The sequence below is a fragment of the Eschrichtius robustus genome, chromosome 13 (assembly GCF_028021215.1).
Source record: "Eschrichtius robustus isolate mEscRob2 chromosome 13, mEscRob2.pri, whole genome shotgun sequence".
Classification (NCBI taxonomy): domain Eukaryota; kingdom Metazoa; phylum Chordata; class Mammalia; order Artiodactyla; family Eschrichtiidae; genus Eschrichtius; species Eschrichtius robustus.
The window spans coordinates 54,179,864-54,324,042 of NC_090836.1; the positions used below are offsets into that span (position 1 = coordinate 54,179,864).

The 144,179-nt window shown below is 38.6% G+C and overlaps 1 protein-coding gene, 1 non-coding gene and 1 pseudogene across 3 annotated transcripts; 1 reads left to right on the forward strand and 2 right to left on the reverse strand.

Annotated features, from left to right (window-relative positions):
* The first annotated feature begins 10,088 nt into the window (after positions 1–10,088).
* On the forward strand, positions 10,089–15,104 carry LOC137775824 (hsc70-interacting protein pseudogene; annotated as a pseudogene).
* A 14,980-nt stretch (positions 15,105–30,084) lies between these two features.
* WIF1 (WNT inhibitory factor 1) lies at positions 30,085–115,361 on the reverse strand. 2 transcript variants are annotated; one of them, XM_068561557.1, is made up of 10 exons: positions 114,882–115,354; positions 114,243–114,382; positions 67,716–67,824; positions 53,953–54,093; positions 52,977–53,072; positions 45,491–45,586; positions 40,950–41,045; positions 35,296–35,391; positions 34,674–34,769; positions 30,085–30,940 (listed from the first exon to the last, which is right to left on the reverse strand). In XM_068561557.1, exons 1-10 carry the CDS (start codon positions 115,027–115,029, stop codon positions 30,819–30,821), a joined length of 1,140 nt encoding a protein of 379 aa, XP_068417658.1. In that variant the 5' UTR covers positions 115,030–115,354; the 3' UTR covers positions 30,085–30,818. The 2 variants fall into 2 exon arrangements, with proteins under 2 accessions (XP_068417658.1, XP_068417659.1); XM_068561558.1 differs by lacking the exon at positions 34,674–34,769 and having other exon boundaries at positions 114,882–115,361.
* Positions 42,292–42,398, reverse strand: LOC137776019 (U6 spliceosomal RNA). Its single transcript, XR_011076141.1, has one exon. It is a non-coding gene; the product is annotated as a U6 spliceosomal RNA (small nuclear RNA).
* Positions 115,362–144,179: the final 28,818 nt, after the last annotated feature.

The window sequence follows — 144,179 nt, forward strand, 5'->3', positions numbered from 1 at the left end:
TTATGAGATGTTTAAGCTACATTAACTTGCTGCATGTAGGTGAGGTTTGTATGGTTGTATTATGTGGTTTATGTCAGATTTAGTATTAGATTTTTGATAGGATGGTTGGCGAATCTAGGGGGAAGTCTGTCTATATGGGTGGTGAATATCTAAATAGCTCATTGGTATGATAGGAGGCGGAGTTGAGGTTGATTCATTATGATATATAACTATTTTAAGCCAGGGGGGGAATAGTGAAGTGCTATGTCCTGTAACCATTAACTGACTGCACAACGTAGGTTGCTCTAGCCAAATAACAAATACATACAGGTCCAGCTACAATTTGCTTGACTGCGTTAAGACCTTTTAAGGTCATAGCTGAGTCCAAGCAGTTTCCCCCCCAAAAATAAAAGACACCAAATGTATGAAACCGCAGTTATGTGTGAGCATGGGCTGATTAATCACTAACCCATCGAGATGTCTTATTTAAGGGGAAAGAGTGGGCGATTTTAGGTGAGATGGCCCTGAAGTAAGAACCAGATTGTCTGATAAAGTTCACTAATAGAAATCCCCACAAGCTATGGGCCCGGAGCGGGAAGAGGGACACCTGCCGAACGGGTTGTTGGTTTCACGTGGCCTGGTGATCAAGCTCGTGGTCTAATGGACAGGATTACCAAACATGTTGGTTTCAATTGATTTAACTTAGTGTACTATGTACAATCAATAATATATATGTACTGTGTAATATTAATGATAGAATGTACATGTTCATTAGGCATGGGGTAAATAATGTAATGCACGATTATACATACGATGTACCTGTATACATATGTGGGAAAAAGACATTATAGCAGTTATGTGGTGGTAACAAATATGTATGGTACACATAGCATGTATGTAGTAGAATGAATTATTTTTAGTACTGACATAGTACTGTAGTTTTATGAATGTCTTATAATATACTTTTTTCAGGGAATAGTTTATATAGAATTTCAGCTTTGGGTGCTGGTGGTGAAGTTTAGTGCTTCTTCCTTGAGTCTTTGGGAGATATGTTGTTCTCCTTTTCCGGCTTACAAGACCGGGGTATTGTGTTATACTACAAAGACTCTTCATTTTAGGAACTTGTTTTCAATGAGACTAATTACTGGTATTAACACTAGGATTAAAAGAAAGTATGAAATGGATGCAAGTTGTCCAGTAATTATGCATGGGTGTTCCACGGGCTGTCCTCCGATCCATGTTAGTGTTAGTAAGTCTGCCACTAGTACTCAAAATAAGAATTGGCTGAAGGGCCGAAATATCATGCTTTGTTGTTTGGATGTGTGGAGTATTGGAATAAATGCCAGGATTAGGGTTGAGAGCAGCAGGGCCAAGACTCCTCCTAGCTTGTTGGGGATTGATCATAGAATTGCATACGTGAATAGAAAATATCATTTTGGCTTGATATATGGTGGTGTGCTGAGTGGGTTTGCTGGGGTGTAGTTGTCGGGGTCTCCTAGCAGGTCAGGTGAGAATAGGGCTAATATTAGTGAAGTTAAGATTAATAGTAAGGCGCCCAAGATATCCTTAATTGTATAGTAAGGGTGGAATGGGATTTTGTCTATATTGGCTGGGATTCCTGTGGGGTTGTTGGATCCTGTTTCGTGAAGGAATAATAGGTGGACGGCTGCTAGTGCTGTGATGATGAAAGGGAGAATGAAGAGGAAGGCGAAGAATCGTGTTAGTGTTGTCTACAGAAAAGCCGCCTCAGATTCATTCGACGAAGGTAGTGCCGATATATGGGATTGCTGAGAGTAGGTTTGTGATGGCAGTTGCGCCTCAGAATGATATTTGTTCTCAAGGTAGGACGTAGCCTATGAATGTGGTGGCTTTGACTATAAGTAGTAGGATAATTCCAACATTTCATGTTTCCTGAAAGGTGTAGGGTCCATAGTATAGACCACGTCCTACGTGGGCATAAGGGCAGATAAAAAATATGGAAGCTCCTTTTGCGTGTATATATTGAATGATTCAGCCATAGTTGACACCTCAGCAAATGTGTTACTGATGAGAAGGCACTTTTTGTTGTGTCTGGTGTGTAGTGTATTGCTAGAAATAGACCTGTTAGGATTTGTAGGATTAGGCAGATGCCTAGTAAGGAACCATAATTTCATCATGATGAGATATTTGATGGGGTAGGGAGGTCAATGAATGTGTTGTTGAGGATTTTTATTAGTGGGTGGGTTTTTCGGTTGTTGGTCATTGATGTTCTTACAATTGAATGATAACAATGATTTTTCATGTCATTGGTCATGGTTGGAGTCTATGTGAGGATAATGATGACATATATTGTATTCAAGTATTATTTTTGTGATTAGTTTTGTGGGAGTTTCTTCAAAACCTTCGCCTATTTATGGGGGTTTAGGGTTGATTGTGGGTGGTGGTGTTGGGTGTGGGATTGTGTTAAATTTTGGTTGTTCATTTTTGGGTCTGATAGTATTTTTTATCTATTTTGGGGGGATATTGGTTGTGTTTGGTTATACAATGGCTACAGCCACTGAACAATATCCTGAGGTTTGGGTTTCTAATAAGGTTGTACTGGGGGCATTTCTTTTAGGGCTGATAGTAGAGTTTTTAATGGTGTTTTATATTTTGAAGGATGAGGATGTTGAAATTGTGTTTAAGTTTAATGGGTTGGGGGATTGGGTTATTTACAATACTGGTGACTCTGGGTTTTTTAGTGAGGAGGCTATGGGGATTGCGGCGTTATACAGCTATGGTACTTGGTTGGTGATTGTTACTGGTTGGTCATTATTTATTGGTGTTGTGGTTATTATGGAGATTACTCGGGGTAATTAAATTAGGAGTATACTGAGGGTGATGGTAATGAGAAATGATAGAAAGTATAGTTTAATAAGGCCTTTTTGGTTTGAGATTAGTGTGGAGGATTTTAGTTGAATGAAGGCTGTAGTCTTTGGTAGGACAGTTTCTAGTCAGATCAAGTCTAGTAAGGAGGTTGCTAATTTTTGGCATATTAATAGGTTTAGATGGGGAGGTAGGTGGTGTATTATGGTGGGGAAATATCCTAGGAGAGTGGAGAATTTAGAGGAGTTTGAGGGGTGAGTATATTTTCAGTTTTGTTTGTTAAGATTGATTTCGAATGCTAGTATGAAGCCCAGAGCTGTTACTATAAGGGCAGTTAGTTTTAAGTGCAAAGGTATAGTTATTAGGGGGATGGTTGTTGGAGGGATGTTGTTGGAGATGACGAAGCCAGCAAAAATACTTCCGATTAACAGGGGTTTGATGGAGTTAATTAAGAGGGGGTGGTTTTCATTGATAGGAGCTGAAGGAGAGAAGCGGGGCTGTCCCAGTAGTGCGAAGAAGATAATGCGAGTGCTATAGATGGCTGTGAGGGAGGTAGCGGTTAGAGTTATTAATAGGGCTCAGGCGTTGGTATAAGACGTGGTGGCGGTTTTGATTATTAGGTCTTTAGAGTAAAAACCGGTGAGAAAAGGTATTCCCGTTAGCGCTAGGCATCCAATGATAAGGGCTGTTGCAGTGAAGGGTAAGGTCTTGAATAAGCCTCCTATTTTTTGAATGTCCTGCTCATTGTTTAGGTTGTGAATAATGGATCCAGAGCACATGAATAGTGTGGCTTTAAAGAAAACATGTGTGCAAACATGTAAAAATGCTAGATGAGGTTGGTTAATACCGATTGTTACTACCATTAGACCTAATTGGCTTGAGGTAGAGAAGGCAATAATTTTTTTAATGTCGTTTTGGGTGAGAGCACATATGGCTGTGAATAGGGTGGTAAGGGCTCCTAGGCAAAGCGTTATTGTTTGAATGAGTTTGTTGTTTTCTGTTAAAGGGTAAAATCGGATAAGTAGGAAAATTCCCGCTACAACTATTGTGCTTGAGTGTAGTAGGGCCAAGACTCGGGTAGGACCTTCCATTGCTGAGGGGAGTCAGGGGTGAAGTCCAAACTGGGCTGATTTTCCAGCTGCAGCTAGTAGGAGTCCTGTGAGGGGGAGGTTTAAAGGGCTTAGGTCTAGTATGAAAATTTGTTGTAGGTCTCATGCATTTGTGTTGGATAAAAATCATGCCATTGATGTAATGAATCCGATATCTCCGATGCAGTTATATAAGATTCTTGAAGAGCAGCTGTGTTTGCGTCTGTTCGTCCATGTCATCATCTGATGAGCAGGAAGGATATGATTCCTACCCCTTCTCATCCAATAAAAAGTTGGAAGAGGTTGTTGGCTGTAACAAGGATTAGTATGCTGATGAGGAAGAGGAGTAGATACTTGAAGAACTGGTTGATGCAAGGATCTAAATGTATATATCATATTGAGAATTCTGTGATAGATCATGTGATAAACAATGCCTTGGGTATAAATATAATTGAGAAATAACCTATTTTGAAGCTAAGTGTCAATTTAAGTGTTTGGACAGTAATTCAGTGTCAGTTTGAAATGAGTATTTCTTGGCCTGTGTGAAGGAATATTATTGTTGGGATTAGACTGGTAATGAAAGCACATAAGATGGTATTTTTTACGTATGATGGATATTTATCATTTTTGTAGAAGTTTGTACTAGTTATCATGATTGGAATAATTAGTACTAGTAGTGTGATTAGGCAAAAGAAGGGAATAGGTTTATTACTTTTATTTGGAGTTGCACCAATTTTTTGGTTCCTAAGACCAATGGATAACTACCATCCTTTAAAAGTTTGATAAAGCCATACTATGAGGTATGGGGGCATGAATTAGCAGTTCTTGCAGTACTTTCTCAGTAAATAAGGAGTCTTAGTCTTCTGTTGCTAGATCCACAATCTAGTGTTTTTTTTAAACTATATTTACAGTATAGGGGACCCAAGATGATTTTAGGGTTTAGTGACAGGAGTAGAAGTGGTAGGATATGGAGGGCTCTAAGAGCATGTTCTCGTGTGAAGGAAGGTATAATATTATCAATATGGTATGTACATTTGCCGCATTGTGATTAGTATATACATGGAGTATAGGGCTGTAATTACAATATTGGTTCCTATTAGGATAATAGTGAGATTTGACCATGAGAAAGTTGATATAACTACAAACAGTTCTCCGATTAGATTAATAGTTGGGGGTAGGCCAGGTCTGTTAGGCTTGCTAATAGTCATCAAGTGGCTATTAGTGGGAGGAGAATTTGCAGGCCTCGGGCTAAGATTATAGTTCGGCTATGGGTTCGCTCGTAATTTGAGTTTGCTAGGCAAAATAATATAGACGACGTAAGGCCATGAGCAATTATTCGGGTGGTAGCCCCTATGTAACTTCAAGGGGTTTGAATGAGGATAGCTGCAATAACGAGTGCTATATGGCTGACTGAGGAGTAGGCAATGAGTGATTTTAGGTCTGTTTGACGTAGACAAATAGAGCTAGTTATGATTATTCCCCATAAGGAAAGCATAAGGAAAGGGTATGCTATGTATTCTGTTAGGGGGTTGAGTATTGACGTGATTCGTAGCATGCCGTGGCCCCCGAGTTTTAGTAGTATGGCTTCAAGGACTATGGAGCCTGCGATGGGGGCTTCTATGTGTGCTTTGGGTAGTCAAAGGTGGAGGCCGTAGAGGGGCATTTTTACTATAAAGGCTATTATGCAGGCCAATCCTATAAAGATGTTGGATCAGGAGTTGGAGAGTGGTTGGGTCCAATATTGAAGTACTAGGAAATTTAGGGAGCCTATGATGTTTTGTATGTATGTTAATGCCACTAGCAAAGGGAGTGACCCAATTAATGTGTAGAATAGAAAGTAAAGTCCTGCATTAAGTCGTTCTGTTTGGTTACCCCAGCGGATAATGATAATAAGGGTAGGGACTATCGTGGCTTCAAATATAATGTAAAATAGGATTAGCTCTGTGGCAGTGAATTATGATTAGAAGTGTTTGTAACATGACTAGTATTGTGATGTATAGTTTTTTTCAGATTAGTGATTCTTTGAGTAAGTGGGATTGGCTGACTATTAATATTAGGGGGAGGAGTCATATTGTTAGGATTAGTAATGGTGCAGAGAGGGAGTCGGAGAAGAATATTAATGAGTAGTTGAGGCTATTGTCGTTGAATTGGTTAAGAAGAAGTAGGCTTGTAAGGCTAATTAATAGACTGTGGGTTGTGGAGTTAATTCAGATTATGTTGCTTTTTGATAGCCAATTTAGAGGTATTAATATGATTGTGGGGATAATAAATTTTAGCATTGGAGAAGGTTGAGGTTTTGTACGTAATCAGTCCCACATGTGTTTGATACTATTACTAATAGGGCTAATCCGAGGGCTGCTTTGCAGGCCGCGAGTACCAGTAGGATGATTGGTATTATGCTGGCTAAGGTGAAATGTGAGTTTAAGATTGTCAGGGCTGCTAGGATAAATAGTGATAGTATCATGCCCTCCAGGCAAAGTAGTGAGGATATTAGGTGGGACCGGTATATTAGTAACCCTACAAGGGATATAGTGAAAGCTATAATAATGTTTAGATGTACTAAGGACAGTTGGTAGTTGTGAGTTTAACCATAATCTAAGGAGTCAAAATCACTTGTTTTATTTTAAACTAAATACCATATTCAGGTCATTCCAACCCCTTTTGAGTTCATTCATAGGCCAGGCTAATTGCTAATAATGAAATTAAAAATAGGGCTATGATAAGTATTGTTTTTAAGTTGTTTGTTTGGGTTGCTCAGGGGAGGGGCAGTAGGAGGACAATTTCTAGGTCAAAAAGAAGGAAAGTGATTGCTACCAGGAAAAATTTTATGGAAAAGGGTAAGCGGGCGGATCCTATAGGGTCAAATCCGCATTTGTAGGGGCTTGTTTTTTCTGCGTAGGGTTTAGTTGAGGAAGTCAGAAGGCAATAAGTAGGAGTAATGAGGCTAGTATTGTGTTTGTTAGTAAGGTCAGTATTAGGTTTATTGTTCTTTTTCGGGGTGTACCGAAACTAGTGGATTGGAAGTCAGATGTACTAATTAATACTAAAAGGACTATGAGCCTCATCAATAGATAGATACGTAAAGAAATAGTCATGCAACATCTACAAAATGTCAGTATCAAGCAGCAGCTTCGAAGCCAAAGTGGTGGGTGGATATGAAGTGGAATTTTAGTTGGCGTAGGAAACAAACAATAAGAAAAGTAGACCCAATAATTACCTGCAGTCCGTGGAATCCTGTGGCTACGAAGAAAGTTGATCCATAGGCTCCATCTGAGATTGTAAAGGGGGCTTCGTGATACTCTGACGCTTGTAGGAGTGTAAAATAAACACTGAGGGCAATTGCAATAAAAAGGGCTTGGAGTATGTGCTTGTGATTTCCTTCTATAAGGCTGTGATGGGCTCAGGTAATGGACACGCCAGAGGCTAATAGCACAGAAGTGTTGAGGAGTGATACTTCTAGGGGGTTTGAGGGGTGAATGCCTGTTGGTGGCCAGCATCTGCCTAGTTCAGGAGTTGGGGCGAGACTTGAGTGGTAGAAGGCTCAAAAAAAGCCGGTATAAAGTAGGACTTCTGATATGATAAATAAGATTGTTCTGTATCGAAGTCCCTTTTGGACGGTTGGTGTGTGGTGGCCTTGGAAAGTGCTTTCTCGAATGACGTCTTGTCATCATTGATATACTGTTAGAATATTAGTCAGTAGGCCCAGTATTAGGAGAACTATTGAGTTGAATTGGAATCATATGATTAGGCCTGATGTTATGAGAAGTGCTGAAAGAGCTCCTGTGAGGGGTCAAGGACTGGGGTTTACTATGTGATACGTGTGGGTTTGGTGGGTCATTATGTGTTGTCGTGCAGGTATAAGCTTACTAAGAGGGTAAGAACATAGGCTTGAATTATAGCGACAGCAAATTCAAGGATGGTGAGTAGGATGAGAATAGTAAATGTAATAAGAGCTGTGAATGTGCTGGTGCTTACTAACACGGGGGTTGTCTCCCCGATTAGGTGTATTAGTAAGTGGCCTGCCGTAATATTGGCTGTTAGTCGTACTGCCAGTTCTACTGGCTGGATGAATAGGCTAATAGTTTCGATAATTACTAGCATAGGGATGAGGAAAGTGGGTGTGCCTTGTGGTAAGAAGTGGGCTAGGGATGCTTTTGTTTTCTTACGGAGGCCCGTATTGACGGCACCGGCTCATAGAGGGATGGCTATTCCTACATTGACTGGGAGCTGTGTGGTGGGTATAAATGAGTGGGGTAATAGTCCGAGGAGATTGGTTGAGCCGATAACTAGAATGAGTGATATTAGTATTAGCGATCAGGTTTGTCCTTTATGATTATGAATACCTATTATTTGCTCTGATGTGAGTTGAATTAATCACTGTTGAAGGGAGATTATGCGATTATTAATTAGTCGTTTTGATGTTGGGAATAGAACACTTGGGAATATAACGGTCAGGATGACTACAGGGATACCTATTACTGGGGTTACGAAAGGGGCAAATAGATTTTCGTTCATACTGTTTCTCAAGGGGCATATTGTTTTCGTATTTTAGTGAGTGTTGATTTTGGGTTGGGGTAGTAGATGTGCTTTGAGATTTTTAGTTGAAATATAATAAATAGTGTTAGAAATATAGATGAAATAGTAACAAATCATGTTGATATATCTAGTTGTGGCATGTCATCAAGGAGAACTTTGGCTCTCAATTTTTAACTTAAAAGGTTAACGCTAATCTAGCTTCTTAATGAGTTTATAGTATAAACGCTGATCATTTCTTGAAGTATTTTAGGGGCACTAGTTCAAGAACAATTGGCATGAAGCTGTGGTTTGACCCACAGATCTCTGAACACTGTCCGTAGAACAAGCCTGGTCATGTTGTTATTAGTGTTTGGTTTAGGTGCCCTGGGATTGCGTCTGTCTTTAGGTCGAAGGAGGGTACGGCTCATGAGTGTAGTACGTCTTCAGAGGAAATTAGTACTCGGATTGTTATCTCTATAGGTAAAATGACTCGGTTATCTACTTCTAGTAGTCGTAGTTCTCCTGGTTTTAGGTCTGGTGTTGGGATTATATAGGAATCAAAGTTTAGGTCTTTGTAGTCAGTGTATTCATAGCTTCAGTATCATTTGTGGCCTATAGTTTTTACAGTAAGAGGTGGGCTGTTGATTTCATCTATCATATAAAGAACTCGTAATGATGGCAGGGCAATTAAGATTAAGATAATGGCCGGCAGGATAGTCCAAATAGTCTCCACCTCTTGGGCATCTATTGTGCTAGTATGTGTTAACTTAGTTGTAAGTATTAGTGTAATGATAGAGAGGACTAAGGAGCTAATTAGGAAAACAATTATTAGTGTGTGGTCGTGAAAACGTAGCAGTTCTTCTATGACGGGTGATGTTGTATCTTGAAAACGTAGTTGGAAGGCGTATGCCATAGAGATATACAATATTTTCACTTGTGACTTAACTTCGACAAAGTTGTATAAAATTTTACTAATACCTAGTTCATGAAGAAAGACATAGTGGCTATGATGTTGGCTTGAAACCGATAAGAGAGGGTTCGATTCCTTCCTTTCTTGACTATTTTAGATTAATGTAGGTTGGTTCTTCGAATGTATGATATGGTGGAGGACATCCATTTAGTCATTCTAAACTTGTGATAGTAAGCTCTACTGCTAATACTTCTCGTTTGGATGTGAATGCTTCTCAGATAATAAAGACTATCAGTATGACCGCTGTTAATGAGATGAATGAGCCTATTGATGAGATGGTATTCCATGTTGTATAGGCGTCTGGATAGTTGGAGTATCGTCGAGGCATGCCAGATTAGCCTAGGAAATGTTATGGGAAGAAGGTTATGTTGACACCCACGAATATGATCACAATGTGAATTTTTGCTCATGTCAAGTTGAGTGTATATCCTGAGAATGGTGGAAATCACTGTACAAATCCTCCTATGATAGCGAAAACAGCTCCCATTGAGAGCACATAGTGAAAGTGTGCGACTACATAGTAGGTATCATGAAGTACAATGTCTAATGATGAATTAGCTAGGACAATACCTGTTAGTCCACCGACTGTGAAAAGGAAGATGAAACCCAAGGCTCACATCAGGGCCGGTGATCATTTAATATTGCCTCCATGGAGTGTTGCCAATCAGCTAAATACTTTTACCCCTGTAGGGATGGCAATAATTATAGTAGCTGATGTAAAGTATGCTCATGTATGAATGTCCATACCTACTGTGAATATGTGATGGGCCCATACAATAAAACCTAAGAACCCAATTGATATTATAGCTCATACCATACCCATATATCCGAAAGGCTCTTTTTTTCCCGAGTAGTAAGGTACAATGTGTGAGATCATCCCAAACCCAGGTAGGGTGATGGTGGCCTCGTAGAATGAGTGGGAGTGTTCCTTCCCCTGCTATATTTTGGAAGAGTTTGAGAAGGGTAGGTGTTAGCTCTTCTCTAAATGTTTGATAGAATTCGCCTGTGAAGCCATCTGGTCCTGGGCTTTTGTTTGTTGGAAGATTTTTAATCACAGTCTCAATTTCAGTGCTCGTGATTGGTCTGTTTATATTTTCTATTTCTTCCTGGTTCAGTCTCGGAAGGTTGTGCTTTTCTAAGAATGTGTCCATTTCTTCCAGGTTGTCCATTTTATTGGCATATAGTTGCTTGTAGTAATCTCTCATGATCCTTTGTATTTCTGCAGTGTCAGTTGTTACTTCTCATTTTTCATTTCTAATTGTATTGATTTAAGTCTTCTCCCTTTTTTTCTTGATGAGTCTGGCTAATGGTTTATCAATTTTGTTTATCTTCTCAAAGAACCAGATTTTAGTTTTATTGATCTTTGCTATTGTCTGCTTTCCTTTCTAAACGATTCACATTTTTTAAAATAATTAATTAATTAATTTATTTATTTATTTTTGGCTGCATTGGGTGTTGCTGCATGCAGGCTTTCTCTAGTTGCAGCAAGCAGGGGCTACTCTTCGTTGAGGTGCGTGGACTTCTCACTGTGATGGCTTCTTGTGTTGTGGAGCATGGGCTCTAGGTGTGCGGGCTTCAGTCATTGTGGCACGCAGGCTCAGTAGTTGTGGCTCGCGGGCTCTAGAGTGCAGGCTCAGTAGTTGTGGTGCATGGACTTAGTAGCTCTGCAGCATGTGGGATCTTCCTGGACCAAGGCTCGAACCCGTGTTCCCTCCATTGGCAGGTGGATTCTTAACCACTGCACTACCAGGGAAGTCCCTGAATGATTCGCTTTTTAATGCAGGGACTTATTCATCCTTAAATGATACATGGTAGGAATTCAATGAATATCTGTCAGCTGATTAAATAAATGAGCAACAATTTACTTCTGCAGCCACCTTTGCTGGGTAAGACACTTTGGATCTGAAGATTCTATTGAACACGGGGCACCCTTCAGCTCCTCAGGAAATAGTGGACATGGAACCTTCCCTTGAGGGAGAGAAAGCATGTTTCTGGGAGCTTTGCAAATGTTTCATGGGAATCCCACTTTTGGTTCTCTTAAGGACTCTTTTTTGGTTCATCACTCCATATGCCTCTTGGACCAAATTACTACATGTTTCTGGTGGTTCAACATGTTCTTGGCCACAGAGGCTGATATCCTGCTACAAACTGAGCCTGGTAGGAACTTAAAAGGAGATGCTTCTCATCTGTCCTCTGGCATGCCTTCAGTGAGACTCAGGCATTTGAAGACATCAGACCCAGACACCAAAATGAAATGAACAAGAAGGGGCTCCCATGAGGGAGACTGGGCGCCTCAGATTCAAATGAGCAGTCGATTGAATCCAGTGAAGGCGCTAATGAGCTGTTCTACGCAGCTCTGGCAAACTCACCCCGCACCTATAATTTTCTCTCTGGATATCATTAAAATCAAATGATTCCCTTATTTGGGGTATCCATTTACAGTGTAATTATTTTGGTCTTTTGTAGTGACTTTCGTGGTTATAAATTAGGCAATTCTTCTGCCTGTGTAGATAATGTAATGACTTTTTAATCATTTGTTTTCTACCAGCCAAATTGTTTCCATGATCCCATTAGAATTCTTCTGTAGTGATTCCAATGGATTTATTGAACTACTGGTGACAGCCTCACTGATGAACTGCAGGCTGCCTGCTGTTAAACTCAACCAATGAATATCAAATACCTTCCATTTTCCCAGGAACCCAGAAAAAAATCTAATAATTTTGATCGATGGATATATTTCCTGACATTCAGCATAGAAATTACAAAGAATACCATATGCTTATGGTAGGTTTTAAAAATATAAATTTATTTTTTTATGATTATAAAAGTAATACATTATTATTCTTAAAAAATCCAGAAATACCCCAAATACAACAAATACTATAAAAATGCCTGTAATTTCACCACTTACTTAAAACCATCTTGTATTAGATGGTATCTCCCTATAGTTTTTTTAAAAAAATCTATTTCTCTTTCCATTATCTATCAATTATCTACATACCTACCTATCCAAAATTGGAACCATAATTTTTTAACCATATTTTTTTCATTTAATATGCATGATAAGAATTTTTCCATGTCCCTGAATATTCATTGCAGTTACAGTCTTGAATGGTTGTGTAATATTTTAGTATATACATTTGTTCTCCAAATACTTTCTGAGCTCCTACTCTGAACAAGCAAAGACTTACTGTAATTTATTTAGTCATTGCTCTATTGTTTGAACATTGTTTGAGCTTTTAAAAATATAAGTCATATCATAGCTCTCTGCTCCAAACACTGCAAGGGCTCCCCATTTTGCTAAGAGTAAAAGCTTACATCCTTATGATGGCCTTTGAGGCCCTTCAAGGTTGCCCCCAACTCTTACCTCTCTGGCTTCATCTCCTATTCCTCTCCCTCCCCAGGCCACACCAGCCCCACTGGACTCCCTACTGTTTTTCTGATTGCCAGACAAGCTGTGCCCCTGGGCCTTTGCACTAGCTGTTCTCTCTGCCTGGAATGCCCAAGGACCCACTACCCAGATTTCTCACCTCCTTAGAATCTTGTGCTCAGGCGTCATCTTCTTACTGAAGCAAACTGTTCCTTTTTGTCTTGCCTCCAGCCACTCCTGATTGCTCTTATCTTGCTCTGCTTTGTCTTTTTTTTTTTTTTCACAGCGTCTATTATTTTCTCATGTACTATTATACTTTATTTACTAAGTTTACCATTTATTATCTTCTCCTCCCACTGTAATGTAAATTCCATGAGGGTAGAGATTTTTGTCAATTTTGTTCACCAGTGTATTGCAGGTGCCCCAAACACTACTTGGCACATAGTAGGTGCTCAATAAATATTTGTTGCATGAATGTATAAATGTTTTTGCATTTTTGGCTACTTGTGTACAATGCTATATAGAGTCTAAATCTCTGTATCAATCTCTTGTGATTTTCTGAGATTTCATGGAATTACTGAATCAAAGGAACAACTTTTAAGACTTTCTGATATATGTCATCAAACAGCTTTTTAGAAAACTTGTGCTGATTTACGCTTCCAGCAGAGTATAACTATGTCCATCTCATTGCATTAACACAGGCATTAGGCATTATTTTAAAAATATCTTCGTTAACCTGAGTGCTGAAGAACACTACTCATTTTAAAATTTTATGTTAAAAAATTTTACAACTATCTGACTACTAGTAAGTTTGAATATTTAAAAATCAGCTTATTAGTTATTGATTTCTTTGGGGGATCACCTGATCACATTCCTTATTGATTTTTTGTAGTGAATATTAAGATTTATTTTCATGTTTATTAGGAATAATTTGTGCACACAAGAGAATATATTTAGAGAAAAAAAAAATACTCTTGAACCCACCGCCCAGTTTAAGAAATAGGACATCGTCAGTTCTTTTGAAATCCTAATGTGCCAGTGAATGCCTACCAGTCGCATCCTCAACATCTTCACAGAGAAACCATTGCTTTTTTGTGTGTCCCCAATGGCATATTGTTTAGTTTTGTCTGTTTTGAAAATGGAGTCATACTGCAGTTCAACACTGTGTTTCTAAAATGTTTGATTGCTGGAATCTGGCCGCAGCGTCCGCCGCGCCCACCGCCTCCGGACAGTGGACCCGCACAAAGTGAGCGAGCCTCGAGCCTTCGTGAAAATGTGCAAGCAGGACCCGAGCGTTCTGCACACCGAGGAAATGTGCTTCCTGAGGGAGTGGGTGGAGAGCATGGGGGGTAAAATACCACCTGCTACTCATAAAACTAAATTGGAAGAAAATACCGAGGAAGAAAAAAACAGATAGTAAGAAGGTGGAGGAAAACATAAAGACAGATGAACCATCAAGTGAGGAAAGTGATCTAGAAATTGACAATGAAGGTGTGAATGAACCAGACACTGACGCCCCTCCAGAAATGGGAGATGAAAATGTAGAGATAACTGAGGGGATGATGGATTATGCAAATGATAAAAAAGTGGCTGCCGTTGATGCCCTAAATGATGGTGAACTCCAGAAAGCCATGACTTGTTCACAGATGCCATCAAGCTAAATCCTCGTTTGGCCATTCTGTATGCCAAGAGAGCCAGTGTCTTCATCAAATTACAGAAGCCAAATGCTGCCATCTGAGACTGTGACAGAGCTATTGAGATAAATCCTGATTCAGCTCAGCCATACAAGTGGAGAGGGAAAGTGCACAGACTTTTGGGCATTGGGAAGAAGCTGCCCATGATCTTGCCCTTGCCTGTAAGCTGGGTTATGATGGAGATGCTAGTGCAATTATGAAAGAAGTTCAACCAGGGGCCCAGAAAATTGCTGAACGTCGGAGAAAGTATGAGCGAAAACGTGAAGGGCGAGAGATCAAAGAAAGAATAGAAAGGCTCAAGAAGGCTCGGGAAGAACGTGAGAGAGCCCAGAGAGAGGAAGAAGCCAGATGACAGTCAGGAGCTCAGTATGGCTCTTTTCCAGGTGGTTTCCTGGTGGAATCCTGGTAATTTTCCTGGAGGAATGCCTGGAATGGGAGGGGGCATGCCTGGAATGGCAGGAATGCCTGGGCTCAATGAAATTCTTAGAGATCCAGAGGTTCTTGCAGCCATGCAAGATCCAAAAGTTATGGTGGCCTTCCAGGATGTGACTCAGAACCCAGCAAATATGTCAAAATATCAGAGCAACCCAAAGGTTATGAATCTCATCAGTAAATTGTCGGCCAAATTTGGAGGTCAAGCATAATGCCCTCTGACAAATAAAGCCCCTGCTGAAGGTAAAGCAACTTAGATCACCTAATGGATGTCACAGTAATACAAACCGTGTACCTCTGACCTTCTCATGAAGAAAGCTGGGGTGCTTTGAGGATAATCCCTACCCCTCTGCCCCAAATGCAGCTGAAATATTTTACAGTGGTTTGCCATTAGGGTATTCATTCAGATAATGTTTTCCTACTAGAAATTAAGAACTTTAAACAATTAAAAAAATTAAGTAAAATTAAATGTTTGAATTCAACAACTACAGTTCATTTGTTTTTACTGCTATGTACTATTCTCTTGTGTATATATACCACTGTTCATTTATCCAAGCTCAGTGGGCAGTAGGATTGTTTCTAACTCTTTGGTATGATGAATGACGCTGCTACAAACATTCTTGCTCATGATCGCTGAGGCATTATACAAAAATCTCTGTAGGGTATGTACCTAGGAGTGGAATTTCTGGGTCATCGAGGATGTGTATGTTCAACTTTTCAAGATAATGTGAAACTCCTTTCCCGTTGCTTCACAATTTTTCTAACTCTTAGTACTATGCTGGAGTGGCTGAAAAGTGGTATCTAATTTTGGTTTAAATCTGCATTTACCTTTCAAATAATTATTGGCGATTTACCTTTCCTCTTCTTTTTATTTATATTTAAAGGGTGGTAACCACTGTTACCACAGTCATTGACTGAGTACTACATTGTGTGCCAATCCCTGCACATTGCATCATCCACTCACCAAACTTATGAAGTAGTTGCCATCATATTCTGGGGCCCCAGAGAGATTACTATCAGAGTACATATTACAAACTGTATTTCTTCCAAATGATGACCTTCACATCTTTATAACATGTGACTTGAGACCCAAGACTAACCTGTAATCTTGTTAGACTGCAATTTGACAGAAGGTATCTAACTTCTAAAGTCTGTCCTAGGTCTTTCAGAGATTAAAAAAGAACACTAATAGTCGTATGAAAGAAAAATTTCTAGAGTTTATCTCCAAGGCCATTTTCTTGTTACCTTAGCAGAAAGGAAAAGGTCAATGACATTTTTGTCATTATGTCTTGAATGATTTAAGAAATCCCTTACACGTGAAAGTACCAGCTGGAGCAAGATACATGCCTCCTCTCAGAGGAGTTGTCTCCTGAAGGAACCTATTATTATTTTTTCAATGAATTACTCTTTTTTCTGTTGGATTTCCAAAGGGGAGTTGGCTGGTTCCAAAATCGAGTCTGGAATTTTAGAAAAAGGGAATGTTGTTATTGTTTCTTTTGAACTAATCAATCCAATAAGCATCTATTTTGAATCTGCTTTCTATAAGACCCTAAGACACAGAGATGTTTGAAAGAACAAGAGGATATCATTCCCATGTCCACTCTGTTTCCTATTAAGTTGGAAGGTTTCAAACTCTCAAAAATAGAATTCATTCATTTTTATTAATTTTCTGTCATTTATGTGTACCCCTGGTGTGTGATGGTTAATCCAAGGTTAGGTTAGGGGGCCTGATTGATCCCTAAATACATGGAAAGCCATCATTTTAAGAAATGTTTTCAACAATATTAATAGTATATCAGAGGTAAACAACCAGCCCAGAGCTTCCTGTCAATCTCCCTGTGAGAAAACCCATAGGAAGTAATGTGGGACGGATCCAAGGGGACATGGAAAGGTGTTATCATTGTGCTTTGGAAGGCTAGGGCTAGACCACTGCAGGCTAAGCAGGTCTTCACTCCCAGAGTCCCCTCTCTGTTGGAGGAGGCCCCAGCCAGCCTGATGGAGAGCTAGGTATGTGGGAGTGGAGAGGGGTGACATGCTTTGCTGACACTTGCCTTTGAGTCAAGCTAGGCTCAGGAAGTCCACTGGGCCACAGACCACTGGGTCTCCAGGCAGCCTGCCAAGGGTGAGCAAGCAGGAGGTCAAGAAGTGGGCAGAGGAAAGAATGACACTGTGGGCCATGGGGCCAGACCTGAACCTGATCTCTCCTGTTGAACCTCTGGTTGGGTCCATCTGTGCTTGTCTGCCAGCCCAAGATAACACATACAGCACATACACACACGCATATTCCACACTCATATCCTTTTTTCAACCTTTCCATCACTCACTTTACCTTTACTGTATGTGGCCTTGTGCTGTATTCACTTTAAACAAATAATTTTATTGAAGTATAATTTGCATACCATGAAAGTTACCCATTTTAACTGTACAAGTCAATGGTTTTGTTGTTGTTGTTTTGTTTTTGGTAAGTTTACTGAATTTGGCAACCATCACCAAAATCTAGTTTTGCAACGGTTCTGTTACCCCAGTAAGGTCCTTCATGTCCATTGGCAGTTGACCCCTGTTTCCTACCCTCCAGTCCCAGACCAACCAGTCATCTGCTTTCCATCTCTTATAGGTTTGCCTTTTCTGGATATTTCATATAAATGGAATCATGCAAAGTTGGTCTTTTGTGTTTGGTTTCTTTCAATTAGCATGAAGTTCATCCATGTTAGCATATATCAGTTTTTCATTTCTTTTTATTGCTGAGTGGTGTTCTATTGTTTGGACACACCACATTGTGTTTGTCACTTTCCAGTTGATGGACATTTGGGCTGTTTACACTTTGGGGCTATCATGAATAAGGCTGCTATGAACATTCATGTGTAAGTCCTTGAATAAGCATATGTTTCCATTTCTCTTGGGCATATACATAAGAGTGGAATTGCTGCATCATATGATTAAGTCTATGTCTAACTTTTTAAGAAACTACCAAACTGTTTTCACATCAGCTGCACCATTTTATGTTCCCTGTGATTGACTTTTTCATATGAGTTCTGTCTCCCTTTACAGGCTATAGGCTTCTAGGGGACAGCACTCCTGCCTGTAGCTCTGTGTAACCATAACCCTCAGCATAGAGTAGGTCTGTGGTCATTAATGATGATTGCTGTAGTGGGCTGAATGGTGATTCCAAAGATATATCCGCATTGTAATCCCTGGAACCTGTGAATATTACCTTATATGACAAAAGATGTGATTAAGTTAACGGTCTTGAAAGGAGGGGCTCCTCCTGGAATATCTGGGTGTATCCTAAATGCCATCACAAGTGTTGTTGTAAGAGGACAGAGGCAGAGGGAGATTGCACACAGACACACAGAGGAGAAGGCCATGTGAACACAGAGCAGAGAGATAAGGGGCCACAAGCCAAGGAATGCTGACAGCTACCAGAAGCTGGAAGAGGCAGAGAACAACTTCTCTCCTAGATCTTCCAGAAGGAGTGAGGCTCTGATGACATCCGATTTCAGCTCACTGAAACTGGTTTTGGACTTCTGGCCTCCAGAACTGTGAGAATAAATTTCTGTTGCTTTGGTAATTTGTTACAGCAGCTGCAGGAAACTAATACAATTTGCTAAAAATGGTAGCTGAATGGAGCAGGAGTAAAAGCTGAAACACAGCATATCTGGAGATCGTAAACATAGTCTTGGATGTAGGAGACAAAGAGTTTTCCATTTCCTTTGGAGTAAGCCTTTATTATGAATGAAATGCATTCATTTACTCATTTAGTCATTAATTTTCAACCATTGAATTTCTAGTAGCTTTATTTGACTGACTTTCCTTTATAGTGGATATGTTTTCCTTTCCATCTGGAATGAAATTACATATCTGCCATTGCTTGATATACTTTATTTTATGTTGTGTCCAAATCAGTGTTACTGCCTGTAACCATCGGGAGGGCAAGATTCTGGAACCAGACCACCTGTGTTCGAATACTGGCTCTGCCACTAACTAGCTGTGTGGCTCTAGGCATATCATCTGTATAATTGGAATAATAAGTGTACATAACTCATAAGGTTTGTGTGAGGATTAAACAGTAACAGTTTAACAACCAGCTCTCTCGATTTGTAATATTTGCCAATTTCTGTGGTATAAGTACTCCCTTCGTGAACAATTTTAAGCTATCAAAGTAGCATCACTGAAGGTAGAAGTTGGAAGAGATGCACAGTAGCACACCATGATGTAATATTTCCTCTAATACAGATACAATAGATACTTAAACCCAAGAATGTAGATAATAGTAAAATGCAGTAAAATAATTAGGAAGACATTAGTTTTAAGTATTTCTTAACCTTGTTTTTTTGATAATTGATTTAATTGTATTTATATAATTTAATTTTTAATAATGGGCTGGGTTTAACAACTGGCTCATAAATTTCTTAAAAATTTAATAATTGACACTCCCTCGGGAACTGGTATAAACTGACTCTAGCTCACCTAAATTAATGTATGTAAAGAACTATAAAAGCTGAAGTTAGGTATTTTTCTTCATTTTCCTGGAAAAGCCCTGGCACTAGCCTAGGATCCTGTCTTGTCCCCACGGATGATTAATCACTGCTAGGAGAGACCTAAATTTAAGGACGTGAGCGCCCAAGGACAGCACTGAATTGGTAGCAAAATGAAGGAAATGGTAGCTTCTCGATCTCTTTATCAGAATGCTTGATGCATTCAGACCACTTTGGGCTTGAGGGCCCTTTAAGAATAAAGAAAGGGCCCAGAGAGGGGAATGCGTAGGGCAACATCTAGCTTAAGATGTACCATATTTGGGGTCTTGGGTAAGAAGCCTAGCTAGAGAGTGGCAGAGTTGGAGCTCTTTATTCCCAGTCTGTCTCTCTATTAGTCTTTAGATGGTGACCTTTTGTTCTCTTCCCACCACCTCCATCTCTGATTTAAAGTTGACTAGTTTTTAAGAAGTGATGTGCTGCAATGAACATTGTGGTGCATGTCTCTTTTGAATTATTGTTTTCTCTGGCTATATGCCCAGTAGTGGGATTGCTGGGTCGTATGGTAGTTCTATTTTTAGTTTTTTAAGGAACCTCCATACTGTTCTCCATAGTGGCTGTATCAATTTACACTCCCACCAACAGTGCAAGGGGGTTCCCTTTTCTCCACACCCTCTCCAGCATTTATTGTGTCTAGATTTTTTGATGATGGCCATTCTGACTGGTGTGAGGTGATACCTCATTGTAGTTTTGATTACTCAGCCATAAAAAGAAATGAAATTGAGTTATTTGTAGTGAGGTGGATGGACCTAAAGTCTGTCATACAGAGTAAAGTAAGTCAGAAAGAGAAAAACAAATACCGTATGCTAACACATATATATGGAATCTAAAAAAAAAAAAAAAAAATGGTACTGGCGAACCTAGTGGCAGGGCAGCAATAAAGACGCAGATGTAGAGAATGGACTTGCGGACACGGTGCGGGGAGGGGGAAGCTGGGGTGAAGTGAGAGTAGCATCAACATATATATATTACCGAATGTAAAATAGCTAGCTAGTGGGAAGCAGCAGCATAGCACAGGGAGATCAGCTCAGTGCTTTGTGATGACCTAGAGGGGTGGGATAGGGAGGGTCGGAGGGAGGGAGACGCAAGAGGGAGGAGTTATGGGGATATATGTATGCTAACACAGGATTGTGAAGCAATTATACTCCAGTAAAGATATATTAAAAAAAAAAAAAACAATGTGTAGATCAAGAATTGATGCATCACCATAAACACAGTCCAAAGGCAGCTGACTTAAAGTGCTTTAGCTAGGTAGCTCACGTGGGCTCCCTAAATGTTGGATGTTACTTAAATACTTAGAAAAGTAATTCATGATAAGTATCCATTTATCCTTTTGCTGATGAAACTAGTTCCATGAATTGTAAACTTAAATCTATATATACATATGTACATATGTACATGTATATGTACATATATACAGTGGAATATTACTCAACCATAAAAAGGAACAAAATTGGGTCATTTGTAGAGACATGGATGGACCTAGAGACTGTCATACAGAGTGAAGTAAGTCAGAAACAGGAAAACAAATATCGTATATTAACGCATATATGTGGAATCTGAAAAAATTGGTATAGACGATCTTATTTACAAAACAGAAATAGAGACACAGACGTACAGAACAAACTTATGGCTACCAAGGGGGAAAGGGGAGGGGTGGGATGAATTGGGAGATTGGGATTGACATATATACACTATTGATACTATGTATAAAATAGATAACTAATGAGAACCTACTGTATAGCACAGAGAACTCAGTGCTGTGTGGTGACCTAAAGAGAAGGAAATCCAAAAAAGAGGGGATATATGTATACGTATAGCTGATTCACTTTGCTGTACAGTAGAAACTAACACAGTATTGTAAAGCAACTATACTCCAATAAAAAAAATAAAGTTTAAAAGTACTTATAGTAATGAAAGTGTTTTCTAATACTCCTTTGAATGAGTAAAACCAGAATATAACAGATCAATTTATTCTGGAATACATAGGGAGAAAATAAGCAAATTACCTAAAACCAACTGATTCACAGTTTAAATTGAAAGTTCTTTGTATTGCGAGCTACAAATTTCAGTTTTCCTTGGATTACCTTCAAACAGATAGGATAACATAAAAAATTCTGAAGAAAAAAAGGGTGTGGTAAAGACCTGCCTCCAGGAACTTCATGGCTTTGCTCCCCAAAGTGTGCTGTGTGGAATTTTATTCCTGGGAAATGCTTTAGGGGAAAAAGGTCTCTGATCAAATAAGCTTGGGGAATGCTGCATATAAATGCCCTCTCAGAGATGTACGAGGCTCAGCAGTACAAGCTCTGAGCAGGGCTATTGTAGAGACAACTCCCTAATTTAGCATCACTCCCCATCTCTTAGACTTATTTGACCCCAGAATCCTGTTTTCATGTAACTCCTACAAACATCTCGAGCAACCAGTGTCCTCCAGGACACGATTTTGTAATCCCCACAACTAGGATTGTTATTATTGCTTCTAAATTGTTTTATGATCTTCAGCAAACCCTAGCCTCAGTTTCGCCTTTGAACTAATAAACCCCTCACAGAGATGCTGTGAACCAAAACTTCCACGGAAAGGTCCCCTAAAAACTTTGGCATGCCACTTCTGTCTTACCAGAAAGCCACCCTGTTAGTTCTTCTATTACCCCATTCTGCCAGGACACTCAGTAATACCCCTCCGTGGAATGTCCGTCTCCGGCTTGGCACGCACATAAAAGTGTGGACACTCGGCAAAGCCAAGGAAGCTACGACTTGCTTATATTTCAACCTGATGGTCTGTTTTAAAGGTCATTTTTTTCTTCTAAAGGCGCAAACGCTGCAGTAATTTCCTTTAGTACATTTTTAGCCACCTATATCGAGACAAGTTGTCATGGAATAACCTGTGTTCACATCCTCATTTCAAGGGTGGCTTAAATGTGGAGCCAGGATGGCTGCAGCCTTAAGGCTCACCTTGGCTGGTTACTCTGAAGCTGCCTTCTCAGTCTGGTTTTGGTTTAGAAACAAGGTAGTACGTAATCCAAATACGCCAGGGCAGAAGATCCAAATGACTAAAAAACAAAGCAGCTTTAAAACTCCAGTAGGATACTGGGGGTTTAGTTCTTGTGACACTAGCCAAGGATTGATTATTCAACGAGGTGCCCAGTGGACTAGGTGCCCGCGGCTGGCTTGATTCTGCAGAGGTAGCATTTGCTTCTTCCCAAAGTGTGTTATGCTTTAGGCTCAAATGCAAACTCTGAATAAATATTGATCTTTACAAAGTAGGAAAAAAAATGACAGATTTGCTTTTTAGTTTTTGGGTGTTTCCCTGAAGTGAGGCAAGACCAATTTGGACTTTGGGGACATTTGTCTTTGGAGTTTCTGGAGAGTGTCATAAAGGCTCTTCATTGAATCAAGCTTCCATGGGTAGAGATGGACTTAATTTCTATCACAAGGCTGAAGATCCCAACTCCAGCCAGGTTTCTGCCTTTCTGTCTCCTAATAAAGAACACCAGTTATAAGTTGGAAAAACCCAAGATTATCTTTTTGGTTAAAATGGATTATTCACAGAATTCTGAAATATATCTTTCCCTCGTGAGCTGTAAACTTAAAGCTACAAACTCTTTCTCAAGCAGGAACTGAAGTTCAAAGAACTTGACTGGACTGAAGCATAAAGCAATAAATATGTGTCCCTTAATTTGCCCTCTAATTTCTTTCCTGTTTTTGTGTTTGTGATATTAATGCAGGAGAAATTCAGTAAATGGTCACTGACTTTGGTTTGATAGCTACTGAGTCCTTCGTTCTTGAGGCTTGGGTAAGGGAAAGGGAAGAGCTCATTTGGCCAGTGTCTAAGGAGGGGCTGATGTCCTGCATTTTATCTAGACCTCCTTGTCCGTGGACCTAAGGCCTTGCTCCTGGATGTGTGAGTTGTGCAGTTGCATGGGGCCCCGCACAAAGAAGGATCCCAGGCTTGGTTCAGTGCCCTGTTGTCACCATCTTGATAGTCTTAATACTTTTTGAACAAGAGACCCCACATTTTCACTTTGCTCTGAGCCCCTCAAATTTCCTAGCTGGTCCTTCCCCTGGATTACGGTTGATTAAGGCTCTCTGCTCTCTTCTTGCTCTTTTCTCCCACCCATGGCCCCAGATCCAGCCTGAAGACCATGCTCAAGGCTGGACTGTCCAGTGTCCTGTCCACTGGAGCAGGAAGCTAAGCATTCACCCTGCAGTGAACCAACTTTCAATGATTCTCCTGTGGAGTTTTTACATTATTTGTCATCTCAGAGTAGCTCTTCTTCGTTTGAATTTTCAAAACGTACCAGGTAATTTCAGTGGTTGTGCAAGCCAATCATGGTTACGAAGGGAAATATGTTACCAAGGAACAATCCCATAATGCCAATGCTTAATACAAATCATTTTTCATCTGTAATTTTTATACTCTTACTGATAATAAACCAGTAAACAGGTGCAAAATCAATCTACATTTGGAGTTTACATTAGAATTAAAAAAAAATCTTGCTGAGCACCTGAATACTTTGTTTTATGATGTCAGTTTCCTATACATGGTTTCTGTTTCTTTATGTTGAGCCATATGGAGGACATTTATTCAATATGCTTATTAAACTTGTATATTTGCACCACTTGCATAAACTGCCTAAAATTATGATGATGAAACCCCTGTCTTTGGATAGGCATTTGTTTTCTTTCCTTTTCTGTTTTTCTTTTTCATTGCCTCAGGAAATTCTTTGAAAGGGCCATGTTTCTCATTTACCCAATTTAAAAATTGCTCTCCTCCAATAGCCCCTTCCTCTCTCCTACTTTGGTAGAAAAGTTTTCATTAAACTGTACCTTATTGTGATGATCTGTGCCTTCTTGAAGAATGTGGAAAGAAACAGGCCTATCTGTTGTTACTCTGTCTGTATTACTGAGAGCATTTTGTATTACGTGACACTCTGACCTCATTACGAGAACCCACAGGAGACAATATTCTCTGCTCTCAATTGGAGTTGGTATAAGGCCTGGCTCATCTGGGGCTATGCCTAGCATATCAAGCTCAGATTGTGTCATTAGGCTCACTGGACATGGGATGAGAAAAAAAAATCTAGTTAATAAAACTTCTTTGGGACTTCCCTGGCGGTCCAGTGGTTAAGACTCCGCACTTCCACTGCAGAGGGTGTGGGTTCAATCCTTGGTCGGGGAACTAAGATCCCGCATGGCACTGCCAAATAAAATAAAAAGCATCAAAAAACAAAAACAAAGAAACTCCTTTTAGGAGGAGTACTGTATAGGGTTGAAGGGAATACTTTGAGAAGCCACTTGCAGAGGTGTTAAGAATTTCAAGGGGTGTGATCAAGTAACAGTATGCCCAATAATCTTCCCTCTGAGTAGTTTGGCTGGATTTAACTGGAGAGCTTTTGTTTGCTGGTTGGGGCATAGAATTCTGGAGTCAGAGAAAAATTGCCTGGGATACTGGATGAGAAGCTGAACCCTGTCGGCAACCCTTATATAGAAACCTTTTATTCATGCATCTCCTCTGTAAATAAATGTGGAAGAGGTATTTTAAAGACTGTCAGCTTGAAGGTATGCCAAAAAGTAGCTTTCCCACAGACCTACATGTCTTGATCAAATCCTAATGTGAATTCCTTGTATAATTTAACTTCCCCTGAGCAGCTATTTAGTTTCTGTGTTTATGGTCTTTGGGACTCATAACCAGCCATGGTTTCCTCTTTGAGGTGCTGGAGCAGAGCTTAGAGCTAAGTATGCAGTCCATCTCTCCCAAGTGTGAAGAAGTCCCTGTACACCTTTGTCCTAAGCTCACTCCTGGATCCGTTTTACTGTCTAACTTTTATTTCCTCTTGCCTCATTTCTCCTACTTATATTATCTTGCCAAATGGTGTACATCTTCTCAGGCTGCCTTCACTCCATCCTACTTCAACTTTTAAATGATTTTTTAGGTATATTAATATTCTCTCCTCTTTCTTCTTTGTCTTCTTCCTCCCCCTCCTCCTCTTCTGTGGTAACTTCATAAGAGTAACAACAGTTATTTCATACCCCGTATTATTGGCCTTCGTTTCAAGAGCTGGCCTCCACTGTTGTGATTCTACGTAAATTGACAAAGTGACCAAAGGATGAAGATTCATAATACATATGGTGGAGGGAAGGATGAAGGAAGGGCTCAATCAATTTGCCAAATAGTAAAAGCCTTACTGTTATATAAGTAAACATATACATAGGTAAGCAGCAAAGGATGTTAACTGTATGTAGAATCTAAAAACACAATAAAATACAAGTGAATCATACTGCACCTCACCAAATAAAGCCATTATGTATATTTTTATTAAAAGTAATTCAATATATAACTAGTATTATTCACTTATAATATGACTAATAGTCAACAAATTTTTGACTTAACCTCCTAACTGTATTTCCAAATGCCGTAGCAGACATTTCCACCAAGATGTCTTAAAGGCACATTAAACTCAGCATCTTCAAAACCAAACTCAGTATGTCTGGAAACCCTCACCCCTGCTCACACTTGTTCCTCTTTACTCATTAGCGTCACTGTTCAGATTCCTCTCTTTTCTTAACCCTTACATCTGATCAGTCATCCAGTCCCCTGCTTAGATTTGAAATTTCTCTTGAGTCCAAACTCTCCTCTCTGACACTAAAGACATTTCAGATCCTGTTGTCTCTCCCCTTTACCTGAAGTCTCCTGGGGCTATGTGTGTACTCCAGGTGTACATAAAGCTATCTTTTGGGGTAAGTGAAGAAAGTATTAGAGCTGTTACATATATTTTTACCTCTTCCTTTTAAAATTTATTTTTTTATTGAACTGTATTTGATTTACAATGTTGTGTTAATAACTGCTGTACAGCAAAGTGATTCACTAATATATATATATGTATATATATACACACACATTCTTTTTTTTTTTTTTGGCCGTGCCGTGCAGCATGCAGGATCTTAGTTCCCCAACCAGAGATTGAACCTGCACCCCCTTCATTGGCAGTGTGGAGTCGTAACCACTGGACCACCAGGGAAGTCCCTACATAGTCTTTTTTTAATGTTCTTTTCCATTATGATTTATCATAGGATATTGAATGTAATTCTCTGTGCTATACAGTAGGACCTTGTTGTTTATCCATTCTATACGTAATAGCTTACATCTGCTAACCCCAGCCTCCCAATCCATCCCTCCCCCAACCCCCTTTCCCTTGGCAACCACCAGTCTGTTCTCTATGTCTGTGATTCTGTTTCTGTTTCATAGTTAGGTTCATTTGTGTCATATTTTAGATTCCACATATAAGTGATATCATATGGTGTTTGTCTTTCTCTTTCTGACTTCATTTAGTATGATAATCTATAGTTGCAGCCATGTTGCTGCAAATGGCATTATTTCATTCTTTTTTATGGCTGAGTAGTATTCCATTGTATATATGTACCACATCTTCTTTATCCGTTCATCTGTCAATGGACATTTAGGTTGTTTCCATGTCTTGGGTATTGTGAATAGTGCTGCTATGAACATAGGGTTGCATGTATCTTTTTGAAATATAGTTTTGTCTGGATATATGCCCAGGAGTGGGATTGTTGGATTATATGGTAACTCTATTTTTAGTTTTCTGAGCAACCTCCATACTGGTACAGTGGCTGCTCCAACTTATATTCCCACCAACAGTGTAGAATTTACCTCTTCCTTTTAACATTTCTGGCTTTTATGATGTACATATTGGAACAGTTATATACGTAAATAAATAATAGTCATATATAGGACTATGTGTTCAAAAATTTCTACTGGAGTGTGCAGTCAAAATTGTTTGGAGATGACCAACCTAGACTATTGCAGTTTGTCACCATGCCTTTGATCTAACTTCCCCACTATTCTGTTATTCATTATGAGTTAATACAAGTAATGTGTTCAGAATAAACTAAGCACTACCTAAGTGTCAACTATTATTATTATTATCCTGTCCCCAAACTTAACATTCTGCCACCTTTTAGATCCTCATAATCTTGCATCTGGACTTTTTATTTAAAAGTCTTTAATAAATAAGTCAGTTCTCATATTAGGATTCTCAAGGTTAGCTCCCTGGCTCCTGGCCTGCTTTGCCAAGTCTTTGTGAGCACAGGCTGACACTCTGGGCTCTGGCTAGTTAGAGGAGAAAGATCGCTGTGGTCTAGCACCGTAACAAGATGCGGTCACTCTGCTTCCAGCCTCTCCCTTGATTTCTTCCCATGACACATGTCACTTCCCTAAATCACACATCTGATTATGCCCCTGCCTGGTGTAAGAGAACTTGTGGACTTTAGACTATCTATAAAATAAGGTCCACATTCCCTTGGGAGAATGAGAATAAAATATGTTGGAAAGTTGCTACCTAGGATTTGTAGAGTTTTGTGTTCTGCTGTATTTGCTGAGAAAAGGAAGGGAGGAAGAACAGCATAGTGTGAAGGCCTTCAGAGGCAGATGACATGGATTCAAAACCATCCCTATCATGTGTGATTGTGGGTAAACTGCTTCCTATCTCCATGACTCAGTTTTCTTATATGTAAAAGGGCGTAATGATACTTGCCCCATAGGGTTGTAAGGTAACATATATTTTTCTTGGGAACCAATAGGTTCTTAATAAATGGTAGCACTTTTTAAAAAAATTGAAGTATAGTTGATTTACAGTGTGTCTTAGTGTCTGATGTATAGCAAAGTGGTTCAGATATTATATATATATATATATATATATATATATATATATATATATATATATATATATATATATATATATATATATATATATATTCTTTTTCAGACTATTTTCCTTTATGGTTTATTACAGGATATTGAATATAGTTCCCTGTGCTATATCGTAGGACCTTGTCGTTTATCTGTTTTATGTATAGTAGTGTTTATCTGCTAATCCCAAACTCCTAATTTATCCCTCCCCCCGCCTTTCCCCTTTGGTAACCGTAAGTTTGTTTTTTATGTCTGTGAATCTGTTTCTGTTTTGTAAATAAGTTCATCTGCATCATATTTTAGATTCCACATATAAGTGATATCATATGATATTTGTCTTTGTCTGACAGTATGATAATCTCTAAATCCATCCATGTTGCTGCAAATGGCACTATTTCATTCTTTTTTATGGCTGAGTAATATTCTATTGTATATATATATATATCACATCTTTTTAAAATTTTTATTTTACATTGGAGCATATTTGATTAACAATGTTGTGTTAGTTGCAGGTGTACAGCAAAGTGATTCAGTTATACATATACATGTATCTATTCTTTTTCAAATTTTTTTCCCATTTAGGTTATTACAGAATATTGAGCAGCATTCCCTGTGCTATACAGTAGGTCCTTGTTGGTTATCTATTTTATTTTAAAATTAATTTGTATTGGAGTATAGTTGATTTATAATGTTGTACCAGTCTCCGCTGCACAGCAAAGCAAACCAGCTGTACACATACATACATCCACTCTTTTTTCGATTCTTTTCCCATATAGGTCAGTACAGAGTATTATGTAGAGTTCCCTGTGCTATACAGTAGGTCCCTATTAGTTATCTATTTTATATATGGTAGTGTGTATATGTCAGTCCCAATCTTCCAATTTATCCCCCCACCTTACCCCCTTGGTAACCATAAGTTTATTTTCTATATCATCAGTGACTCTATTTCTGTTTTGTAAATAAGTTCGTTTGTACCATTTTTTTAGATTCCACATATAAGCGATATCATATGCTATTTGTCTTTCTCTGTTGGTTATCTATTTTAAATATAGCAGTGTGTACATGTCAATCCCAAACTCCCAGTCTATCCCTCCCCCCACCCTTCCCCCATTGGTAACCATAAGTTTGTTCTCTAAGTCTGGGAGTCTGTTTCTGTTTTGTAAATAAGCTCAGTTGTATCATTTTTTTTAGATTCCACATATAAGCGATATCCTATCTTTGTCTGACTTAGTTCACTCAGTATGACCACCTCTAGGTCCATCTAGGTCCATGTAGCTGCAAATGGCATTATTTCATTCTTTTTTATGGCTGAGTAATATTCCACTGTGTGTGTGTGTGTGTGTGTGTGTGTGTGTACATGTACATACACACATCTTCTTTGTCCATTCATCTGTTGATGGACATTTAGGTTGTTTCCATGTCTTGGCTATTGTATTGATAAATAGTGCTGTTAAGAATGTGCACGTATCTTTTTGAACTATGTTTTTCTCCAGATATATGCCCAGGAGTGGGATTGCTGGATCATATGGTAACTCCATTTTTAGTTTTTTAAGGACCCTCCATACAGTTTTCCATAGTGGCTGCACCAATTTATTGAATACATTCCCAACTGGTAGCACTTTTATTTGCAACATTTTCACACCTTTAGGAAGTCTTCACTAAGGGATATTTAACACATCCTAGTTAGAAAAGACTTTTTGAAGGAAATGACAACTAAGCTGGGAGCTGACATAAATAGGAGTGTTGCAGGCTCTGACAACAGAGCGTAGTGTGACATGGCTGGAGTAGAGACAGAACTGGGAGGGAGAGATGAGGCTAGAGAGTTAGGACAGAGTCAGGGAAAGAATATCTTCTGTTTTTTTGTGATACTGCAAAGTTTTAACTTCCACTCAATTGCAACCAACTTTATTTTCATAAAATAACACATGCAAAGACCACTCCATACAACACTCAGAAAACTAAAGCAGCACCTTTATTTTATACATACAAACAGTATAAAATGTTTAGGTAAGAGCTGTGTTTGTTTACAATATATTATATTGCTTCAAGCCAATGCCAAAAGTTCATACATTATATTCCCTATTTTATTGTGTTTACAATATATTATATCGTTAAATGCCACTACCGCAGTGTTCTTTCTTTCTCTTTTTTTTTTTTCAATACTGAATTCTCTGGAATTATGGTAAGGTCAAAATATATTGTATTGTGAGTTTAGAAATAAGGGGAATTTAAAAAATGTGACAAATGTCTAAATACATGACAATATAATTTGAAATGCTATAACTTCAGCACTTTAACTGCTTCATCCAGACCCTTGTGATTTATGCATTTTTGTTCCATTTATCTTCTCTAATGTTGCCCAGCCCCTCGACATCATGAATGCATTGTACTTTTGGAAATTATCTGCCAACTACACACTGAAAAGACAAAAATTTAACCTGAACAACTTACACAACATAAAATCGGTCCCAAAGCACTGAAACAAGAAAATCTATACCATCACGCTACAGATGTACTTAGAAAACTTAAAAGGAAGAGTAAATATCAGCTCGGTGATTTATAATGAAGCTAATAAAATTCAGGCCAGTATTCTTAACTGTAATGAACATTATTTGAACATTCAACACATGAAAGGTTAACAAAGGCTATGAACTTGGTGTAACTTAAAACGTTTCAGATGTCGGAGTTCACCAGATGTAATTGGATTCAGGTGGGTCCTGCCGTTCCTCGGCCTTTTTAAGTGAAGGCGTGTGCTGCCTGAGCCCGGCGCCTGCTGGCCTCAGGGCATGCGTGAGGCTGGCTCCGTACCCTGCAAAATTATTCACAGCTTAAAAGAAAAGAAACTACAAAAACAGGCTCTTCAGATTCATTATTAATCATTCAAATGAAATCCATTTTCCCTTTTCAACCCAGAGTAAAAGACCACAGCAATCACAAAAAGCTACCTGAATGAAGAGATGTTACAGGTTCAAGATCTCTGTTAAAAGAAACCCATTTTACTAACTCCATCAAATCTGGCTTCCACTGAATCTCTGATTCACTATGTATTTTGGCCATGCAGATACTCTTGATGCAAACTTTGGATGAATGTGATTGAATGGAAGGATGTTCTCCACCCAAGGGTTGGTAAGGATCTAGCACTGAGGTCTCAATAGCAGGGATGCTTTTGCAGAGGACTTGGTCATTGATCCTTTCACTGCCTTGTAAAACCAGCCTCCATTATATTGATCTAGTTCGATGTAACAACCCCCATTCTTCATATAGATCACATGATTAGGCGTGGCTATTGCGTTTACACAAAATAGGAATTTTATAAGAATTAAGGACTCCAGTACACATGTTAGAGAAAGGTTATGATTTGAACTGACTCCTTATCAATGGGGATTTGTGCGTTTCGGTGAAGGTGGGCATCTATCAATAGCATTTCCAGCTCATTGTAAGTGGAGTGTAACACTGAGTTAGTTACACAACTTGAAGCCTCTTTTCTTATTACTTGTGAACTTCTGGAGATGCTTCTGGGCACTGACTCACTTCTACTGATTTCCTAAAACTGATCCAAAACAGCAATCACACTTTAAAAATCTGCCTCCATCATCTTCCTGTGCATTAGAGTCAAGTTTGGCATTTCATTTGTTCCTTGTGGTTTTTTCTAAAATTTATTTTAATTAATTAATTAATTAGGCTGTGTTGGGTCTTCGTTGCTGTGCGCGGGCTTTCTCTAGTTGCGGTGAGCAGGGGCTGCTCTTCGTTGCACACAGGCTTCTCATTGCAGTGGCTTCTCTTGTTGCGGAGCACGGGCTCTAGGTGCGCGGGCTTCAGTAGTTGTGGCACGTGGGCTCAGTAGTTGTGGCTCGTGGGCTCTAGAGCACAGGCTTCAGTATTTGTGGCATGTGGGCTCAGTAGTTGTGGCTCGCGGGCTCTAGAGCACAGGCTCAGTAGTTGTGGCGCACGGGCTTAGTTGCTCTGCAGCATGTGGGATCTTCCCGGACCAGGGCTCGAACCCGTGTCCCCGTACTAGCAGGCGGATTCTCAACCACTGCCCCACCAGGGACGTCCCTTCCTTGTGGTTTTTAAATGCAAGCATGGGGGGACTTCCCTGGTGGTCCAGTGGCTAAGACTCCGCACTCCCAATGCAGGGGCCCGGGTTCGATCCCTGGTCAGGGAACTAGATCCCGCATGCCACAACGAAGACCTGGCGCAGCCAAATAAATAAATAAATAAATGCAAGCATGCCATTGAGTAACTACTGAGAACAGAATACTTTGTTCCTGAATGTGTCTCTCTGAATTGTCAGTATGTAGGCTAGTAGCTCACGGCGCAGCCAGAACAATGAGCCAACAATTCGCTGGAGTAAATCCCTACCCTGCTGCTCGCCCTGCCACCCATGAAGGCCACGCCTCCCTGGTGAGGGGAGCCTAAGCCCGGCAGTCTGTCTCCAGTGTCCTCCTCCCAAGTAGGATGTCTGGGTGCCTGGGACCTCTCAGTGTGTCACCCTGCTGGGGGTCTGTTCTTAGCAGAACTCTGTGCCTCAGGGCTTCCTTGTCCCCTCCCTTTAAACAAAATAAACCTCATTCTTTCAGCCTGATTCTCTCAGCCAATGTACAGAATGGCTGGGGGGCCTCTCCCGGAAAACACGTTTGCATTTGAATCAAACACCAAGGCATCTTCTTGACATTCAATGCCTGGATCTGAAGGAGGAACAGATGACAAAAGCTTTCAGCAGCAAAGTCTACAAGTGGGAGTGCTATTTGGTGGCTGGCAGACCTGTCAGAATTGCTCATCTAAACTACATGCATGAGGGCCCCTAACTTGCCTTCTTCCTGGAAGAGCGACCGGGTGTATCAGCAGGAACAGTGCCTCTTGTACTCCCCTCCCATCATCGTTGGCGGTCACCAGGCCCCAAATGTGAGTCCCAGAAGACCTTTGTAATTGAGTCCTGGGACGTATGGTCTCACTTCAGGTCATCCCTAGGCCCAAGGACTTCTGGAAACTTACTCTGATTTCGGGACAAACTGCACAGTTTGTATCCTGAGTTAAAGGTGGCATAAAGGGTTTGGTTTAACTCTTTTCCAAAATGGCTCCAGAAATGGTTAGTTTTCTACAGGTCTTTTACTCCCAAGAAGGTCCCCCCACCAAGTATGTCCTAACAGGAATACGATTCAATCATTCCCACCTCGGTAACGGAACGCTTTTCTAGAGGAGCTCCACTTCTTGTTAAGCTATGCCCAACTGAAGCCAATTCAATCTACCATCCAGCCAATTCAGTGGGTGAAAAAGACTCAAATCAATGGCTTAGCCTAGACCAGACACCAGTATACTTTAAAATAAACAAATAAACATGTATACCTACACATAAATAGTATATATACATATCAGAATAATATAATGTGAGTTATAAAATATGCACAAAAATTAGAAATTGAGATATATAACTATATATACATTACTTATAAAATTTATACATAAATGTAATAAAAGAATATAAAATATAAAAAATGTTTTCAAACTATATTTTCCCTCAGCACCCAGCTGATCATTCCACACTCACTGGGCTACATGCATCACCCTTTGGAGACCACTGATTTAGAAAAGCATCTGATGTGAAAGTGATCTGTTCAATTTGTGTACATTATTTTGGAGACACAATTTGGTAGACACAATCTGGATGTCTGTTAATCAAGGGAGTTGTATGACTGAATGAAGCCTTTCTTTCCTCAAAGGAAAATGGCCAGTGGGTCCATACTCAGGAGACTGAGTTCAAGCTGCAGGATGAACCTGCAGAAACTGCATTATTTATTTCCTTCACTTGCTGATTGACTGTCCCTCCCTCTTGAACCTGGGTGCTACCAGGAAGGGCCTTTTCTGTCTGTTCACTGGTATGTCTCCAGTGCCTGGATTCATGCCTAGCATATCAATCAAAACGGAATGATTGAATTTAGCAACTTTCATTTTGTGTATAAAATAGGTCAGTGGTTTATTAGCCTATAGCTAGTTCACTTTTGGTACTCAATGAATTTGAAAAAACACAACTCCATGATAACATCTCTCCTGTACTTCACAGACCTTTACTCTCCCACGAAAGAACCCATTTAAAGCATACCATAACCAATACAGTTTAAAGATTTTACAGAACTCTTCATGTTCTATATGCTGACTGATCAATTGTGAATGATAAAATCAGAACCATGTAGATACCGATCTACATTTGATTTAAAATCTTACTTTTACTTATTTCTATCACAGTTAACATACCGTATTACCAAATCACCACATAGTACTAATTTAACCTGGAAGATATTTGTGGTGCTATTTTACAGTGATGCTTTCTTTCCTCTTTATACTCTAAAGCTTAGGCTCTAAAGTTTAGAGAGTACAGGGTGGGGCGGGGTGTGGCATGCAGAGAAGCACGGGGGAGAATAGGCAGCGGAGGAGAAGTTGCTTTTATGAAAAGGAAAGCAGGGCTGAGTTAGGCTTGTCCATCTGCCTTTGGAGCCAGGAAACAGACATGCAAAAGGCTGGCTCCCCAGACGGCTCGCACTCACTTTTATTGCAGTGTCTTCCATGCCAGCCTTCCTGACATTGGCATTTGTTGGGTTCGTGGCAGGTTCCGTGTGTACCGCAGCCAGGCTCGCAGACAGCTAGAGTCAAAGGAGATAGAGAGAATGTTTCCCGAGCTTTCATTTGTCAACAGAATTACGCAGCTGCTTTTCCTGCAGTTCTTTAGAATGTGTTAGTTTTGGCTTCATCCCTTAATTTTTTTTTTCTTTCTTTCTTTCTAAGTCAATCTCCAGCTAGAAATCAGTTTTGGACTTTTTGAAACAGTCCTGAGAGTAATCTTAAACTAGACTTGATGCTTCTCATTCACAAAAGACGCTCAGGAGGACTTTGAAACTGCTGGGCAATGGAAGTTCATCTTCCTTAAGAAAACTCCTAAGAGTGAAAAAGTTTGGTTGTGTGTGCGAAATGTGTCTAAGTTTTTTTTTACGTGCATGGATTTCATACAACGTCTTTGGTCTACTTCAAGGAAACATATGTCAGTGAAGAAAGGTTAATTGTGATGCCCAAGCAACATGCAGTAGGTACAGAAGTTATGAAGAGAGAAGAGACTCCTACTAGTTTAATTATCCTGTGACACAAGATCGACTATGTGTACGGGGTACTTACGCTTTGAACAGAGGTCTCCTTGGTAACCTTTGGAGCACTTGCATTTACTTTTGCCAATGCATTTACCTCCATTTCGACAGGGCTGTGGGCATTTGCCTGAGATAGAGAAGAATGCAAATAAGCAAGGAACTCTGTGCTTCATTCAGAGGCAATTACATTTTTTCAAAGGAACTGCACGGCTTTGAGAGGATCAAGCCTTTTAAGTGGCAGTTATTTCCACTTATTTCTGATCTACCCTGGCTTTGTTACTGTTTGAGTCTCACTTTTGGAACAAACAGGCTAGTATTTTTACTTATGATTCTGGATATGTATCTACTACAATGAATATGTTGTTCAAATGTATTCATATTACTTTTTAAATAAACAGAATAATGTTTTAACTGATTCATAAACACTTGTAATTTAAGGTATACTAAAAATGAAGAAATGAATGACGCCCTAACTGATCTTTTCTGAGTTCTGATTTTTGTATGTCACTTTTTCTGAAAGCAGGCCTATACCTGGACATGATGACTTCTGTCTTAGCCTCGGATTCTCCAGAAAGCAGGGCCTGCGTGCAGAGTTTATTTGGGACGTGATCCTAGGGATCAGGAAGGGGGGGGTGGGGAGAGTAAAACAGCGAAGGAGGGAAAGCCAACACAAAAGTATAATATGTTTGTGGGTTGGTCATCACTATGGGCTCTATTCCTGCAGCGTCTTTCTGAGGAGCCAGGTAGACTGACTGCACCTTCAAGTTGACTGAAGGAAGGAAGAGGGGAGCATTTATTCATCTGTACTTGTCTCCCACTGATCAAAGGTCACCCCATGGAATAACTTTCTTGCGTTTCCATTCTGTGACTGTGTGAGTGCAGATTGTATTTTTTTTTTTTTAATTTTTTTTAGTACTCAGGAGTCTCTGGGTGGAAAGCAAGAGAAGTGTGACACAGCTAAGGTAAAATTAGGCTATGTCTGTGCAAAATAGGTCATAGCAGTGGCTGGAGTGAAAGGCTAGCTGAGAAGGATATGAGGTGGGGCACAAAAGGTGCCTGATTCCACACCTGTGCATTTTTCTGGAATGTCTTAGATCCTAATGATACATCATTCTTTCTTTTATCTCTGTGCCAAATGAGTATTGCTAGTCTTTTCACAGATCTTTGAATCACAGGATTTTAGAGCTGGAATAGGGCCTTAGATGTAAAAATTATATAATATTTTTCTTCTTTCTTACTTTTGAAGCTATTTATTCTCCCTCTGCAATCTAGAATTTGCCATCCTAAGGCTGAAGTTTTTTTCCAGGCAAGCATTATGCTTGACAAACATGAAGTGAATCCCATATGAAAATAATTTTGCTAAAAACACTTTCTTCTCTTTTTATTTCTCCAAAAATGACTTTCTTCATATATAAATCAACCAAAGCAGCATTTAGTCATTGTGGAGATAATAGAGACATAATATTGAGATGTTAGAGTCTCTCAAGAACCTGGAATGCCATTAGACCTGTAGGTTCTTCTGACGCAGGGATGTTCTAGAAACATGTATTAAAACAATCTTAATATTAGAATGCCACCTTTTTATGGACCGTTAAAAATCCAAAAGTGTACTTTTTGATAGGTTTGGATACAAATAATAGCATTTACTATTTGGTCAAGATCCCAACTCTAATTTAAGGAAAGGAATACCTAATTCTGAATTTCCATTTGCATCAGAGAAACATCTGTCCCCATCATATGCACACAATTGGATCATATCGCAGTACTCTGCAATGCACTGGGTTTTTTCAAGTAAGCAAGATGTGGGACAATAGCTATAGGGCAGAAGAGATAGAGGAGTTATTGTGAAATACTTGGAGAGCCCAAGTTTCCCCATATTCTATGAGATGTGAACTTGGGATCCAGGGATAATGCAGAGAATGATTGATGGAGAGAATTTTTTTTTTTTTTTTTTTTTTTTTTTTTTTTTTTGGCTGCATACGGTATTTGTTTTTTTCTCTTTTTGGCTGCTTTTTTTTTGGTCTTCGTTTCTGCGCGCGGGCTTTCTCTAACTGTGGTGAGCAGGGGCTGCTCTTCATTGTGGTGTGCGGGCTTCTCATTGCGGTGGCTTCTCTTGTTGCGGAGCACGGGCTCTAGGTACACGGGCTTCAGTAGTTGTGGCTCGTGGGCTCTAGAGCACAGGCTCAGTAGTTGTGGCGCACAGGCTTAGTTGCTCCGCAGCATGTGGGATCTTCCCGGACCAGGGCTCGAACCCGTGTCTCCTGCATTGGCAGGCTGATTCTCAACCACTGCGCCACCAGGGAAGCCCCTGGAGAGAATCTTCTCATTGACTCCAAGGATCTTTTTGTTTTCTTGGCAATAGGGAAGTGAGGACCGTTAGGATCACTGAAGCCAGGAAGGAGGACGTTCTCTCCTGGTTATCTCACCACAGAAATATGATCGCTGGTGACGGTTAGAAGGCCATTCCTAGATCAAACTTCATGGAGCCAAAACATCATGAAGAGATGATTGTTTTAAAATTACAAATTCTGTAAGTGTCTGTAACATTGACTTCCTTTTCCTGAAAATATTTTGCAACCAATCTATCCATTGAACAGTGGTAAACTGAGTCATCTTGAGCGATTACACATTTTTACCCAAATGAGACTAAATATTGCCTGAAGACAAACAGATTTGACTAATTCTAAACAATTTGAATTTTAACTCTAACCAGTGAGAACAGTGAGATTAAGGTATTGACAAAATAAAGATATTAAACTTCCTCTGCCCATCAGATTGTGAGGTAACTTAAATTTGTGACTATCCTTCACATAGAAAAAAGATAAAAATAGTTTACAATAACTGTCATCTCTGGGTCTTAGAATTATGAGTGATTTTTGTTTTATCCAATATTCTAATTTTTTATGGAGAACACTTTATACAGATAAGTTTTATAATAAGAAGAACCCATTAAGGTATTAAAAAAACGTTTATAGTACAGTATAAATAATTTGGTCTTTTTAACTGAAGGTTCATTAAAGATTCTTGTAAAGTCTGTGAACCTTAAAGAACAAGATAAACATAGGTACATACATCTAGATACTTCTAACCATGGTTTTATTTGTTAAACTGCAAGTATATCTCACAGTCAAGTCAGAATGAAGTTTGAGAAGATATCAATTCTGATAGAGGCCAGAAGAAATGAAAATATAAATAGCATCAGAATACATATTTCATTAAAAAAAACAGGCAATAACAAGTGTTGGTAAGGATTTGGAGAAATTGGAACCCTTGTACATTGCTGGTGGGAATGTAAAATGGTACAGCCACTTTGGAAAACAGTTCAGCAGTTCCTCAAAAAATTAAAGAGTTAACAAGTGGTCTGGCAATTTTACTCCTAAGTATATACCCAAGAGAACTGAAAACATGTTCACACAAAAACTTGTCCACAAATGTTCGTAGCAGCACTATTATTCGTAAGAGTCCTAAAGTGGGAACAGCCCAAATGCCCATCAACTGACGAATGGATAAACAAAATGTGGTTGGTATATCCACACAATGGAATGTTCTTTAGCAAGTAAAAGGAAGTAATGATATATGCTACAATGTAGGTGAACCTCAAAAACATGCCAAGTGAAAGAAGTCAGACATAAAAGGCCATATATTGGATGATTCTATTTACATGAAATGTCTAGAATAGGCAAATCTAAAGAGACAGGAAGTGGATTAGTGGACTCCAGGGGCTTGGGGAGAGGACAGTGAGGAGTGACTGCTGGTCGGTACAGGGCTTCTCTGGGGGATGATGACATGTTCTGGAATTAGAGAGAAGAGATGCTGCACAACTTTGTGACTATATTCAATTATATACTTTAAAACGGTGAATTTTACAGTATGTGAGTTGTATCTCAATTTAAAAATAGGATACGTAATTCAACTTTTTGTCTCTATTACACGAGAGGCACTTTTCAACTCAAGACCCATTTTCATTTTTTCCTGGTAATTTGGTTCCTGTAATAGAAACAAAAAATTTCCTAAAAGGATTTTAGTATAACTTGTGATGGGGATAATCAGGAGCTTTCAAAAGGCCCACACTTTTGGTGCAGTTAAAAAAAAAAAAAAAGAATAGAAAACAGTTTCTGCCAATGGAAAGGTCATAAACCTAAGGGCATGAAACAGATACCCACATGAAGAGAGATGAACCCATGAACAAAGATTCATAAACATGAACCAACTAACTATGCGAAGTTTGAGAGTAAGTATGGGAAGAAAACTGAGGGGAGTGAGCTCAGAGATATCTTTATCAGGGCAGGGTAATTAATAAGAGCAGAAAGCACGTCCTGACAATTAATTACATGTCCTATGGAAACTTCAGAGGTACTTCATTTGAACTCTATAAAAAACCGTCACTTCAGCTACTACTTATTAAACTACAAAAACCCACAAATAAATTAGAGGTTGAAAGTTAAAATAGGAAGTCAGTCAGTATTATTTAATTTTGAGCCCAGTACAACTTCAAAAACTATGGCTGTACCAAACACAGTGGTGTTTTATGGATACAATATAGCTGGAGGTGAAAATGCCATATTCCAGAACTTCCAGAAAGGCAGGGACACAGCACCTTTAGCAGACGTGCTCACTCACATTCCTTTTGCTCCTTCCCGAGCGGGGCTTCGGTGTTATCTGTCTTCTGGGTCATAGAGCAATTGAGAGTGGGGCTGGCTCATTTCTGAGTTGAGCAGAGAGCTTCAGTGACGTGACTGGGAGGTGACAGGGCCAGGGCAAGCAGTTTGGTATCCTGATTCCCAAAACAGTGATTACCTACCACATTCCACCCTTACATTTTTTTTTTTTTTTTTTTGTATCAAAGCATGACAAACATCTAGTGAAGGCATAATGTGCACTGATTTTAAGTTTATGGCTCAACTATTTTTTTTTGTTTTTTACATAAATAAACACTCATGAGACACTTCCTCAATCAAGATATAGTGCATTTCTGGCACCCCATAAAGTTCCTTTGTGCCCCCAATCACTATTCTTGTTTCTATGATCATCCATTACTTTTGCCTGTTCTTGAACTTCATAAAAATGGAATCATGCAGCATGCACTTTCTTGCGTCTAGCTCCTTTTACTTAGCATAACATCTGTGCAATTCATTCATGTTGTTGCATGTGCTATTAGGTTTTTGTTTGTTTGTTTGTTTTTATTGCTCTGCACCTTTTTTTCCCCTCTTTTTTCTTGAGTCTATCCTTTTCTCTGAGATGAGTTAATAGGCTCCGTCTGGTTAGGAAATGTGGCAGTGAGTGCCAGAGAAAAAACTCTCTATGCCTGCAGGTAGGTGATCAAATTCCAGCTGTCCTAAAGCTCTGATCTACGTTTCCAGGCTGAAACTATGGGCTCTGCACAATGAGAAGGGGCAAAAATCACTAACAAGAAACAACGCAACATGGTGAATAACCCAAACCCAGATAACTGAGTCAGAGAGCATTTGCTCTGAGTCATCTGTGCTGAGCTATGTCACTCTTTGCCCACCTTTAGCCAAAACAGATGGCGGCTCAATCTAGTAAAAAGAAACCACTGGCCTGAGACCTTAGACAAGCAATTCATTGTCTCTGGGCTTCAGATTCCTCATCAATAAAACGAAGGGGTTAGATGGAGCTTCTAAGTTTTCCCCCAAAAAAACAAAGACAATGCAGGTCAATACTCACTTATTTCACACTGTTCCCCCTCAAGTGCTGGAGGGCAAATACACTTTCCAGGGTAGAAACAGGTCCCTCCGTTAAAGCAGGTGGCTGAGCAGTTTGCTGTTAGAATGAAAACAGAGTATTGCATTAGACAGTAGCTTAAATCTAACAACAACAACAACATTTCATTAAGGCTAAGTGATTCTTCTTAGGCATCTGCTACTTGCCCATTTACTTATTTAATAAAACAAGCCACTTTACACATACAGGAATTGTAAGCAATTGCTCGACCATTTGCAGATTCCAGCACCATAACAGGATACCACGCACATTACACAGGACCCACCTCTAGGGGTTTACCTCTTAGTGAAAAAAGGCACCGTGTGTAAAAAAAAAATATATCTTTTTTATTTTCTTATAAATACCTATGCTCTTAAAGGAGAAGAACTCTATGAACCCAAGAAAATATTTTTTAAGATGAAGGAAGAGTAAAAGGAGAAAACTTTCTTTGGAATAGATAAAAGGGAGAGAAGTCATAAATATTGGGATCAGACAAAGGAGAAAGCAACTTCTTTTCTGAATAAGAGGAACAGAGATGCATCTTATATAACAGGAATTTTTTAAAAATAGACTTTTTTGACATTCGCAGGAAGGAGTAATTATATTGAGGAAAAGACAGACTGTTGCCCCTTGCGGGTCCCACAGTCAGGGAAGTGGCGGCCAGCATGAGCTGGAGGGATGAAGAATGTGGGTATATTATTGTGGGAGTCCAATTAACTAGATTTTCCAGGTAATAATCATACTGTTTGTGATTCATACTAAGCCCTCTCTCTTAGAGTCAGCTTCTGAAATTTCACGGCTCACTGGCACCTAAAATAGAGGGAGGACAGAAATGGGGACGGGGGAGAGCAAATATCTAAAAATAGACAAGTTGGCTCGTTCTATAAAGGAGATGAAAATAAGAACTTGATTCTCAGCTATTCCAGTTTTATGGCCTATTTGTTCTTGTCCTATATAAAACAGGCCAAAGTTGGCTATAGATGAACGAAAGCTGGAATAAGCTTTCGGTAAGAAAATTAGAAAGGAAATCCAAAAGTTCTGAGTGTATGCTTTCTTTGTGGAAAAGAAGTCCAACTGGAATAGTCTATGAATATCATGCTTCTTAAATGATAAAGCTTTTTGTTAAAAATCATAAGGACCTCTCAGCTTAAGGCCATGCTGTACTTGCTTTGGCAAAATCAAGCCTCCTGATGTAGAGGGGAGCGGCAGCATTGGGGTATAGAATTTAGGATTTAGGAAAATCAGCTCTTGGACTTCCTCTTTACTACTTGCTGCTAGTGTTGTTAGGGCTGGACAGTTTGTTTTTAAAATTATGGAATGTTTCACGAATTTGCATGTCATCCTTATGCAGGGGCCATGCTAATCTTCTCTGTATCATTCCAATTTTAGTACATGTGCTGCTGAAGTGAGCACAAGACAGTTGTTTTTGTGAGCGTGTCCTGTCTCCCCACTTGTCCCTGTTTCTCCTGGGGATAATAAGAAGAGATGAGAAAACATCAGGACCTGTGTCCACTTGGCTGGAGCCCTCTGGGCACTATCCCTTACTAATGTGTAGAATGCAATGAACCTGGGAGTGTAATCAAAAGTTACAGAATATGACAAAGCTGATTATTGAATTTGGCCACACCCTTAGTATTTGCATAATACTTTACCATCTGGACCAAGCTTCTCTACGTTTCTGTTGTGCAATGATTCTTTTTTTTTTTTTAATTAATTAGTTAATTAATTTATTTTTGGCTGCATTGGGTCTTCGTTGCTGTGTGCAGGCTTTCTCTAGTTGTGGCAAGCACAGGTTACTCTTCGTTGCGGCGCGCGGGTTTCTTGTGGCGGTGGCTTCTCGTTGTGGAGCACGGGCTGTAGTCGCTCAGGCTCAGTAGTTGTGGCACACAGGCTTAGTTGCTCCACGGCATGTGGAATCTTCCCGGATCAGGGATTGAACCCGTGTCCCCTGCATTGGCAGGCGGATTCTCAACGACTGTGCCACCAGGGAAGTCGCATGTGCAATGATTCTTGACTCAGAAAATGAGCCAGAGACACCAAGTAACTTTCACTGGGGCTGAGGGTTTGCTAGGCCAGTGTTTAACTACTCAACTGTTAAAGTTTGCAACAGATGTCCCGAGAGCCAATAAAAGTTAATCTTTAGTGTTTCTTCAAATATGTAGGGCTAAGGTCTAGCTCCATGCCAGTAATTAAACCATTTTTCAGAAGCTCTACACTCCCTCCTGGTTAATAAATGCATCTTTTTGTTGAGGGAGTAAAAAACATTATTTTTTAATGTTCCCAGATCTCTGGGGAAACCAAGTGGAATTTCAACAGACTTCCCAAAAGAATAAAAAAAGTTACTGGAGTGTAACAAGTAAGAAAATCTTTCATCTGAAAGGTAAAATATTACAAACGTAAAAGAAACGGGAATACACATAGATCTTTTCCTTCAACAGGGACCATGCAGCGTTTGTGACACCATAGCGTAAGAAAAACATTACAACTGACAGTCCACGGTGCAGATACACCAGTAACAGCCTCATCTACATAAGCAGGCCTCACAAATGGTCTTTCTAAACCTGATAATACATTCATTCTTCATCCAAGTCTCTGAAGGATTTGCTCTATTTCCTAATAGATTTGAGACAATATGAGTTTAATTCTGCTTCAAGAATCAACTTCTGCTCAGTTGTGAAGTAGCAGAGATACTGAAGGCTACCTTTAGACAAATGCAAAGAAGCTTCACAAGAAAGAATTTTATTCACTGGCTATTATTATCAGTGTCATTAGTGCTCAATCTTTATGAACATAAAATTTTAAAATTATTTTCACTCCCATGCTGTAGTTTTAGAAGATCACTTACAACTAAAAGGTAGAGATGCTCTCACACATGATCTCATTTAGCATAGAGGTGGGGGAACCAGGCGTCAATGGCTTAATTTCCAGTTTAGAGTTGGGAAAAGCATGGCCCACAGAGATGAGGTTCTCTGCCCAGAAGCGCAGTCACTGGTAGAGGATCTAGGATGTGAAACAGGTAGCCTGAGTGGCAACATGGTACAGTGGAGGGTGTGAATTTGGGCCAAGCTACTCAAGCTCTATAAACCTCATTTTGCTTAGCTGAGATTGAGATGGATGATGCTTTACATATCTCAAAAGATGGTTGAGAGTAAAGTTAGGTAATTGTATGAAGGTACTTTGTATATCATAAAGCAACAGACAACCATAAATGATTATTCTGACTCATATTAAGGCCTCTTTCCTTTAGCTTTTCCTTCTTTGTTAAAAAGCTGCTCATTTCAATCTTAACTGGTGCTATCTGCATTGGCACTAAAGAGACACTTCTCTAAAATAACACATCATTTTATGTTGAGGCAAGTAGTTATTTAAAAACAACCGGGCCCTACTCATGCAATTAGCATTTTGGACACAAGGATAATTTCATTAAATACACTTTAAGGATATAATTTAATTTTTTTCCATAAAAGATGTGAACTGTGCAAAATAGACAGGTGTCCTGTAAAGAGTATGAGTCATTCAGTACTATTTTAGAGCCACATTTGAATCCACTTTCTGAGAGTAAAATCTGGCTATGATGCAGCATCACAGGAAGGAGGATCCTGATCTCTCAGGGATGTGATCTGTGAGCAGAGAATTAAATTCGGGATCAGTGAACTTCTAGGTCAGGCAATTTGGAAGAGATTGTTTCAGTTCAGTCTCTGAAGCTCACCCATAAAACTAACTTGGGACATACCGAAACCCCAATGGGGAAGGAGCAGTTAACTGTTCGCAAAAATCCATGCTCCCCTCCCATAAAGTTGTCGTTGGGAGACGGTTGTCCAACCAGGGATGACCGTTTCTCCTGGCTGCATCCAGGTAGGATCATGGAGCTAATTCCTATCCATGGAATAGGTGTTGAAGTTTTGGAGGTCACTTCTGGGCTTTTCTTTGTTTTGTTTTTTTGTTTGTTTTTTAAGCAGTACCTACTCCAGTCTTTCTTTCTCTGCTCATTGGCTGGATCTGGAGAGCTCCAAAGTTCTAAGGCAGGACCACTGATGGAAGGCACCTGGGACCCTACCGCCCTGCCCACTGACCAAGTATTCCTGCACTGGAGCATTCTGTGAGCAAATGTAAACTTGTCCTGTGTTAAGCTACACTAAAATTTGGGGTTAAAGTTATAGCAGCCAACTGAGCCCGCATGGCACAACTACTGAAGCCCGCGTGTGCCTAGAGCCCATGCTCCGCAACAAGAGAAGCCACCGCAATGAGAAGCCTGCACACAGCAACGAAGAGGGCCCCCGCTTGCCGCAACTAGAGAAAGCCTGTGCACAGCAACGAAGACCCAACGCAGCCATAAATAAGTAAATAAATTTATATAAAAAATAACAACAACAAAAAAGTTATAGCAGCCAGTGAAGTGATACATCCTATTTACAGAGCTGTTATGAAGAGTGATGATATAGTAAATATACGTCTTTTAATCAAACATTTAAAAAGTAAAAAGAACCTTGTTCTTAGAAAGTTACCTTTATCACAATTGACTCCATAGAATCCAGGTGGACAGATGCAGAAACCGGGAGTAACACAAAGCCCGCCGTTCATGCATCGTGGTGTGCACAGGGCTAATGGGGAGAGAGAATTCTGATTAAGACCAAATAGGGTTTTGCGAGCAGGACCATTTTGGAAATGTCAGTAATACAACAGGTCTGTATTTTCAAGCTTTGTAGTTGACACTAAAGTAGTCACTCTTTAGAGATACAAGTTTGCTATATTAAAAATTATTTTTATGCAGTAAATAGGCTATTTTTCAACCAATTTCATAGAAGAGAATTAAAATTTGCACAGAATCATTATTTTAACTAAGATGTGGTCTTCTTAAGACTGTAAATATTTTTTCTTGCCTTATTTCCTCAATCTTCCAGTTTCAAAATCAGTGCAGATGAAGGTCAGGACAAGATGGCGGAGTAGGACCTTGACCTCGCCTCCTCTCACGAGCACACCAAAATCACAACTAAATGCTAAACAATCATCGATAAAAAGACTGGAACCTACCAAAAAAGATATTCTACATCCAGCGACATAAAGAAGAAACCACAACGAGACAGTAGGAAGAGCACACTCGTGATATAATAAAATCCCATACCCCTCAGGTGCGTGACCCATAAACTGGAGAATAGTTATATTGCAGAAGTTCTCCCACAGGAGTGAGAATTCTGAGTCCCACATCAGGCTCCCCAGCCTGGAGGTCTGACATCGGGAAGAGGAACCCCCAGAGCAGTTGGTTTTGAAGGCCAGCAGGGCTTGAATGCAGGAGCTCCACGGGACTGGGGGAAACAGAGACTCCACTCTTGGAGGGTGCACACCAGTTCTTGTGTAACTGGGACCCAGGGCAAAAGTAATGACTTCATAGGAGCCTGGGCCAGACTCATCTAGTTTTGAAGGGTCTCCAGGGGCGGGGGGCAGCTGTGGCTCACTCCGGGGACAAGGACACTGGTGGCAGAGGTATCAGGGAGTATTCATTGATATGAGCTCTCCTGGAGGCTGACACTTTGCCACCAAGACCTGGCCCCACCCAACAGCCTGTTGGCTCCAGTGCTGGGACACCTCAGGCCAAACAACAAACAGAGTAGGAACACAGCCTCACCCATCAGCAGACAGGCTGCCTAAAGACTTCCTGAGCCCACAGCCACCTCCAGACATACCCCTTAACATGGCCCTCCCCAACAGAGGGCCAAGACCCAGCTGCACTCACCAGTGAGCAGGCACTGGCCCCTCCCACCAGGAAGCCTGCACAAGGCTCTAGACCAGCCTCACCCACCAGGGGGCAGACACCAGAAGCAAGAATACTATGATCCAGCAGGCTGCAGAACTAAGTCCACAAACACAGGTCAGAATCTACCAGCTGGTCCCTGGCCCCTGGGCAATGAGAGGGGAGTGTACTTCTGAGACACACAGGAAATCCCCTACAGAGGGCCATTTCTCCAAGGTCAAGAAACATAACTAACCTACCACATATATAAAAATTCAAATAGAAGCTTAGACAAAATGAGATGGCAGAAGAATATATTCCAGACAAAAGAACAAGATAAAACCCCAGAAGACCAACTAAGTGGAGATAGGCAATCTACCCAAGAAAGAGTTCAGAGTAATGATGGTAAAGATGATCCAAGAACTCAGGAAAACAATAGATGCACAGAACGAGAAGTTACAAGAGTTTTTAACAAAGAGTTCGAAAATATAAAAAACAACCAAACAGTTGAAGAATACAATAATTGAAATGAAAAAATACACTAGAAGGAATCAACAGCAGAATGAATGAGGCAGAAGAACGTACAAGTAAGCTGGAAGACAGAGTGGTGGAAATCACTGCCGTGGAACAGAATAAAGAAAAAAGAATGAAAAGAAATGAGGACAGCTTAAGAGACCTCTGGGACAATATCAAATGCACCAGTATTTGCATTATATGGGTCCCAGAAGGAGAAAATAGAGAGAAAAGGCCTGAGGAAATATTTGAAGAGATAATAGCTGAAAAATTCCCTAACATGGGAAAGGAAACAGTTTCTGGAGGAAACTCCAGAAAGTGCAGAGAGATCCATACAGGATTAAACCAAGGAGGAACACACCAAGACATCTACTAATCAAATTGACAAAAATTAAAGATAAAGATAAAATATTAAAAGCAACAAGGGAAAAGTGACAAATAACAAAGAAGGGAATCCCCATAAGGTTATCAACTGATTTTTCAGCAGACATTCTGCAGGCCAGAAGAAGGTAGCATGGTATATTTAAAGTGATGAAAGGGAAAAACCTACAACCAAGAATACTCTACCTAGCAAGGCTCTCATTCAGATTTGATGGAGAAATTAAAAGCTTTACAGACAAGCAAAACCTAAAAGAATTCAGCACCACCAAATTAGCTTTACAACAAATGCCAAAGGAATTTCTCTAGGTGGAAAAGAAAAGGCCACAACTAGAAATAAGAAAATTATGAAATGGGAAAGGTCACCAGTAAAGGCAAACATACAGTAAAGGTAGGAAATCATCTGCACACAAATACAATATCAAAACCAGCAATCATGAGAACAGGAGAGTACAAATGCAGGATACTGGAAATGCATTTGAAATTAAGAGATCAGTAACTTAAAACAATTGTGTATGTGTATGGACTGATATATCAAAACCTCATGGTAACTGCAAACCAAAAATCTATAATATATACACACACAAAAAAGAAAAAGGAATCCAAACACAACACTGAAGATAGTCATCAAATCACAAGAGAAGAGAACAAAAGAGAAAAGGAAGAAAAAAGACTTACAAAAACAAATCCAAAACAGTTTAAAAAATGGCAATAGGAACATACATATTGATAATTACTTTAAGTGTAAATAGATTAAGTGCACCAACCAAAAGACACAGACTGGCTAAATGGATAAAAATACAAGACCTGTATATATGCTGTCTATAAAAGACCCACTTCAGATCTAGAAACATATACAGACTGAAAGTGAGGAGATGGAAAAAGGTATTGCATGCAAACGGAAATCAAAAGAAAGCTGGAGTAGCAATACTCATATTAGACAAAATAGAGTTTAAAATAAAGACTGTTGCAAGAGATAAAGAAGGACACTACATAATGAGCAAGGGATCAATCCAAGAAGAAGATAATAACAATTGTAAATATATATGCACCCAACATAGGAGCACCTCAATAATATGGCAAACGTTAACAGACATAAATGGAGAAATTGATAGTAACACAGTAAAAGTGGGGGATTTTAACACCCCGCTTACATCAATGGACAGATCATCCAGACAGAAAATCAATAAGGAAAGACAGGTCTCAAATGACACATTAGACCAGATGGACTTAACTGATATTTATAAAGCATTCCATCTGAAAGCCTCAGAATACACATTCTTTTCAAATACACATGAACGTTCTCCAGGATAGATCACATATTGGGTCACAAATCAAGCCTCAGTAAATATAAGAAAATTGAAATCATATCAAGCATCTTTTCTGACCACAACGCATGAGATTAGAAATCAACTAAAAGAAGAAAACTGCAAAAAACACATGCTATTAAATAACCAATAGATCACTGAAAAAATCAAAGAGGAAATCAAAAAATACCTAGAGACAAATGAAAATGGAAACACGATGATCCAAATGCTATGGGATGCAGCAAAAGCAGCTCTAAGAGTGAAGTTTATAATGATACAAGCTTACCTCAGGAAACAGGAAAAATCTCAAATAAACAACCTAACATTACACCTAAAGCAACTAGAGAAAGAAGAACAAATAAAACCCGAAGTTAGTAGAAGGAAAGAAATCATAAAGATCAGAGCAGAAATAATGAAACAGAGACAAAGAAAACAATAAAAAAGATCAATAAAACTAAAAGCTGGTTCTTTGAAAAGATGAATATAATTGATAAGCCTTTAGCCAGACTCATCAAGAAAAAAAGGGAGAGGGCCCAAATCAATAAAATTAGAAATGAAAAAGGAGAAGTTACAACTGACACCACAAATACAAAGGACCATAAGAGACTAAGCAACTATATGCCAATAAAATGGACAACCTAGAAGACATGGACAAATTCTTAGAAAGGTACAATCTCCCAAGATTGAACCAAGAAGAAATAGAAAATATGAACAGACCAATTACCAGTACTGAAATTGAATCTGTGATGCAAAAACTCCAACAAACAAAAGTCCAGGACCAGACGGCTTCACAGGTGAATTCTAACAAACATTTAGAGAAGAGTTAACACCTATCCTTCTGAAGCTATTCCAAAAAATTACAGAGGAAGGATCACTCCCAAACTCATTCTATGAGCCCACCATCACCCTGATACCAAAACCAGACAAAGATACCACACACAAAAAAAAAATTACAGGCCAATATCACTGATGAACATAGACGCTAAAATCCTCAACAAAATACTAGCAAACTGAATCCAATGATACATTAAAAGGATCATACCCGGTGATCAAGTGGGATTTATCCCAGTCATGCAAGGATTTTTCAATATCCGCAAATTAATCTGTGTGATACACCACGTTAACAAATTGAAGAATAACAATCATATGATCATCTCAGTAGATGCAGAAAAAGCTTTTGATAAAATTCAACATCCATTTATGATAAAAACTCTCCAGAAAGTGGGCATAGAAGGAACATACCTCAACATAATACAAGCCATATATGACAAATGCACAACTAACATCATACTCAACAGTGCAAAGCTGAAAGCATTTCCTCTAAGATCAGAAACAAGACAAGGATGTCTATTCTTGCCACTTTTATTCAACATAGTTTTGGAAGTCCTAACCACAGCAATCAGAGAAGAAAAAGAAATAAAAGGGATCCAAATTGGAAAAGTAGTAAAACTGTCAGTGTTTGCAGATGACATGATGCTATATACAGAAAATCCTCAAGACACTATCAGAAAACTACTCAGCTCATCAATGAATTTAGTAAATTTACAGGATACAAAATTAATACACAGAAATCCGTTGCATTTCTATACACTAACAATGAAAGATCAGAAAGAGAAATTAAGGAAACAATCCTACTTACCATCGCATCAAAAGGAATGAAATACCTAGTAATAAACCTACCTAAGGAGGCAGAAGACCTGTACTCTGAAAACTATAAGATGCTGATGAAAGAAACTGAAGATGACCCAAACAGATGGAAAGATGTACTGTGTTCTTGGGTTGGAAGAATCAATATTGCTAAAATGACCATACTACCCAAGGCAATCTACAAATTCAATGTAATCCCTATTAAATCACGAACGGCATTTTTCACAGAACTAGAGCAAAAATTTTAAAATATGTATGGAAACACAAAAGACCCCGAATAGCCAAAGCAATCTTGAGAAAGAAAAATGGAGCTGGAGGAATCAGGTTCCCTGACTTCAGACTATACTACAAACCTACAGTAATCAAAACAGTATGGTACTGGCACAAAAACAGACACATAGATCAATGGAACAGGATGGAAAGCCCAGAAATAAATCCATGTACCTATGGTCAATTCATCTATGACAAAGGAGGAAATACTACACAATGGAGAAAAGACTGTCTCTTCAATAAGTGGTGCTGGGAAAACTGGACAGCTACATGTAAAAGAATGAAATTAGGACATTCTCTAACACCATACACCAAAAAAATTCAAAATGGATTAAAGACCTAAATGTAAGACCAGATACTGTAATACACATAGAGGAAGACATAGGCAGAACACTCTTTGAGATAAATTGCAGCAATATCTGTTTGGATCCATCCCCTAGAGTAATGGAAATAAAAAAATAAACAAATGGGACCTAATTAAACTTAAAAGCTTTTGCACAGCAAAGGAACCCATAAACAAGATGAAAAGGCAGCCCTCAGAATGGGAGAAAATATTTGCAAACAAAGCAACTGACAAAGGATTAATCTCCAAAATATACAAGCAGCTCATGCAGCTCAATATCAAAAAACCAAACAACCCAATCAAAAAATGGGCAGAAGACCTAAATAGACATTTCTCCAAAGAAGACATACAGATGGTCAAGAGGCACATGAAAAGCTGCTCAACATCACTAATTAGAGAAATGCAAATCAGAACTACAATGAGGTACCACCTCACACTGGTCAGAATGGCCATCATCAAAAATTCTACAAATAATAAATGCCGGAGAGGGTGTGGAGAAAAAGGAACCCTCCTACACTGTCGGTGGGAATGTAAATTGCACCCAGTGTTCACTGCAGCACTATTTACAATAGCCAAGACATGGAAGTAACTTAAATGTGCATCGACAGATGAATGGATAAAGAAGATGTGAGATATATATATATATATACACACACACACACATACAATGGAATATTACAGCCATAAAAAGAATAAAATTATGCCGTTTGCAGCAGCATGGATGGACCTAGGGATAATCATACTAAATGAAGTGAGCTAGACAGACAAAGACAAATATCATATGGTACCACTTATATTTGGAATCTAAAAAAAAAAGATACAAGTGAACTTATATACAAAACAGAAACAGACCCATAGGCATAGAAAGCAAACTTATGGTTACCAAAGGAGAAAGGGAAGGTGGGGGAGGGATAAAGTAGGAGGTTGGGATTAACAGATACACACACTACTAGATACCCAAGGACCTACTGCATAGCACAGGGAACTATACTCAATATTTTGTAATAACCTATATGGGAAAAGAATCTGAAAAAATATATATATATATATAACTGAATCACTTTGTTGTACACCTGAAACTAACAACGCTGTAAACCAGCTATGTTTCAATTAAGAAAATAAAATAAAGAAAAAAATCAATGCAAACAAGTAAAAAATCTATTTTTTGAAGATGAAAAATATTTTGCTTACTCTGGTCAAATAAGCTTGTGGTTTAGACACCTTTGTGGTTAATAAACATTTTCATGTTCATCTCTTTTTTCATATAGCTTTCTTAGTAGTAATTTCACCAAAATATATATATTTACTACACAAATGATTTCATCCTTTTTTTTTTTTTTTTTTTTTTTTGCCTAGAGCACCTTCATAACTCAGGTGTAGACTTAATTGTGGAACAAGCTACTTTTAATTGGAGTAGATACTTTCAAATCACTCATAATACTAGCTTTTTAAAACCGATTTTAGTGGAGGGAAAAAACCTCAAAACTTTCATAAGATTATGCTAAAGCACAGTATATATAATAGTGAATTGCGGAGGGGGGTGGAGGAGAGTGAAAGGGGCCACAAAGAATGTAGACACTGTGCCAGTTTTCTGCTCCTGTCACCACATATTGGATTTAACAGAAAACCACTCCTAGAAGAATACTTTCCAATAGCTTTTCTGTGGCTTTTTAAGACTGCACAAATTCTTACAATGTGACCAGAAAAATAATTTCAGGTGATGTGTTAAAAATACATGTGGGGCTCCTGTGTAACACCCATTTCATTAGGAAGCAAGCAGGGAAGCTGGCTGTCTCTGTTCTTACCTTTCTCACAGTGAGGTCCGTAGAATCCATCAGGACACTGGCAGACCCGTCTTTCATTACAAAAGCCTCCATTTCGGCACCCTCCTGGGCACTCAGCTTCACCAAAGAGAAACAAGGTTTATTTAGAAAGCTTTCAAATCATGTTGCGTGAATTACAGGGAGCATGAAGAGGCTAACAGTCACTTTTTCCCCAGCACACCAATTATCATAATTTATTGAATACCAGTACTTCCACTTCATTCTCTCTACACTGCCTGTACTTCACTAAGTCTTCATGAAAGTAAGATACTGCCTCTCAATCCTACTTCCAACAGTAGGGAGCTCGTGGAAGAAGGCAAAGCAAGCTTTATGTTCTGCATTCCTCCCACCCATCAATCTACTGCACCTCCTTAAATTCACACTGAAACAGAATGATGGATATTGCCCTCAGTATTCATTTTCAGAGGGGGGAATGACCTTTTGGTACATCTTTAGGGCACTGAAAGCCTCCAGAGCTTAAATTCTGTGCTGGAAGAGCTTATATCAGGATGGGAAAGGAGACAGCATGGGAAAGCCTTCATGCTTAACTGGGTATCAGGGCTGTGGTGGAGAGGTACCTTTGCAGATCACTGGCATGATCTTTGGAAGTCAAAAGCACCAAGCTTTTGGCAGGGGGTATGGGTCGTAGTAGTTGCTGGTGATGACTGACACCCTTGCTATGAGGTTGGGGACTCCCAAAGATTGTGTTGGAGGAGGGAAAGAAGAGAGGTGGAAGACAGGGCATTTTGAAGGGTACTGGAGTTCCTAAAATTGTGAGTGCAGTCAAAGCAGAGAAAGTCTGTCTTAGTACTATTACTGGATCCTACGTTTACCCCTCCTCCCACTGGTGTGGTTTTAATTATACAAAATAATTATCTATCTATCTAGCTACAATTTTTGGCCCAAATCACACCTGGAAGCCTTATGAGCCTTCTCTGGAATCACCATCACTGATTACCTTGTTGACATGTTTTAAAGAAGATGGCATTTTGAGGAGTCTGCAGGATGGTGTTGCCTTCAGAATTCATTACAATCACATTCACTTCAAACGCTGCCACTCCATCTTGTTTGCCGAGACATGGAAAACCAACTTGAACAACTAAAGAAAAAGAAGGTATGGAGAAACAGTTTATCTAGTTGATCCCAGTTTTACAGAAATCTTGGTAAGAGAAACAAAGAACAAAGCAAAAATGTTCACGTTTTGTCATCAGATATGCTTGTGTCTCCACTAGAGTAGGGACTGTATTTTTATTATCTGGGCATTCTCCACAGAACGTGTACACCATGCTGAGTGGAGAATTAATGACCCTAATTAATTTGTACCCTACTAATATGAAATTGGGGATATTTTTGTTCATAGTCTGAACATGTACCCTCTTGAAAAAAAAGATGGTAAAATGTTCTCTAAAAAGTAAAGGTAGCATAGATTAATTAGGGGAAGAAACTTTGTGAACGCCTTCACCAGCCTCCATATAATTCAAAAAGAGCTAAAAGTTAACACTGCAGAATCTATTAAATAAAGCCCTATAAGCAACACCCCACTGGTTTATTTTTACTCTGTGTGCTTGAAAGTGACAAAATATGTTCTTTGGAAAAATTCTACAACTCAGACTAGACCCCAATCATTGGACTGAGTTAATAAATTTAATGTTTTCTCAGGCTATTTGTTAATATTGAGAAGTGTCCATATCTTGGGGATCTAGAAGAGAGTTTGCTGTGATGAAGTAATCTCACAATAGACATATCTAATGGTTTAGGTTCCTAAAGAGGAGCCACTTCCTTTTAGTGAAACTGATGATCACTTGGGGTATGTAGGTGTAGACTAAGCAGAGAGTGGGAACTAATAGTGTTGCTGTACAGAGATGGCGAGGAGTTGTCCACAACTTCAGCTGTGAAATACCCACAAATCATTGGGTGGAAATTGTCTCAAGTCGTTGGCTGAGAGGCTTACTTCATAAATTTCTGAAATCCACTGGATTATCCTAACGTATCCACTGGAGAAGACTGATCTAGCTCACTAGACTCCAGTTCTTCCTTATGAATAGAACAAATATTGCTAAGAGGTATACATATGAAATTCTGTTTCATTTTGTTTCTGTATGGCAGGTTATGGTTACTGCCAAGCTTGGGAAAATCGTACCATGCCAAGAAAAGTCCTTTCCCTTCAGAGTTTTCATAAACCTTTCCCCTAGTTTTACAAGAAGAAATGAGCTAGAAATCAGTGTGCTCTTTTCCATAATGCACTGCACACCAGTTGGTCATACAATCTTCTTAACGTGCTTGGCAACCAGAAACCACTCTCAAGGCTTTGGCATTGTCAGTGTTCATTACTGTGCTCTTCTCCAAATAACATGGGTTTCCAGTTCTCCTGAATCTTGAGATCTGAGCATTATAAATAATTAAATGATGAAAAAACCCAGATATTTTAACAGAAATAAAAAGAGAAAAAAAAATCAAACTTGTTTCTGAAGTCCCAAAGTATAATTGTCCCCACTGAAAACCTTGGTTTAATGAAATCGTATATATGAAAATGCAAATTTACAAAATACAAAAATCCATAGTAGGGATTTCCATTTCAAAAGGAAGCAAAGGACTGTACAAGGAAAACCCCGTTGGATCTGTTATTGCAGGATACTTGTGAAATATACATAGGATTCTTTCTTATGGCTGCATCCCGGATCTGGAAATTTTACTTGGGGACCAAGGGGATCTGAAAGGCTACATGGATACAGAAGATTTGCAAAAAGCAAGACTCCAATTCTTGTCGTAGAGCTCACAGACTTCCTTACTTACTGGCCTTTTCTTTCCTTGTTTTTAAAAAATGTCTTCCCTTTTTTCCTGCCCTCTCCTCTATCAGTCTCTCCTTCTCTATCTGCCTCTTCTTTTTTCTCCCAGTTTTCTTTTTTTCCCCTGCTCTGCACCTGGATTGTATCTTCACTGAACAATCAGGCACTTTGAGAACTAACTGGAGGCAGTCTTGTAGGGAAGAGCTGTATGGAATTATCTGCTTTTATGGTGAACTTGTCATTTGTGAATGGGTATCCTGTTCATGATATTAATTGCTAGCAAAAACAAGAAAAAGAGCACAGGAGTAAAACGTGGATTTTTCTGAATATGCATTGTGATGACCAGCAGTTACCTTATTGACTGATATCCAGAGGAGAATAATTTGGAAGACTCTTGTGGCCATGTGGATGACAGGCTCTTGGTGCTCTGGCCGGGTGTCACGCCTGTGCCTCTGAGGTGGGAGAGCCAAGTTCAGGACACTGGTCCACAAGAGACCTCCCAGCTCCACGTAATGTCAAACGGTGAAAATCTCCCAGAGATCTCCATCTCAACACCAAGACCCAGCTCCACTCAACGACCAGCAAGGTACAGTGCTGGACACCCTAGGCCAAACAACTAGCAAGACAGGAACACAACCCCATCCATTAGCAGAGAGGCTGCCTAAAATCATAATAAGGTCACAGACACCCCAAAACACACCACCAGACATGGACCTGCCCACCAGAAAGACAAGATCCAGCCTCCTCCACCAGAACACAGGCACTAGTCCCCTCCAGCAGGAAGCCTACACAACCCACTGAACCAACCTTAGCCACTGGGGACAGACACCAAAAACAACAGGAACTACGAACCTGCAGCCTGCGAAAAGGAGACCCCAAACACAGTAAGTTAAGCAAATTGAGAAGACAGAGAAACACACAGCAGATGAAGGAGCAAGGCAAAAACCCACCAGACCAAACAAATGAAGAGGAAATAGGCAGTCTACCTGAAAAAGAATTCAGAGTAATGATAGTAAAGATGATCCAAAATCTTGGAAATAGAATGGAGAAAATACAAGAAACATGTAACAAGGACCTAGAAGAACTAAAGAGCAAACAAACAGTGATGAACAGCACAATAAATGAAATTAGAAATTCTCTAGAAGGGATCAATAGCAGAATAACTGAGGCAGAAGAACGGATAAGTGACCTGGAAGATAAAATAGTGGAAATAACTACCACAGAGCAGAATAAAGAAAAAAGAATGAAAAGAATTGAGGACAGTCTCGGAGACCTCTGGGACAACATTAAACGCACCAACATTCGAATTATAGGAGTCCCAGAAGAAGAAGAGAAAAAGAAAGGGACTGAGAAAATATTTGAAGAGCTTATAGTTGAAAACTTTCCTAAGATGGGAAAGGAAATAGTTAAGTCCAGGTAGCACAGAGAGTCCCATACAGGATAAATCCAAGGAGAACCACGCCAAGACATATATTAATCAAACTATCAAAAATTAAATACAAAGAAAAAATATTAAAAGCAGCAAGGGATAAACAACAAATAACACACAAGGGAATCCCCATAAATTTAACAGCTGATCTTTCAGCAGAAACTTGCAAGCCAGAAGGGAGTGGCAGGACATATTTAAAGTGATGAAGGAGAAAAACCTACAACCAAGATTACTCTATCCAGCAAGGATCTCATTCAGATTTGATGGAGAAATAAAAAGCTTTACAGACAAGCAAAAGCTAAGAGAATTCAGCACCACCAAACCAGCTTTCAAAAATGCTAAAGGAACTTCTCGAGGCAGGAAACACAAGAGAAGGAAAAGACCTACAATAACAAACCCAAAACAATTAAGAAAATGGTAATAGGAACATCCATATCAATAATTACCTTAAATGTAAATGGATTAAATGCTCCAACCAAAAGACACAGCCTGGCTGAATGGATACAAAAACAAGACCTGTATATATGATGCCTACAAGAGACCCACTTCAGACCTAGGGACACATACAGACTGAAAGTGAGGGGATGGAAAAAGATATTCCATGCAAATGGAAATCAAAAGAATGCTGGAATAGCAATTCCCATATCAGACAAAATAGACTTTAAAATAAAGACTATTACAAGAGACAAAGAAGGACACTACATAATGATCAAGGGATCAATCCAAGAAGAAGATATAACAACTGTAAATATTTATGCACCCAACATAGGAGCACCTCAATACATAAGGCAAATGCTAACAGCGATAAAAGGGGTAATCAACAGTAACACAATCATAGTAGGGGACTTTAACACCCCACGTTCACCAATGGACAGATCATCCAAAATGAAAATAAATAAGGAAACACAAGCTTTAAATGATACATTAAACAAGATGGACTTAATTGACATTTATAGGACATTCCATCGAAAAACAACAGAATACACTTTCTTCTCAAGCGCTCATGCAACAGTCTCTAAGATAGATAACATCTTGGGTCACAAATCAAGCCTTGGTATATGTAAGAATATTGAAATCGTATCAAGTATCTTTTCCGACCACAACACTATGAGACTAGATATCAATTACAGGAAAAAAATCTGTAAAAAATTCAAACACATGGAGGCTAAACAATACACTACTAAATAACCAAGAGATCACTGAAGAAATCAAAGAGGAAATCAAAAAATACCTAGAAACAAATGACAATGAAAACACGATGACCCAAAACCTATGGGAAGCAGCAAAAGCAGTTGTAAGAAGGAAGTTTATAGCAATACAATCCTACTTCAAGAAACAAGAAACATCTCAAATAAACAACCTAATGTTACACCTAAAGCAATTACAGAAAGAAGAACCAAAAAAACCCCAAAGTTAGCAGAAGGAAAGAAATCATAAAGATCAGATCAGAAATAAGTGAAAAAGAAATGAAGGAAACGATAGCAAAAGCAATAAAACTAAAAGCTGGTTCTTTTTTTTTTTTTTTTAATTTGAATTTTATTTATTTTTTTATACAGCAGCTTCTTATTAGTTACCTATTTTATACGTATTAGTGTATATATGTCTATCCCAATCTCCGAATTCATCCCACCAACAACAACACACCCCCAGCTTTCTTCCTTTGGTGTCCATACATTTGTGCTCTGCATCTCTGTCTCTATTTCTGCCTTGCAAACTGGTTCATCTGTACCATTTTTCTAGATTCCGAATATATGCATTAATATACTATATTTGTTTTTCTCTTTCTGGTTACTTCACTCTGTATGACAGTCTCTAGGTCCATCCACATCTCTACAAATAACCCAATTTCGTTCCTTCTTATGGCTAAGTAATATTCCATTGTACACATGTACCACATCATCTTTATCCATTCATCTGTTGATGGGCATTGAGGTTGCTTCTATGACCTGGATATTGTAAACAGTGTTACAATGAACATTGGGGTGCAAGTGTCTTTTTCAATTATGCTTTTCACTGGGTATATGCCCAGTAGTGGGATTGCTGGGTCATATGTAATTCTATTTTCAGTTTCTTAAGGAACCTCCATACTGTTCTCCATAGTGGCTGTATCGATTTACATTCCCACCAACAGTGCAAGAGTGTTCCCTTTTCTCCACACCCTCTCTGGCATTTGTTGTTTGTAGATTTTCTGATGCTGCCCATTCTAACCAGTGTGAGGTGATACCTCACTGTAGTTTTGATTTGCATTTCTCTAATAATTAGTGATGTTGAGCAGCTTTTCATGTGCCTCTTGGCCATCTGTATGCCTCCTTTGGAGAAATGTCTATTTAGGTCTTCTGCCCATTTTTTGATGGGCTTGTTTGTTTTTCTAATATTGAGCTGCATGAGCTGTTTATATATTTTGGAGATTAATCCTTTGCCCATTGATTCGTTTGCAAATATTTTCTCGCATTCTGAGGGTTGTCTAAAAGCTGGTTCTTTGAGAAGATAAACAAAATTGATAAACCATTAGCCACACTCATCAAGAAAAAAAGGGAGAAGACTCAAATCAATAGAATTAGAAATGAAAAAGGAGTAACAACTGACACTGCAGAAATACATAGGATCATGAGAGACTACTACAAGCAACTATATGCCAATAAAATGGAAAACCTGGAAGAAATGGACACATTCTTAGAAATGCACAACCTTCCGAGACTGAACCAGGAAGAAATAGAAAATATGAACAGACCAATCACAAGCACTGAAATTGAAACTGTGATTAAAAATCTTCCAACAAACAAAAGCCCAGGACCAGATGGGTTCACAGGTGAATTCTATCAAACATTTAGAAAAGACCTAACACCTATCCTTCTCAAACTCTTCCAAAATAGAGCAGAGGGAGGAACACTTCCAAACTCATTCAGCGAGGCCACCATCAACCTGATACCAAAACCAGACAAAGATGTCACAAAAAAAGAAAACTATAGGCCAGTATTACTGATGAACATAGATGCAAAAATTCTCAACAAAACACTAGCAAACAGAATCCAACAGCACATTAAAGGGATCATACACCATGATCAAGTGGGGTTTATCCCAGGAATGCAAGGATTCTTCAATATACGTAAATCAATCAATGAGATACACCATATTAACAACCTGAAGGATAAAAACCATATGATCATCTCAGTAGATGCAGAAAAAGCTTTTGACAAAATTCAACAGCCATTTATGATAAAAACCCTCCAGAAAGTAGGCATAGAGGGAACTTACCTCAACATAATAAAGACCATATATGACAAACCCACAGGCAGCATCGTTCTCAATGGTGAAAAACTGAAACCATTTCCACTAAGATCAGGAACAAGACAAGGTTGCCCACTCTCACCACTATTATTCAACATAGTTTTGGAAGTTCTAGTCACAGCAATCAGAGAAGAAAAAGAAATAAAAGGAATCCAATCGGAAAAGATAGAAGTAAAACTGTTACTGTTTGTAGATGACATGATACTATACATAGAGAATCCTAAAGAAGCTACCAGAAAACTACTAGAGCTAATCAATGAATTTGGTAAAGTAGCAGGATACAAAATTAATGTGCAGAAATCTCTTGCATTCCTATACACTAATGATGAAAATTCTGAAAGAGAAATTAAGGAAACACTCCCATTTACCATTGCAACAAAAAGAATAAAATACCTAGGAATAAACCTACCTAGGGAGACAAAAGACCTGTACACAGAAAACTATAAGACACTGATGAAAGAAATTAAAGATGATACAAACAGATGGAGAGATATACCATGTTCTTGGATTGGAAGAATCAACATTGTGAAACTGATTATACTACCCAAAGCAATCTACAGATTTAGTGCAATCCCTATCAAACTACCAATGGCAGTTTTCACAGAACTAGAATAAAACATTGCAAAATTTGTATGGAAACACAAAAGACCCTGAATAGCCAAAGCTACCTTGAGAACGAAAAACGGAGGTGGAGGAATCAGGCTCCCTGACTTTAGACTATACTACAAAGTTACAGTAATCAAGACAGTATGGTACTGGCACAAAAGTGGAAATATAGATCAATGGAACAGGATAGAAAGCCCAGAGATAAACCCACACACATATGGTCACCTTATCTTTGATAAAGGAGGCAGCCTCTTCAATAAGACAGCCTGGAAAAAAGACAGCCTCTTCAATAAGTGGTGCTGGGAAAACTGGACAGCTACATGTAAAAGAATGAAATTAGAGCACTCCCTAACACCATACACAAAAATAAACTCAAAATTGATTAAAGACCTAAATGTAAGGCCAGACACTATAAAACTCTCAGAGGAAAACATAGGCAGAACACTATGACATAAATCACAGCAAGATCCTTTTTGACCCACCTCCTAGAGAAATGGAAATAAAAACAAAAATAAACAAATGGGACCTAATGAAACTTAAAAGCTTTTGCACAGCAAAGGAAACCATAAACAAGACGAAAAGGCAACCCTCAGAATGGGAGAAAATATTTGCAAATAAAGCAACTGACAAAGGATTAATCTTCAAAATTTACAAGCAGCTCAGTATTAAAAAAACAAGCAACGCAATCCAAAAATGGGCAGAAGACCTAAATAGACATTTCTCCAAAGAAGATATACAGGTTGCCAACAAACACATGAAAGGATGCTCAACATCACTAATTATTAGAGAAATGCAAATCAAAACTACAATGAGGTATCACCTCACACCAGTCAGAATGGCCATAATCAAACAAAAATCTACAAACAATAAATGCTGGAGAGGGTGTGGAGAAAAGGGAACCCTCTTGCACTCTTGGTGGGAATGTAAATTGATACAGCCACTATGGAGAACAGTATGGAGGTTCCTTAAAAAACTAAAAATAGAACTACCATATGACCCAGCAATCCCACTACTGGGCATATACCCTGAGAAAAACCATAATTCAAAAAGAGTCATATACCACAATGTTCATTGCAGCAGTATTTACAGTAGCCAGGACATGGAAGCAACCTAAGTGTCCATGGACAGATGAATGGATAAAGAAGATGTGGCACATAAATACAGTGGAGTATTACTCAGCCATAAAAAGAATCGAAATTGAGTTATTTGCAGTGAGGTGGATGGACCTAGAGACTGTCATACAGAGTGAAGTAACTCAGAAAGAGAAAAACAAAGACCGTATGCTAACACATATATATGGAGTCTAAAAAAAAAAAAAAAAAAGGTTCTGAAGCACCTAGGGGCAGGACAGGAATAAAGACGCAGACGTAGAGAATGGACTTGAGGACACGGGGAGGGGGAAGGGTAAGCTGGGACGAAGTGAGAGAGTGGCATGGACATATATACACTACCAAATGTAAAACAGATAGCTAGTGGGAAGCAGCTGCATAGCACAGGGAAATCAGCTCAGTGCTTTGTGACCACCTAGAGGGGTGGGATAGGGAGGGTGGGAGGGAGACGCAAGAGGGAGGAGAAATGGGGATAATTGTATATTTATAGCTGATTCACTTTGTTATACAGCAGAAACTAACACACCATTATAAAGCGATTATACTCCCATAAAGATGTTTAAAAAAAAAAAACCTCTTCCACACTGAGACCAGCATGGTGCTCATACAGCCTCAACCTTGGTCATGCAAACCACTACCTCACAACAAGGGAAGAGATGAATAAGGTGGGCGAGAGCTCATCCTTGACACCACATGATTATAAGCTGTTCCATGAATATAAATCATCCAACACAAATAGTCATCCATTCATTCTCTCAGCAAATACTTACTGAGTACCTACTCTGGGCTTCACTTTCTGCTAAGGATGGGGGTCAACAGGAAGAAGATGGTCCTCCCAGAATTAACACCTATTTGACAATTTCTACACATTGGATTCCTGATGGTCTTGGTTGAGAAACACCCCTGCTCTGTTGGTTTCATGGGATGACAGAGAAAGAGTGTGCCAACAGGTAAAGCCTTGGCTTGATGGAAACTGTTTTTCGTTATCCAACTCAGGAATTTTGCTGAACCACCCTGCAGTTTGTATTTCCTGTTTTTGTTCTCTTCAGATGCCAGAAAGCAGGCACTTCATAACTGTTAAAGATCAAGAGTTTTCTTTTTCATGCAACGCTTAGGCATATAGGATTCTGTAGGATGAAAGAACACCTTAGCAGCTTGAGGGTATTAAATAGACCAGCAGAGTAATGAACGGTACCTGGATGCTTAGGAGCAAGACACACTGATTTGGTTACTTTTTAATAATTCAAGTTACCCTCACTGCTCACGCTGGGGGGACTGAGCTTAATGAGGCTAATGAATAACTGCCCTGAAATGAACTAAAATTCCCATAAACTTCTTGCACCTGCATTTCTGCAAACAAATCCTACATCTGCCTCCAAAGATCTCTATGGGGGGTGGGGGGGGGTTGTCCGTGTAAAATGTGTGTGTGTGTGTGTGTGTGTATAAACGTGCACACATGTGCATGAGTCACCTCATCCCAGGCTTGTTCTTTTTAGTCTCACCTTGTCCAAAGTATCATCCACTTTTTCCTCTACATTTTATTAAAGATTCTAAATTATTAGCAAATGATGTTTTCTCGAAACATGACCTATTAAAATATTCTCATATCATATATTCAAAACCTTACTGCTTTAATATCCTAAGAAGTAGAATTTCAGTAAGCTTTTTTTTACTAGACACAAAAAATTGATAAAAATGGGAAGATTTTGGATATAAGCATTTGATTAGAAATCCAAAAATTCAAGATTTATTTTAAGTTGAGCAGGTATAACTGTGCAATTAATTAATACCTTTTAATGGGCTAAATGAGTTTGTACTTCTTTAATAATCAGAAAAAGACAAAAGAAAAATTCAAAAATATGAAATGGAAATTGAGAGACATGCTATGTATTTATCTTACCCCTGACCACTTCTTAAGAAAAAGCACAAATATGATCAAGAAAAATTTTATAGAAAATTATCTTTGACTAAAAAGGAACACCAAGTGACATGGCATGAGACTGAGTAATGCCCTATTCCAAGAATTTGGTGGTCATATTCTAAGAACTTTCTTGTCTCCATGATGTAGCAGTATGCAATAGTACTAGCATTATCATCTGAGTGGAATTGGGGTGCCCATGTATCTGGAATGGGATATTCATATCCTTGAGGCTACAAATCTTAGGTGAGTGTACCTCCAGAACCCAAGGCCTTTTGCCTTCATAGGAGCTTCCTAGAACCTAAACCCATCTGGATTGGAAGTAAATCCTCTGGGAGGGCTGTGAGTCATATCAGCAGCACTGGGATGACCCAAGAGAAACTCAGATTCACACTCTTCCTGTCTATACCCACATGGGCACCTATGCCAGGAAATTAGAGAAACTCTGTGCTTATTTAGTCCCCAACTCTTACAGTGCTGGGATGTGGCAATACAGATACATTGGAAGTAGCAGATAACTACAACCTGAAAATGGACTCTGTAAGCGTGCCTGATTTCCTGATTATTTCATCAATTAAAATTAGCTCCTCAGCAAAGGAAACCATAAACAAAATGAAAAGACAACCTACAGACTGGGAGAAGATATTTGCAAATGATGCAACCGACAAGGGGTTAATTTTCAAAATATACTAACATCTCATACAGCTCAATATAAAAAAAAAAAAACCCAATCAAAAAATGGGCAGAAGATCTAAATAGACATTTCTCCAAATAAGGCATACAGATGGCCAACAGGCACATGAAAAGATGCTCAACATCACTAATTATTAGAGAAATGCAAATCAAAATTAAAATGACGTACCACCTCACACCAGTCAGAATGGCCATCATTAAAACGTCTACAAATAACAAATGCTGGGGAGGGTGTGCAGAAAAGGGAAGCCTTCCTACACTGTTGGTGGGAATGTAAGTTGGTGCGGCCACTATGGAAAACAGTATGGAGGTTCCTCAGAAAACTAAAAATAGATCTACCATATGATTCAGCAATTCCACTTCTGGGCATATATCCAGAGAAAATTCTAATTTGAAAAGATACAAGCACCCCTTTGTTCATAGCAGCACTATTTACAATAGCCAAGTCATGGAAACAACCTAAATGTCCATCAACAGATGAATGGATAAAGAAGATATGGTATATATATACAGTGGAATATTACTCAGCCATAAAAAAGAGTGAAATAATGCCATTTACAGCTACATGGATGGACCTAGAGATGATCATACTAAGTGAAGTAAGTCAGAAAGAGAAAGACAAATACCATATGATATCATTTATCTGTGGAACCTAAAATATGACACAAATGAACTTATATACGAAACAGACTCACAGAGAGAACGGACTTGTGGTTGCCAAGGGGTAGGGGTGTGGGGGAGTGATGGATGGGGATTTTGGGACTAGCAGATGCAAACTGTTATATATAGACTAGATAAACAACAAGGTCCTATTGTATAGCTCAGGGAACTATATTCAATATCCTATAATAAACCCTAATGGAAAAGAAAAAAATTAGCTCCTAACGAGATCTTCATTTGATGTCTGACAAATTATTCTAATGTTCCTCTAAAAGAATAAGACTAATCTTCTTTTTTAAGAGACAGGATTGTGCTATCAATTATTTTAATATATTATAGAACTATAAATATTATAATATTAGAACAAACAGTAGTCTCTAAAACCAACCCTTATCTATAAAAAACTTATTGTAAAATAAAGAGCATATCTTGAGTCAGTCCAACCTCTTACACTGGAAAAGTTGACAATTCAGAAAAATAATTCAGGTTGAGCCCACCTCATACTACTGCCAAAATAAATTTTTATAAAATATTAGAAGCATGTGTAAATTATCACCTAACAGTTCTCTGGAATAGGAATTAATTTCCAAGCATAAAAGTAATAGGAAAAACATCACAAAGGAAAAGATAGTTTTGACCACACAGGATTTTAAAGCCTCTGCATATCCCTCCGCAAAAAAATAAAATAAATCATAAATTGAAAAAATTGCAATCAACAGTCAGTACTTTATAGTGAGCTTTGCAAATTAATAAGAAGAACCACAGTATTTCAATATAAAAATGAGCACGGCACACAGACATTTACACTGCGTAACAGATACAAGAAAATAACTTCCTACCTCATAGGAATTTAAAAATCAAATTGAAAGAACACTGAGAAACCACTTTTCACTTTTTAAGTCAGCAAAACAGCTAACATGATTAATAACACATGTTGATGAAGTTAGTAAGCCAGGCACTCTCCAACACTGCTAGCCAGGGTGCAAATAGGCACAACCTTTGTGGAAAGTAATTTGGCATTTTGGCAATTTAAGAGCCTTTTAAAAAGTTCATAGTTCATATCCTTTGACACAATAATTTTACATCTAAGAATCTATTCTTAACAAAATAATGAGATGAACTTTAAGATTTTGCTACACACATGAATCCAACAAGTATTTTCTGAGAGCCTGTTCTATGCTGGGCCCTGTGTTGGCAGTCATGGTGAATAAGACAAACAGGGCTACTGACCATCTGTTACTTTAAAAATGACGTTTACTGTGATATTTCTAGTATGCCAACCCTAAAAACAATCTAAGTAACACAATAAGGGAATGAGTAAATAAATTATGGTATGTTCATAAAACAGAATATTATAAGGGCATTAAAAATAACTTTTGGAAAAATCTGTAATGACATGGGAAAATGCTTATGTTAAAATGTTAAAAGCCAAAAAATCATTATGCAAGACCAAATATATAATATTACTACAATTATGTAAAAAATACATATACTCAATGTAACATAAGTTACATAAGTGATCTCTGTATTTTTCTACAAGTCATAAAACCTGGGCTCTAGTCTCAGCTCCACTGTTTATTACTAATACATGACTTTGGAAAAGTCAGTTAAACCTCACAAGCCTCAATTTTCTAACTTGTAAAATGGAGCTGTAATTCAGGCCTTGGCTCCCTTCCAGAACACAAATTAGATAATGCATGAACTGGTGTTTTGTAAGTTGAAAAGTTCTAAACAAATAACTGCATACTGGATTTTCTTAGTAGAGAAGGATGATTAGATCTGAAAGACTGAACCCCTTTCTCCGACTTTTCTATGTCTCCTCTCTACTTCAAATTCCTATTCAATACAATGCTCATTTAGGGGATGTTTTTCTTGACTTGTCCCATTCTCTCTCGATCACTTACTTTGCATCTTTGCCACATTTATATGTACTACATTAATTCACACTTGTTGGCCAAGTATACCTCACATAGTGACTTTTCTTTTTTTAATCTGGAATCATTTATGAACTGAGTTTTTAGGAAATTCTAAAACTTCCATTTCTTCACGCCTATCCTAATCTTTTGCCCAAAGGAAATAGGGACATAACAACTGATTTGCCCTAAAATCAATAGATCTCTTCAGGAAAACATTCTGTAATCTCTCTGATGGGTGACATATGGATCTAAAATATTATTCCCATCGCTATTATATTTTAAGTGTAAACCTTTCTCTGAGGCAAAGACCACCCACCTGATGCCTTGTGAGGCACTGTTCCCAGCAGAGGGACATTGACGGTTGGGTCTGCCATGATGCCTTTATCCAGGGAGCGCAAGGACAGGAATTCATAGAAGTATTCTGCCTACAACAAAAGGCATTGACAGTCAGCACCATGGAAACCACAGAGAGTGGGAAGGCACTTCTCAATTCATCATCCCTCTGATGGAAGACTGACATTTTTCACTACAGGAATTCTGGAGCACACGGCACTTAAAATATTGTGTAGGCATAACTCTCTCTTCTGGGTTTTAGAACTCTAGAATTAGACTCTGCTTGGAGAGAAGTGATTCTTTAAAAATATTAATAACACATATCCAAGATATTCACAAGGTAGCCTTTTAGCTTAAAAGGATTGAGAAAACTTCTCTTAAGGAAACAGGTGATGTCAAAACAATCTTCAACTAGCCCTTAGAAAATCCATCTCAGCTTCTTGGGTCATTCTTTAATTCTTTTCAAATCTGACGTGAGTCTTTGACCAGAATTTGGAAAGATGTAATAAATAAGTGATAATGAAAGCAGCAACCTATTGGCAAAAGAAGACATGAAAGTCCAAAATTTAATTATCTTGGTGTTAACGTTTATTTTTCAGTATCATTCCCTTCTGAAGGTTTATATTTAACATTTCAATTTAATTATGGAGAGAAAAGTCTAAAAATGTAAAAACGACCTCTTCAATATGACAACAAGCCGTAAAGCTTTACATTGTAAACATTTTCATTTTCCCACTGAGTCTAGTTGAGAAAATGATTCTTGCTACTTGAATGGCCATGAAATACTGAAAGTAGTGATGTATAATCTCACTGTAGAGCTTTGATGCTTAACTGATTCTCAGCTGGATTATTAAAACGGTTTGTGATGGAAACAGTGTGTTCTTGCTTAGGAATAAAGAACAATCAATAAATAGCACAGATTCTGAAATGAAAGATAGGCAGATTGAGTGGTTCTGCAGTTATCTGTAGAGATATCCAGAATTTGGATGGGTTAATTAAGTTGATTACATAAACATGGGCTAGGAAGAGGTTTAAAAAAGAATACAGCCTTTCTTATATGCAGTATAAAAATTTATATGCAGTATAAAATTTATTTTCCAATGTGCAAGATATAAGAGATATATGGTAGACATTGACACAACTTTCTGCCTTAAGTCACAATAAAAATGTATTAGGCATTAAGGACTTTACCATGAGGGTGCTAATGCAAGAGGGTAATCTCAGCAGCTATAGGGACACTGTCCATGCCTGGAGTGAGTTGAAAAGCACTTGCAGGTTTCACTAGGTCAAAAGGGGCACCTTCACTGACCAAATTCCCTCCGCAACCACTTCTTTGAATTGTGTCAGTGGTTCCAGAAGACCACTGTGAAAGGTTCCCTGGGTGGGTAAAAAGAGTTGTGTGAATTAATTTTACTAAATTCATTCACTAGGAGGGCCCTGAGGATAAAGGGTCATAAGACAGTTAATTTCTACCCTGTCTAAGGGAAGGATTGCAAGAATTCTGATGAAAGGAGTGTCATCAGGAAAGGTCATTCAATTGGAATGAATTCCTTTGAAAAAGAAAACATTATTTATGTCCCTTCAGGAAAATCAACGACTATTAAAAGTGGGCTACTCCTTAGATGGCGTTTCGTGAATCTAGGTGTTGTAAATGACTTCTACCAGCTGTGCTTCCCTCTATACTTTACTAGATAATATTTGTCATTCCCCTTTTTGTTCTAAAGCATATCATGGTTGGTATTATGAAGGGATTTAGCACCGTATGCCCTTGTAATTAATAACTTTTGGTTATTTATATTACCAAGTACAGTAATATCAGCTAGCAACAATAACACAACAACCACTTGTGAAATTCCACATGCCAAAATATTCGAAATATTTGTATTTATAGTACATTTAACAATGGAAAAGAGCTGAATGGACAGTGCAAATATGTTGAAAATAAAACATTTCAGTAGCTATATTGCTTCAAATAACACATAATGTTATCATTTGCTGCCCCATAATTATACCTTTCACGTTATAAATTAAATCTATGTTTACATGGATGATGTATTTTAAAATTGCATTTATAAAAACTACTATAATTTCAGTAAGTTTTTAAAATCATTTTTTTGCATTAATAAGAAAAAGGATGAAAGACTAGACACCAAGATTAAAACAATGACTGTAGGATTTTTTTTTTTTAATTGGAGTATAATTGCTTTACAATGTTGTGTTAGTTTCTGTTGTACAACAATGTGAATCAGCTGTATGTAGACATGTATCCCCTCCCTCTGGAGCCTCCCTCCCACCCCCCAATCCCACCCCTCTAGGTCATAACAGAGCACTGAGCTGAGCTCCCTGTGCTACGTGGCTGCTTCCCACTAGCTGTCTATTTTACACATGGTAGTGTTATGTATGTCAGTGCTACTCTCTCACTTCGTCCCACCGTCCCCTTCCCACCCTGTGTCCACAAATCCGTTCTCTACGTCTGCGTCTCTTTTCCTGCCCTGCATGACTGTGTAGGATTGATAGTAACTGATTTTTTTCCTTTTTCTCTCTTTTCCAAATTTTCTATATGTGGTTCCATGCCTTTTATAGTGAAATAAATACACTTATTTAACAACAGACATTAATCACATACCCTGCTTTCAGTTCTGTGTGGCTGATGATAATCATTGGCTGTATTTGTATAAATCTCTGATCATAGTTGAAATATTCTTCTTGGGCTTCTGTTTAGTGGGGCCACACTCACCTAACAATGTATTTAAATCTCTTGCAGTCTCCCTGAAAGTGTGCTTCCAGAAAACAACACTCGGTATTTAAGCAGATCCTGAATGTCTCTTTCAAAAGCTTTTGATGATGTTCACAGAAAGTGGGACTGAAAGAATTTCACTCAGTCCAGAAATATAACTTCATAGAACCTTTGGGTCTCCTGTTGTTGCTTTTGAGTGTGGTCACGTAAAGTAGGTTGGGAAGCACGAATGCGCTATATTCAGTTCCAGAGAGTTTATAATTAGCATTGGCATGGCCTCGCCACAGGTTGCAGCTAGGTTTAATGAACTTCTCTGGCCAGCCAATACTCTGATCTTATCAATCACAAATTTTACGCTACAGGTTTTAGGGTGTCCCTTTGATTTCTTTGAGAATCAGTAAACATCATGGCTTTTCTACTACAGTTCTAAGACTATCACAAGGAACTGGTCAAAACAGTTTCTTCTTCGGATCTTATCAGCAAAAGGCAGCTGCCAGAGAAAACCGTTTTACTTGTTTGGCTTTCTTTTTAGAGATGATGATGCTATAATCTCTAAAGTATATAATTTTCTTCATACCTGGTATATATTTTTCAAAAGGACTTTTGTCCATGTTCATGTCCACTGCCTTCTTAAAAACTCCAACTTGAAAACCACTTAGAAATTGACCAACCCTTTGTCTGATCTCAACACTGACTTCTTTCAGAGTTTCACCTTTTCATTATAAAGCAATCTATCAAAACTGCCAATACCATATAAATATTTTTACAAATAAATTATCATCACCATGAGGTAGAGATGAAATATATTCCTCATTTAGCTTAAGGGCTTAAATATTTCCCTCAAAATCACAGAAAATGGCTGATGAAAGAGGTGATAGATTTATTAATGTCATATTATAACTCCTAGACAGGACTTTCTGTTTTTACTTTATTTATAATAAACATTCTTAGTCCCAAACCTCTCTCCTGGAAAAACTTATTTTGGGGCAAATAAAACCTAAATTCTATGCCAAAGAGAACAGAGAGCTAGCTTTAAAGTTTGGGAACAAGTTTCACAAATTGCAGATTTATTATTGAGATAAAAGTAACTCAGAGCATGAACTGCAATAAGGAGGTGGCATGTTGGAGAGCATAAAACCTCTATTAGGAAAAAGTACATTCTGTTACATTAAATGACAGTAGTGGAAACTCAGGTAGCGGTAACTAGGATGCTTATTTGGGAAACACATGAAAGGACTGCCTTGTATTCAAACAAAGAATGGGTCTATTCAGAAGAATAATTCACTTCTAAATTAAGTTGCTGAGAAATCTTGCTGGCCTGGTTTGCCACGCAGTAAATTTTCTTTTCATAGAGAGGTATAAAAGACACCCAAATATTATCAAGAAAGGAGGGCTGGAAGCCATTTAACTTGCTTCCAAGCAACTTGGCTGAATATTAGAGTTGCTCCTTCCAGAAGAGATGAAGACATCATTTAAACAGCAAAATGGGATAACTCATAAGGCCTTTGCTCTGGCACTCATTTTTGGGTAGACATGGAGAAAGGAAGCAGAGAATTGCATTAACCATTGGAAGGAATGGAGAGAATCCAGTATTTCTTTTCTACCTTTGAAGTTCTGAGTTTATGGTGTACACTTAATCTAATAAGCACAATAATTGCAGGAACCTCTGAGTTAAGAATCAAAGGTTCTTCATAAAACCATGGCTCTCAAACCTCTTTTAACTTCATGTATTACGATGTTAGCCTGTGTTCATGGGAAAACTTAAACAATAAAGGTATCGTATTTGTCCCTCCAAAAATTTCAGGTGATTTAAAAATACAGAACAGGACTTCCCTGGTGGCGCAGTGGGTAAGAATCCTCCTGCCAATGCAGGGGACATGGGTTCGAGCCCTGGTCTGGGAAGATCCCACATGCCGCAGAGCAGCTAAGCCCGTGCACCACAACTACTGAGCCTGCGCTCTGGAGCCCGTGTGCTGCAACTACTGAAACCCGCACACCTAGAGCCCGTGCTCCGCAACAAGAGAAGCCACCGCAATGAGAAGCCCGCGCACCGCAATGGGAAGCCCGCGCACCGCAATGAAGAGCAGCCCCCGCGCACCATAGTTAGAGAAAGCCCGTGTGCAGCAACGAAGACCCGACGCAGCCAAAAATAAAAAATATAAATAAATAAATATATTTTAAAAATACAGAATATACTGCCAGAGTTTGAAATTTTACAAATAATTTTTGCTGAGTGTTCATTATACTCTAGTCACTGTTCATTTAATTGTCACAACAACCTACTATTATAGCATACAAGTACGTTCAGATTAGCCAGGCCCTGAGCATGAGAATTACTAAAGGGATATAAAATAGCTCCTACACGGTATGTGAAATGCAAGAAGAAATCTAAAATAAGCAAGAAAGGAAAATAGTTCAATGCTGAAGTCCCAAACAAAACGAATAAGCATGCCCAATGCTTAAAATAATCTGACACCTGAATGTCTAGACCAAAAATGCCAGATCTCACGTTCTTCCTCGGCATTCTTCTTGTTACCTCTCTGCAAAATTTCATCCTTCAAGCTCACAACTCCTTATCCTTGGATTCTGTGACAGTCCGCTGATTCTTCTCCCACATCTTGACTTTCCTGCATGTCCTTATTAAGTCTCCTCTCAGCTCAGTCTCAGAAAATCATTCGGACTCAAGCCTCGGCTCTTCACTCTTTACATTCTGCCACAAAACACCTGCACTTTCACAGACTGAAGTACTGAATATTGCCTTCTGAGCAATGATGCTCAGCGCGAACCATTCACACCACGTCATGGCGTGCTGTGTCAGCACGGAGCCTCATTCACAAAGCACCATCCCCACCTGATTTCTTTGCATCTGTCCACAGTATTATCATTTTTCCATAATAAAGGCACCAAACCTTAGAGTTGTTTCTTGCCTCTCCCGATAGCCAGACACCAAAATCTTCTCCTTTCTCTTTTCGTAATCTCTTTTGATTCTGTCTCTTCCTTTCATTCCCACTGCTCACCCTCACCCAACCTTTATTTCTTCAAGGTGGCATTACTGTAACATTTCTGAAATATCCTTCCTCTTTAAAATATCTGCCATAACATAAGCCAATATATCTAATGAAAACATCACTTTTTTATGGAAGTATAGTTGATTTACAATATTGTGTTAGTTTCAGGTGTACCACATAGTGATTCAGTATTTTTGCAGATTATATTCCGTGATAGGTTATTACAAGATAATGGGTATAATTCCTGGTGCTACATAGTATATACTTGTTGCTTATCTATTTTATATATAGTAGTTTGTATTTCTTAATCCTATCCTCCTAATTTGCCTCTCCCCCCTTCCCTCGCCCCTTTGGTAACCACAAGTTTGTATTCTATATCTGTGAGTCTGTTTCTGTTTTGTATATACATTTATTTGTATTATTATTATTATTATTTTTTGATGTGGACCATTTTTAAAGTCTTTATTGAATTTGTTACAATATTGCTTCTGTTTTACGTTTTGGCTTCTTGGCCGCGAGTCATGTGAGATCCCAGCTCCCCAACCAGGGATTGAACCCACATCCCCCTCTGCACTGGAAGGCGAAATCGCAACCACTGGACCGCCAGGGAAGTCCCTGTATTATTTTCTAGATTCCACATATAAGTGATACAAAGTATTTTTCTTTGTCTGACTTATTTCACTAAGCATAATATTCTCTAGGCTCATCCACACTGCTGCAGATGGCAGTATTTCATTCTTTTTTATGGTGGAGTAATATTCCATTGTATGTATAAACCACATCTTCTTAATCCAATCATCTGTTGGGCACTTGGGTTGTTTCCATGTCTTGGCTATTGTAAACAGTGCTGCTATGAACATAGGGGCTCATGTATCTTTTTGAATTAGTATCACTTTTGCCACATCACAATCCTTTCCTGTCTCTCTTTATCTCCAGGATAAGGCCTTTAGCTTGTCTGAATGTCCTCCACAATTTGGCTCCACATTTCCTTTATTTCTTACTACTCCCCAACAGGGATACACTGATGGAGCTCAACTGGCCTGCTCTGTACATACCAGAGCCACACCTGTATTCCAGTGTTTTGGCCTACACTGACCTGTGATAGGACTTAAACCAGCCTGGCCCTTAAACATGTACCGCCATGTATTATTATGAAACTTTTCACATGTGTATATCATGTATTCTCATATACATTTTGGATTCTTTGTGTTGAGGATGGAATTATATTTTTTTTCCAAAACTCTGTTGGAGATTCACTCAGCCTTGTGCACAGCACAAGGTATTTAATAAATATTTGCTGAATGAATGAATGACCTACCAAGAAACATCCAGCTGTGTAAGCCCACTGCGTTCCAGAACACATTGTTGTGGTGAAGTGGCATTAGCCTCTGATTCTACTGATAGGCAGCAGCTTCTCTGTTTTGGCAATTGCTAAATTACTTTTATGGGTCAAAAGATTCTCTTTTACTTTGCTGTATGGCAGTCACCGCAGCATACATAGAGAATAGAGAACATTTTAGAAGAAAGGAGCAATCAAACAAACATTGACATTTGATATCCAGCCAATCTGGGCATAGTTTGTAACCGTTTTATGCTTGTTTGGGGACAAAACCTTGGCAATCAGGCTCCCGGAAGGAATATAAGCAAATCGTGTAAACAAGATCCAGTTCTGAAACATGACTGTCCAATGCTCTTCTGGTTCATATTTCCCACTTGCATCTCTCCTATAAGTTACAGATATATAATTATAACGACATGCAATTTATATAATTTAAAAAGTTTATAAAGTTTGTAAAATTGTATACATTTACATAAATTTTGCATTCTGTAAGTTACAATATGCAATTGCCAATGTCACTGAAATATCAACAATGACTTTTTTCCTGCTTTCTTTTGAAACTGGCCCTAAGAGGAACTTGTTTCAACAACAAAAAGAAAAAGCACCTTCTCATGCAGAGTAGTTATTTAATTATGTCGCTGGCTTGGATTAAATTGACATTGAAATTAACATTTTTAAGGAGAGAATTTCAATCAGCCTAGTTCTTCTGTTCTAGTAATCGTTTTTATACACACTAGAGTAGACCACAGTCAGTGGGCTGGTTGAGGGAGTGAAGTTATTGGAATATAATGGTAATAGTAAAACTTAAAGTCCAAGTAAACACACCCGGGACCACAAGAGTTTTGTAAACTAAAACTGGCAGGAGATCACACGGTTTGGCTTCACATGAATCTGAAATATCTAAGACATTTTCCATTTTTTCCTCCTAGGGTTTGGAACCATCATCGCTCATGCAAACCAGAAACAGACCCGGTTATCTGACAAATCCCTGGCTAGTCACTCTCTTTTAAGATTCCTAAAGACAGGAAAGCAATGCAAGAGAGCTATATTGCTATTTTGTATTAGATAAAATGAAAAGTTAGGTTTGTCTTCTTTTTAATTTTTTTGAGGGAGGGGTATAACAAGGCAGCAGAAAAGCAAAGCATTAGAGAATGGAAAAGGTTTTTTTAAAGTTTTTTTGAAGACTGAAAAAAGGGGTATCAGTATAAAGACCATGTAGGCTCTAAACAAAATACAGCCCCGTTCAGCACACATTCACCAGACTGCCAAAATTTTCCTTGGAAAGAGCAATGTTGGTAGGGTAGGAGATAGATGGGCCCCTGGGCTGGATGGCCGGTGTTTGTCAGGTGGAGTAAAAGTGAAGTTTTGTTCTCACCAGACTCCGGAAGCTGAGCTCTGCTGAAGTAAAGAGATAAGATGACCACTGCCGAGGTCAAGGAAAACTTCCCTGTCTGCACACGCACAGGAAAGCTCCTTGGGGGTGAAAAAGGGAGGGGACGCCACCCTCATAATAAGTGTGGACATACGCCCCACAGGCCTCTGCGGTGGGATCCATATTAGCAAAAATTTGCACACACATGTTGGGGAGGATCCTAGGACCAGTCAAGTGTGGAAAATAGAACAAGATAATTGTCCAAAGGTAAACAAAGACCCGGAAGGACTGTCCTATATAAGTGATTTAAATCACCTCTTTACTGCGCTTGTCCTCATTAGAGAGGACGCCCGTACCCTTTCTCTCTCTCTGGGTATGGATGTCTGCATAGCTTCTGACTTACTGCGCTCCTTCGCATTAGGAAGGATGCCCATACCCTTTCTCTCTGGGTGTGTATTTCTCCCTTGGTTCTGTCTTACATAAGCAAACTCCTTATCTGTGTGCTCTCCTACATGTTACGCTGTGTCTCTGATAATAAACTTTGTACCTGTTTTTACCTCCTTGAAACATTCTTGCTTTCAAATGGGGATAAGAGCCAGGGAAATTTTGTCTTTAGCCTCTAGCCCCTGGTGGTCCAGCAGCTAGGATTCCTGGTTTTTTTACATCCAGGCTACCCGGGTTCAATTCCTGGGCATGGAACTAAGATCTCTCTTCAGGACCGCTCACTGCTGCCTCTCTGAGATCATCGACAGCAGTGGGGTTTCTGAAAGCTTCATTTCTTTTTATTCCTCAAGCCTTCTGGGACGAGTACCTCCTTCTCAGAATAAGCCTGCCCTAATTCAAGCATTTGCAATGTTATGGGTCAGTGCCAACCTAAAAACTGGGCAGTAGGAAGAAAGACCGTATTGGGCAATATTGCGTGGGGTAAGGTAAGGGACTGAGGAAAGAAAACATCATTACAAGTGGTGCAGCTGGCACTTTGAGGGCTAGGGACAGTCTATACAGGAGGTATGGGGGAAAAAAACAGTGTGGAGGAACTCAGGAGCACAGCTACAATGTCTCCTGGACACTAAGAATAATTATTGGAGACCATGGAAGGGCTAATAAAGCAGCATTATGAATGCAAGTGTTCTAGAGGAGACGGGAGAGGGAGAGTTCAGTTCTGACAAAGGAAAAGGAATACTTTTTCTATTTTTTCCTTCACATCTCAAGATTTATATTTGAATATTTCTTTTCTTGAAGCTTCAGAAGCAGTCATCGGGTATTCACTTACGGAGGCAGTGGGTGGGAGAGAATGTGCTAAGAGCTATTTTTCTAATAATAATTTAGAAACTGTGCAAGTACCCTTATACCTCGTTTATTCTTCATCAGTATCTCATCCCCTTATTCTCTTTCACATAATTCACTTGGTGGTATATTTCAGCGTATCACATTTTTGGGGGGCAGAATGACACTTATAAAGTGTACCAATAAATTTGGGTAGTACATATAAGTAGCTCAAAAGAGGCAAAGTTAATATTCCATTTCTTTCAGAGTTCTTTATAATTTATCTCTAGAGGTATATATTTATTACATTCTATTGATAAAAAGTGTTTGAAATTTTTAATGGACTTAGAAATGTCAGGAGATACTCTCAGTGGTGGCTTTTAAAATATTTAATATTAGGTCATATTTTTCTTAGTTTAAGCTTCAGGTAAAGAATTGCTTCTGCAATTCTTTAATTTTTTTTTTAATTGAATCCACATGGACAGTATTAACTTCTTTGATAAAAACCAGAAAAAACAGAGTTTCTCCCTTAACTTTATGTTTTAAAAAAATGCATTAAACTAACTTGTTAAGGGTTATGAGATATGCCTTAATTTGACTTCTGTGTTCATATCATTTCAATTTCATATATCAGAATACTATGTGACAAGATCTCCTCCAATGGCCAGTTGTTCTGTTCCTACCTAAGAGCCAAAGAGAAAAAAAAATCTGTAACCTTATAATTAGATTTTCAAAGTCCAAAATTTAGAGAACTAGTCTTACTAGCAAAAGATTCAAATAATAGTCACCCCTATAAATTTTTTCATACTTCAGAAAAAGCCATTGCCTCGAACATACGGCACAATTAGCCTTTTCAATCTTCTAAGCTCCTCTGGATATTTGCTGTTATAAAATTGTTAGTCATCCATGCACCAATCATCCCTCTTTAAGAAAAAGAGAAACAGAACTGAAGCAATTTCCTGGAGACTACTGGTGCTGAAAACCCATGATCTGAGGACTGGCTAAATCTATGTGGCCAACTCCAGTCGTCTCCGAGGACCCCTGAGCAATTCTTTTAAACATCCCTAGTTTCTCCCTTCTCCTACACGCAATTCCATAGATTCCCCCAGTCCTCTGCCCCATTCCTGCTGTCTTCACTCAACTGACGACAATATCTTATCCACAATGAAAACAGGACTGCTAGATAGGAATTCTCTCAACTTTCTTACAAATAGGCCACATCCACATTCCATCCTGCTTCCTTCCCACATCCTCTGAGACTGGCTCCATCAATAATGTCATCTTCTCTCATCTATAATAATGTGATGAAAAGGTTAAAAACCCAACCCTGTGCCTACCAGGCTATCTTTCTTCCTTCCCATTATTATGATGCTTTCAGAGGAGGCTATACTTGTGGCTTTGGTTTTCTTGCCCATCGGTCTTCAGCTCACTAGAGTATGGCTTTTTCTCTCATTACTGTTAAAATGTTTTCCTAAAAGGTCACTGATGACTTCCAAGTTGTTAAATCCATTAAGTACTTTTCTGCCTTAATCTCTCCTGTATTCTCTTAAATTTTTTAACACAATCAACTTCTCTCTCTCTTTGACCTATACATAGCAACAATCTGGATTTTCTGTCTCCTTCTCTGATCAGTCTTTCTCTATGACCTTCACATGCTTCTCTTTTTATAACTGTACCTTACAACGAGTTTGGAATGTGGGCCCATACACCATTAGAGAATCCATAGCTTTTGTGTTTATATGTATATGACTATTCTGGGGGGAGAGTAGACCCTAGCTTTTATCACATTCTTAAAGGAGTCCATGACTCAAAAAAAAAAGTTAAGAACCACTGCCTTCAAGGTTGATGTTTCCAGGATAAAACTTCTGGTCTGCTCTTCTTGCTTCTGCTCTCTTCTTGGGGTATCTTAATTGTTTCTATGTCTTCGATTTACACCTACATTTCCATGATCTCCAAATTTTTATCTCCAGTTTTCACTCTTCTTCTGAGCTCTAGATTCATATCTACAGCTGTCTACCAGACATCTACCCTTGGACTTAACATGCTTGAACCAAACTCATTATCTTCCCAATGAACCTGTTCACTTACATGTCTTTAGACAGCAAGCACTCTATAACCAATGGCCCAAGCTATAAGCATGGCAGTCTTTTTAGACTATTCTTTCAACACCCACCTCCACAAAGTTTCACTGATTTCTCAAATCGATTTCCTTCTTTCCTTCCCATTGTTACGACCAAAATTCAGACATTTCTCACTCATGCCCCTGTAATTGTCCCTCAACAAATCTTCCTATTAATGAATGACCTCCAGATGTATCCCCTCCAATCCACATTATCATCCAGTTTTTCCTCCTGAATGCCAGCTGGACCACATCACCACTCCTACTTAAAACCCTTAATAATTTCTAACCACAAGGAGGAGTTTAGCTACAGCTTTGTATTGGGCTCTGCCCACCAGCCTCTTCTCTCATGTCTTTCCTCACAAGGCATTGATCCGGCCACAGCAAGCTTTGAATCCACTAAGCTGCCATGCTCTCTCATGAACCCTGCTCCCTCCTCTACACTTGGAATGTCTACCCCTGCCCTTGTCCACCAAGCAAAGTCCACCTTGACTTACCTCTCCAGACTCAGGTGAAATGTCACCTCTTTGGTAAAACTTTTCCACTCCAGATGCTTCTTTCCTGTACTCTTCCTTATCTTTACTATTGTATTTATGCTAACAATGTATTTACTTGTCTTCCCACTCTCCTCTAGGCAGAAGATCTTGTCTGTTCTTATTTGAATCCCCGGTGACTAATATATTTTTTGTGGCTCAAAAATGATTATAAAAAAACAGATACAAGCTTTAAGTCCAATTAGTCATCTCCTTAAAAATAACAGGTAAATCATGTCTTACCATGTCTAGTCCAAGTCATGTAATTTCTGATTTTAAATGAAACAGAAGCCCCAGTATACTTGTGAAGCTTTGATTGAGAGAGGTAGACTGGAATTCCAATCACAAGTCAGCAGGAAACAGGTGACAATGAGGCCACACACAAGAAAACTAAGCTGCTCCTGAGCTGGCTCTCCGCTGAGATAGCTAGCAGTCCAAATAACACCATCCAGACACTGGGGTGAATTTGGGTGAGACTTGGGCTACAGTCAGACCAACCTGGCTCAAATTCTAATTCCACTACTTACTAGCAGGCCTTGGGCAAAATCTTAGCTTCTTATTCATTTCAACACATATGTATTGAGTGTGCCAGGCACTAGCCTTTGTGTATGCCTACAATGCCAAGGATGAGTAAAAACAGATCTAGTTTTTGTCCTTATGGAGTTTGCAGGCTGGAAGGGGGCTGATCATTAATCAAATAATTAAGACTGTGATAAAGTACTTCAGAGGAGAAGTATGTAGAGCTTTGAGAATATGTAATTTGACTTAGCTTGGGGTCAAGAAAGGCTCGCCTGAGGTCTGCTGAATGCACGGAAGTTAAACAGGTGAAAGAGGGAGCAGCATTTTCGGCCGAGGAAAGATCAGGTGTGTGAGCTCTGACGGGACTTTGGCAAGCATGAGGAACTGAAGGGAGGCCAGAACCTGCTTTATAGCACTGTTGCAAGGATTAAAATAAATAATGTGTGTAAAGTACATAGCCAGTGTTGGCACATAGTAAGCATTCAACAAATAGTAGGATTAATACGCAAGTCCCTTTTTGATGGGGTGTGGCACCAGTTTCTAGACAGTGGGAGAACCCATAGGTAGAAAGAAGCAGTCTAAGATTTCTGGGTGTTTGGGGCTGGAGGAGTGTGATCTAGAGGGTTCTCACAGTCCTGAAGGACATCAGCCATGTGCTGTGGTTATAGGGAGAAGAGTTCGAAAGGAGAGCAGTGGCTGTGAAAATTGTCTAAAAAACTTTTCCTTTTATGCTTATTGCAGACATGGGTTTACAGTTCAGGTTATCCTATGTAGGCAAAATTGCAATTACCTTATTTCTTTAGCTTTAAAACAAGTTAGAAATGTCTTTTCAAACTATTAATTTAGAGGATAGAAGAACAAGTGTGACTACACCACAGAGATGTAATCAGAAAAATCTAGGCTATGGGAAACTCTATATGCCAGAAACCTAGTCTCCTCAACAAAAATTTGAAGAAATTTAAAAATGAGAGCAATGGAGGGAAAACATAGATTAAAAGAGACCTAAAAGACTTATCAACCAATCACAATATGTGGACCTTCTTTTTGGATCCTCATTCAAATAAACAAACCTTTAAAAATATATGGTGTTTATGAGAGATAGTTGGAAATTTAAACACTAACTGGATATTTGTTTGTATTAGAGAATTATTTTTAATAATTTAATAGTGTGGGGTCTTTTAAGTTATCTTTATAGATACATACTAAATATATTTGTGGGTGAAATGATACGATACCTGAAATTGTTTCAAAATACTATGGGAAGGGGAAGTAGGTGGGGAGTACAGATGAAACAAGACCGGCCATGAGTTAATAATTCTTGAATTTGGGTGACAGATACATGGGTGTTCATTTTTCTATTCTGTCTATATTTGTATTTTTTTTTACATTTTCCATAATAAAAGCTTTTTAAAAAAGAAAATGAAGTCTCATACTGGCATCTATGTTGACTGAGTAAGCTTCAATTCACAGAGAATAACACATCCCAAGCGATACGGCAATGCTTCCCCTCTGGCCGGATGCTCGTAACTAAGGCTCCCCACCTGCTCCAGACACACTAGCTTCCTGCTGTTGCCTTAACATGCCAGGTATATTCCCACCTGAGGAGCTTGGCACTAACTATTCTTTCTGCTGTGATGCTCTTGCCCCAGATATCTGCACAGCTTGCTCCCTGAATTTTATTCCGGTTTCAAGTAAAATGTCATCCAAGCAGCCTGGCTCGTTCATCGTCTCTGAAATAGCAATACCCACCATGCATATTCTTATTTTGTGCTTTAATTTTCCACATAGCACTATCATCACTTGATATATGTCCATTTAAACTTTTAAAACTTATGTCTCCTATTCACCACATGGAAAGTAAGCTCTATGAGGGCCAGCACTTTACCTCTTTTGTTCACTGCTGCATCCCTGGCACCTAGAGCAGTGCCTGCCACATGGAAAGTGCTCAATCAATATTCATAGGATAAATGAAAGAAGGAATAACTAAAGAAAGCTCCGCTAAATACAATGACCTATTCTTCTGTTCCTGTTTCAATTTGGAAACGTTTTTGTTCATTAATTGGAATTAATTTACTTTAAAACCTCTGCCATCATCAGAGCTGTTGGCTGAAATTGATCCCTAGGATAAAAGGCAAGATATGGGAAAATCAAACATACTTTTGGAAATACAAGCACAGTATAATTTAACCACAGTAACATTTTACCTAGTGTCTGATTTCTTTCCATTCAAATGGTAATATAGGAAATTGGTTGTATGGGATAAAACACTGAATTTCATTCAAGCAGAAGAAAATACAGCCGGTCAACCAACCATGGATTCAAATTGGATGAAACTGCCGATGCGAAACCACAGATACAGAGGGGCGACTGTATTCATTGCACTGAGCCACTTTATATACTAAGGGATGGAGCATCCTTGGACTTGGGTATTTGTGTGGCCTCTTGGAACCCATACCCTGTGGATGCCGAGGGATGACGGTACTCGTATATTCTTAAGTAAGTTCAGGCAAATAGTATTACTATCAGAGTTTCTCTAAGACAAAAATTAAGACTTCTGTACGGTACTCTTATATTCTTAAGTAAGTTCGGGCAAATAGTATTACTATCAGAGTTTCTCTAAGACAAAAATTAAGACTTCTGTACGGTACTCTTATATTCTTAAGTAAGTTCAGGCAAATAGTATTACTATCAGAGTTTCTCTAAGACAAAAATTAAGACTTCTGTATGGTACTCTTATATTCTTAAGTAAGTTCGGGCAAATAGTATTACTATCAGAGTTTCTCTAAGACAAAAATTAAGACTTCTGTACGGTACTCTTATATTCTTAAGTAAGTTCGGGCAAATAGTATTACTATCAGAGTTTCTCTAAGACAAAAATTAAGACTTCTGTACGGTACTCTTATATTCTTAAGTAAGTTCGGGCAAATAGTATTACTATCAGAGTTTCTCTAAGACAAAAATTAAGACTTCTGTACGGTACTCTTATATTCTTAAGTAAGTTCGGGCAAATAGTATTACTATCAGAGTTTCTCTAAGACAAAAATTAAGACTTCTGTACGGTACTCTTATATTCTTAAGTAAGTTCGGGCAAATAGTATTACTATCAGAGTTTCTCTAAGACAAAAATTAAGACTTCTGTAGCTCTTGCCTTGTGTAACGCTGTACTATACACTAGACAATACAGACAATAAATACTACTGACTTAAACCAGTACTTAAAAAAAAGAATTTAGCTGTTGTTTTTGTCAGAAAAGGTTCTATATCAGTACAAGTAGGTGAATATGAGTGTGAGGAAAACTTGTAAATAATTGAACAAATATCTGGGGGAAGAGCAAGCCAGCAGAAGGAATAGTTAGTGCCAAGTCCCTCAGGTGGGATGGTACCTGGGACAATGAGGAAGCAGCACGGAGGCCAGTGTGGCAGGACCAGAGTGGATGGGGCACTGTGATTATGTGCTCATAAACCGCCCCCCTGGCTGTAGGGGAAGCATTGCCCTGTCACAGGCAAAGGGGTCAGATCCTCCCAGTGGAGGAACCCAGGAAAGCTGCTCCTAAGAACAAGATCAGCTGTAAACAGCCTCTGGGGCCAGAGTTAAACACTGTGGGTGACATCAACACCCTGCCTCTTGTCTCCTCTCACTTCTTCGTGCTCCCCCCCACCCCCGCCTGTACCCCCTTGCCCCAATCTAGCCTTGGAGGAGTGGGAAGTGGTCTAGTGAGAAGAGTCAGCCATGGTGCCTTCCAGGTCACAGCTAAGGGAGGAGAGGAGTTTTAACTATGAATAAAGAAAAGAATTTTTACTACTATACAGAAATGGATATTTTAATTACTGAAATGAGAATAGTCTTAGCACTAAAGTACTCAGAGGACATTTTATATCTCTGGCTGACTAGCGAAATTCCAGGATCTGCCTGAGGATTCATCCAAAGGCTCAAGAGAAAGAAGCCTACATAGTAAGTTTGGAGGTGCTGTTGTGAAAAAGATAGTTCTGTGGCGTTTTGCTTATTTAGTGTAATAGTTTTAAGCCCTTAGATTCTTACAGGAGGATTTTTAAGAGCCAAAGACAGGGCAGCATATTTTCCATCTGAATATTAGCCAACCTCACGGCCTCTCTATTTTGCCCACTTAAAACATGTCAGAATATTAGGGCCAACCTGAACCTTCCCTTGTTACTTTTTAATTGCTATGTTACATATTCGCTTTCTCATTTCTAAAAATTATTTCCTGTAGATTATTTATTTAGTACTTGCAGTTCCTCTTCCTAGAGGTAAACCTAGTTAATGATAATCACTCTTTTCCAAAAGCACAGTGAATGACAGTGCTTTACAGTTAAGCAGTTTGAGGCAGATGCGAGCAGACACCACGGTTAGTCAAGCTGATTCATTTAAAAAAAAAAAAAAGGCACATTAAAGCTGAATCAACTGTCATCTTTTAGTGATGACTGTTGATCTGATGTGATGAGAGAAAGTTCACGCACGTGGATGGGTCGATTTGGCTCCCGGATGGTCTGGGACATCGTTAACTCATACAGACTGATTCTGGGCCTGGTTCAAACTTCTAAGCCTTTGTTCTTGGGGCTCAGAGGACGGCTTTGAAGTTCAGGATAAAGCTCTTCTAACACACCATTACCAAAGAATAACCTTTTGATATGATCTCATGAAAGTATAATCAATAACTTACATAAGTTAAAACCATGGCAAACAGTGATGGTCCTGTAATTGGACCTTTATGAATTCCATATGTTACAATCTCTGCATTAGCTATCAGTCTTGCATAATACATATATCTCTTCCCCAAACATAGACATTGAACTTCCTTAAAAGGCCATGAAACTTTTCACAGCTACTGAAAAGAGTTCAGCCTTGAACTCTTCAGGCCCTTAAGCTAGTATGTGGGTACCTAACGGGCAGGATTTTTTGGAAAGCTTAAAAGGATACTTCCCCCAAATCCAACAGACACTCATCTGTGCAAAGCAATTTAATCAGAGCCAGTAACTTTTTACTTAATTGCATGACTTGTGTGCTTTAAAAAAATATATCAGGGGAATAAAAGACTTTTCCAACAAATCACCGTTAAAATATAAACGGAAAATATATTCATTTAGCAAAAGGCATGCTCTCATGTGAAGTTCTCAAATGACTGGGACTTGACTAGGAAGCCATTATGTCATTATCTACATTATCTAAGATTTATATTTACTTCTATCTCTCTCTCTCGTTGAACTAAATTACATTTTTACTGAATTTAAAATGTGGGTGTTTAGTGTAGCTTAATTAGCTTCACTTTGGGAGGAAGGGCAGTAAGCATGCAAGAGAAGAGAAGATTTGGGAAGAAAAGTACCTAATCCAGGGCCATGGCAGCTAAAAACAAACAGACAAACAAATAAAAACAAACCCAAAACCCCCAAAACAGAGTTTTCTGATCTATGTAAGGGACAAAGAAGAAGTCTAAATTGAAGGAACACTTAATGACAGAATAAAAGATATCCAAAGAAAGATTAGCCCCATCTTTTTGTACTAAACACCAGACCTTTAAAGAGAGATAAGTATATAAAGAGAGGACACATCAAAGGAATTATTTTGGCATCTTGACCCCCTCCCTCACAACTATTACTACCCCTGCCCCAGTGTCACCTATTCAGTTTTGTTACCTGTTATCACAATTTTTTTCTTTTGGAACATATTTGAAGGTTGGAAACCTAATTTCCAGCAAATGTATATGCCTTTAGAGTCCTTAGTTCAAAATAGCACTGCTCAATCTTTGTAACTCTACTGTTACTATATAGAACTTCTCCACTTCAAATATGTTACCAGCTTTCAAATTAAAATTTGAATTACTGACTCACAATGCATTCATTGTACCCATCTACAGAGAAATGTGATATTTGGCTTCATATCTATTTGCTTATAATTCCTAGAGGCTGAGAGCATAACTATTTACCAATCTCTTTTCAATGGTCCAACGTCATTTTATAAAAGTAAATTCAAATATCTGTGTGCATGCACACACACACACACACACACACACAAAGGGATGACCAAAGAAGACCAGTAACATCAAAGGGAAGAAGGATCAGGATTTTTTGTTTTTAACATCTTCAGCTTGACTGTTTTTTAAGAAAATATCAGTGAGCTAGTTTTGGTCCCTAGTTGTGACAGAGGATAACACGTTACATAAAGAGGCAAAGAAATAGGCCAATGGGAAAACTGTATGGATGCAAATCAGCAGAGCCGATATGATCTGAATCATGATTTGTGTGAATATGTGGAAATTGAAAAGCACTGAGAAATGGGTCTCCTGTATTCAGGAGGGAAAAAAAGGATGGCTCTGGAAATTATAGACTGGTCAGCATCAATATCTCTTTTAATACCTAAAAGAATAACATCAACACAGAGTCACATGACACAAACAGTGCCTGACTAAACTGATGTCCTTCCTCAAAAGAGAGGACAAGAAGCAACGGAGAGAGTCCACCTCTATTTCAAAATTACTATTGAGTCCTTCCCACAACTGGGACGTCCAGCCTTTCTACCATTCTGTGGGATGACAAAACAATCAAATTAAGAGCCACACCCAAAGCATAAACCTATGTCAGCCTGGTCTGCATACTGGATGGTGTTTCATTCAGAATGGTCTTGGAAAACCAACCTATCAGATATTCTTATTAGTGACTTTTATAAACAAAATGTGAAGTTGCTCACAAAAGCTGTAGACTTTCTTAAATTAAGTAGATTTTAATACTCTAGAAGACAGAAATATCCAAATCTTAACCAATTAAAATACAACAGTATTAAAACTAAAAAAAAAATATGCCAACCACTGAAGCATACTGGGGTAACTGAAACTAGGCAGATCAATCTAGAAAACCATAGTTTATCATAACCTGGATTTGAGTAAGCAATTTTACGCTATCTGAAAAAAGTCAACTTGATTATGAAACTTATGGTGTGTAAAATCCTTCCTTCACGCCATGCATTAGATATAATACTAGTATTTACTTTAAATGATATGAATGAATCCCAAGGATTCAGAGAAGCATACCAAAAGCTTATTAAAACCATTTAAAACGGCTTATGAAGGACTGTTTTTGAAAATTAAGTATCCAGATTGATTACTTGTCTAATTTCGCTTTTGTCTTTCATTCTTGGTAGGTTTTTTGTTGTTGTTGTTGTTGTTTGTTTGTTTTTGTTCTTTGTTTTACATATCAGTCTGGAAAACCAGTCTCTGATTTCAGTGGATTTTTGCTACATGGCTGTTCTCAAGTCCTTAAAGGAACAACAAAAAGAAATGAGATTTCACTGTAGCAAGTAAGATTCTGGATGGATAGAAAGTGGGGGCCGTCAACATGATGAAAGTCTGTATAGCTAAAATGACAGGTGAGTTCTTACACAAGGCACTTAAAGATCTGCCCTGCATGCTTCCTATGAGAGGCTGAGATTCCTTCCAGCTCTACTAATCTACAGTTGACCTTGAAAGTCTCTTCATTCACAAGCAGCCTCCCTGTCAACATTTCCTCCCCACTCCTCATGCTCTGGACTGGTGCTTTGCCTACTTCTTGTTTCGACTTTTTCCACTCCCAAACTTTATCATTTGTTCATGTATCATGTGTTCTGTATCACTCTTTCTAATTCCTCCAAAATTGCTTTGCTCTAAAAAAAAAAAAAATCAAACCTTCCATAACATTTATTTCTGAGTTGTCTCCCTCCCACAGAACTCTTTCCATCAGCATTTTTTTTTTTTTAAAGAATCACCTTGGCATTATCTCTTATGTATTTCTATCTCTATTGTTTTCCCTCAATTTTCTCTGGTTGTGCCATATCACTTTGGTTCATACTATTAGAGGAAATTAAAGTAATAGAAGTTCTAATACCATGGGGAAAAATCATGTTTATTGAATGGAAGAGGGAAGGAAAGGGAGAGAAGCTGTAATTCTAAGATCAGTGGATTCTAGGGGAAAGAACTAAACCCAAAAAAGAGCCAGCATTCTAAAATGAATTGAGAGGACAACAGAACATAAGGGTCAGTACAAGTTGTGCTAACATAATGTCTTTCTTCCTTCTTAGGTAGTGGACAAAAGACAAAGCCAATCTATGAACCCAGGCGAAATTTTCAAAGTCATGTAAAAACAGTGCTATTTTTAAAGATATATATTATCTGACTATTAAACACTTTTCAACTCTCATTGAAAAATCTGTATCTGTAGTTCCTTTTGATGCTGTTGGGATTTCCACAATTCGGGATCTCAGACAGCTTTGTAAACAGATCAGGCTTCACAAAGCTCCTCTAAGGTAAAATGGTAGAAGGTGACATTTTAGAGCTGGAAAATTCTAGGAGATCATATGGGGAAACTGAAGGCCATGGAGGTTAAGTTATAGTTCCAAGGCCCATCCAGGGCAGGTCTGGCCCAGCATGCTTTCCACAATACCACATTGCCTCCCTACCAACCATTTCCATTATGCTAATGTTGAAGTTAAAGGGGAAAACCCCACGCTGACATTAGCCTGAGATTTGGGGGACTACCATTGTTAAATATCTACCATGTCCTAGGCACTGTGCTGGGTAAAAAATACCATGGCCAGAACTGAGTGGTGCCTATAAGTATCCCATCCAGCTATTGCCCCCAGGTTGAACATTAAAGTGTGTGTGTGTGTGTGTGTGTGTGTGTGTGTGTGTGTGTGTGTGTGTGTGTGTGTGTGTGTGTGTGCGTGCTTACAGGACTGGAAAACACGAGAACAGATCAACTGACTTCCTCAGCTCCATTCCAGGAGAAAAATTGTAGGCAATTCTTTCCTTCCACATTTTATGGGACCGTTGAATTGTGATGTGGTGATGCTATACCTTCTCACAGCTTAAACATTCAGACTAAAACAAAATGGAAAGCTCTGCTCTGGCTGTCAGAAGATACGTGCTCTTTTGCCAGGTCTGTGGCCAGCTTTCTCTGTGATCCTCAGAAAGTCAGTCATCATCTCTGGTTTTCTTATCTGAAAAGGAAGGTGTCTGAAGGAATCTTTAAGACTCCCTCCCTTTTAAGAGTTTATAATTCTAAGTGGAGGCAGCCCTTGACAAATTCTTGTAAGGTTTAACATAGAGTCCGAGCATTTGGGAAGAGTGTAGTTCATTCTGCATAGATAGCCAGCTGGAGAATTGGGCTCAATAAAGAGTTGGTTCTCAGTGTTAAAGTCTTGGCATATTAGATCTGTGCTCTTAGTGATCTAAGACTCATTACTCATTAGAGTAACCTCAGAAGCATATGAAAACCTGGACATTCGCAGCAACAGACATCCTTGGATGACACTTTTGTCTTTATCAATATCTGATGTTTTCAAAGTGCAGAGATACATTTTGAGAAGCAATTGATGAGATTACTGAGGGCAAGCCAATGGGATGGTTGAGAATGATTTACCTCCATCAGACCTGCCCATTTCCCTTCTGTTCACCACGTGTTCATGGCAGAAGATGTCACTCAAAGAAGCGTGTGAGGGCCCTGCCTTTGAAGTGGCTGCAGAAGACGCTCAGCAGCAGAGAAGCCAGCAGTTTATAAACAATAATTGGAGTCTACCTACCAGGCTTTATTTCCCCCCTGAACATTCTATTCCACAGAAAGCAAATTCAGCAGAAGTTAACAGACACTTCAAAGGCTAAAATGCAGAGTATTTACTCAGATATCAAGACTGCTGGATCAAGTGAAACCATCTCTTTAGCTGCTTGAGGACTTTCTCTTAAATACTCCCCTTCTACTCTTTCCCCTTCTACCCCCTTGGATGTTCAGCTCTGATTACAAAGTAATACGTCCTCCCTTTTACAGAACACCCATAAGAATTCCCTTATTTTGATAAATGTAGCAAAATACAACATTCTTCCTCTGAGAAAGATAGCACTTAGAAGTGCTATCTTCTAGCCACTGATGACAATAACTCTCTAGGCTTTGAAGTTGATCTACTTGCTAATCCCTCTCTGCCTTGTTCCTGTCAAAAGTGAGAAAATTATACCGCTGAGTGTTGGGAGAATAAATTACTTAATATATTAAAAAAATTTTTAAAGAGTATACATGCAAAAATAAATGTTCCAATCACTGTTATTTCAAAAATACTTCTGGATAAATATGTCTAAATGTGTATATGAAACACAAAGAGAAACATAAATATTTATTCACATTCACTTAAAATTAGTAGAAAATATATTTTGTTGCTATGTTAAAAAGGAATTACTTGTTTTATTCTTTAGAAATCGCCCACCAGTTGTATTTGTAGACTAGAAGTATAATTTATAATTAATATATATCTGAAGAGTCCTATTTTCACAATTAATAATCATCCCTAGGCAGAGCTTTTTACCTTGGCGGACTTAACATCCCTGTATGGGAAGCGAGAGCCACTTACTGATCCCCCACTGCCCCCTACAGTATGAAATTCCCACTAGATGAACTAGTCAGAACTTAGCAAAATGCAGGCACAAATCAACAACCATCAGTACCATTTGGAAAGCTTCATTTGGAGGTTTAGAAATAAGCCACAAAAGAATACTGAAAAGGACACCCTTGCATAATTCTGTTGGAAGTATGGAGTAGCCAGTGCAAGCCATTCAGCAATAGTGTATGTGCCAAGAGCCTGTACAATGATCCCAGGTACTTTGACTCAGAAATTCCACTTGTGGAACTCAGTCCTAAGGAACTATTATTAATATTATTAATCCTAATATGGAAAAACTTTTAGTCATCAAGTTGCTCTTCACAGTATTATTTATATAGTGAAAAATTATCTAAAGACATAATCAAAATAGGAGAATGTTTAAATAAACCAGAGAATAAACGTAATAACATGAGAAACTGCCCCACTGTCCTTAAGCAAACAACAAACAAAAAAGGACACAAATCATTACTTCAGTGCAAACAACTAGATGAAAAAACACCAAAATATTAACATTTCTTAACTATACATGACTTCCCCATTCTTCTTTCTCTTTTTCTGTATTTTCCAAAATTTTTTAGAGGGTATACTAGTTTATGATGGAAAAAAGTAATGAACTTAAAATAAAACTCTGTAAGGATTCATAAAATGAAACAGTTATACCCAGGAAATTAAGTACTACAAACTCTAATGAAGTTCAGTTTATGCTCCTGAGTAAGTAATGGGTTTCGCAAGTCATAATCACTACAAAGACAGCTCGCAATTTAAAAAAAATCTCAATTTGTAACAGAGAGACAAGATCTCAGAGCTGATTCCTTGCTTCTTTGTAAAGAGCCAAGGCAGGAATAAATGTTATGAATACCCAGAAAGGAGCTACAATTCGGAGAAGGTCTTAAAGGATAAATATTAGTAACATAGCTGTCCTGCCTTACCTGCCTCAGAGTTTAACTCCAAAAGTCGGTCAAACTGAATGGACTGACACCAAGCTAATAAGAAAACCAGAGAAAAGTTGTCTAAAGTCGATCTTAGGAGATTTGATCAGCCTTATGAAGGCAAACAGGATTTTGAAAAGTTAATTCTGCTCAAAGTTTATTTTTTTGATACAATAAACCGTACTCTCAAAACTGTTTTTCTTCCTGGGGTTTGAATTCAGACACAAAACCAAGAACAATGCGGAAATGGTAATGACAAATAATAAATCACAGACATTTCAGAACTGAAAGGAACCCTCCTATTTTACAGATGAGAAAGAAAATGAAATACTTGTCTGAGGTCCCAGAGAAATGGTGTAGGAGCCAGGCAGGCAGGAAGCCAGGCCTCCCGAGGCCAGCTCAGTGTGACACTCTGCGTTCAGAGAGCTGGACGCCATCACTTGGAGTGGCAGTTGGGCATCCTGCCAGTACACTCCCTTGCCTGGGATCTGACCCACTACCTTCCTTTGGCCTCATGGCTCCCATTTAGCACTAACAGCTCATTAATACAAAGGAAAGAAAAGACCTTACTTTTTCAGTGTCTGCTATGTGTCAAGTGCTTTGTACACATTATGCAACTGCATTTTGCTGCCACTGTACGAAGTAAATTAATTCTTTTCTTTTAGTACTTGAAGAAACCAAGGCCCCAGGAGTTTAAGTGATCAAGATTTGGCCCGGGCTGCCATTTGCCTCTCTTTGATGGTAACTTCTCCCACTGTTAGGCAGCTAACACAAAAAACTGATGTGTTAAGAGTTCTCCAGAGAAAAGGAACCAAAAGGATAAATAGTTAGATAGATGGTACATATGATTTTGGAGGCTGACAGTTAGCAAGCTGGAGACTGAGGAGAGACAGTGGTGTTCTTCCAGCCAGAGTCCAAAGGCCTGAGAATGAGGACAGCCAATGTTTCCAGTCTGAAAGAAGGCGGGCTCAAGACCCAAGAAGAGTCGATCTTTCCATTTGAAGGCTGCAGGTAGGAGGTGTTCCCCCTACCCCTTACTCCTTCACGAGGGTCAACCTTTTTGTTCTATTCAGGCCTTCAACTGACTGGATGGGGCCCACACACAATGGCCCAATGTATGTGGGCCACACGCTCTCAGTCTACCGATTCAAATGTCAATCTCATCCAAAACACCCTCACAGATCTATCAAGAATAATGTTTGACCAAATGTCTGGGCACCCTGTGGCCCAGTCAAGTTGACACATCAAAGTAACCATCATCCATCGTATTCTTCAGTATGTTGAGGACCTGGACTAGGGGGAGGTAAGCAAGGCACCCAGAGCACAAATTTATGGAGGCACTCACTGCCAGGTTCAACAAGCACCCTGGGTGCCTTACTTCTCTCGCCCTGGTCCTGGCCCCATGTTCCACTCAACAGGGCAGATTTGATTACCTTTTTTAAACTGAAGTGTTTTATACCGGGGAACAACTTTCTACAATCATGTAAATACCATTCTAGAAAAGTCTTGGGTATGCAGAGTTTCTCAAGGAATTGATAGCAAAAAATATCTGAAATACCAAATAAGGAAACAGAAGAAGGGTAATTATTTCTACACTTACTATGGAATGGAATGATAACTCACTTATATTTTCCACTGAAAATGTTTCCTTATAATTTAAATAGTATTTATTGCATGGGGCCTCATTTATTTTTATTGAAAGGCAGAAGCCTTTCTACAAAATCACAAACACACAAATCTTCTGTGCATTATAGAAAAATGCATAGCTATTAAAGATTAGGTTTGAATTATTTTACTTTTGGCTAAAGGCCACTCATTGCAAATTATCATAGTTATTCCTCACTTTTGGTTATCTACAGTTTCACTGATGGATGATTTTTTTCACAGTTATTGGGAGGACTGAATGAACCTAATGAGATCATATAAATGAAAACATGTTTTAAACTATTAAGTGCAATATAGAAAAGTGTCACTACTATTAGCAGAATGATAGAACAACCTCTTACCTCAATTCAGGAGAGCTGTATCAGTTCATACACTCTCCCTCAGTTAACAAGTAATGTTTCCTCAAACCCTGGACAACATAGGACATGCAATGATAACTCTCCAAACTCAAGGCTGCAGATACCCAAGAAATCAGATAAGTTTAATGATCAAACTTTGGGAACCAAAGACATTCAGCCAGTCTGGGGTGAAGTGCTATTTGGCATCTGAACTAGATCTTGACTTAGATGATTTGTTATTTGCCTTGTAAAGTAGGACTCTCTAAATGACATGGGCTGCGGACACTCAATATTGGTGGCTTCAGTTGATGTCAGGGTCTTAAGTTGTGCTGCATTAAGTAGCAAGTGACAAAGTTCAATGCCATACTGTGGACAGGGGTAGATTCCTCATTTTTGCACAGAACACCAAGCTGCTCTGAGGCTGTAAGCTGTGTGGAGAATATAGCCCAGCTTGACCCCTTGAGTCTGTATAGCTTGGGGAGCAGGGAGAGGCTGAACCTGGACCTGAGAAGCAGACTTCTCTCAGTGCTGCACTGCAGCAGCAGAGGTCAAGACATTCCCCTCCAGGATGGCATGGGTAGAGCCTTTCCAAGAACTCACAGAAATAGTTGGTCTTTGCTAGGGAAGAAGTAGGAGTTAATGAACCAGAGGCCTTACATCAGCAACAGAGGGGACAAGCCAGTAAATTTTAGGGTATAAATGCAAAGTAGGACTCACCAAATGTGAGTCTATAGACTGGTAGAGTCTTGGTATATTCAAGTTACAACAGGAAGACAGGTTTTGGCCTATTACGAAGAACAACTTTCTATAATTAACACAATCAAAATTACTAAATAAAATCTGCCTTACTAAGTTCCTTGCCACTGAGCATGTTCAACTAGAGGTTGAGCGACCACGATCCCTGGATGCTTCAAAGAAAGGATGGGATTCATGGGATGGATGAGTTCTGAGATCTCTTCCAGCTCTATTCTGTGACATCTAAAGATACAGCCAGAGAAAGCAAAGAAAAAATTGGATGAACACAGACATGTAACTCAAAGCTTGACTCCTGCCTGAAATTGAGCAACTGTTTAAAAGGAAGAAATGGGTAATGAGTGTATAATGAAATCATTCACATTTTTAGTTATTTAGGATGAGTTCTCAAACATAGGATGAGTTTTAATGTTTTCAGGGGCACTGAATTTGAGCAAGTTGTTTCTCACTTGCTGAATATATTAAAGATCTACTGAAATGAGTTACATAAAGATCATAGTTGTCCAAAATGGGTCTCTGTTATACAGAGAGCACCCCTACAGCCTTTAAAAGTATTGGGGTGAAAAATTCCACAAAGGAGTAACCTTTACATTGCCATCTGCTGGCTACTGGCTACTGCTGTAAGTGACGGCAACATAATATACTCTCAAATCCTAATCAGATTCCAACTGGAAATAGGAATATTGAATTTACAAATTATAGAAATCACATGACTTCACTAAGTACTCAAAACCCAAGTAAATACCAGAGTACTTTTACAAGTCTATTGGAGACCCATCTGGTTATTGCCTTGATTAGGCGATGCCCTACTTGGACTTGTGAATCCTCCCAGTGGTGCATCCATGACCAGTACTGAAATAACCCCTTGAAATGAGGCATACTAACAAGTCCTACATTGGAGGTTTATTCAGGTGTATCTTCAGCTCCCACAGATAGTTTCCTAAAAGTAGTTTTAAATGTTTAATTTGGGAGAGCTGACTTACGCTATCACCTAGCAGTATAGTGACATTTGTTGTAGTCATTTCAAAAAAAAAAAAAAAAATATGGCAAGTAGAAGGCAGAATACATTAGGCCAAATTATCTCAAGTACATAAAAGCCATGAAGTTAAGCAGAGAAGTTGTTCCAAATGTGCATATCTTAGTTTCACAGGTCTCAGGCTATGCCCTGAAGAACACTGGGGACCCTATGCTGCTAATTCACTCCTCTCCCAACAGAGGTAATGACCCCTCTTCAGTACTTTCATAGAATCTTGTTCATATTGCATTATTACATGGTTGATATTTTATTATTGTTATTTTGGTTCATATCTGTTTCTGTACCAGATTGTAGTTGCCTTGAAGGCAAGCATCATATACAATTCACATTTTTTTTTTTTTAGCATTCAACACATGCTTTGGCATTAGGTAGGCCCCCAATAAATATTTATTGAGTTGAGGTCAAAAGAAGGAAGAAAGGGAGGAAGAAAAGAAGGTTCCAAAGTCTCCAAAATCAGTATTTCTATTCTATTCCTCAAGTCTTAGCTCTAGACTTCAGTTTTCAAATGCACACCAGACTTTGCCATCTGAAAGGTTCAGCAGAAATTTCATGTTCAGCAATTTCCAAATGGACCCTACTGTCTTTGTACCTCAAACTGTTCTGCTTTTGCTCCTGTAATTAATTTCTCAGTTAAGACATAATTATCTGCCCAACCATCTGAGTCATCCTCTATTCCCCCATCTCCGTAATACCCACATTCAATAAGTCCTGTCAATTACACTGACAGAGACCTCTCAATGGTATCTTCCTCTCTCCTCCCTCTCTCCCCCAATTACCTGCCTTAGTTCATATCCTCATCACCTCTTGTGGTGTCTTAAGTAACTTCCTAACTGGCTCCTGTCCTCAGCCAGGTACTTCATCATCTGTCCTCCATCTGCCACCGAAGTTATCCTCTACACAGATACGACATTATCATCTACTTGTAAACTTTCAATGGCTCCCCACTTTTTACAAGTCAACTATGGCATACAGAAGTCATCATAATCTTACTAAACTTACTTTTTTAGATCTATATTCTTCAGGTCTGTTCCATAAACCCTAACCATCCTGAACTAATTGTCATTCTCCAACCACACCAATGATTCTCAATCCTGTGTGCCTCCCCACAGGTCATTCAGCAGACCTAGAATGCCCACCCAATCCCTAGCTGCCTTGGCCACTCTCTGCCTACTGAACATTTTTTTGTGACCCAGTTTAGATGTTACCTCCTCTGTGATGTCTATTCCAGAATATAAGCAACTGCAAATTTACCTGATCAATGGCAAAATCCTCTGGCTTTATGCTCCAGTAGCACTTTTCTTAGGGCATTTAATGGGGGCTACAGCTAGCCCATATGAAGGCTCTATGCAAATTAGGTATAAGTGCCCCCCCACCCACCCCGCCCCAGGCAGAGGCAGCTCTGTGTCAGGCTATATGACTTGACAAGTGAAACATGGGCTGGATTTCAGCTTGGTCAGGTTGAACCTGCTTCTTTAGTCAGGTTCCCTCATGAAATGAAAAACCTTGTTCAGCTGTACATGGTGGCCCTGAGAACTTATCACAATGATTATGATTGCCTTTTTGATGTCACAGTCTTCACCACCAGCTGGTGAATTCCTAGAAGGCAGTTAGATCAATCAAAATTTGTACTCTCAGAACCTATGACATGTAAACATTGATAAGTGTTCTTTGAATTGCTATTTTTTGGAATGAGAAGATATTCCAAAAATCATCAAAGAAAGATCTCTGAAGTATATAAATGTGTACATAAGTGTTCTTAGCTGTATAGTCTTGGGCAAGTAATTTGACTTCCTTATGCCCTAGTTTCCTCATCTATGAATTGGGGATAATAATAGTATCTACCTCAGGACTGTTGTGAGGATCTGATGAGATAATATCTGTAGAGTGCTTAGAAGAGTGCCCAGTTCAGAGTATGCTTTATGTAAGTATTGGCTGTTATTATTAACATAGGATAAAGAAAGAATTCTCAGATGAATCTTTTTAAATTTGACAACAAGACCATTTTGGAGGAAGAATCTTTCTGCCTTGATTTAAAAAAATCTAGAGACAGACGTTACAGTTTGTATAAAGATATTACCATTAATATTAAGTGACTGAAGATGTTCTACTTAAGACATAGAATCATAACATTTCAGAATTCAGAAGGCGTTTAGAGGTCATCTAAACTGCTTTTCTTATAGATTTAAGAATTGGGTCAAGTGACCTTTCTGTGGGTTCTAGTGTTTCTCCATCTGGCCCTTACCAAATATCCAGCCTTATCGCCTCATCTCCCCCCATCCCTAGCCCCCAATATTCTCCCTTCCACTCATTAACCCTCAGTCTCGGGCACCATCAGCCTCTCCCAGAATGCACTTTCACAACTCTTTTGCCTCTGCCTGTGATAGCCCTCCTTCCTGTGCCTTGCTCCCGTCTCAGCTGATTAAACCACCTCATGCACATTCTTCAAGTCCCAGTTTGATTATTGTATCTTCTCTGGTGAAGCCTTCCCCTAATTCTTCAGCCAAAATTAGCTGCTTCCTCCTCTGTGTTCCCAGAGCTCGCTCTGTGTTCATACCTCTATTTAGCACTTATCAGAGCAAGGGCTCTGGATCTCACCTGCCTAGGATTAAATCCCAGCTCTGTCCCTTGCTACCTGTGTTTCCTTTGCTCCTCTGTGTCTCAGTTGCTTTATCTATCAAATGGGAACAACAGTATATTCATTCATTCAACAAATAGTTATTGACTACCTATTGTGTATCAGGAGATGTTCCAGGACCTGGAGTTATATGGTGAATAGGACACAAAGTCCTTGCTCTCATGAACTTACATTTATTGGGAGAGTCAAACAATTAAAATCCAATATAATCAAGTATTATCATTATTTTAGGTGCCATGGAAAAACATGCAGCAGAGCAGAAGACTCAGAGTGCTGGGCAGTGGGTAGCTCTTGTTTCAGAGGGGGCAGTCAGGAAAAGTTTCTTAGAGGAGGTGACATTTGATCAGACATGGGGGAGACGAGGGAACAAGCCACACAGAAATCTGGCAGGAGTGCACCTAGGCAGAGGAAACTTCATGTGCAAAGGCCCTGAGGTAGGAAGGGTAAGCTTAGGGGTAAGGGACAGAAAGGCTAACAGGGCTACTGCCAAGTTAGTGAAGCAGAAAGTGGAGGAAATGAGGCACTCCTTATTCTTAGCACCAAGACTTTCAGATTTTTATCTCTTAAATGTTTCCCCAATCCATTTTCCCTTCTCTTCATCCTTGATCTTGTATCTCATTATCTCTGATTTCTCTCCTTGCTGTCAACTCCCCTCAAAGCTCTCCTCCATTCTGCTGACAGGATGACCTAAAGACTGTAACTCTGACTCTGTTGTCCTCTGCTTTATACTTTTTCACAGACTGACTCAACACGGCCTATAGAGTAAGTCTCAGATGCCTTAACATGAAGGACAAAGTCGTCTAGACCTACCTCCTGCCTTCCTCTCCACTTCCTACCTTGCATATACACTCCAGCCACACCAAAGTACTAGTTCCCCAGATAACGTATCTCTGGTCTCTCTGCCTTGTCTGACGTTGTCTCCTTTCCCTAAAAATCATCCCCTCCTCCATGTTTGTGCGTGTCCAACTCTATAGTCAGACCCAGTGCCGGAGTTACTTCTCCTGTGTACTCTCATTCCAACCTGGGAATGCCTCAGTACTTCTGCAATACCACTTACCAGGAATTATTAAGATGATCTGTTTATATATAGCTGCCTCTCCAGTTAGCTTCTAATTTTCTCAAGGGCACGGACTTGGTTCTTAATCATGTTTTGCACGCAGTGCATGATCCGAGTTCTGGCCAAGAGCAGCTACGCAAGGACTGGGTTCACGTCCTTTCTCGCATCACTGCCAGGTAAGAACTCACTCCCCAAATCTGTCCCGTTGTCCCAGGCCCACAACACACTGCTGCCCTGTGAGATTCTGTTCAGGTGAATGGGTTTCAAAAGATGCCTGATATTTTCCAAGATTCTTTCATCAGATTCATCCATAAAATCCAAAAAGAAGACAAAATGTACAGCTCAGAGGCATAGACAGCCATATCTCTACCTGAGGAAAACAGGGAAGAAGAGAATTTGTCCTATGACTTTAGAGTTTTAACTATTAGGTTTTGAAAGAAAATCAGATACTTGAAGAAGCAGGCTTAGTTTGAATTAACCCATTTCCAGTGTTCGACCTCTCATTATTTTAACTGAAAGATCACCTGCCAAGTGTAATTTCTATATCTTTATTATACTTTTCTTGATACTTAGAAAAGTTTTCTTGATAATCAGAAAGGTAGTATGGGAGTTGAGAATAGATGCTAAGTCAATTCTTCTTCAAATTAACATTATTTTCTTTACTCAAGCATCCTTTTACAGTAAGTTCAAAGTTCTAGATTCCATTAGAAAAATTTTTTCCTATGCACTCACATAAGTGATTTTTTATAGTTCTGTGCCCTAATCACCTAAAAAAATTTAACCTGGAGCTGAGACTAATCATTGCAAACTCTTCCAAAAGTTTAGTAAGAAAGAAGAGCTAAATGGTTGTTGTAGAAAAGCCACTGTCATGGAATCTAAAATACGATGCAAATGAACTTATCTATGAGACAGACTCACAGACATAGAGAACAGACTTGTGGTTGCCAAGGGGGAGGGGGGTTGGGGGAGGGATGTTTTGGGAGTTTGGGATTAGCAGATGCAAACTATTATATATAGAATGGATAAACAACAAGGTCCTACTGTATAGCACAGGGAACTACATTCAAGATCCTGTGATAAACCATAAGGGAAAAGAACATGAAAAAGAATGTATATACATATATATGTATGTATAACTGAATCACTTTGCTGTACAGCAGAAATTAACACAACATTGTAGATCAACTATACTTGAATAAATTTTTTAAAAAGAAAAGAAAAGCCACTGCCTACCCAACAGAGAAACCAAAGATTTACTTAATACTTCCCTGGGACAAAGCTGCAAAATGTTGAGTCCATTCTCTTCACAGCAGAGAAGACAGAAACCTCCTTGAATTGTTTCTACCTTCTTCTCCTCCCCCAAAACCCTTCTCCATTGTTTGACCTTGACATCCCTTTCACTGAATTTCCCTTACTTCGCAGATGAGATACAAGGTCCATCGTGATCACCTAGAACATGCCTTCCCTTTAAGACCTCCATGCACTTGAACATGCTGAACTCTTCACTTGGAAGGCATTTTCCTCTCTTGCTGGTCTGATGAAAGCTTACTCATTCTGCAGGAATGAATTCGGACATCACATGCTCGGCTCCTGGCTCCCTTCCTCCTCCAGACAGGGAAAAGTGTGGCCTTCTTTGTGTTCTCTGTCAGTCCTAGACTTTCTAACCTCATTTGCCTGAGTGTGATGGCTATCTGTTTCCTAGACTATGAGCTACCTGAGGGCAGGGACCATGTTTACTCCTCCTTGTATGCTCCTGTGACTGACTGAGTGTCTGTGTTTGTTGACTGACTGTGTGCTGAAGGCAGAGAACATGTTCTCCTGCATGGGAGAACAACTCCCCATCCACTAAGGTTCAGGGGAATGTAACCAAGTTCATCCCAGGTTGGCAAATGGAGAAAGCTGGCTAAAAAACTGCAGCAAAAGAAGCCCTGATCTGACAATACCTCTTCCAGAGATCCGGCTGAAGGATGAAAAGCATTTTCACTATACTCTCAAGCCCCAAAGTTTTTTCCTCACGACACCCATCCTATTCATTTGGGACATTTAAGTTAAATGACCTTAATCCAAAACAAAATGCTTTATTGAACATCATTCCTTTCCACTTCACCACAACGATTTAAAAGATTTCTACTGGTGCAAGCATTTAAAAGTCAGGAATAAAGACAGAGGATAACGGCAAAGGGTTTGTTTACGTGCCTTACACCACTGTGTAAGGAAGACAAAGCACAGTTTACATTTATACCATGTAAATCGCTCTAGAACCAGATGTGGCTTACAAGGTACCTTGTAACTCATCTCCTCTAAGCTATAAAGCCTTTTTTTTTTTTTTTCCCTTGCAAAAGTTTGAGAAACTTACTGCTGTTTTCTATCAGCAGATACGACAGATGGCTGGCACATGCCTGCTTTGCTAAATGAAATGGGCCCTCTGCAGAATTACTCTTTGATTCCCTTGTGGCATGTCCACAACACCACAATGCAAAATACTACAGCATAGCAGAATTTAAACACTAAAGGTTTAAAGCTGTGTTGTTTTTTTTTTTTTGTAGAAAATGGATTTATTCGAGTGGAATAAAATGCATCAAATATTTTAAAAAAAGGGAGGTTTGTTAAAGCTGTGCTTTTGATATAAGTACCTTCTTTTAAAAAAATCATGCTCACAGTATGTAAACATATTCACATTCCCACTTTGAAACCATGGAACAGGGGTCAAAAAATGAGGCATTTCCTCCATTTCATGACATAAAACCACCGCAAAGGTATGACGGCAAACCCCAGGAGTACAAAGGTATGCAACTACTCGGCTGTAACTACCAACACAATCATAACTCCATTAGGAAAAAATGTGGACAGTACACATTAAGGGATTTAAATAATAAGTGTTACCATAACTTCAGAGTTGGGAGGAGATGTTTAAGGGCATTTGGCTGTTCTTTTGAAGAGGGAGAGGAAGTACTTGAATGAAAATTCACTCTCAATTGTTTTTCTTTGATTTTTGTCAAGGGGAGAAAGGAAGGAAAAAACCATTTCAATACAGGTCTCCTTAACTCAACCAGTCCAAGGGGATATTTGAGACCTCGAACTGCAGCTAGTTTAAGGGGGCCAGTGTTACATCATATCAAACACAACGTTGCAAAAACAAGCTATCTGGAGCTTTAGGGGTATTTGAATGATGAAACTAGATTATCCAGTTGATCTTACACATACATGTCAGTAGAATGATTCTATTTTTTTAAAAATTAGCAAAACTGTGAGTCAGTTGTCAGCAAAATGGCCTGTTTCTAACTTTTTTTTTCCAGTGGTACTTTCCTCATTTTAAAGCTGAATTTGGATACAGATACACACATGTATACTGTGGACAATTGACTTTATTGGGTTAAACTGCAGAAACATGCTCCTTTGTTCAATGTGTGATCACTGAAAATAGAAAATATTAGACATACTCAAGATACAGTGTAGAAAGTGAAATATTTTCCAACATGTAAGGTTAATTTAAATGTGTTCATAAACTTTACTAGCTACCTATCAATTAAAGAAAACTTCTTGAATTATTGAAAACTGCCAGAAATAACAAGAATAACCATCGTAAAGCAATTATACTCCAATACAGATGAAAAAAAAAAGAAAGAACAACGATAATAATACAAAATCAAGTATAAGGAAAGCCTGAGAACTTTGCCTGGATAGTTGTTTCTTTGTGAATGACTCCAGTCAGTAGCACCCAAATTCAGCTTTTTTAAAAATCTGAAGTGTAGTTTATTTACAATATTGTGGGAAGACCTTCAACATGGTGGAGGAGTAGGATGTGGAGATCACCTTCCACCCCACAGATACATCAGAAATACATCTACATGTGGAACAACTCCTACAGAACACCTACTGAACGCTGGCAGAAGACCTCAGACCTCCCAAAAGGCAAGAAACTCCCCATGTACCTGGGTAGGGCAAAAGAAAAAAGAAAAAACAGACAAAAGAATAGGGATGGACCTGCACCAGTGGGAGGGAGCTGTGAAGGAGGAAAGGTTTCCACACACTAGGAAGCCCCTTCGCGGGCGGAGACTGCGGGGGGCGGAGTGGGGAGCCACGGAGGAGAGCGTAGCCACAGGGGTGTGGAGGGCAAAGCGGAGAGATTCCCGCACAGAGGATCAGTGCCGACCAGCACTCACCAGCCCGAGAGGCTTGTCTGCTCACCCGCCGGGCGGGCGGGGGCTGGGAGCTGAGGCTCGGGCTTCGGAGGTCAGATCCCAGGGAGAGGAGTGGGGTTGGCGGTGTGAACACAGCCTGAGGGGACTAGTGCGCTACAGCTAGCCGGAAGGGAGTCCGGGAAAAGGTCTGGACCTGCCTAAGAGGCAAGAGACCATTGTTTCAGGGTGTGCGAGGAGAGGTAATTCAGAGCACCACCTAAACGAGCTCCAGAGACGGGCACCAGCCGCGGCTATCAGCGTGGATACCAGAGACGGGCATGAAACGCTAAGGCTGCTGCTGCAGCCACCACGAAGCCTGTGTGCGAGCACAGGTCACTATCCACACTGCCCCTACCGGGAACCTGTGCAGCCTGCCACTGCCAGGGTCCCGTGACCCAGGGACAACTTCCCCGGGAGAACGCATGGCGTGCCTCAGGATGGTGCAATGTCACTCCGGCCTCTGCCACTGCAGGCTCGCCCTGCATCCGTTCCCCTCCCTCCCCCCGGCCTGAGTGAGCCAGAGCCCCCTAATCAGCTGCTCCTTTAACCCCATCCTGCCTGAGTGAACAACAGACACCCTCAGGTGACCTACACGCAGAGGCAAGGCCAAATCCAAAGCTGAACCCCAGGAGCTGTGCGAACAAAGAAGAAAAAGGGAAATCTCTCTCAGCAGCCTCAGGAGCAGCAGATTAATTCTCCACAATCAACTTGATGTACGCTGCATCTCTGGAATACCTAAATAGACAACGAATCATCCCAAAATTGAGGCGGTAGACTTTGGGAGCAACTGTAGACTTGGGGTTTGCTTTCTGCATCTAATTTGTTTCTGGTTTTATGTTTATCTTACTTTAGTATTTGAGTTTATTATCATTGGTAGATTAGTTTATTGATTTGGTTGCTCTTCTATTTTTTTTTTTTTTACATATAGATATATATATATTTTTCCTTTTCTCTTTTTGTGAGTATGCTCACAAAAGAGCATACTTTTGTGTATGCTCCTTGGTGTGATTTTGTCTGTATAGCTTTGATTTTACCATTTGTCCTAGGGTTCTGTCTGTCGTTTTTGGGTTTTTTTTTAGTATAGTTTTTAGCACTTGTTATCATTGGTGGATTTTTTGTTGGTTTGGTTGCTCTCTTCTTCCTTTCTTTCTTTTTTTAATTACTTTTTAATTTTTAATAATTTTTAGTGTTTTATTTTAATAACTTTCTTTTCTTTCTTTCTTTCTTTCTTTCTTTTTACTCCCTTTTCTTCTGAGCCGTGTGGCTGACAGGGTCTTGGTGCTCTGGCCGGGTGTCACGCCTGTGCCTCTGAGGTGGGAGAGCCGAGTTCAGGACACTGGTCCACCAGAGACCTCCCGGCTCCACATATCAAATGGCAAAAGCTCTCCCAGATATCTCCATCTCAACGTTAAGAACCAGCTCCACTCAACAACCAGCAAGCTACAGTACTGGACACCCTATGACAAACAAATAGCAAGACAGGAACACAACCCTACCCATTAGCAGAGAGGTTGCCTAAAATCATAATAAGGTCACAGACACCCCAAAACACACCACCAGACGTGGCCCTGCCCACCAGAAAGACAAGATCCAGCCTCCTCCACCAGAACACAGGCACCAGTCCCCTCCACCAGGAAGCCTACACAACCCACTGAACCAACCTTAGCCACTGGAGGCAGACACCAAAAAAAATGGGAACTACGAACCTGCAGCCGGCAAAAAGGAGACCCCAAACACAGTAAGTTAAGCAAAATGAGAAGACAGAGAAACACACGGCAGATGAAGGAGCAAGGCAAAAACCCACCAGACCAAACAAATGAAGAGGAAATAGGCAGTCTACCTGAAAAAGAATTCAGAGTAATGATAGTAAAGATGATCCAAAATCTTGGAAATAGAATGGAGAAAATACAAGAAACATGTAACAAGGACCTAGAAGAACTAAAGAGCAAACAAACAATGATGAACAGCACAATAAATGAAATTAGGAATTCTCTAGAAGGGATCAATAGCAGAATAACTGAGGCAGAAGAACGGATAAGTGACCTGGAAGACAAAATAATGGAAATAACTACCACAGAGCAGAATAAAGAAAAAAGAATGAAAAGAATTGAGGACAGTCTCAGAGACCTCTGGGACAACATTAAATGCACCAACATTCAAATTATAGGGGTCCCAGAAGAAGAAGAGAAAAAGAAAGGGACTGAGGAAATATTTGAAGAGCTTATAGTTGAAATCTTTCCTAATATGGGAAAGGAAATAGTTAATCAAGTCCAGGAAGCGCAGAGAGTCCCATACAGGATAAATCCAAGGAGAACCACACCAAGACACATATTAATCAAACTATCAAAAATTAAATACAAAGAAAAAATATTAAAAGCAGCAAGGGATAAACAACAAATAACACACAAGGGAATCCCCCATAAGGTTAACAGCTGATCTTTTGGCAGAAACTCTGCAAGCCAGAAGGGAGTGGCAGGACATATTTAAAGTGATGAAAGGGAAAAACCTACAACCAAGATTACTCTACCCAGCAAGGGTCTCATTCAGATTTGACGGAGAAATTAAAACCTTTACAGACAAGCTAAAGCTAAGAGAATTCAGCACCACCAAACCAGCTTTCAAAAATGCTAAAGGAACTTCTCGAGGCAGGAAACACAAGAGAAGGAAAAGACCTACAATAACAAACCCAAAACAATTAAGAAAATGGTAATAGGAACATCCATATCAATAATTACCTTAAATGTAAATGGATTAAATGCTCCAACCAAAAGACACAGCCTGGCTGAATGGATACAAAAACAAGACCTGTATATATGATGCCTACAAGAGACCCACTTCAGACCTAGGGACACATACAGACTGAAAGTGAGGGGATGGAAAAAGATATTCCATGCAAATGGAAATCAAAAGAATGCTGGAATAGCAATTCCCATATCAGACAAAATAGACTTTAAAATAAAGACTATTACAAGAGACAAAGAAGGACACTACATAATGATCAAGGGATCAATCCAAGAAGAAGATATAACAACTGTAAATATTTATGCACCCAACATAGGAGCACCTCAATACATAAGGCAAATGCTAACAGCGATAAAAGGGGTAATCAACAGTAACACAATCATAGTAGGGGACTTTAACACCCCACGTTCACCAATGGACAGATCATCCAAAATGAAAATAAATAAGGAAACACAAGCTTTAAATGATACATTAAACAAGATGGACTTAATTGACATTTATAGGACATTCCATCGAAAAACAACAGAATACACTTTCTTCTCAAGCGCTCATGCAACAGTCTCTAAGATAGATAACATCTTGGGTCACAAATCAAGCCTTGGTATATGTAAGAATATTGAAATCGTATCAAGTATCTTTTCCGACCACAACACTATGAGACTAGATATCAATTACAGGAAAAAAATCTGTAAAAAATTCAAACACATGGAGGCTAAACAATACACTACTAAATAACCAAGAGATCACTGAAGAAATCAAAGAGGAAATCAAAAAATACCTAGAAACAAATGACAATGAAAACACGATGACCCAAAACCTATGGGAAGCAGCAAAAGCAGTTGTAAGAAGGAAGTTTATAGCAATACAATCCTACTTCAAGAAACAAGAAACATCTCAAATAAACAACCTAATGTTACACCTAAAGCAATTACAGAAAGAAGAACCAAAAAAACCCCAAAGTTAGCAGAAGGAAAGAAATCATAAAGATCAGATCAGAAATAAATGAAAAAGAAATGAAGGAAACAATAGCAAAGGTCAATAACACTAAAAGCTGGTTCTTTGAGAAGATAAACAAAATTGATAAACCATTAGCCACACTCATCAAGAAAAGAAGGAAGAAGACTCAAATCAATACAATTAGAAATGAAAAAGGAGAGGTAACAACTGACACTGCAGAAATACAAAGGATCATGAGAGATTACCACAAGCAACTCTATGCCAATAAAATGGACAACCTGGAAGAAATTGACAAATTCTTAGAAAAGCAAAATCTTCTGAGACTGAACCAGAGAGAAATAGAAAATATAAACAGATCAATCACAAGCACTGAAATTGAGACTGTGATTAAAAATCTTCCAACAAACAATCGCCCAGGACCAGATGGCTTCACAGGCGAATTCTATCAAACATTTAGAGAAGAGCTAACACCTATCCTTCTCAAACTCTTCCAGAATATAGCAGAGGGAGGAACACTCCCAAACTCATTCTACGAGGCCACAATCACTCTGATACCAAAACCGGACAAAGCTGTCACAAAGAAAGAAAACTACAGGCCAATATCACTGATGAACATAGATGCAAAAATCCTCAACAGAATACTAGCAAACAGAATCCAACAGCACATTAAAAGGATCATACACCATGATCAAGTGGGGTTTATCCCAGGAATGCAAGGATTCTTCAATATACGCAAATCAATGTGATACACCATATTAACAAACACAGATAAAAACAATATGATCATCTCAATAGATGCAGAAAAAGCTTTCGACAAAATTTAATACCCATTTATGATAAAAACCCTCCAGAAAGTAGGCATAGAGGGAACTTACCTCAACATAATAAAGGCCATATGTGACAAACCCACAGCCAACATTGTTCTTAATGGTGAAAAAATGAAACCATTTCCACTAAGATCAGGAACAAGACAAGGTTGCCCACTCTCACCACTAGTATTTAACAAAGTTTTGGAAGTTTTAGTCACAGCAATCGGAGAAGAAAAAGAAATAAAAGGAATCCAAATTGGAAAAGAAGAAGTAAAGCTGTCACTGTTTGCAGATGACATGATACTATACATAGAGAATCCTAAAGATGCTACCAGAAAACTACTAGAGCTAATCAATGAATTTGGTAAAGTAGCAGGATACAAAATTAATGCACAGAAATCTCTTGCATTCCTATACACTAATGATGAAAAATCTGAAAGAGAAATTAAGGAAACATTCCCATTTACCATTGCAACCAAAAGAATAAAATACCTAGGAATAAACCTACCTAAGGAGACAAAAGACCTGTATGCAGAAAACTATAAGACACTGATGAAAGAAATTAAAGATAATACAAACAGATGAAGAGATATACCATGTTCTTGGATTGGAAGAATCAACATTGTGAAAATGACTATACTACCCAAAGCAATCTACAGATTCAATGCAATCCCTATCAAACTAGCAATGGCATTTTTCACAGAACTAGAACAAAAAATTGCACAATTTGTATGGAAACACAAAAGACCCTGAATAGCCAAAGCAACCTTGAGAAAGAAAATCAGAGCTGGAGGAATCAGGCTCCCAGACTTCATAGTATACTACAAAGCTACAGTAATCAAGACAGTATGGTACTGGCACAATAACAGAAATATAGGTCAATGGAACAGGATAGAAAGGCCAGAGATAAACCCATGCACATATGGGAGGAGGCAAGAATATACAATGGAGAAAAGACAGCCTTCTTCAATAAGTGGTGCTGGGAAAACTGGACAGCTACCTATAAAAGAATGAAATTAGAACACTCCCTAACACCATACACAAAAATAAACTTAAAATGCATTAAAGACCTAACTATAAGGCCAGACACTTTAAAACTCTTAGAGGAAAACATAGGCAGAACACTGTGACATAAACCACAGCAAGATCCTTTTTGACCCACCTCCTAGAGCAATGGAAATAAAAACAAAAATAAACAAATGGGACCTAATGAAACTTAAAAGCTTTTGCACAGCAAAGGAAACCATAAACGAGACGAAAAGACAACCTTCAGAATGGGCGAAACTATTTGCAAATGAAGCAACTGACAAAGGATTAATCTCCAAAATTTACAAGCAGCTCATGCAGCTCAATATCAAAAATACCAACAACCCAATCAAAAATGGGCAGAAGACCTAAATAGACAGTTCTCCAAAGAAGATATACAGATTGCCAACAAACACATGAAAGGATGCTCAACATCACTAATCATTAGAGAAATGGAAATCAAAACTACAATGAGGTATCACCTCACACCAGTCAGAATGGCCATCATCAAAAAATCTACAAACGACAAATGCTGGATTGGGTGTGGAGAAAAGGGAACCCTTCTGCACTGTTGGTGGGAATGTAAATTGATACAGCCGCTATGGAGAACAGTATGGAGGTTCCTTAAAAAAACTAAAAATAGAACTACCATACGACCCAGCAATCTCACTACTGGGCATTTAGCCTGAGAAAACCATAATTCAAAAAGAGTCATGTACCACAATGTTCATTGCAGCTCTATTTACAATAGCCAGGACATGGAAGCAACCTAAGTGTCCATCGACAGATAAATGGATAAAGAAGATGTGGCACATATATACAATGAATATTACTCAGCTATAAAAAGAAACGAAACTGAGTTATTTGTAGTGAGGTGGATGGACCTAGGGTCTGTCATACAGAGTGAAGTAAGTCTGAAAGAGAAAAACAAATACCATATGCTAACACATATATATGGAATCTAAAAAAAAAAAAAAAAAGGTTCTGAGGAACCTGGGGCAGGACAGGAATAAAGACGCAGACATAGAGAATGGACTTGAGGACACGGGCAGGGGGAAGGGTAAGCTGGGATGAAGTGAGAGAGTGGCATGGACATATATACACTACCAAATGTAAAACAGATAGCTAGTGGGAAGCAGCTGCATAGCACAGGGAAATCAGCTCAGTGCTCTGTGACCACCTAGAGGGGTGGGATAGGGAGGATGGGAGGGAGATGCAAGAGGGAGGAGATACGGGGATATATGGGCATATATGTATATGTATAGCTGATTTACTTTGTTATAAAGCAGAAACTAACACACCATTGTAAAGCAATTATACTCCAATAAAGCTGTTAAAAATAAAATAAAATACTGTAGTGCACACTTAGAAAAAAAATATACTGTTAGTTTTAGGTGTACAGCAAAGTGGTTCAGATATATAGATTCTTTTTCAGATTCTTTTCCATTATAGGTTATTACAAGATATTGAATATAGTTCCCTGTGCTATACAGTAGGTCCTTGTTGTTTGTCTCAAATTTAGGGAAAAACTAGAATAAGGAATTCCTCATTGAAAAATATCAACTATTATAAGTTATGTACAGTAATAAAGAGTATTTTCACTTTAATTACCAAAAATCCTTTAAGCCTAAGCCTCTGTAGTAGAAATTCTTCTCTAATCTAAAAGGCTTGTGATGTGCCACACCTAGAGAAGCCCACACGCCACAACAAAGAAGAATCCACCAGCCACATCGAAGACACAGTGCAGCCAAAAAAAAAAAAAAAAAGCCTTGAGAAGGAGCATGTCAGAAAATGAATATTTTAAATTGCAGATAAAGTGGAGACAGGGTTTTCCATGGAAAATGAGGATTACAGGGAGAGGAAGAGGCCAGGGAATTGGATTTCAGGCAGGAAAGCTTTGCAAAGCAGATTTTTGAAGATTTCACAAGAAACTGGTAGGTAAGAATAAGGTAAACATTAGCAAATTTGTGCTACATAGGTTACAATTGGCCATGAAATCAAATTCTTTTACCATTTTGTGAGTGATATGTAGTGGATAAATGATACTGGATAATAAATGAAATAAACTACTTACAATACAGAACATCGTACAATTTTAAACTCTAAAGTACAACTCTTTACACATGTTTAATGTAAAATAATTTTTAAAATTACAAATCAATACACATTCACTGTGGAAAAACCAAAACATAATACATGTAGATATAACTAATGTGAACACCTTGGAGGATTAGACCTTTATCAGACATGTTTTCCTACGCCTCCCCACATATTCTGTAATGGAACCAAACAGAATATACTGTTATAGATGATTGACTTAATTTGTCATGAACATCCTTCCATAGCATTGAGTAGATGTCTAGAATATTCTTATTAATGCTTCTTGCCACTATCATGGACCTCTAGGTTCTGCCGTTTTTCACTTTTATAAATAGCATGACCAGGAACAGACTTGCACCAAAAACTTTATTCATATCCATGATTATTTCCTTAGGAGGAATCTCTGGAAGTAAAATTTCCTAGTCAAAGGATCTATGTCAAGCCTTTTGCCATCAAAGTCAAACTGCCCTGCAGAAAGGCTAACATACGCATCAGCTACAAATAAGTATGCATAATTCTCCACATACTAAAAACACTTTTAAAAAACTTGACCAATGTGATGTGAGGAAATGATTCTCACTGTACTTTTTATTTGCATTTGTTTGAAGTAGAACATGAAAGTTATTTTAAATGGCTCCAAGAACCCCTTGGGTTACTGGACAATACTTTATTGGAAGTAGATAACACCTACTGCCTCTGCTAGATCTTCAATCCTAAAGTTATTTTAACTTTTTCCACATGTTTCCAAAACACTTAAATATTAAGTTTAAAATTTCATTAATCAGCTATGTATTTTGCTTGTGTTGAAATCCCTAAATGTTTGATATTCTTTTGAATGAAATAACTAGATAATGGACTGAACTTTTCATTTTCCATGTAGATATTTTGATGTGGTTTGGCTTTAGCCAAAGATGCCTTTCAAAATACTTAATTGGTATTGAAGTCATTTTTCCCATATTCAAAATTTCCATGCATTTCAAAAATTATGGTGCTGGAATCACAGAACTTTATTGGCATTAGTCAAATTTAAATAATATTTTAAAACATCTTGCTGTTTGGCATTGTGTAGATCCTTTCCCCCTTCCCAGTACCCCACACTGCTCCAAAAAAAAACATACCAGATTTCACACAGTTACCTGTGGTAACCTATCTGGAGCAGACTGGACATAGAGAGTAAGATAACTGAGGTGCTAATATTGGCCTGCATAATCCACATGGGTAATCAACACCTAAACAAGAGAGGGAAAGATTCTAGAAGCTTCATCTCCATGCCAGTTCTACCATCTTCTCTAATCCCCTACAAGAAATAGTCCTGAGATTGTTTGATATGCAATCCATTTTGTACTCAACAATATGCCAACGTTTGCAAAGGGGAGACAGCATGGAACTTAAGCCTTTGCTTCAAATTCCATTCTTCAGAAGACAAACTCATAGGAAAAATAAATTGATCAATCAATCAGAGCTATTGACATTTTCTACTTCAAGTGCAGTTACTGAACCCTTTCAGCTAGGGAGGGGTGCAAGTCAAACTACCTTCTAATGGTTCTTACAAATCCATTTTCTTTATAAGTAAAGAAAATGTTCTTTTTAAAAATATTGATCCCAGTTGACAAGCGGTCAAACACAATAGATTCAGGTGAAAAAGAAAAGGAGATAATAAAAGGTCATTCACTGATTTATTACTGATTTCATAATATTTCAAAATTAGTTGTCCATAAAGTATCTATGAAGAGGAAACTGTAGGAAAAAAAAAAAAAAAGAGGAATACTCTCCCTATAGAGCAATAGGAGCCTCAGTGAACTTATCTGCAGAATGGGGGTATTAGAATAGATGACCTTCCTGTTAGGAACTTTGGTGGATCAAAAACATCTATTCCTTTATGACAATGGAAGTGTTGAAGGGTCTAGATTTGATCTGTTTTAGAAAGGAAAAATGAGAGAACAGACCTGAAGGAAAAAAGGCAGCTAAAATGGCCACGCCCATACTACAACAGGTAATTAGAGGGAACGCTAGTGGTGTCTCAATTCAAAATAGCTAATTTTTATAAAGTGTTTTCTGGATCACATTCTTTATGAAGATATCCATTTAAACAGTTTTAGAATAAAAAGACCTGAAAATGTGACTTTAATTATAATTACAATGATTTTCATAAGTAGACACATTTTACCAACTAACGAGCAAAAGAATTTCTTACTTACCATTTGGCCTCTACAGTAAATTCTCCAACTGCACAAAAGAAACTAAACTCACATAATGTTTATTCTCCCTTTCTTTCCCAAATTAGAGGTCATTTATGTAATACTGAACCTCTACAAAAGGTAACATACAAAAGATGCTAATGTGTTAAGAAATAAAAGGAACACTTCATAAAAATATAGTGTAGTTTTTTTTTCCATATGAAAGTATTTAAAAAAACAGTAGCTTGCAATATGTTACAAACATTCTTATATGACACTTTTTGAGTCTGTGAATTCTTGTCAGAAATATATAGTGTTCACATCATTCCAGTGAATAACACTCAACGTACCAATTTTTTTCAAAGGCACAATGTCAAAAATACTTATCGACTTTAAAATTTGTTGTGAAGTGTAAACAATGTCACAGGTGGTTGGTATATACTACAGAAAAAAGTCTTAAATATTATGTTAAATTTCAATGTCAGTGAACACAGAAAAAAAAGTAATGTTGGTATTTGAGGTCATTATATTTCCAGCAGCCTGAAGACATTGAGACTTATCAAAATAGTGACCTTAGGCACTTTGCCTACCCCTTTCTTTTGGGAATCTTTAATTTTTGTGACATGTTTAAATAAATGAGAGTTAACTCTTTATATGCTTTGGAGATCAGATGAGAAATCACTCTTAAAAACTGTAAAAAACATGTAGCCGACTACACACTATATAGTATTATTTCTACCTGCCATCAGGTGCTGTAAATATTAAAGGGTAATTTTCCTCAACCTTTCTGGTTAACATAACTCACCTGCCCTTCAGCTTGCCAAGTGAAATTCATGGAATGGATATTGACAGGAATGGCTGGCATTCTCTGTTGTGCTCTTCTGAAATCATGTGTAAAAGGGGCCATTTTCCCCTCTGAAACAATCAAGATATCTTCTTCAAATCCTGGTTTTAAAAAAACAAATAAAACTATCAAACTAGCTGGACTTAAAAGCATCCAAATAAGAACTTTCACGCAAAAAGAACACCAAAGAATTAGTAATGGGTCATTTCTTTTCACAAGGCACCTGCCTTCGTACCAATTGATATTCCTGTGGGTGATAAAAATGATGCCAAAGACGCATGCTTTCAGGAAAAAGGACTGGACGTGGAGTTAACTGGTGCTAGCAAATGCTGGGTCCACCTAAAAACGTAGGATTGTAGAAACTAGCAACAGCATGATCAGAACACTAGATCAGCTTAAGTCTCTTGAGAGAGAAGTTTCTACCGCTTTTAGATGGAAAATAGCTAATTAAAAGGGGGAGACCAATCTTCCTTGGAAATTAAGCTTTGGAAACATACTAAATGTATGCATCTCTCCTCCTTTAATGGAAAAGCTGGACAGAGAGCGAAGACCCAGGCAGGGGAAGAAGCAGAAGCTCCCGTGTTAGGCGCGAAACCTTACCTATGAGCACTCTCGCCTGGTGAGCATCGATCCACAGGTACAGGCTTTCCTCCCGCGGCTGCCCGACCTCCGCCCGCAGCACGAGCAGGCACGGGAGGATGCTCCAGACTCGGAGCGCGGCGGCAGGGAAGGCGCTTCTCCGGGCCATACTACTCCGGACCTCCTGGCTGGTGGCTCTCGCAGCTGAAACTCCTGCCGCACCTACCCAGCCTGCAGCCGTTAAGTTGTCTCTCAACCGGAGCCGTTCCCGCGTAGACAGCTGGGCGTGTAGCCTCCCGGCTCTGATGCGAGTGAGCGTGAGGAGGAAGAGGAGGAGGGAGTGGAAGAACCGGCGAGAGCAGGGCAAGGGGTGGGGGGCGGAGAGCAGGAGGAAGAGGGGAGAGCAGAGACGCAAGACTGGCAAAGTAGGAGATACCAGCCCGCCGAGCGAGGCCAACAGTCAGAGGGTTAAATACAGCGGGAGAGGAAGAGCGGGAAGGGCCGGCGCAAGTGCGCTGCGAACGAGGAGGCGCTCGGCCCAGTCGGCCGCCACTGGGCGGCGCTGGGGAGACGCGCGGGGGTGGGGCGGCGCGGTAGCCCGGAGGCCGCGTCCACGCCGCTGTGCGCCGCGTGGGAGCACGCACGAAAGGCGCACGTGGTGGAGGGAGATGCGGAGAAGGGCGCTCATAGGCGCCTCTGGGACGTCCCTCGCTTCTGCCTCTGGCCGGACGAGGCAAGAATGTTGGGAAGTGGGGTGAACGGACTTCACAGGGCTTGACTGAGCGCAGATGATGATGGTGATAACTCCCATTTGTACCCCGGGGCTAAATGAAGGCGCATATTCCTCCACTTCTCCCTTTCCGCTACTGTCATTGCTCCCTCTGCAAACCCTATCCTCAGCCATCCGCGCTAGGCTGACACGGCGCATTCCCATCCATTTAAAACCCGAGACGCGACCGTCCAGTGGTGCCCTGATGGCTGGCGTTCAGGTTGGCGGGGCCGTGGAGTTTCATTCCTCACTTGCCTGACACCGTGGAGGATGCTTTTTAACAGCTGTGGAGGCTCTTCTCCCTGCTCACCGGAAGCACTTGGAAGAGTTCCCTGAGCTCTGGATGACAGGCTTACCTGACCTGCTGGCGTAGGGCTTCCAAAAGTTGTGAATATCTTCATAGTTGCCGGTATTTTAAGAAATTTGGAGGCGTGCCGTGCTGGTACTGAAATCGCAGGCGCTTTAGAGCAACACCAAGGATCTGGCCTTGCCTGTGGGAAGAGTAGTTGGCTGGCAGTGGGCTCCAGCCCAACAACACCGACTCGACCCCAGCAGAGAGGATTTGTTTTACCCCCTGCCTAATCCCTTGGATGAGCAATGAAAACGGAAGCAAAGGTTTTTTTAATTTTTTTAACTTAGATTTCAGACTCAGAAAAGAGTTGTTTACTTCTGCATTTTTTGGCATCCGAATACTGGACAAATGTCCCAAGGACTGAGCATCTGGGGCTGGGCGTGTCGTTTCACTCAGTCCCTTGCAGAATAGTGGATACCTCAAGAGGGGAGAGCAAACCGGCAACAACGGAAGAGAAGCGGAACACGTGCATGAATTCAGCTAAGCGTTGGCTCATGAGAAGTTACTAAAAAGAACAGAATATGTATTTCCAATTATGAAATATTTTCAACTGTGCAACTGCTGATCTTTGAAAAGAACTAGACGAAATCTACAATGGATTTGAACTTTGTGTTTTAATTGTAAAAGTACTTTAAAGTGCTTACTTAATCCTCACAACTCTTTTAAATAGGTACTATTATTATTCCCATTTTATTGATGGGGAAACAAGGCTCAAAAAGGTCCAGTAAGTTAGTTGACTGTGGTTACCCAGTGGTAACTATGGTTACTTACCGGGTCAGAGGCAGAGTCAGGGTTCAAATTTCCAGGCACTCTGGTTTCAAAGCCTATTCTCTTAACCACTATACCTCCACTGATAAGTAAATCATAATTAAGTCTGTTTGCATCCAAAGCTTCACAGCCATTCTTCTTTACAATAATATTTACCTCTTTTCAAAGATTTCATGAGTTTTTATTTCAGTGAATATTCATTTATGTAATGTATTCATATACATTCGGCAACCCTTAAAGCACTTTAGCATTGTAATGCCAGTTGTCCCCCAGTTGAAGATAATAATTTTGCAACACAATGGACATTCTCCTTTACTCCAGAAAGTTGTCATTTTAATTGAAAATATTTTTTCCCCTCAGTAATGTTCAAACCCCTATGACTCTTGATGCAAGGACTCCCTCTACAGGTTGTTCTAATCAAATACTAACTGAGAAATAGCCTTCATAAAATTTACTTTTTATGTAGAGAAAAAGAGGGACTAAATTCTCTCCTAATTCACCTTCCTCTGAGTGAGGTCCTTCTGCAACAATTGAATTTGGTGTTGGTGATGCTGGTAGTATATCGTGCTGTAAGGAATTTTTCTTTCCAGAACAACGGGTCTCTGTTCGCTTCTCCCCAGCAGTGGACACTTAGAAAAATTACATTTTATGATAGAGAAAAGTGTTATTTAAAAATATTGGATTTGGGCTCTTTTGGTTTTTAAAGGAAAGGAAGGAACCAGTTAGCTATTTTCAAGAGTAATATGGTGTATCTTTTGGGGGAAGGTCCTGGACTCTCCCTTCTATTGTTAAAGAGCAAAGAGGCTTTTTCATTCAGAAAAAAGTCATGTTTTAAAATTTCTCTGCTCAAATAAAAATGCAACAATATTTATTTGCACATGATAAAATGTTGGAAATAATATGCTAGGAGGTATTGCGAGTTAACTTCATTTAGTTTGAAAATCCTACCATTTATTTTTCCAGTCCATTATCCTTCCTTTCCTTGTGTAATTCATTCTTGTGAATTACATTTGCAGGCAACTTCATGTATTTGTTCATTAACTCATTCACTCATTCAACAAATATTTATTAAACACCCATTTTGTGCAAGACACTGTCCTAGAAACAACAGGAAAGACAAAGCCGGTGAAAAATATCACGAAGCTACATGAGAAACAAAACACGATCCCAGCCCTTGAAGACCACTGGAGCTATTAAAATGAATAAGATAAGTACCCAAGTAACCGTAATTCAAGGCAGAATACAATGATTGTTGACAAGACAAAAGGACTGGAAATTCAAAGGAGAAATCTCATATCTGGGATTCTGAAAGTTTTTTAGTTCATTCATTCATTAAAAAAAAACACTGACTGTGTGTCTGATGTATGCACTGCACAGGTACAGGGGATAGGAAGGCAAGTAAAAAGGCAGCCCCTGCTCTTGAACGCTCAGTCTAACAGGGGAGATTGTTAAGAATGAACAATAAAGAAGAATGAATGCCAAGATGGGGATGTGCATAGGGTATTTTGGGACTGGGAGAGAAGTTCCCTAATGCAGACCGGGTTCTGGTAAGACTTCCTAGGGGCCAGGGTACTTGAGCAAGCAGTTCTGAAGGTTAAAGGGGGATTGAACATGCAAGGGAGAGAGACAAGGGATGTCCAGCAATAGTGAGAACAGAGATGAGAGAAGGAATGGTACCATCCAGGACCTGCATGTACTGATCTGCAGTGTGATGAGGCTGGAGTGGGGGAGAGAGGAATGGATGAAGCCAAAAAGGGAAGTAGGAGTTGGTTATGGAAACGGTGCTGAGAAGAATTCTCAGTAATTTATGGAGAGACACTGTCCTCAAGCAGGTGGAGCGTAACCCCCCACTCTTAAGTGTAGGCTACACATAGTGACTTCCTTTCATAGAGTTCCATATGGAAAGAGGTAAAAAGAGTAACTTTACAGCGGAGAGACCTAACAGACATGGGTGATCTTGTCTAGGTGATCAAGGTCAATATCAACAGTGATAAGTCATGCTGATAGTATGTACCCTGGATATGATGTGATGAGAATGGTACTTCACCTCTGTGGTCTTCTCTTAAAAACCCATAACTTCTGTCTAATCATGAGAAGAATATCAGAAAAACCCAATTGCAGGACATTCTACAAAATACCTAACCAGTAATCCTTAAAACTGTCAAGGTCATCACAAACAAGGAAAGTCTGGGAAATGGTCACAGCCAGGAGGAGCCCAAGGACACACGACAAGTAAATGCAATGAGGTATCCTGGGTGGGATTCTGGAACAGAAAAAGGACATCAGATAAAAACTAAGGAAATCTGAATAAACTATCAATAATAATGTATCAATATTGGCTCATTAATTGTGACAAATATACCATATTAATGTAAAATGTTAATTGAAGGAAAACTGGGTGTGGGATTTATGGAACTCTCCGTGCTACCGTTGCCATTTTTCTGTAAATGTAAAACTGTTCTAACAAATAAAGTTTATTTAAAAAAATTAAAAAGTAAAGTTTATTTTAAAAATAAATGGTAGACCTAGATACATTCAAAAATACTAAAATACTACGAAAAGATGCTCAACATCACTCATTATTAGAGAAATGCAAATCAAAACTACAATGAGGTATCACCTCACACTGGTCAGAATGTCTATCATCAAAAAATCTACAAACAATAAATGCTGGAGAGGGCATGGAGAAAAGGGAACCCTCCTACGCTGCTAGTGGGACTGTAAATTGGTACAGCCATTATGGAGAACAGTATGGAGGTTCCTTACAAAACTAAATATAGAACTACCATGTGATCCAGCAATCCTTCTCCTGGGCATATATCTGGAAAAAAACATATTTCAAAAAGATACATGCACCCCAATGTTCACTGCAGCGTTATTTACAATAGCCAAGACATGGAAGCAACCTAAATGTCCACTGACAGAGGAGTGGATAAAGAAGATGTGGTATAAATATACAATGGAATACTACTTAGCTGTAAAAAAGAATGAAATAATGCCATTTGCAGCAACATGGATGGACCTAGAGACTGTCATACTGAGTGAAGTAAGTCACACAGAGAAAGACAAATATCATATGATATCACTTATATGTGGAATCTAAAAACAATGGCACAAATGAACTTATTTACAAAACAGAAATAGAGTCACAGATGTAGAAAACAAACTTATGGTTCCCGGGGTGCAAAGGGGGATAAATTGGGAGACTGGGATTGACATATATACACTATTATATAGAAAATAGATAACTAATAAGGACCCACTGTATAGCACAGGGAACTCTACTCAATACCCTGTAATGACTTACATGGGAAAAGAATCTTTAAAAAAAGTGGATATATGTACATGTATAACTGATTCACTTTGCTGTACACCTGAAACTAACACAACATTGTAAATATCAACTATATTCCAATAACAAAAATACTAAAGTGCTGACATTTGAAAATCAAAGGATTTCTCATAAAAATTTGGATTTTCAGGTTCTCGAGGCTTTTTTTTTGGCTTCTCGCGGCTTTCTCAAGTAAAACTGAGACATCTGGCAATATTCCCTTCCAAGGGGATGTGTGTGAGTAGTGGTGTAAGTACAGTTACAATACTCTTCTTTCCAGCCGGCTCCACTCATTTACTTGACTTGCTGGGCTTCTGGAGGCCCAGAAGTTTGCTACTCGCTACTCATGGCCTGGAGGAGAGGCCATGGGACAGGGAGTGGGAAGGTGCCTGAGGGGGCTGAGCCATCCCTCAGCCTGGAAGTGCAGTTGTGTGGGAACAAGGACAAAGCCTGCTGTAGAGGAGGATCTTGCCACTGCCCAGCCACCCGTTCACCCCAGCAAACTGCCATCCTGCTGGCCACTCTGCCTTGTGGTCTCCACCAGAGCTATTTTGGTGACGACAGGTGTTGGGACCGAGACTAGGGCATATCAGCTGCACCCTGAGCTGCGTTTGGAGAAAGAGGGGAGCAGGCACCCCTGTAGCACACTGGTATGGAAAGGGAGCCACAAGACACAAGATAACAAGTAAAGGGAGCAAGTTGCCAAGCACTGTTTTAATGCAGCCCTGTTTTTAAAAACCAAACACAATATCTATCTGCCTGTCTGTCTATCTAGTTAATATGTATATAAAACCATGCAGAGAAAATGTCTAAAAGGTTACATACCAAAATATTTCCAAGGGTAACCTATGAGGAGTGAGACTGGGATGAGGGAATGATTTTTCACTTTATGCACAAATATTTTCTGATATTCTTTTTAATGCGCAGATGCTCTTCTAATTAAAAACCACTTTGAAGAAGAAAGGTTGTTTCTCTCCTGCTCAGTCAGTTTCTCTCAAAGTAGGCAGCTGTCACCACCCTAGGCCAGCACTTCTTGCTATGCTGCTTGCATACTATATCACTTAAGAACTGTACATCACAACCCGTGACAGCTCATTACTGAAGCACAGCACAGCTTGAGGATTCCTCATCAGCGCATGTAACACTCCTGCTCTTCTTTCCTCACATGATGGCATTGCCAAGCAACCTAGCATATCTTGTCTTCCACAAACCATACCCATTATTTTCTGTTCATCCATGCTGTTTCATCCCTATGACATTTAACAGCACTATTTTTTTTATAATTGGGAATAAAAGGAAAACAATTGTACTGCCCAATATTAGAGAAATGGAAAACAAATTAGAATACTTTCATAAGATGAATTATTATTGAACTATTAAAATTAATGTTCTGACCTATGTATTCAACCATGAAACTATCATCACAGTCAAGATAAAATCCATTATCCATCACTCCCCAAAGTTGAACAAATCATATACTTTAAATATGTGCAGTTTATTATATGGCAACTGCATTTAATTAAATCTGTTTAAAAAATTTTTAAGAAATAAAAAATATTGATGTTTCATCAGGACACAAAAAACACTAACCATAAAAGAAAAAATTGGTAAATTAGGTGATATTAAAATTAAGACTTTTTTATCAATAGATAGCATTGAGAATGAAAAGACAAGCTATAAAGTAGGAGAAGATACTTGGGCATATAGGACTCTTATCCAGAATATATAAAGAATTTCTACAAATTCATAAGAAAACGGTCAAACAATCCGGTAGAAAAATGGGCAGAAGGCTTGAATAAGCACTTCACAAAAGAGCATATCTAAATGGCCAATTAACACATGAAAAGCTGCTGAACTTCATTAGCAATCAGAGTTAAAACTACAGTGAAACCAGTTCACTGCCATCAGAATGCTTAAAATTAAAAAAGAAAGACTATATGAAGTTGGTGAAGAAGTGAAACCTATACTGCTGATGAAAGTGTAAATTAGTACAATCATTTTGGAAAACTGTTTGGAAATAGCTAGTAAAGCTCAGTGATTGCACTCCTATGGATAAGCCCAAGAAAAAAAAATGTGCACCTATCCATCCAAAGACATGCACTATTTATCTTGGCCCCCAAATGGAGACAACTCAAATATCAACAGTGGAATGAATTAATAAATTATTATTATTGGTACGATGGACTACTACACGGCAATGAGAATATGCAAACTACAATTACACACAACACAGATGACTCTCACAGACATCAGGTTGAGCTAAATAAACCGAAAGGGTACATACTGCATGATTCCATTTACTAAAATTCCCATAACAGGAAAAACTAATATGAGAAGTCAAGATAATGAAGGGGTTACCTTTGGAGGGGAGTAATGACTGGAAGGGGATGTAAAAGGTGCCTCAGGGTGCTGGTAATGTTTTGTTTCTTGATCTGGATGTTTGCTACATGGGAATGTTTATTTTGTGAAAATTCGTTACATTGAACGAATTTATGATTTGTGCACTTTTCTATGTGTATATTTCAATAAAACATTTACTAAAAATTATTATATCATATAAAAAACAAAATTATAAAAGATAGAACACATAGGTGAATGTATGTATAAGCTTAGAATGGGAACGACCTTTCTAAGCAAAACACTTGAAAGCCATAAAAGAAAAGATAAATAAATTTGGCCGGAAAAAATGTTTTAAATAGCTATGTAGCAATTAATATAAAAATAGCTACACCATAAACAGATTACTGGGGAAAATATCTGCAAACATATGACAGACAGAAGGATAATCTTCAAATTTCCAAAATGCTTATCCTTACCAATAATGCTTATGCTTACCATATCAGCTAGTAGAAAAATGGACAACAATATAGATTTCTGTTTCACAGAAATAGAACTACAAAAGGCTAAAACGTGCTTAACTTCATTCATAATGGAAGAGGTGCAAACCAAAACAATGAGATATTGTTTTATTTTACTGATGTCCAAAATATAAAAATTGACAAATATAAAATTAGATAAATTAAAAATTAGATAAATTTTAAAATTACTGAATATAAAGTATTGTCAAGAAAGTAGGCAAACAGATACTCTCATATATTATTAATGAACGTGTTAACTTATCCCTTTCGGAGAATAATTTCTAATTTTCCAACATCCATCAAAAATTCAAAATGCATATATCCTCTGACTCAATGATTCCACTGTTAGGAATTTATTCCATGAATATACACGGAAAAACACCACCAAAATACATTTACAAAGATATTCTCTTTGTAATGGTAAAAGACAAAGAAGCAAAAAACTTGAGACTATCTAAAGATCCATTAATAGGAAAGTAGTCAAAGTATGGTACAGTATTCAGTGGAATATCAGGCAGCCATTATCCAGAAAAAAGAAACTCTGTGCTGATTATGAAAGTTCTCCAAGATTCATTATGAAGTGACGAAGATGCAAGCAAGATGCAAAGCAGTGTTTGTAGTATGTGTTCCTTAGTGTACATAAAAAATTAATACACACACAAACACTTAAACACAGATGTACATGTACACACAAAAACACAGACATCATCATCACGTGCACACATAGCCAGCCACACACACACATAAATTTCTCTGCAGGAAAAATACATAGGAAACTTGATGCTAGTTTCCTTTGGTGAAAGGAACTATGGTTTAGGAAGAGTTTGGGGAGAGAGGATTTTTTAATTCTATTTTTCTCTATTATTTGAAATTTTTTAGACATATAGTTGATTTCTACTTTTTGAAATGTTAATAGAAATTACTTAGGTAACATGCTATGAGCCATTTAAATTTTCTTCTCTTTGCTTTTCTGTTTTCAAAAATAAAAGTCTAAGAAATATTTTTTAAATGACATTTCCAAATACTTTCTGATAGCTCATAATATAATTTTGAATGAGAAAAATAACCCCAAGAAAAGAATGTTTCTGTGTAATATATAATGTGTAACATAAACACACAAAAATAATATAAAAATGCTCTGAAATGTTAATGAGAAATGAGAAACTTGCCCCAATGGAATAACCAGAACAATCCTGTACTTATATAGTAGGGAGAGGCAGACTAGATACAGACACTCAGAATATCAGCAGGAAAACCATGGAATATTGAATAAATGATATTGAGGCAACTGGTTTCTGCTGGGAAATAAAAGATCTCTATTTCATACCATATTCCAAAATAGGTGTCAGATAGGTTATACATATATTTATGTATAAATGTAAATATTTATATATATTTAAATATAAAACAGGAAACAAAATACTATAAAAAAATATGAGTTAGTGTTTACCTGAGAAAAGGAGGAATTTAAGGCAGAAAGCATAAAGAAAAATGTTTAAACTTAACTACAATGTTCACTGCTATTTTACATATAGTAGTAAAAAACTAGAAACCACCTAAATGTCCAATCATCAGTTTTAGTTTAAATATAAATTTTAAAAAACCTATGCACAGTTAGGAGTATTGGAAAGTTACATAATCACATTTAACAACATCTATGATATATTGTTGAATGAAAAAAAAATCACATTAAAAATATTACGTACCGTGGGAACCTACTTAAAACGTGTGTGTGTGTGTGTGTGTGTGTGTGTGAAAATACATGACTGCAGGGATAATACTTCAAAATGTTAACAGTAACACCAGTGTTTATAGCATTATTCACAATAGCCAAATGGTAGAAATATCCCAAATGTCCTTCGATGGATAAACAAAGTGGTATTAACATACAATGGAATATTAACAAATTTCTTAAAAGAAATTAAATTCTGATGCATGTTACAACATAGATGAAACATGAAGACATTATGTTTAGTGAAATAAGACGGACACAAAAGGACAAATATTGTATGATTCCACTAATATGATATACCTGGAGTAGGCAAATCCATAGAGGCAGAAAGTAGAACAGTGGATACCAGGAGGGGAGGGAGAATGAGGGATTATTGTTTAATGGGTACAGAGTTTCAGTTTGGGGTGATGAAAAGTTCTGGATGCGGATAGTGATGGTTGCATAACAATGTGCATATTCCAATATTTAATGTAACATTAAAATGTTAACAGTAGCTATCTCAAGTTTTTATTTTCTCCTCTTATTTTTACCTTCTTTTTGTTTGTTTTAATTTTATTTGCTCGTCATTATTTTCTAACATTTCTATAACAAAAAAGTTACTTATATATCGAAAATTATTGCTGAAATAGTAGTTATGGATTCTTGTGAAAGGAATGAAGGACACTAACAGTCACATTAGTCACCTCTATATAAGAGGCATTGGTTTTATTAATTTACTCCTCACAAAAGTTCTGTCAGGGGGTCACTATGCATATTCATATAAGAGGCTCAATGAGGTTAGGTACTGTGTATAAGGTCACACAGCTAAAACTCAGCAGAGCTAAGGAAATACCTCAGGCAAGTTTAACTCCAAGTCTGTGTCTGTGTCACATACAGCTTATGACTGTGGCCTTTTAAATTATTAAAGAGTCACGTCCCAATGAAATCCCTAATTAAAATTCCTCCCAGATAGTCTAGGAAAACATTCCCTGTATGAGAAATTGTGTCAGGAACGAAGGCGTTGAGATATGAAGTAGGAGCTGGCAGTTGACTGAGAGATGGACAGAAAGGTTGGACCCATCCAGGAATGTAATTTTCTCAGGCAAGAGACAGAATTGCTGAAAAGGAACTCAGAATACAAGTGTGTTGTTTCAACAATAACTGGATAGTTCACATGAAAGCACTTTGTAACCTGCAAAGCCCCACTCGTAGCAGGTATTTTATGAGTTCCAGCAGCAGTGGTCTGAATAGCCAAGACTCAAGGCCTGGGTGTGGTGCTGCTCGCTCACCTGTATATCTGAGGCCATCCTCAGGACAGAGGAGTGGGAGGCTTTTCTTGTTGTGATCACTGATCTCTGAAGTCTCCAGAACACTATGAACCTTCCTCCCTTGATTCTTCTCTCCAGCTTATTTGCTAATCTGAGTTCTAGTCCTTGACCCATTCCTACATCCAGAGAGTCATCACAGACACAGACATCCTAGAACACAGACTCCTAAAGCAATGGAAAATTCCATGGGTAACAGAAGTACTATGTGAAGGAGCTTCATTCAGAATGAGCCTCAAAAAAGCAGCAGGACAGTTTTGACATAGAGCTTTAATGATGGCCATTTTGCCTACAGCAGGGGCAGACACACCATTCTCCCTCATCTTTTTGACAGGGTTGTTTTGGGGCCAGTAAGAATGGGGCTGCTACCACCACAAGGTAACCCTCACTCCTTCCTTCCCTGAGTCCTTCTCTGTCTGGTGAGGTTGAGGGATGGCAAAGAGCTGGTGGGTGGGGGGAAGACATCTAGTTTGTATACCACTTGGGAAAAGGAAATCTTGCGTGTGATAGTTTCTAAACATTTTAGAAAAAAATTTAGGTGTGCGTTTGGCAATCTTTCTAAACAAACACACCAAAGATATACAAGGATATATATCATATATATGTACCAAAGACACATGTAAAAGATATATGTACATATATATCTTCATCTTTACATGGTTTCTGTATGCATATAGATACATATCTCTCTATATATGTATCTATATATCTACAACCATATCTAAATCTATATCTCAGGGATATAAAAAATATTTAACATTAAAAGATAAATGATATCCTGGGGGGAAAATGTTGGGTTAAATTCCTTAATATAAGACAATTCATGCCAAAATTTTAAAAGAGACGAATATCCCAATAGGAAAATGGCAAATATGGGCAAAGCTCCACATAATTGACATACACATACAAATAAATTTAAAACTATGTCCATTTAAAGACATGGAAACAACCTAAATGTCCATCGACAGATGAATGGATAAAGAAGATGTGGTGTATATATATACAATGGAATATTACTCAGCCATAAAAAAGAATGAAATGATGCCATTTGCAGCAACATGGATGGACCTAGAGATTATCATACTAAGCGAAGTAAGTCAGAAAGAGAAAAACAAATACCATATGATATCACTTACATGTGGAATCTAAAATATGACACAAATGAACCTATCTACGAAACAGAAACAGACTCACAGACATAGAGAACAGACTTGTGGTTGCCAAGGGGGAGGGGGGTGGGGAAGGGAAAGATTGGGAGTTTGGGATTAGCAGATGCAAACTATTATCTATAGAATGGATAAACAACTAGGTCCTACTATATAGCACAGGCAACTATATTCAATATCCTGTGATAAACCATAATGGAAAAGAATATGAAAAAGAATACATATATGTATAACCAAATCACTTTGCTGTACAGCAGAGATTAACACAACATTGTAAATAAACTATACTTCAATAAATTTTTTTTTAAAACTACGGTCATTTAACATTTTAAGATATCCAACTTCACTAGTAATCGCAGAAATACAAATAAAAACAATGAGATATTTCCTTTTACCTTTCATTAGAGGAAAATGATTGATAGCATTCGCTGTTGTTGAGAGTAGGAATTGGTGCAATCTTTCCAGAGAGCAATATGTAATCTCATATCGATGTTTTAGATAGGCATACTCTTTTTTGTTTAAAGCAGTTTTTTTTAAAGTTATTTATTTATTTATTTATTTTCGGCTGCATTGGGTCTTTGTTGCTTTGCATGGTCTTTCTCTAGTTGTGGCGAGCGGGGGCTACTCTTCGTTGTGATGCACAGGCTTCTCATTGCGGTGGCTTCTGTTGTTGTGGAGCATGGGCTCTAGGCGCACGGGCTTCAGTAGTTGTGGCTCATGGGCTCTAGAGCGCAGGCTCAGTAGTTGTGATGCACAGGGGCTTAGTTGCTCCATGGCATGTGGGATCTTCCTGAACCAGGGCTCGTACCCGTGTCCCCTGCATTGGCAGGCGGATTCTTAACCACTGCACCACTAGGGAAGTCCAAATAGGCATACTCTTTAACAAAAATTTTTACTTCTGAGAATTTATGAAATAATTAGATATGCATAAAATGTATATGAACAAGAATGTTCTTGACAAACTTTACTATATTAAAGAATTAGAAATAATTCCCATCAAAACTGAACAAACAAGCACACAGTAGAATGCCACGATGCAAGTTAAAATGGGTTCTAATGGAATTTGTTGACATTAAAAGAAATCCTCATTATTTTAAATGAAAAAAGCATGAATGATTGTGGTATAATCAATAGTATAATTACAGAATGGTTTAAAATATGTCTATGCATGTTAACATATTTGTGTACATCTGGACACTACTTATGTTAACAGTGATTAACTAAATGATTACGTTACTACAGATTTTCACTTTATCTTGTTTAGTTGTATTATCTAAATCTTTTAAAATAAAGCTGTATTAATAAGAAAAAGTAGTAAAGCTAGTTCACTGTGTTTGAAAAATATTTAATGGCTTTTTTTTTCAAGCAAAGAGATTGAATCAAAATGTCATGTACCTCCATGAATGATGACTGTTTTGGAGTCTGCCATAGCATTATGTGAGGTTAGCTATCAACAATCTTGATTAAAATCAGGTTTTACAAAGACCGCTCTCATTTATGCAAGAATACCAAGGGATTACATGCTGTTTGGAGCCTTGTTTACAATATATTTATAGTTCCCACAAAATTTCACCTTTTCTTTGGGCCTTTAGTGCCACTTGGGAGACAATGTAGAGTTATGGAAAAAATATGGATTGTGGAAACAAGACAGCCTCCTCACTGCTCCACACCCCACCAATGAATATTTGAGGACACTTTGTTTGATTACCTACTTCAACTCAGATTTAGTTTAAGGAATGCTTCTGGCACTTTAACGCGTCTGAAATATAATAGGTACTTCATGAACGTCTGCAAAATATACACTGAAAGACTTAATGCAATATTTGGATCCACATGGCTATGGTTGGTTCCCTCTTGTAAATTACTAGCTTCTTCCAAGTTACTACAGGCTGTCTGCAAAAATTTACTCTTAACAGAGGTTATCCTAATGGCACAAATGCCTTGAATATTTATCACTAATTTACATGAAGCCATATAACTTGTGCCCAAGAGGAAATTTTGCTCTGCCCTTTGGTTATGGCAATAAAAACTTTATCATTAATAGACAATGGGGGGCATAGGTCTAGCTTCATCATCTGTGCAACCCTAGCAGCATCAACTAGCATATTAGAAAACACTGTGGCTCTAAAAACTCTTCTCACGTATGAAAAAATTATCTTTATAATTAAAAAACTTTTCCCAAGGCTTTTTATAAAATATATTGTGGAAGTTGCCTTATTAATAACTGATAATCACAATGAGGGTTGAATTCTTCTATCTTGCACTCATTCTTGAGAATACTCAAGTTTCCTGAGGCATTTTTCTCTGGACCATCTGAACATGATACATATTCTTTCCTTTCATGGGAATAATCAAAATCAAACAATGCCAGTTTATGTGACTGGCTTCATTTAAGTAAAATACTGAATAGCATTTGGCCTGTAGTAACCTTTAAAAATATGCACTTGTGAATTTTCAAAAGGACACATTCAAAATTTCAAGGGAGATCAGCTAATTGTGAAAGTAAGACCTAATGAGGGAAAAACTCCTTGGCAGAGTTAACACAAAATAGGAAATTAATTTGGGGCAGACAAATCTCAATTTTGTCACTTTCAAGTTGATCGTGTCCTCAGAGACTGTTTCAGGATAAACAAACTCAAAACAGAAGTGGGATAAACCAAAATGATAACTTGTTAATCTCTAACAGGGGGAATCTATGTTTGGAAACTAGAATACAAAAGTCAGCATTCCAAGACTTCCCTTTCCTAGTATGAAGATATCTGCAGAATTCACTTGGTAATCACAAGATTGGTGAACATTGATCCCAGCTGACAGTATTGGATGGCATGAGAGTTACTTCATCTTGGCCAGTGAGTCTCAACTGCCACCCACTAGGAAGCATTTTAGAAATGCCTTGTGGGGATATTTTTGGTTGTTACAACGACTAGGGGGCACTTTGGGCTCTTACAGGGTGTGGGCAGGGATAGTAGATGTCCTGCTATGCACGAGACAGGACCACACATGAATTGTCCCACAGTCTACACATCTTTTGATGACCCCATTGGAGATTCATGTAGATGAAAACCTGTTTATAATTATCTGAACCTAGAAACCTAGCTCCATTTTACATATAAACATACAGTTTTTAATATACACTGAATTTTCCAGAAATGCAACTACTGGGAATAGTGAAATTCTGTGAAAAGTAAGATTGTACTTGGTTTTGCTTGGATCTTTACCAAGAATTATCCACGTTTTGGAAAAATCACATCATACCTCTGCTTTTCTCATTTTCCTGTACTTTTATATATAATAGCTTCTGATCTTCTTACTTCCCTTGAAACCAAACTTTTCATTAAAGTAGATGCAAGCATCCATTTGGATTCTATTTAAGGATCATAAAGGGGGAATAACAGAAGGCAGCTTTGGGTCAGTCTGCAAAGTCTATATACTATGTGATTCCATTTATGTGACATTCTAGAAAATCAGGGAATACACCAATGGTTACCAAAGGCCATGGGTTTCCAGGATGGTTTAATTACAACAAGGCATCATGAGGGAATTTCTTGGGGGGCAATGTTAGCTATTCTGAATCTTGACTATGGTAGTGATTACTATATGACTGCATGAATTTGTCAAACGTTATAGACATGTATACCAAAAAAATTGAATTTTACTGTATATAATTTTTTTTTAAAGACAGCCTTCTCTCTCTCTTTTTTTTTTAAATTAATTAATTAATTTATTTATTTATTTTTGGCTGTGTTGGGTCTTCGTTTCTGTGCGAGGGCTTTCTCTAGTTGTGGCAAGCGGGGGCCACTCTTCATCGCAGTGCGTGGGCCTCTCACTATCGCGGCCTCTCTTGTTGCAGAGCACAGGCTCCAGACGTGCAGGTTCAGTAGTTGTGGCTCACGGGCCTAGTTGCTCCGCGGCATGTGGGATCTTCCCAGACCAGGGTTCGAACCCGTGTCCCCTGCATTGGCAGACAGATTCTCAACCACTGCGCCACCAGGGAAGCCCCTGTATATAATTTTTAAAATGTTTAAAAACTTGGGGAAAAAACCCACAAACAAAACACAGAAAATAAAACAACCAAAATGGTAGTGTTGGGTCTTAGTGTTGAGAACCACTGAACTAGGCCATAGACACTCTGATGATATTTATGCTCCCACAGTTCACATCTCTAGTGACTGAACTACTCATTCTTATCACTCTCCTGTGAATAGTGTCAGATATGTGGAGAGATATAAGTTCTTTTTTTTTTTTTTAAAGATTTATTTTATTGATTAATTGATTGATTGATTGATTGCTATGTTGGGTCTTCGTTTCTGTGCTAGGGCTTTCTCTAGTTGCGGCAAGTGGGGGCCACTCTTCATCACGGTGCGCGGGCCTCTCACTATCGTGGCCTCTCTTGTTGCGGAGCACAGGCTCCAGACGCGCAAGCTCAGTAGTTGTGGCTCACGGGCTCAGTCGCTCTGCGGCATGTGGGATCTTCCCAGACCAGGGCTCGAACCCGCGTCCCCCGCACTAGCAGGCAGACTCTCAACCACTGCGCCACCAGGGAAGCCCTAAGTTCTTTTTTAATAGGATTCATGACAATGAATGAACTATAGCTCAATCAAAGCCAGCAAGTTATTGGCAGTTAGGATTAAAACCTAGCCACTAATTCTAGTGAATATTTACTACACCATACTGCCTCACTAGTTTTGTGCTTAAATGGAAGAATGCTGTGAATTCTTAAGCTTTTCCATTCATTGCTATATTACAACTCTAAAATAAAATAAAATAAAGTAAAATAAAATAAAATACCAGGACTCACATTATACTACCTCCTGAGTTTACAAAGAATGCAAAAAAAAAAAAATTGCTTTTGTTTCCTAGAAGAAAAGTGTACTAAAATGTCATTCTACTGAGAGAAAATACAAGTCTCTTGTATTTTTATAAGGTGTTTACAATTGGTCAGCATTTTGGCTGGGGTGTTAAAGACTTTTTGCCATTTAACAGTATGTATTCTGCAGCCTTCTGAAACTGCTTTGGGAAATTTTAACAGGTAGAAATGTTTAGTTCACTTATTGTAGGTGATTAAAATGGTTAAGGAAGGAACATTACCTAATAAATGCCTTAATTTGGATAATATCCAAAGAACAGATGTCAAAATGATGAATTACTAGCTTTTTAAATTTTCTTGCCTAACAACTATTTAACCAATTAAGCTATATGAATAAGTAACAAGAATATAACATTTAGATAATCATTAATTGATACTTGTGCTAAGAACCTGTAATTCATATACAGTATGCTGGCTTTCTAAAAGGAGAACTAAATAAATGCCACTTTAATAAATTTGCTTCACAATAACTGACATTGGAATTGTGAATTCAAATGACTTAAAAACAAAAACCAAAATGTACCTCTACTGACTGTAAGCTGAAACATGGATTTGAAGTCAAGATGAAGGTTCCAATGCTCACACTGTACATTCCAGCATCTGTGGTACACCATCAACCTTCAAGTGGTACTCCTATTTTAGTTACTCATAATTGTGGTTGGAATTGTCCCATCCACCGTCAACTTAAAATTGGAGGGGTGGGAGTGGAGGTGGAGGTATAGGCAAAATAAGGTTGGCCATGAGTAGATAATTATTGGAACTGAAACTTCCCCTGATGCTACGATGGAGTAAGTGGTGCCGAACTTGTCCTCCTACTGCAAACAACTAGAAAAGTGGACAAAATATAAGAAATCTGTTTGAAGACACTGAATGATAGGAAGTGTTAAAGTTTGTAAATCCTAAAAGAAAGGAGACAAATTATTTAAGCTCAATGATCACTCTGGCTGTTTTTCTGAAGGCACTTTCCTGACTATGGAGTAGGGAGAGGGAATCCAAGCAGAGCAAGGTAGTCTCTGAGGAGACAGAGATGGAGGAGGCCGAGGCAGCTGGAATTTGTGAGGCAAAGAACTTAGAAGAAAGATTATGGGGGAAAAAAAGCTCAAGAATTCTTCATAGAAGTCTCCTTGAGTCTGTTTCTGAATACTAAGATGAAAATCCATAGGGGGAAACTTCACAAGGCTGGTTAAGGAACTACTCAAAAGCAATAAGCTGAAAAGTTCCCAGAGCTCATGCAAAGCAAGGAGACATTTGATTTCCAACGAACCAAACTGTAGAGATTTCGGTGAACACTGAGGCACTTGGTGGAGACCCCAGAAAGATAATCCTTTAACGGTAGGGTTAAACTAGCTCTAGAATGAAAATTACCCTAGATCGACTCTAATGAAGCTTAACAACAAGATTCAAAAGGATCAAACTAATCTGCAAGTAAGTTAACTTCCTTCAGAACAAGACTCAACACTCTTTAAAGAAAAATTTTAAAATCCAGACATTTGAAGCCTAAAATTCATAATGTTCAGAATCCAATAAAAAATTACTAGGCATGTAAAGAAGCAGGAAAAGGTAATACATAAACCAGAAGACAAATGAATCAATAGAAAAAGATCAAGAAATGATAGAAATGATGGAATTCATAGATAAGTACTTTCAAGCACTACTTTAAATATGCTTGAGTTTAAAGAAAAACATGAATATAATGAGGAGAGAGATGGCAGCTATAATAAAGATAAAATTGCTGAAAACAAGTGATAAAGAGAAGAATCTTTAAAGCAGGCAGAGAGTAAAAGACACATTACTTATAGAGGAATAAGCTTAAGACCTCTTTAGAAACAATTCAAGGTAGAAAAAAATGGATTTTACAATGCTGAAAGAAAAAAAGGCAACCTAGAAAGCTATATTCATTTAAATGTCCTTCAATAAATTAAAAATGAAATGAAAACTTTTAAAACAATAGTTGAAAAAAATTTGTCATTAGAAAATTTGCATTACAAGAAATAAGAAAGGAAGATTATACAAGATGGAACTCAGAAAAGTTAAATATGTGGATAAATATAAAATAATATCTTCTTTTAAAAATTTTTCCTTAAAAGCAATTAACTCTTTGAAGCAAAAATAGTATTGTGAAGTTTATAATATGTAAAAGTAAAACATATGACAGCAATAGTACAAAGAATGAGAGGGAGGAAACAGAGGTATAGTCTTATAAGGTTCTTCAGTATATATGAAGTGGTACAATATTATTTGAAGGTAGACTGTGCTTAGTTATAGATGAATGCTGTAAATATTAGAAAAAACACTAAAAAATAAAACAAAGAGGTATAGTTAACAAAACAATACTGGAGATAAAATAGAATACTAAAAATACTCAATCTAAAAGGGGGGGGGCTTCCCTGGTGGCGCAGTGGTTGAGAATCTGCCTGCCAATGCAGGGGCCACGGGTTCGAGCCCTGGTCTGGGAAGATCCCACATGCCACGGAGCAATTAGGCCCGTGAGCCACAACTACTGAGCCTCCGCGTCTGGAGCCTGTGCTCCGCAACAAGAGGGACTGTGATAGTGAGAGGCCCGTGCACTGCGATGAAGAGTGGCCCCCGCTTGCCACAACTAGAGAAAGCCCTCGCACAGAAATGAAGACCCAACACAGCCAAAAATAAATAAATAAATTTTTAAAAATAAATAAATAAATAAAAGGGGGAAAATAATATAGAACAAATATAACAAGTAGAAAACAAATAGCAAAATTGTAGACTTAAAGCTAACTGTATCTTTAATTACATTAACTATAAATGTCTAAATACCCCATTTAAATAGCAGAGATTGTCAGATTGGATTTTAAAAAGGAAGACTCAACAATGCTGCTTACAAAAATAGTATTTTAAATATAAAGATTCAGGTAAGTTAAAAGAAAAGGATCGAAAAAAATGTATACCAAGGAAAAACTATTCATAAGAAATAGAGGCATTATTAGTATCAGAGAAAATTGACTTCAAGATAGTGAATATTAGTGATAATTGTTGAAGCTGGGTGATGGCTATATGCCAGTTGGTTATACTATTCTATTTACTTTTGAATATGCTTGACAGTTTTCAAATATAACATTAAAAACTGAAAGAAGAGAAATATGTGTTAAAACAAAGTTGTTTTTTTTTTCTGTGTAGACAATATACCCATCCCTTATTTCACTTACCCATTTTGAAACAAAAATAGCTTATGCTGTGGGTTTGCATTACCAGCTTTAGTACTATAGAGACATACTTTTTCCTTTTTCAATTACTTTAATTTCTCTTAAAATGATTATAATACATATTTTTGAAATAAAGATACTTAGGGATATTAGAGAAGGCTAATAATTCCCCTGGTGGATGTGGATATTAGGTTCTGGAAAGCTGTGGGTGGATTTCACTTTTATAGAGTTCCCAGAGTTGCTACATATTTGGAACACTGTATTGCAATTCACATTTTAGAGCTATTATCTTCAAACCCTCCAGAACAGAAAAGAATGTCTTCCATTATTAACAGAATATTTTTCTTTTTCTTTTTTTTTTGCAAAAAAGAGAAGCAATTTGAAAACTGCCAGATTGAAAATGGCATATAATTTACATGACAATAAAACATTTCACAGAGAATTGCTATAAACAGCATTTAGCCCAGTATAGAAAAGATTTGTCATTTAACTTCCATCTTCTCCATTATTATTTATCATCCTTACAGGAGTTTCTGACAGTTTATCACAGGTAGACATAATTTCCAATCTCAGACAGGATTTTGTAGATAAGCATTAAGCTATTATTCTCATATTCACAAGTCTATGCATATTCTTCCCTAATTCACTGGGTAACATTCAATAAATTTCCAACAGAAACTGAAGGATAATACTTAAGAGAATTTTACCCACATATACCACCTTAAACATGAAGCATTTTTTGTTATAATGTTTATATCTTATATTTTTATGAAACCATACTCATACATGGTAATACATTAACACTTACTTGTGTCAAATACTTTCATGAACACAAATGTGGTTTTATTCGTTTTAATTTATACCCGACTGTTTCAAGAGAGATTTTTAAGTGGTTTAAAAGATATATTGAAGCTTTGTAGTATAGTCTGAAGTCCAGGAGCCTGATTCCTCCAGCTCCATTTTTCTTTGTCAAGATTGTTTTGGCTATTCAGGGTCTTTTGTGTTTCCATACAAATTGTGAAATTTTTTGTTCTACTTCTGTGAAAAATACCATTGGTAGTTTGATAGGGATTGCATCGAATCTGTAGATTGCTTTGGGTACTATAGTCATTTTCACAATGTTGATTCTTCCAATCCAAGAACATAGTATATATCTCCATCTGCTTGTATCATCTTTACTTTCTTTCATCAGTGTCTTATAGTTTTCTGCATACAGGTATTTTGTCTCCGTAGGTAGGTTTGTTCCTAGGTATTTTATTCTTTTTGTTGCAATGGTAAATGGGAGTGTTTCCTTAATTTCTCTTTCAGATTTTTCATCATTAGTGTATAAGAATGCAAGAGATTTCTGTGCATTAATTTTGTATCCTGATACTCTACCAAATCCATTGATTAGGATACTACAAAGCTACAGTAATCAAGACAGTATGGTACTGACACAAAAACAGAAATATAGATCAATGGAACAGGATAGAAAGGCCAGAGATAAACCCAGGCACATATGGTCACCTTATCTTTGATAAAGGAGGCAAGAGTATACAGTGGAGAAAAGACAACCGCTTCAATAAGTGGTGCTGGGAAAACTGGACAGCTACATGTAAAAGAATGAAATTAGAACACTCCCTAACACCATACACAAAAATAAACTCAAAATGGATTAAAGACCTAAATGTAAGGCCAGACACTGTAAAACTCTTAGAGGAAAACGTAGGCAGAACACTCTATGACATAAATCACAGCAAGATTCTTTTTGACCCACCTCCTAGAGAAATGAAAATAAAAACAAAAATAAACAAATGGGGCCTAATGAAACTTAAAAGCTTTTGCACAGCAAACGAAACCATAAACAAGACTAAAAGACAACCCTCAGAACGGGAGAAAATATTTGCAAATGAAGCAACTGACAAAGGATTAATCTCTGAAATATACAGGCAGCTCATGCAGCTCAATATCAAAAAAACAAACAACCCAATCAAAAAATGGGCAGAAGACCTAAATAGACGTTTCTCCAAAGAAGATATACAGATTGGCAACAAACACATGGAAAGATGTTCAACATCATTAATCATTAGAGAAATGCAAATCAAAACTACAATGAGGTATCACCTCACACTGGTCAGAATGGCCATCATCAAAAAATCTACAAACAATAAATGCTGGAGAGGGTGTGGAGAAAAGGGAACCCTTTTGCACTGTTGGTGGGAATGTAAATTGGTACAGCCACTATGGAGAACAGTATGGAGGTTCCTTAAAAAACTAAAAATAGAACTACCATATGATCCAGCAATCCCACTACTGGGCATATACCCTGAGAAAACCATAATTCAAAAAGAGTCATGTACCACAATGTTCACTACAGCTCTGTTTACAATAGCCAGGACATGGAAGCAACCTAAGTGTCCATCGACTGATGATGAATGGATAAAAAGGATGTGGCACATATATACAATGGAATATTAGCCATAAAAAGAAACAAAATTGAGCTATTTGTAGTGAGGTGGATGGACCTCACTACACTCTGGACTGTCATACAGAGTGAAGTGAGTCAGAAAGAGAGAAACAAATACCGTATGCTAACACATATATATGGAATCTAAAAAAAAAAATGGTTCTGATGAAGATAGGGGCAGGACAGGAATAAAGACACAGACGTAGAGAATAGACTTGAGGACATGGGGAGGAGGAAGGGAAAGCTGGGATGAAGTAACAGAGTAGCATTGACATATATACACTACCAAATGTAAAATAGACAGCTAGTGGGAAGCAGCTGCATGGCACAGGGAGATCAGCTTGGTGCTTTGTGACTCCCTAGAGGGGTGGGATTAGGAGGGTGGGAAGGAGATGCAAGAGGGAGGGGATATGGGGATATACGTATGCATATAGCTGATTCACTTTGTTATACAGCAGAAGCTAACACAACACTGTAAAGCAATTATACTCCAATAAAGATGTTAAAAAAAAGATACATTGAATATAACTGGATGACATACATATTCAAGCCAGAGATTCTTTAAAGTCTAAATCAGAACATATAATTTGTGTCTCCATACAAATTTTAAGATTTTTTGTTCTGGTTCTGTAAAAAAATGCCATTGGTAATTTGATAGGGATTGCATTGAATCTGTAGATTGCTTTGGGTAGTATAGTCATTTTCACAATATTGATTCTTCCAATCCAAGAACATGGTATATCTCTCCATCTGTTTGTGTCATCTTTGATTTCTTTCATCAGTGTCTTATAGTTTTCTGAGTACAGGTCTTTCACCTCCTTAGGTAGGTTTATTCCTAGGTATTTTATTCTTTTTGTTGCAAAGGTGAATGGGATTGTTCCTTTAATTTCTCTTTCTGATCTTTCGTTGTCAGTGTATAGGAATGCAAGAGATATCTGTGCATTAATTTTGCATCCTGAAACTTTACCACATTCATTGATTAGCTCTAGTAGTTTTCTGGTGGCATCTTTAGGATTTTCTATGTATAGAATCATGTCATCCGCAAACAGTGACAGTTCTACTTCTTCTTTTCCAATTTGTATTCCTTTTATTTCCTTTTCTTCTCTGATTGCTGTGGCTAGGACTTCCAAAACTTTGTTGAATAATAGTGGTGAGAGTGGACATTCTTGTCTTGTTCCTGATCTTAGAGGAAATGCTTTCAGTTTTTCACCATTGAGAATGATGTTTGCTGTGGGTTTGCCATATATGGCCTTTATTATGTTGAGGTAGGTTCCCTCTATGCCCACTTTCTGGAGAGTTTTTATCATAAATGGGTGTTGAATTTTGTCAGAAGCTTTTTCTGCATCTACTGAGATGATCATATGGTTTTTATTCTTCAGTTTGTTAATATGGTGTATTACATTGATTAATTTGTGTATATTGAAGAATCCTTGCATCCCTGGGATAAGTCCCACTTGATCATGGTGTATGATCCTTTTAATGTGTTGTTGGATTCTGTTTACTAGTATTTTGTTAAGGATTTTTGCATCTATATTCATCAGTGATACTGGCCTGTACTTTTCTTTTTTTGTAGTATCTTTGTCTGGTTTTGGTATCAGGGTGATGGTGGCCTTGTAGAATGAGTTTGGGAGTGTTCCTTCCTCTGCAATTTTTTGGAAGAGTTTGAGAAGGTTGGGTGTTAGCTCTTCTCTAAATGTTTGATAGAATTCACCTGTGAAGGCATCTGGTCCTGGACTTTCGTTTGTTGGAAGATTTTTACTCACAGTTTCAATTTCACTGCTTGTGATTAGAGACACAAAAGACCCCGAATATCCAAAGCAATCTTGAGGGGAAAAAACAGAGCTGGAGGAATCAGACTCCCTGACTTCACACTATACCACAAAGCTACAGTAATCAAGACAAAATGGTACTGGCACAAAACCAGAAATATAGATCAATGGTACAGGATAGAAAGCCCAGAGATAAACCCACGCACATACAGTCAACTAATCTATAACAAAGGAGGCAAGGATATACAATGGAGGAAAGAGAATCTCTTCAATAAGTGGTGCTGGGGAAACTGGACAGCTACATGTAAAAGAGTGCAATTAGAACACTACCTAACACCATACATGAAAATAAACTCAAAACGGATTAAAGACCTAAATGTAAGACCAGACACTATAAAACTCTTGGAGGAAAACGTAGGAAGAACACTCTTTGACATAAATCACAGCAAGATCTTTTTTGACCCAACTCCTAGAGTAATGGAAATAAAAACAAAAATAAACAGAGGGGACATAATGAAGCTTAAAAGCTTTTGCACAGCAAAGGAAACCATAAACAAGATGAAAAGACAACCCTCAGGATGGGAGAAAATATTTGTAAATGAAGCAACTGACAAAGGATTCATCTCTGAAATATACAAGCAGCTCATGCAGCTCAATATCAAAAAAACAAACAACCCAATCAAAAAATGGGCAGAAGACCTAAATAGACATTTCTCCAAAGAAGATATATAGATGGTCAAGAGGCACATAAAAAGCTGCTCAACATCACTAATTATTAGAGAAATGCAAATCAAAACTACAATGAGGTATCACCTCACACCAGTTAGAATGGGCATCATCAGAAAATCTACAAACAACAAATGCTGGAGAGGGTGTGGAGAAAAGGGAACCCTCTTTCACTGTTGGTGGGAATGTAAATTGGTACAGCCACTATGGAGAACAGTATGGAGGTTCCTTAAAATACTAAAAATAGAATTACCATATGACCCAGCAATCCCACTACTGGGCATATATCCAGAGAAAACCATAATTCAAAAAGACACATGTGCCCCAATATAATAAGTAATAATGGAATATTACTCAGCCATAAAAAGGAACGAAATTAGGTCATTTGTAGAGACATGGATGGACCTAGAGAGTGTCACACAGAGTGAAGTAAGTCAGAAAGAGCAAAACAAATATCGTATATTAACGCATATATGTGGAATGTAAAAAAATGGTACAGATGAACTGGTTTGCAAGGCAGAAATAGAGACACAGATGTAGAGGACAAATGTATGGACACCAGGGGGGGAAGCGGGGGGTGGAGGTGGTGGTGCTGGGATGAATTGGGAGATTGGGATTGACATATATACACTAACATGTATAAAATAGATAACTAATAAGAACCTGCTGTAAAAAAAATAAAAGGATAAAAATTAAAAAAGAACATGTAATTCACTCTGCAGCTCAAAACCTTGCAGAAGCCTCCTTTCTGTCACAGGAAGAAGTTTTCAGTTGCTTACATTGTTCACATTAGTGGTTCTCAATCCTGGCTGCATAACGGAATCTCATGGGGCTCTTTTGAAACCTACCCATGCTAAGGTCCTATCCCAACCCAATACCATCAGGGCTGGCAGCATCAAGCTGGGGCTTTCCAGGTGATTCTAACGTGCAATCACTGTTCAGAACCTTTGCTTGTACCCAACACGTACACTCTCTACCTCTCTGACTTCTACAACTTTTCCCTAGCTCATTTCAGTCAGCCACACTGATCTTCCAACCCATCCATCACACTCCCTGCTCAAGGTCTGTACATCTACTATTCTCTCTGCCTGAAATGTTCTTCTCCTAGACAGACACAGGCTTGCTCCCTCCCCTCCTTCAGGCCTTTGCTCAAATTTGTCTTTGCATTGAAGTCTCCTGTCCCCCCTATTTAAAGCCATATCCTCCTCCACCCTGCTCTGACACTCCGTCTCCCCTCCCTGCTTCATTTTATCAGTAGCCTTTATCGCCATCTGACATAGCTTATGCACTTAATACACTCTCTCTTCTCCCTATCTCCACACTCCCCGAAACTAAGTTCTGTGAGCAGGGATTTTGTCTATTCTGTTCACTGCTATATTCCCAGGACCTAGGATCATGCCTGGCACTTATTTGGCACTCTATGCGTATTTGTTGAATCAATTAAGACAGATAGAAAATAAAAAGCCCTATATAGGAACCCTATGTGTGACATATTTTACAGTTAACCATTACCACAACACTAGAAAATAGATATTGGTAATTTTTTCACAGCTTCCCTCCTTCTAAAGTCACATCCCTATAATATGGTATAGAAGAGATACTTCATTGGACTACCATGTATTTTGCTCCTTGTTGCCACCTGAAACTCCAAATTTATTGTCACATGATGCTCTTAAGCTCCACACAAGTATCAGGAAGAAGTGACTACGGGGTAGGCTGTACTTCCTATGCTGGCTTTTTCTTCCCCACTGACTCACTTACATGTAAGAACAGACAGGTCAGACTTCAGTGAAGTCTTGGGGAAGGAGAGGGTGTTTACATCAAAGAAATGCAAACATAGACTTAAATACTAGACATCTCTTTTCCTTAAAGTTCCTTTTGTTTCACCCTACAGTTCCCACTGGCTAGCTTTCTCCCCAGGCACCAGCCTTGTTCTCTCACCTTTTTTCTTCTCTTCCCTCCCTCATGTTCTCCCTCATCTCTAATCTGTTTACCTCTCCATTAAGCACAGTTTAGGTAAAATTTCCCCTTTCAGTACATGCTCTGAGATCCCACTTGCACTTCCCAATTACTGTTAATGTATTTTCCTAAATGAAAACAGCTCTCTCCCACCTTGGGAAGAACTATGGTGAGGGCTGTAGAAATCATTTCTCTCCATTAAACATGTTTATATATAATGAAGGGAAAGAAAGAGGTTAAGGACCCATCCAAGGTAAAATATCCAGTAATCAGGATTCAAACCTAGATCGTCTGTGATACCTGTATTTCTTAGTGTTGATGACAAAAGAATCCTGTGTTAGGCAAAGATTAGTGTAACCATTTCACAGAGGAAGATACCATCTCACAGCAGGACTACCTTGTTCATTTAGCCTTGTTTATAAATGTGGGTCAACCCATTATACTTGTCTTTTCATTACACTGTAATAATAGCTGTAATACCTTATGTTGAGAAACCATAAGTTTGGTTAATATAATTAATAGAACTGTATTAGTTAATATAACTAATATATCTGTAACATTTTATTTTGAGGAACTAAAAGTTTAGGGAGATATATAATTATAGCCAACAATTATATGGTATTTACCAGGTACTAAGCACTCTTCTAAGCATTCTACATGTGTTAGCGTATATAACTCATATAATCTTTGTGATGACTCTAATAATAATGATGATTATCCCCACTTGACAGTCAAGGTCACACAGCTAGTTAGTGATAGAGCTGGGATTTTAAACCAAATAGCCAGGCTCCAGAGTGTTTGCTCTTAATCTCTCTGCAGTATAAGGAAACCATCCCTACATTCTGACTCCACCCACACGTTATTCTACATGCTTTATATATGTTCAAGTTCTCACTTAATCCTTACAAAGTCCAGTGAGGTGGGTACTCTTACCCACATTTTACAAATATGGAAACTAAGGTTCATAGTTAAATTATTCATATAATATCATGGAGCAAATAAAGGGTAGGGCCAAGATTTGAACCCATGTCTTATTTACTATACCATATTCTCGTTTCAGAATATATAGTACATATATGAATGTACTTATACAAATACATACACAATTCCACTTAGATTCCACATGGAATCTAAGTTCTCAATGAGCTTACATGTTAAGAAAAAAGACAAACATATGAACTTCTGATTTTATTTTTGATTTAAAAAATATGATTGGAACCATGTTTTCCCCTTGACCTTGAGGGCAAAGATGATGTCCTATTTTTTTTAAATAATATGCTTTTTTTTTTTTTTGGTCACACAGCATGGCATGTGGGATCTTCCCTGACCAGGGATCGAACCCAAACTCCCTGCAGTGGAAGCGCAGAGTCTTAACCACTGGACCTCCAGAGAAGTCCTGATGTCCTATTTTTGTCTGTATCTCTAACACTAAGCACAGTGTAAATGAGTGAAAAAGAAATGTTCATTCCAATGAATAGGGATTTACTTCTTAAATCATGAATATTGGAATATGATGGACTCCTCTAAAAATGACTTTTTAATGCTTTAAGTCTGATGCAAATTGGAAGTGACCATAAGTATAAGAGATAGTGTAATATTTGGCAGATGTTTAGCTTCACAAATGAATTAGCTTTAGTTATTCAGTATAGTTCATGGGATTCAGCCAAATGGTAAGGCTGAAGTAAAACAGGCTGTGAATATGGGGAATTTGGTTATAGAAACTGCTCTTTGGGTTATGGAGAAAACTGTCAGTCAACAGATCCTTTAAGATTCTGTGGGTGATTTACAAAAGAAAGGGGATAATAAAACGGTCTTTGAACAAAAGGTTATTTCAACCTGGAAAGAGTGCCTGGAAAATATTCTTTGAAGGAGAATAAGGGCAATGTACCTAGGTGGGTTTCTACACTGGACCATGCTGGGCAGGAGCTAGAATGGGGTGGTAGGAACTGTGGTCAGCAGAATAATGGCCCCCAAAGATGTCCATGTCCTAATCCCCAGAACCTCTGGGTATGTTACCTTGCATGGCAAAAGGACTTTACAGGTGTGATTAAGTTAAAGATCTTGAGGTGGTGAGATCATCTTGGATTATCCAG

Bases quoted from the DNA above. Each gene is read 5' to 3' on its own strand.
- WIF1 (XM_068561557.1), bottom strand. From the start codon at position 115,029: ATGGCCCGGAGAAGCGCCTTCCCTGCCGCCGCGCTCCGAGTCTGGAGC. The intron at 114,383-114,881 runs GTAAGGTTTCGC...TTTTAAAACCAG, and splicing joins CCAGGCGAGAGTGCTCATAG to GATTTGAAGAAGATATCTTG. The intron at 67,825-114,242 runs GTGAGTTATGTT...CTTTTGTTGTAG, and splicing joins CTTGGCAAGCTGAAGGGCAG to GCAGAATACTTCTATGAATT.